The sequence below is a fragment of the Alnus glutinosa genome, chromosome 2, assembly GCF_958979055.1.
Source record: "Alnus glutinosa chromosome 2, dhAlnGlut1.1, whole genome shotgun sequence".
Lineage (NCBI taxonomy): Eukaryota > Viridiplantae > Streptophyta > Magnoliopsida > Fagales > Betulaceae > Alnus > Alnus glutinosa.
In genome coordinates, this window is record NC_084887.1 from 26,222,765 (window position 1) to 26,363,426 (window position 140,662).

Consider the following 140,662-nt stretch of genomic DNA (forward strand, 5'->3'; position numbering starts at 1 on the left):
ACTATGTATTGAATTTTCAAAACCATTTTTATGAAACAAAAGAGAGAAGTTTTTGGTACAAAGAGGGCTCATGTTACACAAAACACATGGTTAATTGTATTTATTTATTAAGTTGTGAACTCACATTTTCACCTGTAAATTGTCAAAATTTACAGCTACCGAGGCTAGAGACGCGAAAGAACCCTACATTTTCTTGGACTTGATCTGTAGAGTTTGAGGAAGACTTTTGGGCAAGGAATCATCATGTTTGGGTTCATGTATAGCTTCTAGAATCCATGAATAGTAAGTTGTACATGTGAAGCAAAGTTGTATGTGATATATAAATGAATACAATTATGGTTTCAATTAAAGCTCTTATGTTATCTTTACAGTTTATAGTCCATTTATTTTCTCCTTCAAGTTTAATGTCAAGTCATAATAGTAGTGCCTCATTTTGTTCATAGTATTATGGAAGAAAAAAAAAATTCAAGTGAAAAGTTGGGGCATTACATAATGGTATCAGAACAATTAACTCTATAAGTAAGAATGTATCACACTGCTATGGTTAATGTAACCAAAACAGAGCGTTTCCTAATTCTTTCACCAATAAACTTAACATGAAGAGATTTTTGTTGTTAATTTCATTGCACTTTATCACTTCTTTAATATTTAAAATGATACTTCAACCCAAATCGCCAATTACTCAATTCAATTATAGGGTGAGCAAAAAATGAGTGCTTGATAAGCTTGATATGGTTAATGATATAGTAAAAAGAAAGGGTTGCGTAAAATGCACATAATATATGATCTAGGTATTAGCATAAAGGTTTATTAGTCTTTGTTTTTAAATCTCTCCTACCAAAAGAGGGAAAATTCGCTCCATCTTTGAAGTTGTACAATTTTTTCAATTTTGTCACTAATGTTTAAAATGTGGTAATCGACCCTCCCGAAATTTCAATCATTGGTAAGTTTGCCCATCTGTTAGCCTTTTTCATCTTCCTTAACAGAAAATGGCCAACGTGTATTGCACGGGACTTTAGGAAATGAAGTTCCCAAAATGCCTGTGTAAAGTGTTAAGTACTAATAATAATAATAAAAAAGTTAAATACAAGAAAAAAAAAAAAAATGGTGGCCGAAGCCACCTGCAAGTAGAGTCGCCCCATTTTTTTTTGGTTTATGTTTTCTTTTGGGTATTTTAATTTATTTATTTTTTGTTATTTTTTTTAACACTTTCTGCGTTTTGGGGACTTCTTCTGCTCTGGGGCATTTCAGAGGCTTTATTCCTTAAAAATTTATATGTGACGCACATTGGTCATTTTCTAGGGCAATGCTTAGGAGAAGCATTTTTTCCGGAATTCATCCGGAAAAAATGCTTCTCCATGGCACACTTGTAATTTTAATAATTACAAGTGTGCCATGGAGAAGCACACTTTCCGGATGAATTCCGGAAAATGTGCTTCTCCTCAGCACTGCTCCATTTTCTATTAGGAAGTACAGAAAATGCTAGCATACCCCTTTTAAGTTTGGGATAATTATACCGTTGGTCCTGTGGTATGCCATAATTATTTTTTACTCTTTATGGTTTAAAAAGTTTATAAGAAGTCTCTATAGTAAGCAATAATTACAAATCGATCCTTAGTGTCAAATTCTATTAAATTTTTTAACAGATCCCGTCAAATGCCACGTCAGCGCTACATGTCGCCAATAAGATGGCGACACGTGGCGCTGAAGTGTAGAACTAACAGATTCCGTTAAAATGGTGGACGAAAAATCGACCCAGAGAGTAAAACGTAGTTATTGCATAGCACATGAACCTCCCATAAACTTTTTAAACTATAGGAAGTGAAAAATAATTATGGCATACTATAGGGACCAACGGTGCAATTATCCCTTTAAGTTTTAAATATCATAAATGAGATAAAAAAAAAAAAAAAAAAAAAAAGGGGTGAAAAGTGTTTTTTTAAATAAAAGGTCTCAGTTTTTAAAAAACATAAACCAAACACGCTTGGCATAGCACCGCAACCGCCATTTCATATGGTTGTACCAGTAACCTGTAGTTTCTACCTGACATTCAACACCGAGCTGTCATTCTTCGTTTTCAACAATAAACGCAAATCTTTTTCCTTTCTCTTGGATTTTGGTTTCTTCTGGGCTCCGGGTTTTTTTTTTTCCCCTAAAATTTCCTTATTTTCTATCTGAGTTCCCCAAATTCCTTCCGATTCCTTCCCTTGAAGTTCTTACTATTTGAGTTTTACTTTCTTTCATTTTCCTTTCCTTTCATTCTTTCATATTCGCTTCCTTGAAACGCTTTGCATGTGCTTTTAGAGTTGGTATCGACATGATGTTTCTTTTGATGGGTTATGTTTGATTCGCGTGATATTCCAATTGGAAAGCTAAATCTTGCAAAGTTCAGTTGGAGAGTGGAGTCGGCCGTTTTGAAGATTACCCATTTGATTATTTGCTGAATAGATTCTTTCATTGGAATCGCTTTGATGGTTGATCCTATATTGCAAACTTTGTCCAGTTCATGCAGGAATCTGGTGGGAGTTCATGTATTTTACTTGATGCTAGAATACCCTTTTGGGTTCTTTTCTTAGTTCATTCGTAGGATTGCTTCCGAGTCAAGTTTCTATGGCGGGTTCCAAGGCAAACCCAGAGTTGGTTTCGGGAGCTACTGGTTCCAGTGGGGCTGAGGAGACGTCCTCTGATTTATTGAAGAATACACCGTCAAACATTGCGAGATTGGAGGATGTGATCGAGCATTGTAAGGGCAGGCAGAAGTATCTTGCGCGGACGAGGAGTCCTTCGGATGGGGGCGATGTTAGGTGGTACTTTTGCGAGGTGCCTTTGGCAGAGAATGGTGAGTTTTTTCTTTTTTTCCATATAAATTTGGTAGAATTTTTATTTTTTTATTTTATTAATTTTTTTTTTTAATAAATTGGCTTGTTTGATTCCAAAATGCTTGGTCTGGTGGCTGAGAGGAGGAAAAGTAAGGAACTTTAAAGTTAAGATCTTACTTTGTAGCTCTACATTTCTCAGTTATGCTTGATGCATTTATTTGTATCAGTTCATGTATAATGTATTTATTCCTTTTGGGGAACGTTCAGCAAATTACCAAACTTCGATTTTGTTTTTACTCACTCGGTTTGTTACATGACTAAGTGGAAGGAAATTATTGGTTTTCTTTCCCCTCTTTTGACATAATTTAGAAGTTAATATTAGCTGTTGTATTATAAGCTATCTGATTCAGTGTTTCTAGGATGGGGCCATTTTTGGTCGATTTAAGTTGAAGGAGAATTTGTGCTTCAAATTTTTGAAGCCTCTGAAATGGCTTTGCGCCAGTCTTTAGATGCACAAGTGTGCAATTAAGTGGCCCTGTTTATCAGAATAGTTCCAAACAATTCAGCTTCCACAACTTTTAAGTTCTAAATTTCTTTCTGTTGTTCATCTTGGTTGAATAGTTTGTTTAATTTAAGAAAAAGAAAAAGGAGAAGTGGAAAGAGATAGCCAACAAATTCAGAGCATCTTGAATATAAGTTAGAATTATGTCATACTGTAGATATTAAAGGTTAAATCCTTGTCATGAAGTAGGAGTTACGGTTGAAGCTCTTGGTTTGAGTTTCATCGCAGATGTTAATGGTTAGATCCTTGTGTTGCTCAATGCAGCACCCCAACCGTTTTGGTGAATTTACTTATTATTAGATGCTGTAAGCTGAAGGTAAGGTCCTCATAGAAGACTTAAATGCATTAGCTGAAAAATTCTTTAGGTTTACATGTGTAAGTGCCTTGTTTTGTTTTTATATGGATGAGGCATATTAATCTAGGTTTGTTTTGTTGCTTAATGAGTTGGGAATAGGATGTTAGGAGTTCCATTAACCTAGCGAGATACCATAAGCTCAGGGAAAGATTTTTTTGCCTGATAGTTTGTGCTAATCTATGATCAAGCAATTTCATTGCTTAATTGCCTACCTTTTTTATTTGTTCATTTTCATTTGGTTTCCTTCTTTAACTTTTACTTCATGAGCATTAGATATCCATATCAAGCACAACAATACATCTTGATGGATTCTGGTGCTTTTCTTTCTTCAGAGCTAGCTGCCTCAGTCCCTCGCACTGAGATAGTGGGGAAGAGCGACTATTTTCGTTTTGGGATGAGGGATTCTCTTGCGATAGAAGCGTATTTCTTGCAGGTAATATTTGTAGAATATTTAGTTCGTTAAATAATAAAGCTTTCCCTTCCATGTTCATTATGGATTTCAAAATGTTTGTAACAACCCAAGGAAAGTGCTAAACACGTCTGCGTTATCACTCCAAAATGACTAATCAATTTGAAGATCCCTATAGTCACTTATAAAGCCCAGTCTCATAGAGTAATGAACTAATGTGAGACTTAGCACTCATGAGTACCTTATAATCTACCCACTCTCATCTTCCCAATGTGGGATTGGGTTGTTACAATCTTCCTCCCTTAAATCCTCAATGTCCTCGTCAGGGCCAGGTCATACAATACTCTAGTATCATATGACATTACTATGTTGTTCTGATACCATTTGTAACAACTCAAAGAAAGTGTTAGCCACATCTACGTTATCATTTCAAAAGAACTAGTAAATTTGGAGCTCTTTAGAATTACTTATAAAGCTCAATCTTATCTAGTATGGAACTAATGTGAGACTTAGCACCTATGAGTACCTTATAATCTACCCACTCTACATAGGCTATTAATCTTTCCAGTGTGGGACTGGAGTGCTACAATGTCTTTCAGAAAGTATAACTTGTGTAACTTTTGAATTTTTTCTGGAGTACCGATAAGATTTCATATATGTATTTATGCTTTGCATTCCAGACATTATCTTTAGAAGCTAAAGGCATGCACTTAGGAAAGAGTGCTGATAATATTTGTTGAGATTGAATGGCTTAATTCAGATGATTGTTATATCTAGAGTTGGCAGCTAATCTGATTGATGTTCTCTATTAATTAAGTTGCTTGGTTTTTGAATATGCATTTATAGAGAGAGGAAGAGTTGCTCTCTAGTTGGTGGAAAGAATATGCAGAATGTAGTGAAGGTCCAATGGAACAACCTAGTTCCAGTAAGGTGATGGATAAGAAACGAAGTGGATCTTCTTCAGATAGTGATCTGTCAGCCCAAATGTATGAAGTTGAAGAAGAGAGAGTTGGTGTCCCTGTAAAAGGAGGACTCTATGAGGTATCCTGATGTTTTTGTTCTTTTTTCTGCTTTCTATAACGTCTTTATGATCTTTTTCATTGTAATGTACTCAAAATATAAATTTGCACATTTTATCTTTAAGAATACTCTAGATATTATTTTTCTAGAAGTATTTTATCTTTTGATGATTTCCTGGCAACTTCTTCTTTATCTGGGCAGTGCCTTGATGAATGGGAACGACCAAAAATTTGATATGTATATTTATTCTTTGATCACAGATAGAAATTAATACGGAATGATTAGAAAAAGAACAAATTGTATGGGTCCTTAAACTCCCAGCACCTATTTCATTGAATAAAATTGAGGATCAAATGGATAATAGGAGGGACCCTATAAAAAATTGATGAAATAATTCAGGACTATAAATGATTCTATGCTTTGATAAAAATTCAACAACCATGTTACTCTTGTGGAAAATTCAAAAAGGGAGGTGAAAAGGGCATGAAAATCTTCTGGAAGATTGTATTACATCATTGTAGTATGCCAGTGTGCTTTTAATGTGTTATATTACATATCAAAAAAATTATGGTATGCGAGTGTCTTATTAGGGACAAAGGCTTGGTTTTGTTGACCTGTATCTTATTTCATGATAGCTGCAACACCAGCTCAATTGAACTTTTATGCTTAATTCAAACCCACAAAAACCTTGCTGAAGTGCAGGTTCTCGTATAAAGCTCACAAGTCAGCACAAAAGTTGGTTTTTGCCTCATAGCTAGTAGAGAGTCAATTGGAGTGCCCAAGAGCATCTTTGTAATACTGCCATGAGTTCAGAGTGACCTTTTTAATCCATCATTAAAATCGAATTTGGGATATGTAACTATGTTGTTAGCTATCAACATATGAAGTTATACACCAGAGATGTATTAGACATCAATGCAAAGAAAGGGCTGATTTAAAGCCCAACCACTGTACTATCCTTCAATCTGGAACAAGGAACTGAATGGATCTCACCGTGAAGGAAAAATCAGAAAAATGACGGAAATCTACTTTTGCAGAGGAACTAAAATGGCTCTGTTTGATGCCAGCTCCATTCACTGCAACTGATTTTTAACTAGCTTCTTACAATTTAGAATTTTCTGGAGCACTTTATTTCCAAATATATGACATTTGAGGTGGTTTTCCATACAAACTGATGTTTCCAGACCAAGCTTGACAGAGAACTCCTTGGAAAAATTCGACTTGCACCTGGTAGAAATACTTGGTGATGATTGATTTCTGAAACTATAATTCATTTCCAAGGAGCAATGTGAAAAGTATACCTATGAAAATTAAATAGGGCTGGTTTTACAAATAGGATAGCAGGTAATCGTAAAATTATTGTTATCTGAAAGAATGAGTATGAATCTATTCAGAGGTTAAAGATCTAATTGAAGGTTATTGTAAGATCTGACAATTCATTTTTCCCTTGGAATAGGGAGATTTGGGTTCTCGCGCTCCTCTCAAGGTCACATGTTTTACCTGGACAGCTGCAGTATGAAAGATTTTGACTAATGATAATCTGATTAAGAGGAAGCATTTTATTGTTAATTAGTAGGGTGTTGTGAATAAACTGGATCAATCATCTCTTAATGCAATCCTCAGTAGCTTGGGAGTTGTGAATAAATTGGGCTTTGCCACAAGTGGTTCTTGAGGTGCTTTCCAGTTCCCTTGGAGATTTGGCAGGTGAGGTAATCGGAAGCTATGGAAAGCAGCCCTTTTGGGTCCTTTTTAATGTACTTGGTCTGGACTTGGCAGGGGAGGAGCACAGTTTGCTGGATCTGAATCTTATTTCGTTCATTATGCATGTGGATGGTGGAGGCAGTTCATTATTGCTCATTTGTCGATTCTTCATTCTTAAACTTAATTGACTCATTGCTCTTTGGATTTATTTTTTTCATTCTTAGAGGTTGGCGTTTTCTCTTGTATACTTCTTGAGTAATTGGGTAATGCCTCCTTAGCATCTTGAACAACTTCGTTGAAAAAGGAAGTAGGTCCAATTGTTTTCTAGGCTTGGAGATAATCTTTTTGATAACGGCAAATTTATAAAGAGAAGCATTTTAACCTTCAGTTGCCTGTTGGATTTTCTCTCATACGTTTTACGTAGATGTGGACCCCATGTCTTCTCTCTTTGCCATAAGGTTGTAGATGCAGGAAAAGAAAGGAGAACTATGCATCTCTTAGTGAGAGTCTAAGTTTCATTTCATTCCTAGTGCCTTTTTGGCTGTTTGACTAAGCATTATGCCATTATGGATTGAAGCATTGAGATAGGTGAAAGAAAGTTTCTTTCGCATTCATTTTGTTGAGACTGTGATGATATTATTGGAGCATCTTGTTTGGAATAGGTTAGGAAGCGACCCTTGGACCTCTGGACTAATTGCCTCGGGCCATCTCTATATATCTTTACTAAATCAAATATCTGCTCCAACTACTTTTTTTTTTTTTTTTGGGTTGGGGGAATGCTTCGGAAGTTTTTTCAATTTTTTATATATAAAATGAGCTACATCTCGACCCATTCTATGAGACGGGGAATTGTGGCGGCTTACTATGGTTGTATTAGTTCAAACTGCACAATTAATGGGGTAGGCTTCCTTCATGCCAATTGTTTATGGTCAAGGTTCACTAAAGGTACTCCCAATGGCTATTTAGTAGCTCTTGTGGTCTGAGACAAGGTGATCCTCTGTCTCCCCCTTTTTTTTTTTTTTGATTGTTATGGAAGTTTTGAGTAGAATGATGGTTGCCGTTGTGTCTGGGGGCTTTATTTCTGGCTTTTTAGTGGGGGATAGGAATGCCAATACACTAGCTGTCTCTCATCTTCTTTTTGCAGACGATACCTTTATTTTTTGTGGGGTTGCTTCCGATAATCTTAGGTATCTAAGATGTGTTCTACTTTGCTTTGAAGCCGTTTCAGGGCTAAAGATTAACTTGGCTAAATTTGAGTTGGTTCCTATAGGTTGTGTGCCGAATGTGAATGCCTTGGCGTTATGGTTTCATCTTTGCCCTTGAAATACTTGGGCCTCCCTCTGGGTGCTCCTTTTAAAGCTAAATTTCTTTGGGGATACAATTATTGAGAAGATGGAGAGAAGATTAGCGGGGTGGAAAAGTCTTTATCTTTCAAAAGGTGGTTGGTTAACGTTGATAAAGAGCATGTTCTCCAACTTAACTACTTATTTTCTTTCCCTCTTCCCTATCCTGGTCGGGGTTGCTAATAGAATAGAAAAATTGCAAAGGGAGTTCTTGTGGGGTGGCTTGAATAACGAGCCTAAGTTCCATCTTGTTAATTTTTTTTTTTTTTTTTTTTTGATAAAAGTTCCATCTTGTTAATTGGAAGAAGGTTTGTACTCCCCTTAGTCTTGGAAGTTTGGCGATTAGGGTGGGCGGCTAACTCTTCTTAAAAGTACAATCTTCCTACATATCTCTTGTCGTTGTTCCCTATTCCAGTGAGGGTGGCTAATCGTCTTGATAAAATTCAGAAGGCTTTTCTTTGGGGTGGTATTGGAGATGAGGCCAAATTTCATTTAGTGAAATGGAACATGATTTGTACTCCTTTGCATTCAGGTGGGTTGGGAGTTCACAACTTCATCCAGTTTAATCTAGCTCTTCTGGGTAAGAGGCTTTATGGCGATTGGTGATTGACGCAAAATTTGAGAGTCTGAAGGGAGGGTGGTGTTTGAAAGAGGTGTCGGGTTCCTTTGGAGTGGGTGTGTGGAAACATATTAGGAGGGGATTGGAGAAGTTTTGTAATTTTGTTTGTTTTGAGGTGGGGGATGGGTCACATATTAGTTTCTGGCATGATTGGTGGTGTGGGGATAGATCTTTGAAGCAGTGCTTTCTAGTTCTATTTAGTATTGTGAGGAACAAAGATGCAATGGTGGTGGATAACTTGTTCATTCATAACGGAGTTATTCAATTGAATGTTCTTTTTACAAGGCAAATCCTATTATGGAGTTCTTATTAGGAAAAATGGCCCATCATTTCCGTGGAATAGTATTTGGCGTGTCAAGGCTCCAACTAGGGTGGCTTTTTTTGTATGGTCAGCAGCTTTGGGCAAAATTTTGACGCATGATAACTTGCGTAAGAGGAATGTCGTAGTGATTGAGTGGTGTTGTATGTGTAAGAAGAATGGGGAGTCTATTGATCATCTGTTGCTTCACTACTAAGTCGCCTGTGAACTTTGGAGTTACATTCTTACCTTATTTGGGGTAGAGTAGGTTATGCCACGAACGGTGTTGGAGTTGTTGACTAGATGGGATGCGTCGGTTGGGTATGGTCGTGCTAAAGAAGCTTGGCGGTTAGCTTCTTTGTGTTTATTGTGGTGTATTTGGTGGGAACGGAATGTGCGGCTCTTTGAAGATGTTGAGACATCAATGGTGGAGGTACAAAAGCGTTTGCTTAATATGTTATATATTTGGATAGCATCCCATCATTGCTTGAATGATTTTACTTATGTAGACTTTTTAAACTTATTCTCTTCTCGTCCCATTTAGGGGCTCTCTTGTATACTTCCCGTGTATAAGGGTTGCACCCCTCTGCGCTTTTATTGAATTGAATTACAATTACTTATAAAAAAAAAAGAAAGTTTGGCGATTAGGAACTTGCTCACTTTCAATCAGGCTTTGTTGGGTAAATGGCTTCGGAGATATGCTTTCTTAGTTGTCGTTCTTGTATACTACTTGTGTACTTGATCATTTTTTGCGCTTTTATTGAAATTTCTCTTACTTATCAAAAAAGAAAAAGAAAAAAAAGATATGCTATGGAGAGAGAGGTTTTCTAGTGTTAGATCGTGGATAAAGAAATATGGAAGTTTGGTTGGCGGATGGTGCTCTAAAACTGTTTTTGGGCCTTATGGGGTGAGTCTTAGGAAACATATTAGGAGGGGCTGGGATACTTTATTTGGGTTTGTTTCTACGAGGCGGGTGATGGCTCTTGGACCTGGTTTTGGCTTGACACTTGGTGTGGGGAACGTCCTTTGAAGGATTCATTTTTGGAGCTTTTTTGCATTGCGCTAGGGATAGGGATGCTTTGGTGGCTGATCATATGCTTTGTCACAATGATGAGGTGCATTGGGACATGAACTTCATCATATTGGTGCATGATTGGGAGGTGGATACCGTATCTTCCTTTCTCAATGCTCTATATTCTTCTAGGAGGAGTCCGGGAGATGAAGACAAATGTTGTTGGGTTCCTTCCCAAAGACGATCTTTTGAGTCAAAACTTTTTATAAAGTTCTCATTCCCTTGGAAGAATATGTGGAGATCCAAGGCTCCTTTATGGGTGGCTTTCTTCACGTGGACAACTTCTTTAGAAAAAATTCTCATTATGGATAATCTCTATAAGCAGCACATCATAGCGATAGATTGGTGATGTATGTGCAAAAAGAGTGGGGAAACTCCCGATCATCTCCTTCTTCTCTATGATATTGTGAGGGACTTATGAAATTTAGTCTTTTGGATGTTTGGAGTAGAGTGGGTTATGCCGAGGCGGGTGTTGGAGCTCCTGGCGTGTTGGAAAAGAAAGGTTTAGTCGGAATGATCTTAATGTTGTTTGGAAGGTAATCCCCTCTTCTTTAATGTGGTGCATTTGGAGAGAAGGGTGGCTTTCTTCATGTAGACAACTTCAGAAAAAAATTCTCATTATGGATAATCTCCGTAAGCAGTATATCATAGTGATAGATTGATGTTGTATGTGCCAAAAGAGTGAGGAAACTCCCGATAATTTCCTTCTTCACTGTGATATTGCAAGAGACTTGTGTAATTTAGTCTTTGTATGTTTGGAGTAGAGTGGGTTATGCCGAGGCAGGTGGTGAAGCTCCTAGAGTGTTGGAAAAGAAGGTTTAGTCGGAATGATCTTAATGTTGTTTGGAATGTAATTCCTTCTTGTTTAATGTGGTGCATTTGGAGAGAAAGGAATACTCGAAGTTTCCAGGATTACAAGAAGACGAGCTCAGATCTACAACTGTGTTTCCTTAAATCGCTCTTCGGATGGATCTTTGTTATCACCCTTTTTGGCGCCTCCAAATTTGCAGTTTTTTGTGCTCTTTTTCCCTGATCTTGATCTTGTTGGGTGTTCTTTCTTGTATGCTTCCTATGTACTTGGATTGCGCTTCTTGCACTTTTTAATAAATTTACTTTATTTATATAGAAAAAAAATCTTAACAATTATCTAAAACTATATATGTTCTTTCATTTTTATTAGGCAAACTTTACTTACCTCCCTAATGTTTCATCGCTTTTGCAATCATACCCTCAAAGTTTAAAACTCTCAATATCAGGTATCCAAGTTTAAAATTGAGCATAGGCTCCACAGCTGAGTTGGCCGTGGGTCAAGTTTTTTTGTCTTTTTGTTTTTAATAATTAGTTTTAAATTATTCAATTATGGTAATTTTGTAATTTTAAAAATTTTACAGTGGTATAAGGGACATTTTACCCTTTAACCGTCTTGGGGGTGTGATTGCAAAAACGATGAAACATCAGAGAGGAAAGTGAAGTTTTCCCATTTTTTTTTGTTAATTTTAAAATTTTAATGTGTTTGTTTTAGTGTTGACAAATTTTTTGGAAGTGATATCCATGATATTATAGGTATTTTGAAGAACTTTGTTGTATTTTTTTAACTTATACTTTCTAAAAGTGAAATTACAATCTTTATGCAGGTAGATTTAGAGAGGAGACATTGTTTCCCTGTTTATTGGTATGGAGAAAATCGGCGTGTTTTAAGAGGTCATTGGTTTGCTCGTAAAGGGGGCCTTGATTGGCTTCCACTTCGTGAAGACGTTGCGGAACAACTAGAGATTGCATATCGTGCCCAGGTTTGCTACAGGATTGGGTTTCACTACTTTAAATTATTATCTTGAGTAGGAGGATTTATAAATATCCTAGTCGTATTACTACTAGTTGTCAGTTATTTTCAAGTATGTATATGTATGAGAGCAAGAAAAATCCAAAGTTAAATGCAGGCTAAAGATTCTGTTTTCTTCTCGAAGCCTATATTTAGGTCTATGAAGCTTTCGCATGTTGCTGTCTGCACAGTCCTTGAAAATTTTAAATTTTTTAAAACCATTTTTTGTATTTATTATTATTACTACATAAATTTGAAATAAGCTCTTTTCATCCTTTGCTATTACATAGATTTGAGCACTTTTCTCTTTCTCATAAGTTATGGAAATAGCCGATAAAGATTGATTTGTTTTATCCAGGTCTGGCACCGGAGAACATTTCAACTGTCTGGACTTTTTGCAGCTCGAGTTGATTTGCAAGGCTCTACCCTGGTATGTATATTTTCTTGTCAATCGGGATTCCTTTTTCTTCAATCTTAATATCGGGTGCATAAATATATCTTGGGGTTGTTCTTGTAGGGGTTGCATGCACTTTTTACTGGAGAAGATGATACTTGGGAGGCTTGGCTCAATGTTGATGCTTCTGGTTTTTCTGGTGTCATTAGTTTAAGTAGTAATGGAATTAAGTTAAGGCGCGGCTATTCGCCATCTCACTCACCAAAACCCACCCAGGTTTCTATATTTTCTCCTCCTTAATATTTTGACGGCAGGAACTTTATTACCTTTAGACTACATATTTGGACATAATATATGCCTATGCACTGGGGACCAAACAGAATATCTTCCTCCTTTGAACAAAGGGTGGAGGGTGAAGCCACCCATTCAATTCCGTATGGGTGTGTGAGTTGTGTTTCTAAGCACACATACCACTATTTCTACTCCTATAATGGCTGTCTTTACCCCTCTCTTTTTAACGATAATTTTCTTTTTTTAGGAGGAACTACGTCAACAAAAGGAGGAGGAAATGGATGATTACTGTTCACAGGTATGCATCATAGCATTTATGCTGCTTGGCATGTTTGTTTTTCTTTGTTTTTAAATTTATGCAGTTGTACATAGTATATGTATGTTCCTCCCTATGAAATATTCTATCTATTATTTTTATTTTTATTTTCAATTCAGCCATGTTATCTTTACAACAACCTAGAGAATCTTGCAGTAGCTTTGGTGTTAAAAACATGAAGTGTGGGAGAATGAATATATAAGTGACATTCTACTAAGAAGGCAATACCTCAGTTCAATGGACTGCAAATTGGGGTGTGTGGTTGTACCATGGTAGCTGAGCAACTGATGCAAAAGGCGAAACAAGATGGGATTATTAGAAATTAATTTTATGTTTTTATTTAATTTTCAAGAATCAAGGGTATACTTCTTGTATGAGCTCAGCTTGAGCTCCATTTTTGGGCTCACCAACGTAAGCTTGACCTAGGCTCAGCCACCGTTCATCATTTCATTAGCTTCGGCACACGTTGCCCAGAAAGGGCATTTTGTTGAACCCACTGCAACTCAAAAATAGAAAGGCTCTAAATGAACATTGTAATTGTTTATTTTATATTGAACAGAATTAAATTTGCTTTCTTCTGGATGTGTCTGATCTCAGGTTAAGAACCTTGTATTCTCCAATAAACTCATTGCACATGCACATGACTACCAGCAGTAAGTTAGAGAAACGCCTTTTCTATTGAGAGCATTGTCCCCCTATTTCTGGCTCTTGGTCAATTTTGGACTCAAGCTCCCACTTTACATGGGACTATCCCTCCTAACATCTTAGCAGGGCTCTATCCCTCATTGGAAAAGTGCAAAACTGAGTTAGCCTTCCCCCAACAGGTTTTAGTGGACCTTGTGGTCACTTGGGCCATTGACTTTCCTTGGGCTTTCAGTGTCACTTTCCTATTTGTGCTTGCTTGTGACTCTTATGTCCTAAACGAGTGGGTCCATAAACTAAATAGAGCTATCTTTGCATTTAACTTGTTTTTAATGAGCTTGCATTTGAGGCTTGGAATCTGCTTGTTTCTTAGATGATCAAGACCAACATGAGGCATAGCTGTTTGAAAATGACTGACTCAGTTTGTCTGAATCCTTTGGCTCTGGCAGACCTCCAAAACTCCTCTGCGATAGACAAAAGAGGAAAAATATAACATTTTTCTTTTTTCTTTCCCATTTCATCTTCTCCTCTCCTCTTTCCTCTTTTGGATCCATGGTATGGCATGTCCAAAAGACATGTACCATACAGGTGTTACTATCCGTTTGACAAGTCCATATATATAACTTGGTTTCATTTTGTTAGAAAATTAAATGATTAAATTCATCCCTTCTCATCAGTTTAAGCTTTTGGGGTAACATGGCATAAGAGGAGTTTGTGTTAGGCCTCACTTATTAAAGAGGAGTTTGTGTAACACCCCTTTCCCGTAAGAAGACGATATTATGCATTGCTCAATCAGAAACATGAGGATATAAGAATTCCATAACTAAAAATATAAAATAACAAGCAACAAGATAAAATTACCCTAGTGTAGGGTGTTACAGTTTGAGCCAACACGTGAGAGGGAGTGTTAGAATATAAATTAAATGATTAAATTTATCACTTCCTATCAGCTTCAACTTTTTGGATAAGTGGTGATTTAGCACATTTGTTTGACTCAGAAACTCAGCTTGCCCTTTGATATCTCACTGCTATAAGCTGCTATATCATTTGAATTTGATCTTTGTTTAATTGAAATTGTTGGTCTAGGTACCTGTGCGACACCTGGTTTTTATGGTTCATGGTATTGGTCAAAGGTTGGAGAAGTCTAATTTGGTTGACGACGTAAGCAATTTTCGCCATATCACAACGAGTCTTGCTGAACGGCACCTTACTTCACACCAACGTGTCACTCAGAGAGTCCTTTTTATCCCGTGCCAGGTAAATTATTATGTTGACACTATTTTTTTATGGAATTAATTCATCTGTTAAATAAATAGAGAACTCCTGTACAATATGATATGGTAAAAAAAATGCATTTAGTTGCATGTGATCTTGATGAGATCAGGCTTTGTTTTTTGATAAGTAGGAAATGGAATATTTGAATTTATCCATGATGTTGGACCTATAGAATTACATGATGTTTGGAATAATCTGCATACTTTAATGTACTGCAGTGTGTTTGTTTATATAGAGAACCGAATCATCTAGATAAACTCTAGATGTGATTTACATGTATTTGACTAAAACACAAACTCTCTAAGTTATCTTATATCTCTAGAGACCTAGTTTATAACAACTCAACTAGTCTAGAGTTTATCAACAGAGAAAGAACCCTATTCTAACTCGAATACTTCGGTGTTATCACTAGCCGATAAGTCTTCTATGTTATCTAATCCAATACGCCCCCTCAAACTCGACGTGGGAAGTTGCACGTTGAGGTTGGATCGAAGCATGTTGAATCTGGCAGCAGCAAGGGACTTTGTAAGGATGTCGGCTAGCTGATCTTTCCCAGAGATGAAGCAAACTTGTAGAGTCTTCTTGGCAACCATATCCCGGACGAAATGATAGTCAATTTCTATATGCTTTGTGCGAGCATGATAGATAGGATTTGAGACTAGGTAGGTGGCACCAATGTTATCACAATACAATACTGGTTGCGTAGGAGATGTAACACCAAGTTCATGAAGTAGAGTTTGAATCCATGTTAATTCAGCAGCTGCATTGGCAATAGCTTTGTACTCAGATTCAGTACTGGAGCGTGAAACTGTTGGTTGCTTCTTGGAGCTCCATGAAAGAATATTTTTCCCAAGGAGAACACAATAGCCGGAGGTGGAACGCCTGTCATCTGGACAGCTGGCCCAATCTGAATCTGAGTAGGCAGTGAGTTGCTTGGAGGAGTTCTTGTGAATGCAAAATGTATGAGAGATTGTGGATTTCAGGTAGCGCAGGATGCGCTTTACTGCAGACCAGTGAGAGTCCCTAGGATCTTGCATAAACTGTGAGACTTTGTTGACGGCGAAAGCAATGTCAGGTCGAGTGAGAGATAGATATTGAAGAGACCCTACTGTGCTCCGATATGAGGTTGGGTCTGTGATAGTTGATCCTTCAAACCGACTGAGAGTGGTTGAGGCCGATAAGGGAGTAGATATTGGTTTGGCAAGGAGCATATTTGTCTTTGTGAGAAGATCATGGATGTATCTTTGTTGTGAAAGATGAAGACCATCCGGGTGCCATGTAGCTTCAACACCAAGAAAGAAATTGAGACGACCGAGATCCTTGAGTGCAAAGGAGTCGTGAAGATCTGTGATGAGCTGAGATATGGTGTCTGGATGGGAGCCGGTAATGATGATGTCGTCAACGTATATGAGCACAAAGATAGTGATCCCTTTAGCATTGTAGATAAACAACGATGAGTCTGACTTGGAGCTTGTAAATTTCAGATCAATCAACCGAGCACTTAGACGCGAAAACCACGCACGTGGTGCTTGTTTTAAGCCATAGATGGCTTTATGTAGCTTGCAAACAGCAGCTGGATATTGAGGATGCTGAAATCCAGGGGGTTGAGCCATATATACAGTCTCTTGAAGAAGGCCATGGAGAAAGGCATTGCTGACATCTACTTGTCGAATCTCCCAACCTGCAGAAACAGCTATAGACAACACAGTACGAATAGTGATAGGTTTAACCACTGGACTATAAGTTTCTGCAAAGTCAATCCCGGGTTGTTGATGAAACCCTTTGGCTACTAGACGAGCCTTGTAGCGTTCAATATCCCCATTAGCTTTCCTTTTAATCCTGAAAACCCATTTTGAACCAACGACATTCATTTGTGGGGAGAATGGAACAAGGGACCATGTTCCATTTTTGAGAAGAGCATCAAATTCGTTGTTCATTGCTGCACGCCACTCAGGATTTTTACTTGCTTGAGAATAGCAAGTGGGTTCATCTTCATGTGCTGCTATAGTGGCTATAAGAGCTCGAGGAGGTGGATACTTCACTCTGCCATCAGTGAATGTGTAGGGTTTGTGAATCAAATTCTGAGACCGAGTGGTCATGCCATGGACTCGAGCTGGAAGGATAGGCAGGGGTTCAGGTGAAGGAGTTGACTCGGAACTAGAGGGAGATTCAGAAGTGACTGTAGGTTGAAGAGGGGGAGAGGTAGTGAGAGGTTCTATGGGAGATGATGCAGAAGTTGATGAAGGAGGAATACTAGGTGAATTCTGAGAGGAACTAGAGGTTGGAGGATTTGATGAGGGGACATAAGGAACCAATAGAGATGAAGATATCTGAGGAGAGGAGGAGGAGGTGTTTAACTTGGAAGTTAAGAATGGAAAACTATTTTCATTGAAGACAACGTGTCTTGCAATGTAAACTTTACCGGAAGGAATATGAAGGCATTTATAGCCAAGATGGTTTTTGCTATATCCAATAAACACGCAAGAGGAGGAACGAAAAGAAAGTTTGGAGGAGTTATATGGTCGAAGAAATGGCCAGCATTCACAACCAAAAATTTTCAAGTATTTGTAATCGGGAATGCTATGAAATAGACACTCATAAGGAGACTTTTTCTTGGTGATTTTAGAGGGAAGTCGATTTATGAGGTAGGTTGCTGTTTCAAAGGCTGTATCCCAAAAGGTGAATGGAACACTAGCCGTAGCAAGAAGAGATAATCCAGTTTCAACTATGTGGCGATGTTTTCTTTCGACGGTTCCCATTTGATGATGGGTGTAAGGACAGCTTAGCCTATAAGAAACTCCCATGGAATTGAGGGATTTTTGAAGTGGGAGGAATTCACCACCATTATCACTTTGAACCGATTTGATTTTAGTGTTAAAGAATGTTTCAACAAGTTGTTTGAAACGAAGAAAGGTTGCACAAACTTCAGATTTAGATGCAAGTGGGAAAAGCCATGTATATTTGCTGAAATCATCAACCACACTTAAATAAAAACGGTTGTTGTTTACAGAAGTTACAGAGGCAGGGCCCCAAACGTCAAGAAACAACAATTGGAGAGGACTATTTGAAATTGAAGGGGAATAACTAAAATGGAAACGGTGACTTTTCCCTTGTTGACATGGAGAGCATATGGAGGAAGACTTTGCTGGAGACACTGGGAGCTTGTGGAATTGAACAACTTGATTGACAATGGGAGATGCAGGATGACCAAGCCTGAGATGCCACTGATCTAGGGGAACCTTTTCACCAATGAAGGCAGCAAGACTCCTGGACAGGGAAGAGGAAGAGGATGGCCATGGATAGAGGCCAAGTTTACTCGGGCCTTGGAGGAGGAGCTGCCGAGTTCGAAGGTCCTTAACACAGAAAAAGGTAGGATGGAATTCAATAAAGACATTGTTATCACGTGTGAATTGATTAACAGAGATAAGATTTTTCTGTATTTGAGGAACATGAAAGAGAGAAAATAAGTGAAAGTTACGTGATGGAGTGGGTAAGAGTCCACGACCAGAATTTGAAATTTGCAAACCTTGCCCATTGCCTACTCGGATCTGGTCATTGCCATTGTATTCCTCAGCATGCATGTTGAGATTGGAGAAATCATTGGTGAGGTGGACATTGGAGCCAGTGTCATGATACCATTGAGAATCTGATGCAGAAGAAACAGCAGCCAAGTTGGCATTCATTTGGGAATTTTCAGCCTGATATCCTTGCTCAAACCGATACCAACAGGTTGCAGCCGTGTGGCCTTGCTTGTGGCATACTTGACAGATCGGACGTTGGAATTGGCCAGGAGCAGAAAAGTGTTGATGAGGTGGTCCACGACCACGGCCACGCCCCCTGCCCCGAGAGAAGTTGAAGTTGCGAGAGCCCCGATTGTTCCGTGAATAGGATGGGTTCTGCCTTTGAGCCATGTTGGCAGTAGAGATGTTGACTTCAAGTGCTGATTTGTGGGCTTCAAGACGCTGCTCATAGGACAACATGTAGCCATAGAGATCAGTGAGAGGGATCGAGTCTTGCCTTGTAGTGACAGAGGTAACAAGTGGGTCATAATCGACACCCAGGCCAGCAAGGATGTGGGAGATGAGTTCAGAATTGTCAATGGGCTTGCCAATAGCGGCCAGAAGATTGGCAAAGCCTTGAGCTTTCTGGAAATAGGCAGAGACAGATTGAGCACCTTTCTTCAGATTTGAGAGTTGCTGCTTAAGTTGGAGAATACGAGATTGAGACTGAGCAGCAAATAATGTTTCCAATGTAGTCCAGACATCACGAGATGTAGTGAGGCCGATTACATGGGGTAGGGTGTCAACGGACAGGGTGGAAATAATTGCACTAAAGATCATTCGATCTTGATGAAACCAGGATAAGTGAGCAGGATTGGGAATGAGAAGACCAGAGGTACTATCAGGAATAAGCTTGGGAGGTTGCGGAATTGTGCCATCAACATAACCGAACAAGTTTTGGCCTTCTAGAAAAGGAACCATAAGAAATTGCCATAGGATATAGTTTTCTTGGGTGAGTTTTTCGGAGATATGATGATGAACATTGTGGATATGTGGTAATGGTGCAGAAGGGGTAACCGTGATGGAGAGAGGAGGTGGGTTTGAGGTTTGGGTGGATTCGGTTTCAGAAGTTGGGATAGCCATAGACGTTTGTCTTTCAATGGCTCTGATACCATATAGAATTACATGATGTTTGGAATAATCTGCATACTTTAATGTACTGCAGTGTGTTTGTTTATATAGAGAACCGAATCATCTAGATAAACTCTAGATGTGATTTACATGTATTTGACTAAAACACAAACTCTCTAAGTTATCTTATATCTCTAGAGACCTAGTTTATAACAACTCAACTAGTCTAGAGTTTATCAACAGAGAAAGAAACCTATTCTAACTCGAATACTTCGGTGTTATCACTAGCCGATAAGTCTTCTATGTTATCTAATCCAATAGGACCGAGCAATTTGTTACAGTGATTACTGTGTTCCACCTTTCATTTTTTTTTTTTGGGTGAGTAAATCTGAGGTTTTCATAATGTTGGCAGACTATATTGAATCATTCATGTAATCTGAGATGAATGGAGCATGGGTGTGCTGATTATTTCCTCAAACTGAGATGCCACTTAAAGTTGGAAGCACTCTCCTTTAATTCAGAGCATTAAAGAATATTTATCATCAAATTGTAGGGGCTTCTTGTTCTGCAAACTTACATGAGTAAAGTAGTATACCTCATTTTTAGGTTTTATACATTTGTTAGTATTCCACAATCTCTCTCAGGAATTGTTTTTTGGGTTACTTAGAAAGGTTTATGCCATACCAGATTCACTAACTATTAGTCCTATATTTTTCATATGAGATAGCTATACTCATTGCCTCCAAAACATGAAATATGGCGGCTAAATTTGCTATTCCTGATTGAAAAACAAACTCATTGTTCCACATGACAATAACAATGGAGTCCTTCATGTTGCAGTGCTCACATATTTTTAGTTCACCTAATAATTTTACTGATGCAACCATCTTTAAATCTTCTCCTGAAAAATAGGAGCAGCATTAGAAGTAATTTGAAGCAGAGAATCCAATTAATGACGAGGGGTGCTGTCTAATTAAATGTTTGTGAATTACCGAATGTTTGACGAGCATTGGAAGTGACTTTCTGGTTTTAAATCAAAGCTTTGGAAGACAAATTTGCTCTATTTTAAAGCTAGAAAAGTTCTTTAACAAAACTGGTTACAGGATTAATACCCTATGGTAGTGTTTTTGCTTTGCTCTATCAAGTTTTAAGGAATTCTGCTTCTTTGCAAAAAGGATAATAGTTGTTCAGTCTACTTTTTGTTAAGATTGAGTATTTGGGTTGGGGTGTATATCTTTTTAATTGGAATATTTGGATAAGCTGTACATACTATAACTAACTTGATGTTATTTGTATTCTAGTGGAGAAAGGGTTTAAAGCTTAGTGGTGAAACAGCGGTTGAAAAGATTACTTTAGATGGAGTACGAGGTCTGCGTGTCACGTTGAGTGCAACCGTTCATGATGTGTTATACTACATGAGCCCAATATATTGTCAGGATATTATCAACTCGGTATTGCTTCTGTGTATTCTTTTCTACTATTTTCTTCTCTTTTTTTAAGGGTCCTTTTGATTACTTTCTGTGTAATTTGGTTGGATCCTTTTCTTTTCAGCGAAAAAATCATCACTTATTGTAAAAATTTTTCCTCCCAACTAGGAATTCTAACAATCCATTTAATTCCATTTTATAATATTCTGTCAGAGATATCAGTTTTTACTGTTTGCAATACTTAAGCATCTTCATCATATATATGGTATCCATATCAATTGATTTTTTCTCCTACCAGCGGGAGAAATAGGAATTAATCTTCTGAATTAAGTTACTGGAGACTTAATTCCGTAGCACCTTAATATTCCAAGATAGTAGAAAGTATAGAGTTCCTTGCCTAAATTAAATTTGTTAGACAATAGGGAAAGTTGGTGTAAATGATCATACATACAGCAAGAACAGAAATACCATGAAAAAAAACTATTGGGGTTTCCTTATAAAAGAAAAAAAAGAAATTACTATAGGGGCAATTATTTTTCTTTAGGGAGTGGCACAAGTGATCTCTGGGCAATATATGTTTGGATTAGGATTCAAAAGAATCAATTTCAACTTATTCATGACATTATACAATCCAAATTCTAAATGGCTGTCAATTACAGCATATGACTCTTGGTAAACAAGATTTATTTTTACCTAAAATTCTTAATTGGCGTGAAGTTGTAGCCTATATTTTTGATAGGAATGCATTCTTTAGCTACTGTTTCTATCCAAATAATAGTGTGTCTCACACTAAATACGATTGGCATCTAGAGCAAGCTTGATGACTGATAATCACAATTGATGCTGTGAAAAAGGTTACACATGGCTGGCAGCAAAAAGGTGCCACCTGTCTAGCTTCTGCGATACCAGCCATAAAGAGGAAGATCTAACAATAAAGCAACAGATTATAACAGAAGATAGTGAAAAGTTTTGTTAAATCAATAATTGTTCCAAAAGTTTAAGCTCATAGGAAATTGTGAATTTAGTAATTTATTAATATTTAACACTTCTATCACATGTGGGCTCAAAGTCTTCCTAATCAAGTGAGGTCCAACACGTGAAATATTTAACTGAATTAGGGGGTAAATTGTGAAGTTAGAGTTCAAACTCGGAACTTCTAGTCTAATACCATGTTAAATAACTAGTTGTCCAAAAAAATTAAGCTGATAAATAAGAGTGAATATAGTAATTTAATTAATATTCTAATAGGTTTAAAGATGAAGCTTAAGAGTTTGAGACGCTAAAAAAAAACCTGTTTGCAAGACTGTGAAAAGTGTTTATGCTAGGCCTATATCAGCCTTACAAGCCTAGTCCAGTACATTTACAAGTTACGTCGTCAACGTTACCTTTTAGAAGACTAAGAATATAACTATTTTCCACAAACTATGACGTAATATAGGAGGCAAAGGGTAACATAAAGGAATGAGCAAAGACTAGCCAAGTAGTGGCTAGTCCTAATGGAGTGGTGGGCTTACTGGGCTTTGGAGTTCTTGGATGCTCTTGCCACAAAAGATGGCAGTAAGAGGTTGTGGACAAACAGTGTAGTAGAGATGGTGTGGATTACCATTGTGGTTGTAGTGGTTTTGGTTTGGTGCAGCAGTGGGCTGGTGATGGTGGTGGTCAAACAGAATGGTGTTAGTGGTGGTATAATAGTATGGTGGTACTGGTGATGGTTTGGGAAGCAATCATGTGGTGGCAATCATGCTAGATTAAGGGGAAAATCAGTGGTAGTTGTGGATCTTGGACGATCAATGGCATCAGTTGACGTTGTCAGATAGTATGAATACAATGTATATCAAGCTTTACAGACTTTACACCTCTTTCATGTGCAGAACCACACGAGAACCCTCAAGGCCTTGACTGAATCCAGGCCTTGGACCTGTTAAATAGAAGGAATTAGAAAGGGGTCTCCTAGAGGTGTTTCAAAAACCTCATAAATGCCAAAATTTTGTACCATGATGGATTACTATCAATCCTAAAAGTTTTAAGGCGTAAGGAGCCAACAGTGTAAGCTTTAGATGAACCAACTGTGGAGAGGTGGTTGTGATAGTAATGGTGGTTAGCTTGTGGAAGTTGCAGCGACAGCAGCCAGTATTGGAAGTTTCACGTTCTATTTTAAGTTGGTGACTTGCCAATGCTGATGTCTATAGAAGTTTTACCATCAGTACCCACATAACGTGTTTCTCTTTTTTTGATTGCTTCTGTATATCTTGTAAGTGCTCAACTAAAATGTAACATGTGGCAATAATGAGATAGTTTAGAATATTTATAAAAAACAATGATCGTTTTAGAATTGAAATAAAGCATTCGGTAAAGGGTTAGAGGTAACACCAATTAAAGGCAAGATAGGAGAGGGTCAGTGATATGGTTCTTCATTATGAACAATAGACTTGTGATTTTGCTGATTAGGTCTAAAACATCTTATTCTAGCCTGTGGTCAGTGATATGGTTCTTCATATGAACAACAGACTTGTGATTTTGCTGATTAGGTCTAAAACATCTTATTCTAGCCTGTGGCTTACGAGATTTGCCCTTAAAAGGGTAGAGTGGCAAAAAAAGATTGAAGAATAAGCCCTTTTTTTTAGGTTTTTAGGTGCTCCCTAAAATTTGATTTATTTTCTTTTCACTTTCTTGAGGATGGAGTTTCCACTGTAATATTCTAAATTTGCATTTGAATTAACAGACTGTAAAATTTTCTTCTTTCATAAGAATAAGCCCTTTTTCTAATTTTTTAGGTGCTCCCTAAAATTTGATTTATTTTCTTTTCACTTTCTTGGATACATATCATTTCCCGTGTCAATGGAGTTTCCACTGTAATATTCTAAATTTGCATTTGAATTAACAGACTGTAAAATTTTCATCTTTCATAAGATGTGACTGACAATTTGTCTGATCAAGTAAAGCAGTTCCCCTCCCAGTCTGCCCCCCAAAAAAATTAAAAAGAAAAAGAAAAAGGAGATTTTTATAGTATTGAGAATTTCACTAATGATTGAATGTTTCATGGCTGTCGAATTGTTCTTTCAGAGCACCTTAGGTGGTTAAAGTGCAAGATAGTTGGAGGAATTCTTTGTAAGAGGTGTACACTAAAGATATGCTCTAGGTTTGCTCTCATAGCATTTTGGTTATGATCAATTAGAGGGTCATTTCAGGAATTCTCATTTTTACATATATAGACAAATGTAACAGTTGTTAGGGAGTTTATGAGCATAGTTATTGATTGAATAAGGATTTGTTAATCGTTATACCTTTTGTTGGAGATATCTTGAGCAGATAAAAATAGATTGATTAGTATTCTCCTTTTTGAAATGATAAATTTTGATTTAATACTGATCAACTCAAGGTATGAAGGATATTGGAGGTAACTTAACATGTGTAAAGCTTGAATTGATTAAAAATTCTTCTTCTCCAGGTATCCAACCAATTAAATCGGTTATATTTGAGGTTTCTGCAGAGGAATCCGGGTTATGATGGAAAGGTTTGCAGCTGTAGAACATCCGCTGTTTTTTTTATCTCTCTCCTTTTTCTTTTTCTTTTTTGTCAAAAAAAAATAAAAATGAGACATGACTACATATCTTCTATTTGTTGAATGTTCTATCATGCAAACGTTTGTACAGGTTTCCATATATGGGCATTCTTTGGGAAGTGTCCTCTCCTATGATATTCTCTGCCATCAGGAAAATTTATCCTCCCCATTTCCAATGGATTGGATGTACAAAGAACATGATAGTAATGGAGAATCATCTCCTGATATGAACAAACAGTCTTCTCCGTGCACCTCTTTAACTAAGCTGGAGGATAAAAACTTCACTGTAGTAAATGAAACAGAGGATAGTGTGGATCACTTTGAAGAGAAGATGAGTGCACAAACAAACCTTTTGGAAAATGAGGAAGGTGATTCTGTAGATTCTTCCACAATTGTGGGTCCTATCACTTCAGATTTTGATGAACTTGCTGCAAAGTCTATGGATTCCAAACAACCAGGTGGTGACAAAGATGTCAATAAATTGTTTTGTGATTCTAGAGATATACTTTCTCCACAAAGTGTCTTAGGCGAAACTATGAACATGAATTCTGGGCTCCCAATTGATGGTTTGGAGAAAATGGCTGAGGAAGTATGCGGCGATCAAAGCAATAAAGACAAAGCAATCAAATCGCTGAGGCAAGAGGTGAGAGTCTATACAAAGGATAATTTTTCTGCATGGCTTTCTATGAGTGCCTTTGTATAACATGTAATCTTTGCTGCTTCAGATTGGTTCACTAAGGGACAAGATAGCAGAATTGGAAAAGCAGAGTGGTGGAGATGCAACATTGCATCACGGTGATCACCAATCTTGATATATTGTTTTTGTTCTTGTATGGTTTTTTTTTTTTAGATACGTCTGAGATTTTTGATATGTAACATATACAGGAGACATGGAGGTTCTTGCAACTACTGCAAAGCAACCCATGTATGAGAAGATGCCACCTGGGCAAGATGATGCATCCAAGACTTACAACCCATATATTAAGTACACAAAGCTTGAATTTAAGGTAAAAGAAAGGAGATTTCTGGTTCTTTGATTGTGTAATTTCTAGTTTTCTTTTTCGGCAGGATAGATTAGGTTGCTCTATTTTTCTACCTTCTGCTTCTCGTAAATTTTCAGAAGTAAATGTTTTTATCTCTGAAGAAGAAAGAAATTGGTTTTTATGAAGTTTTTTTTACGCAAATTAGATCTATTTTTATTTTGGAATGGATATTGTCTCTCATTTGACTTCGATCTTTATACATCAGGTTGACACATTCTTTGCAGTTGGATCGCCTCTCGGTGTATTCCTTGCCCTTCGTAATATTCGTATTGGGATTGGTGAGAGTAAATACATGTGTTACTTATCAAAAAAACAGTAAATACATGTGTGGATTTAAGATGCTTTTATATATGTGTTCATGAATATCATTCATTGTATCTAAATCTTGTTATATCTTTGAAGAAATCTTCCACAGTTCTTTACCGTTTACTTTATCTGATATTATGATTTTTTTGTTAAGGTACTTTGTTTGTACTGACGGTATAGCTTTCTTTTCCAGTATGGAGCGATAGATTAGCATCATGTGTTTGAACTTCCATGTAAATTTTCCACTTTTATAGAGACTTAAAATCTGAAATGCTAGTTCAACTACTTGCTTGTGGACCTGAGATTCTGCATTTCGTAAAATTGAGTTGGACTCAATGACTATTTTCACTTTCTTTACATGTAATCTACCTGATACATATGCACAGAGGTCTATGCCGAAAGTTGTGTAATCTATATTTGAGTTTCTGGTTCCTGTTGTCCTGGTCATAGGTAGATTTCTTCTAGGCTTGGTAGATTTTAGTAGGTGTCCGTCTTCTTTTCTTTCTGTTCTTTTTGGTTGGGTGGGGTTGCTCTGTACCTTTTGACTGTCTTTTTCTCGACTGATGAACTACCACTTCCCAAAACTTGATATAATTGGAATTGGTTAATTTAATCATTTACCAATATTATAATCTTGTATTTCTTGCTCTCTTCTACAAAATTAATAATTTACAAAAAAAGGAGTTTCGGATATATGTGAAAGTTTTGAAATTCATAGAATCCAGATCTAATGAGTTGCTTTTTCTTCTTTGTTCCAGGCAAAGGAAAGGAATATTGGGGAGCAGAAAATATAAATGAAGAGATGCCAGCATGTCGTCAAATGTTTAACATTTTTCACCCGTTCGATCCTGTGGCATATAGGTTTGTAGTAGCTCCTCTATCTCATTGCAGTTGTGCAAATTTGTTCTGTTTTTTCTTGGTTAACAGACTTCGTATTTTGTTGGAATTGGGTGCCTGGAGGGCTGGATGTGGTTCGCCCAGCTAATTTGCTTTTTCCTCTTGATTTTGCTGATATACTAAATTTTAAGTGCTAGTTTTTTACTTATTTATTTATTTATTTTCATTATTGCTGATTCCTATTGTGTACTGGACATCTACGTGGGTTTGCACTCCATTACCTTCTAATAAACTTTTTCTATTAGTGCTTTTGATTATATCTACTTAAAAGAAAATAATAAATAGTTAACACAGGGTATGGCTTTTTGTACTTAAAAAGAAAAAATGACGGAAGGAGGGCGTATATTCAGTTTTGATATTTAATAAATCCTACCTAGACTGCTAGATCCTACAAATGAGTGCACATGTGTGTGCGCACACACCTACTTTCACTTTGCTCAACAAGATTTCTTTGAACTTCAACAGAATTGAACCGCTTGTCTGTAAAGAATACACCAGTAAACGCCCTGTTCTTATACCTTACCACAAGGGTGGAAAGCGCTTGCATATCGGATTCCAGGTAGGGCTCTTTAATAATACATAAATGTGAATTTAACTCTTTGTGTGTTTTTAATATGCTCATACTATGTGGTGTAGGAATTTACTGAAGATTTAGCGGCTCGTTCTCAGGCAATAATGGGTCATATACACTCCATAAGGGTGGGGCTTTATTAGACCTTCCAAGCTATCTGTCTAATTTTTAATATGCATGAGTTAGCTTTTTAGAGATATATCTTAAAGTATGAATTCAGATGTGCCAATCCTGTTTCTCAGTTGCTACCTGATTCTGGTCCTCTTTAAGACTTCTCTTCATCTCAGGATTGCTAGAATTTATGCTTCTTTGTTCCATAACTTTTTTTCTCAGCTCACTGTCACTCACAAGTTTTAATCTCAAACATCTGGTAACATCATATTCTGAAGAGCTGTAACATTATCTAACTATGGCATTAGATTAGTAATGGAAGGTGAAGTAGACTGTAATAGAAGAGTGGCTATGGTTTGGAGTTGCTGCCTTCTACTTCAAATTTTGAACTTACCTTGTTAACGTCTTAAATTCTAGGGAGAATTTCACTTATAACCCTGATCTTTTACCACTTTTGAAAAAATGTACCTAAATTTAAAAAGTCACTTTACGGTATTCATATTTCAATTTTTTTCAATTTTAACAATCCGTTAGAATTTTCTGTTAAATCTTGTTAAAATTTCTAAAATACCCATTTTTTTTTTTTTTTTTTATTTTATATATATATATATTTATAAAAATTTTCAAAGATTCAGACATGTGTGTTTTTGTAAATTTCGTTAAATTCTGACAAATATTTAATTCCTGGCAATTTTTTTCTTTTTCCTAGAAAAAACTATGGTATTTTGAGAATTTTGACAGGATTTAACGGAAAATTCTAACGGAGGGTTGAAATTGAAAAAAATTAAAAGATGGATACCCTAAATTGACACTTTTTAAAGTTTGGGTACATTTTTTCAAAAGTGACGAAAGATTAGGCGTTATAAGTGAAATTTTTCCTAAATTCTATGATCTGAAACTTTGGTTTTACTCCTTGGTAATCAATCAACAACAGCCTTTTCATTGAGTTCCCGAATCAAGTAGATGTCGGTAGGACATATGGCACTCTTTAGAGATCAATGCATTCTTTCTTTCTCGTTTTTTTTTTTTTTTTTTCCTTCCTGTTTTTAATTTAGCCAGAGCTTCTGATGCCCTTTCTGTAGAGCTGATGAATACATACAATTTTACAACAAAAAATCAGGAGAGATTGTGATTTGGATTGTATAATTTCATTGCTTACTTTCATAAGCAAGTTCTATATTGACGTAATGAGTTCCAAAGAAAGAAAAGAAAAGAAAAGAAAACCAACTTTGTTTCCTCATTTGTCTCATTGTTTTTTATTTTTCCCAAGCGTTTTTCCCGTGGATAGATATGATAGACTGGGAGGCCTAGTTTTTTACTATTGTGAATTACTGTAAAAAAGCGTATAATTATTTATGTATAAATGCAAAGTCAATCATTGTTGTTTCACCTATTTTTAATTAGCTCCCTAGGGAATAAAAATAGGTCGGAAGCTCCCTATGGTAAGCAAAAAGCACAAATAGGTCCAGGCAACCTACTTCTGTCTAAATTTTTGAAGAAGCCGTCAAATGCTACGTTAACACCAATCATATTGTGACACTAGTCACATAATAAAAAATTAAACATAGAAAAAAGAAAAAGAAAAAGAAAGTAAAACAAGAGGGGGTGGCTCACTTAGGCCAAATGGGGGTAGCCGAACCACCCCCTAAGTTTTTTTTTAATTTTTAATTTTTTATTGTGGGTGACATGTTATAATATGATTGTTGTTGACGTGGCATTTGACAGTTTCCATAAAAAATTTGGAAAGAAGTTGGGTACAGGGGCCTATTTGTGTTTGGATAGAGTTTTCTTCCAAACTACGTTGGATGAAATTTCCTCTAACCCAATTTATAAAAATGCCATTGTCTATTTTGCATGTTAGAAGTACATGCTTTTTTTAAATAGCAAGGACATAGTTGTAAGAAATTTTATTAAAAAAACATCTCTTCCAACTTCGCTCTTGATATTTAAAAAATATGTGCTTCTCACATGCAAAAAGAACACATGGCATTTTTATAGATTGGGTTCAAGAAACCAGTTTGGAGGAAATCTTTGTCCTTTGTGATTTTTACTTACCACATGGAGCTTCCAACCAATTTTTATATCCCAGGGAGCTTAGTGCAAATAGGTGAAACCACGTTGCCATATTTTGCATTTATCCCAATTATTAAGCCATTGTTACTGGCTTATAATTGCAGTTTAGAATATCTTAAATCCTCTTACGGTACTTAGAATGGAATCTTAGCCCTCCTCATTTTACTGCATAAGGACATAAACTTGAATTTATGGAAATAGTTTAAAAATGATTCTTATATATGAAGTTGGTAGGAAGGAGTAAGAAAAGAGTGCACAAGGAGTTGACAACATTGTGTGTGGGCTTCAAAAAGGATCTAGATATGGAAAGCTTTGGGTGGAGGAAAGGTTCTTGAGCTTTAACACCTTCCCTTGCTTTTTTTTTTTTTTTTTTTTAATATCAATGTCAGGGATTTAAATCCCCAATTTATATTTAGAATACCTTTTGCTCAAACTTCTAAGCTTCCTAGCAGATAAAATGACAAAAAATATATGGATGAGGAACGAAATGTCATTTTGAAGCTCAATAAGGTTTAAAGTTTCCCTGTAAACCTTTCAAATTGAAATTTTGTTTTTACAAAATAATCTTCAGATTGTCATTTACACTAAAGGTTCGACCTGATTTGGTAGGTTGGATATTGGCTTAACTCATAATTGAAAATGGCCTTGATTAGGTTCCCATTTCTCAATTTTTAATGAAGTGTGCATATGCATCCAAATAACTGCATTCTGGTTGTGTTGTTATATAGGTTTTTATTTAGGATTAATTGTCCCTATATTGGCTTATATAACCAACTGAACTCGAGCTTTGGTTGGATCCATCAATCCGTGTCAAATATAATCACGTTTACCCTATTATATGTTTTTGATGTTTTCTATTTTAGTAATGTGCAAGATGTTAAAAGTTCCAAGTTGTTTGCTGTTTAAACAGGACAAAGTTCTCACGGTTTGCCAATCCCGAAGCATGGATAGCCTAGAAGGTAACATGATCTTTCACCCCTCTTGTTTGCATAGCTTGTCTGTTGTTTAATCCGTTGTTCAATCTCTCTCTCTCTCTCCCCCCTCCCCCCCCCCCCCCCCCCCCCCCCCTTCCTCTTTTATTTTTATTTTTTAACTTCATATTCTCTTCCTTCTTTCCACACCGAAAAAGAGGAAAACAGGGAGAAGAAAAATAAACCATACTATTGCCTTAAAAAAGAAAATTAATTTTAATATAACCCAGCTCAACTGATCCCCAGTCCAAACTAATTGGTATTTGTTATGTAAATCCTTATTTTGTAATTTAAGCCTATCTAAGGCTGTAAACTTAATTCTTTCATCTATATTTTTTAAGTCATATTTTAAACAAATTTTTGTTTATATTGCAGAAGGGGGGGAGGATTCCCAAGAAAAAGAAGAGAGATCATATGGCTCTCTGATGATGGAGAGGCTAACTGGAAGTGAAGAAGGACGGATTGATCACATGCTTCAAGTGCGTTGTTTACCAATTTGATGCTAACCCTTAGACCCATACATTTCATTTCCACTGTTGATTAGTTACACAAAGCACTCTCAGATGCACATGCACACTCTGATATCTGCATGTATAAACCCATTGATAACTGGGAATAGAGGAGGGTATGAAATATCATCTTGCACGGGTCACTTGTAACAAGTTGTAAGATGGATAAGATTGCATCAGTTGTACATTCAAGGACCTAATGTGATCAAGGAGTTGCTTTTCATGTATCCCCACCTTGTTGCATGCATTTTCTAAAATGAGGATATGATGACTTGGTGCTGTCAGCACTGAGCATATATAGATATTTGGTGTGGCATGCTCATGATAAAGAGAAATATTTGGTTTCCATCTTTTCCCCATCTCTGTACAAGAGATGGGCAAGAGATTGATGTGTAACAGCTCTCCATGACAAATGCTATGACATGAATGTCAAGAGGGTTGAGGTGGATGACTTGCGACATATTGAAATATAACATGAGCAATGAAGATATCTACACAATGGTGGGGGCTGTATCAATTTAGGATAAGATGGGGGAGAGTCACCTATGATTGTTCATTCATATGAACAGAGATCTACAGATGCCCTAGTGTATTAAATTGAGTTGATACGGGTGGGAGTGTATAGGGTCTGGTGGATCCTATACACTATACGGGGGTAGAAGTAGTAAGGATATGATTTCCAAAGAGTATGCAAAGAATATGACCTTTGAAGTGATGAATGGCGGAAAATGATTCATGTAATCGATCCCAGTAGTTTTTTAGCCGAATCAAGTTGTATGTATATGTTGAAAGATTTTTGCCATTGTTCAAGTAGTGACTTATCTTAACACATGAATAGTTCCCAGCATGATGGGTGTTACCTGGTTGTTTATTTCCTCTTAATTTGAAACATAAAGGATATTAAGTCTTAAGTAGTGAATACCAGCTCATACTGTTGTTTTCTCCAGTAAGAGTTTTGATGTTGGTCATGCAGGATAAAACATTTAAGCATCCATACTTGCAAGCCCTTGGAGCACATACGTAAGTATCGATTCTCTACTTCGAATAAAAAACTTTGTTATACAAAACTTTGGTGTTGTCAATCATTTTTTGTTACGGAGTGAATGTAGCATCTTGCAAATGATTTTGATCCAATTTGTAATCTTGTTTTAATCACATCTGTGGTCACGGGAATATCTTAAATGTGTAGCTATCTTTGGGAAATGCCACATAAATCTGCTTGGTATGTTCTTCCTTGAAGTGTGGCATAATATCATGACTCATAAAAGTGCTAGGCCCATCTATACTATTCATAATAATAGCTGAAGACTCTTGGAATCATCTATAACATGTAGTTCCACTTAGTACACAATTAATCTAGACCTGACATAATTAAAACCCAAGTTTTTGGACGGTTCCAATACAAGACCTTCATCCATTTTTCCATCAAATTAATCATAGAAATATGATAGAAATAACAATTATGCTCTTGAGATGATAAAAAGAAAAATTTCTATTGCAGTCGCCCTACCCAGCCACGGTAGTGGGGTTATGCCTACCCTGGTCACTGCCCAACCAATCATGGGTGGGTAGGTACATAGCTTGACAAATGCTCCTTGGGTTTTAAAAAGTGATTAAACACTCATAAATCTTGGTTTTAATTAATCCATATGAACTTGCCCAGCCCTTATTATGAAATGTAAAATCCATAATAAGAACTCATAAATCTTACCCATTCCAGATTTAACTAAATTCCTAAAGTTCCCCCAATTAAAAACTCAAGTCTGAAAATTAAGAAAGCTAGAGACTCCTATGTACTCTAATCTAAAGCTTAGGTGCTTCCAATACCAAAACTTCAAGCTTTAATAGTCTCCTTTTATTTTCATCCCCATTCTATGCAATGGGAAATAGTAAATTAAGGATTAGTAACTTGAGCCTGTCAACATTGCTTTTGTTTATTGGTTCTTCGTTTAATTTGTAAATCTTGGCATGCAGAAACTATTGGAGGGATTTTGATACTGCCCTTTACATATTGAAACACTTGTATCGACATATTCCTGAAGATATCAGCTCAACGGAGGAATCTAGCGAAGGCAACTCAAAAGATAGTAATTCCGCCGCAGGCTGGCCTGATCAAAGAGAGAATGTTGATGAAGAGCTTCCTTTGACATTCTCCGACAGTTTTACGGTCAGAAATTTTTCGAGGAAAGCCAAGAAGGTTATGAAGAAGCGCTGATGATAGTGGCATTCTACTCATCTCTTCATGCCTTTAAAATGCAAAAGTGCAACTGGGGACAGTCGAAGCAAATTTGCCTTTTACCATATCACTGCTTTCTGGGCCAAATTATTTCATATTTTATACGTTGCAGACAGTCCCAAAATTAATGATATGCCAAGCTGCAATGGGAAAAGGATATGCAATTAATTGTCCACGCCAGCCGCCAGGGCTGTCCCTTCAAAGGGAAAGAAAAGGGGATGGCGAAATGGGGGAAGGAAACCAGAGTAGCTGTCTGTTTAATGGGAGAGCAATTTCTCTTTACACGTAGAAGGAAACGTAGGGCATACTTGCTGAATGAAACAAATCCCTGTTGAGATTTTGGTGAATTGAAATGCAAGTACATAAACAGTGTATATTGTTGTTCAAGAAATATAAGAATAGAATAAAGAATGATCGAAACGACGCTGTACGTTTTTCTTTTTCCTTTTTTCCGTTGAAGAAAATTTCTTGATATTGGCGACAATTATGATCGATCAATTCCAGCAAAAAGCTGTGCATCCTTTGTTAAATCACTGCCCACGTTAGCTTTCCCAGTAATTTTACATGTTATATTAATATTTATCAAGTGTACATCAAATAATGAGGTGATTTTTAAAATTACTATTTGATCAAGTTCACCATTTGGTTAATCACATGCTCAATGGTGATTTTAAAAGCCACTTCATTATTTGATGAACATTTATGCATGTGTCATGTAGAAGAGTAATTCTATTAGTACATTAAGTGTCTATCAAGTGTCTTTCAAAAAATAAGGTGGCCTTTAAAATTACATTAATTGATTTTTTTTTGGACACTTAATATACTAATAAAATTACTCTAGACGTAGAATTACTCTAGCTTTCCATTGAAAGTACAGTTAATAACCGATATGTAGGAAATTTTTATCCTTATTCAACCCTTTTTCATTACCCAGCTGGGGAAGAAAGGAAAAAAGAAAATAAAAGAAGAAAAAGTGATTTATGGATCGGATTGCTTCGGCTTCAAGCTTCCCTGGCCATACACGTACAGATATATATATATATATATCCTAAACCTTTCCTATAAAACCCTGGCAACCGCGCGTTTCTATAAAACCCAAAAATCTTTTAGAAAATTCTCTTTCCTGGGAGAACCCTAGAGAGAGGAAATTATGGGAAAAATAAAGTTTAGTGAATGGGTTGGCAATGAGCATGAATTCAATGATCATGAGAAATACAGAGCTGCTAAGTTTAGGGAATGGGTTGATTACAATGAAATGTACAAATGCGTTGAGGCTCTTTGTTCACTGAAGTACTCGAAACCCAAGCCAAAACCCCTTCAAAGTTTGCCAGGATACCCGCAATTAGGCCTGCCGGCGGTCCCACCGGTCCCAAGCCTCACCGAGCTCATTGGAGCGTGCTCTGAGCCTTTTGAGAAGCAGTTGACAGGGAGTGATGTGAAGGACAGCCAAAGCAGGCTGTCCATCAACAAAGCGTACGTGAAAAACTCTCTCGTGCCATTGCTGAACAAGAACGATGATCTTTTGAAGGGAATTCCCGTCACTGTGTACAATACTGCCGGTAAGGAGTACCCAATGACGTTCAAAATATGGGCGTCCAAGTTTCATGTTCTCATGCGAGGGTGGAAGTTGTTCTGTAGTGATCATAAGCTGCGAAAGCATGAAGATTTCGTTACGCTATGGATGTTCCGCCACGCTCGAACGGCAAAACTTTGCTTTGTCATCTCTTCCAGAAAATTGCCGGCGTTACGTTCCAGCCCTTGAAGATCGAAGAAACTCATCAGCAATGGATCCTAGCTAGCCTGCAACTCTTTGTGGTTTGCGTTTCGTTCGGCTTCCTCTGATCTGCATGTGTTTTGGAAATATAATAGTGTTAGGTTATTGCGTACGTGTTCATAGTAATGACGTACCTACAAAGTATTTCGTGCTAGAATATATATGTCGGCTAATATTAATATTAGGTATTGATATTAATATTAATTAAAAGCATCGTTATGGGTATTACAACTTTTCTTACAAACTGATCACGTGGCAGTTTTTTTACCAATTATAGATTGCCATGCATATGAGTTGTAAGGGAATTATAATAAAACTGTCGTACCCAAACAATTTTTTTTTTTTTTTTTTTTGAATTTTAATGTTAGCTATTTCCATTAGGGTTTGACAATATTTTAATGGTATATTTTGGAATTATATATATTTCAGTCGCGGTTTAATGAGCCTATGTGATAGATGTTTTTTTTTTCTTCCTTAATTATCCATTGTGACCTTTGACAATTTATTGGTGGAAAAAAGTAATTAAGGGGTGGAGCAAAAAATCAACAAGAATTAGAAAAGTAATACTAGAAAGTACATTTTTATTCCATCATTATCACACTCAGATTTAGCATTGTTAATTAGCTCTTAGAACAATCTTTGTTAAAAAAAAAAAATTAAGATATGATCGGCATTGCCATGTTAATTATGAGCAATTAGAGGTGCTCTCGATCAACTCACAAACACAAGGTTTGATAATTTACTTGATTGATTACTTTTATTCAATAACAAAACAGTATTTAAAAGAATGAAATACGTACAATAGCTAGAAAATATAGTCTCACATGAAATAAAAATTCAATTTGACTCATAACTCAACAACCTAATTTGCTGACAACAGACTCCTAAAAAAGATAAAAGAGATGAACCTAATCATATCCAAATAACAACATAAAAAGATAAATATGAGACGTCTACCCACACAACAATAGTAAACTAATAAAACAACTAATTAATGAATTGAACATCTAGTAAAACAATAAAACACTACTGAACTGATCGAATAACCTAATAAATAATAAATACTTATTAACAAACCCAATACCTAACAAGGACTACATACGTAATATTCCACCCCTCTTTGAATAGACCTTGTCCTCAAGGTCTAAGAAATCTTAAAATTTCAAGAAGTAGATTTGAATTTAGAGATATGATGTCTTGAACTTGGAGTCTTGAATATGTTACTTATCTTCAAAACAAATAGCCTTCAATTAGGACCTTGGTCTTCTCAAGATTCTCTTTTTCTTTCTTAAAGAAAAAAAAATAGTACACATAAAAGAGTCCCTCTAGATCAGACTTCAAGGTGGACCACAACTCAACTACGAAATCTATTCCTAACAGATAACGATTACTACCATACAACAACTTATTTAATTGAACTTCTAGAGCATTAGAGTAAACTACGTACGGTTTCCTAAAAGATATATAACAAGTAAAAGATATCTAGCTAGTGTAGATGGCGCTAGCCGCTAGGCAGTAGTCATAATTGCCCATGCAGCATATATAGTTACATAGGTTTCTATATAAGATAGCCAACTCTACTCTTCAATATGCGTCCAACTATTGAATCCTTATCCCATGAAACATCGATCTTCAGCCACATCACGAACGTTAGCTACATGTGTCTTAATTGGTGGAGTACTCCTCTTGCATGCAACTTCTAAAATTCTCAAGGTCTTAAGAATTAATCCTTGCATTTATTTAAAATTCTCAGGCGGAAGAAATCGAGCTTGACTTGTTTCCAACCTACTAACAAATTAAATAAGACTCCTAATTTAAATAGTAATTCCTTGACTCTTAAACAACAACAGACCTGTAAAAACATATATAACCCAACATAAAACAAATACTACCAAACCAACTAGATATATCGGAAAGGAACAATACATCTGAAAGTTGAAAGTTAACAAATTAATACTAAAATGCTAATAGACCCAATAAAATAACAACTACTGCATTGCACCCAAACTCTACCAGTTTTTAATATTGCGCACATAACACTCCCTCCCCCTTAATATTGTCCTTGTCCTCGATCATGGACAAAAGATGCATGATTTGGCTTTTTCATTTGCTTCCTAGGCGGACGTTCATTTAGTGGATTCAATATCTCCTCTATGAGCGACCTTACATAGTGGTATCTAGTTGAATGGATTTGTACGTAGCCCAAGTTGCTTCATGATCGGTGTGGCTCCATAATGATGCAATCATCATTTCTATGCATAAATGACAGCCCAAGGTGGCGACGCATCACAAGACCTGCGCCGTTTTGGTTAAGAACAACAGTTTGGCCATTGGTGGGTGCATGTTGGCAGATTGAATGGCGTGGATGGATTTTTGGTGGTGGAACTTTGACTTGGTGGTGGGGGTGCAAGCTCATCTGTGGTTGTTGCAAGGAATACAATGCTATTTGTTCGTTGTTGTTGCTGCTCACACTGGACTTCATATTTATATTCCGCTAAATTGCTCTTGAATCTAGCAATTAAACGCCTCATTCATTTTCTTTTTTTTGGAATTCTTGCACAAGATCGTCAACACGTTGATATAGACGATGATCATCCTTAATGTATGTAACGCCCAAGAAATAAATAAATTACTTAAAATAAGAATGTATTGAAATATTAGATAAATAAAAGTTTAGTTAATGCATGAATGTAAGAATATGTTTTTGGTATGTGAATATGCACATCTGAGAATATTAGACTTAATTGGCCTATGTAGAAATGTGTATATATGTAGATGTGTTTAATTAATCCATGCATGAGGTTCTAATTATATGATGAGCTATATAATTATATAGGGATATATATATATATATATATATATATATATATATATATATATTTATGTGACCAACCAGATTAAGAAACATATACTAAGATGATGACATTAGAGCACCGGTTTTCTAACTTAGTGAACTAGGTGAGAAATATGAATTGTGTGGGTATTTTAAAGTGTGAACCAGCATCACAGATCCTATAAACTCCAGATCAAATGAAAACAAATCAGGCCATGTAATAGGTTCGGTAGTTTGGAATAAATCAGAATGCATAATTGAGGGATACATGGGTTTTAGAAGCTGAAAGTTACTGAGTGAACAGTAACTGGATGCTTAGCTGGAAATGATATTTTTTTTTAGTAATCATCAACACTAATGGGATATTTTGGAGTGAAAATGAGCTGGAAAGTGAGTGAGTGAGAAGTCCTAGTTCGGATGAAATCAGGAGATGGTTAGTTAGCTTAATTAGTTAGGATTCAGATTATAGTTAAAGGAGATAAGAGATATTTAAGAAATCTAATGATGATTTTATCCTAAACCCAGCCTTCACCGAACACCTGGTTACTCCCTAACCATAGATCATTTTTCTTGAAGGAATCTGGACCCCTCATGTCCTCTATAGATATGAGATTAAGCTTCAGCCATTGTCCAAGAAAATATCACCGAACTTCAGTTCTACACTAGAATTCCTGCAACCTTCCCTACTTTCGGATAGAACAGAAAAACCAGAATTGAAATCATCCCCTCATTGCCGTTTCTGTTATCAAAACGTGGAGAAGAGTTTAGAAAGTCATACACATCTTTTCCTCCTTGTAACATTAACCAACCAGTAGCAAGTCAACCAAAAAAATGCAACTTCAGCTCTCTGTTTTTTTTACACTTCCGGTCACTCTTGTTGTTTGGAGTTCTTGAGAGCAAGTGTAACACCTTGTGCTTGTCCCTCCGTGGTGTATTCCATATCCAACAGAAAAATGAACCAAGGAGCTCAGTTTCAGTTCATTCCTCACACCTTCGGACAGTAACCTTTGAAGAGACAAAGAAGAGTTCAACTTGAGTCTCAACCCAACCTGGGATTTTCGGACAGCAGCTCTTGGTTTTCACCTCCAGCAATAGATCCTCTATTTACCTAGTTGAACAAAGGAAATTTCCTCTTTCTCACCTTATAATCATGTCCTCACTTGTCCTTCTTTTTATATGGGTGCTAGTGACCTTTGGATTCAGTTGACAGCAGCAAAAAAAAAGAAAGATAAGTGCAGCACTTATTTCATCCAAGCAGAACCGGGTAAGCTTCCTTAAGGTAGAAGAATAACATGATATGTATATAGGTAGATAAATGGTTAGATGGTGGAATGATAAGCATGATTTGTTGTATGTATATATATGTATATGTACATAACAGAACCGGTAGTAATATATGTATATTTATACAAAACAGAACCAGAAAAATGATGTGTTTATGCTGTGAGATAAACTGAACCTGTTTGCTAAGAACTGACCGTGTAAAGTGTGAGTGGTTATAGATGTGTGTTGTGGATATATATTGGCGTGCTGTCGCGAGCACCCAAAAATAAAACCTATTGGCGTGCTGTCGCGAGCTCCCAAAAATAAAACCTTACTTCTAAAAATATAAATGTAGTAGTGCAAGTAAGGGTCGATCCCACGGAGAATAATTAGCCGAATTTTATGCTACGTGAACTAGGATGGGGGGTTTTGAGTATGAAAATAATTTTAAGAAAAATAACAAAGAAACAATTTAAAATATCAATCAAGTAAGAAAATATTGGTCTAAGTCAACTTCCACCATCGGAATTTTACAACTGATCATCGATGCAAATATATATCAATTCATGTTTTGAATATTCATCGTTGGAACTGTTTTCCTATCTCTCCTTAGTAGTAGTTAATTAGAGTTAGACGCGCTCTAATTAACCCTAACTACTAAACAACCCAAGACACGCGCTATAGGTTTAATCTAGTAGCAGCCTTAAGAATTAGAGAGATCGATGAAGCGAAACAACACAAGCCACGCGGTTGCATTTAATTTCGTCGGATGTTCTTCCTAAGATTTAATAATTGCTTAGACGCGGCAAATCATTAAATCTTAGTTGCTTCACAGATTGGAGGGATCAAACAATTACGGATTTGATATCCAACCTAGCAATAGATTGTAACGAATAATAAACTAGTAGTACTCCTAGCAATTAAACGAGACAATCATGAAAATAAGTATAGAAGAACATCTGATACTCAAAGCTTAAATCAAACAATAAAAACAAATTAGATCTCACAGTTTTATTGATTCCGAGGCTTCTGTTTCCTTCGACCAATTATGAAAGTTTAGCCAAGTAGGGCCATGACTAAAACTTAGAGAAGAGGGGAGGAGATAGAAGATAGAAGATAGAAGATGTGTGTTGTAAGGTAGAAGGTTCCCCCCTTTTATACACGTTTCATCCCATATGCTAGAAGCCTAGGAAATCTCCTAATGAAAGATATTCCAAATACTATCCTAAAATAACACTACCCAAATCTTGACTAATTAAGGAAAATATTAAACATAAAATAAATGTTAGGATAACTAGGAAGGTGATGATTTCAATGGGGACTTTTGTTGCCATATGCTTTATCGATTCTTTCCTTGTTTAAGTCCCCACAAATCAGCCAAGTATGGAGAGAAAATCAATTTGCCTTGTCATGGAAAGAGATACTCCTTTCATGTTGTCTTCTTCCACGTGGTCCCCACAAATCTCTTCTTTAATTCCATGGTCCTCCATGCATCTTTTCTCTCCTTTCCTTCCTTTTGCTTTAACTTTTCATTTATTTGCTTGGCTTGGCTGGAATTGATTGGATGATTATGAAAAGGCTCAAAGTAAAGAAATTTCCATATCTGAAAACTTCCTAAAATAAATCGCATCAGATCCACATCAGAACGTCAACTTTAAGCCTGATTTCGACCTTGATTCATTCGGTATCTCTCAAAACGCAAAACATAAAAGTTGTAGATCTTTTTCTTGGCGTTTCACAGCATCTTGAATCATCTCAATCGGAGCTTTTATGAGAGAGTTATACCCAGATTACGAACTGATGTCAAATCTATCTAAAATCGCCCAATTAGCTTTGTTTTGCATTTAATGCCTCAATTTGCATCCTAAATCAAAATATAAGAATAATAAGTACTTTTAGGCATTAAATAAGTATAATAGATTAAATATTAAGGGGAAAAATACGACATTTTACATTCTCATCATATATATATATATATATATATATATATATATATATATATATATATAGTGCTGTGATGAAACAGAAGAAACAAAATAAAAAGGTGTGTGTGTGTGTGCTGTCATGCATGTAGTGGGATCCGTGTGTGCTGTGTGTGTGTGTCCAGGTGGGTGTTTCAGTGCAAGGTGCTGTATGTGGGAGTGTGATAGGTGAACAGGTGCTGTGTTTTCATGATAAAAGTGTACAGATATAGTGGAGGTATATATATATATATATATATGCACTTAGACATGAAAAACCGTGTTATATATATATATATATATGCACTTAGACATGAAAAACAGTGTGTGTGCATGTGTAAAAAATGTATGGGATTAAGTGCTCATGCTGGTGCTGTCTAATAAAAGTGTGTAGATTGTGATTTTGCTGTCAAAGAAAAAGTGAACGTGTGTGAAAAGTGAGGGGCAGATCTGTGGTTTAGATTAGTGACAGAAACCAATAGAAAAACAGTGAAAGAAAATAAAAGGAGACTAAGAGAAACACATGGGTAGAAATAAAAATTGCTTATTGGTAAGGTAGTGTTCGGGTTAGTGCAGAAAAGTGGAAAAAAATCTGTACCAAAAGGGAGTCAAATTTGTAAACAATGACTATAAGGTGTAGGATATAAAATAATCAAATGGGAAGACCATGGGATGCTTACTTAAGCACTAAAAATAATAATATAGTCACCTATGTATATGTATACTCTTGATGTGAATATATGAAAAATATATATATATAATTTCTGCTATTATAAGTATATATCTATAGGTATTGTACACAGCATGGAATATATAAGATACCTATATATTGTAGTGTCAAAAACAAGAAATTATAGATTCCAAATATAGGGTTAAAAAGGAATGTATATATATATAATCTCTTTTGTTAGTATAAAAATGATAAGGTTACAAACGAAAATGTGGTTATTAAAATATCCAAACAATTAATGGTTCCATGTACTTAAGGACTAGGAGAGATGATTATAAATGATAATTTTCTTAGCACTATTTACTAATTTCATATTTCATGAATATAACCCTGCAGTTGATATTTTTGTGGACCCTGTGGAAGCGAAGGACTGTAAGTATAAATTACTTACTGAGGGTAGTACTGGATTTCAATAGTGTTGTGTTTATGTTTTATTTTAATTGGATGCGTGTGATTGATCATTGCATACATTTAATAATTAACCTATTAATATTGGTTGCTACCGTCTTCCAAAGGTTCAGGATGGGAATAGTGCCTGGAACCGAAAACCCAATAATTCATATTGATTGCTACCGTCTTTCAAAGTGCTAGTGGAGTGACGTGGGACATACTCTGCTAGTGCAGAAACCATGCTAATAAAATGTAATGTAGAGGGTACGGCCTCGAGATATACGCTAACCGGGGGTACGGCCCTTATATGAGTGGAGTGTCATGACTATATTAAACTGCTAAACTTTGCATAGAAAACTATCACTACATCATTATGTTATCTCTGTTCCTTAAATAATGCATAAACCATGATGTTGTTGAATGACAGTTAGCTCACTTATGGAACTATGAGATTGTAGTTATAACCACCTTCTCATAGATGATTGTGCAGGTACAGACACTGACAAGTATCAGGATTATCAGGAGCCTTGTGATGATCCTGGTTTCATAGATGAGACTGTCTAGAGTCTCCTTTTTGTGATAGACTTGCTGAACAGTCTATCTTCTATGTTGTTATTTTATGTACTTTCTAGACATCTTATACTTTATTTTATGGTTTGTAATATGACTACTATTACATAGGATGCGAGTCGCATGTGGCTCTTATGTTATTGCTTTGGTGTGTATTTATTTGTAAGACCTTTTATTGTCTTAATGTAAGTTGAGGTATTTCAGTCAAAGCTCTATATGTGTTGAAAGGGAATTGTCCCTGTTGGTTTAAAAAAAGAAAAAAAAAGATATTCGTATTTTCCGCTGCGAGATTTATCGCCTCTGAAACATTAATGACACGTGATTATCCAGATATAATTACTTACGCTCTTTTGAAAAAAAGCGGGTCGTTACAATGTAGGATGAGAACTTAACAATAACGATAAATATGGTAGGATTTTCGATGAATCCTAAACTTCCTATGAGAAATTAGAGATGCTCTCAACTCACAAACACAAGGTTTGATAATTTATTTTATTCAATAACAAAGCAGTATTTAAAAGAATGGAATATAATAGAAAATGGAGTCCCGTATGAAATAGTCCATTTGACTCATAACTCAACAACTTAACCTGCTGACAACAGACTCTTAAAAAAGATTAAAGAAATAAACCTAATCATATCCAAATAACAACATAAAAATATAAATATGAGACATTTACCTACACAACAATAGTAAACTAATAAAACAACTAATGAACTGAACAACTAGTAAAGCAATAAAATATTACTGAATTGAATCACCTAATAGATAATACTTCCTAACAAACCTAATACCAAATTAACAAGGACTACACACGTAACATTACACATAAATCCAAAGGTGATTTAAAAATAAGATGTACAAAAGATGTATATGAGATGTAAAAATATCATTTTTCTTAAGGAAATGACATGTAGATTACAAGTAGTAATAACACTAAAAGGAAGGGCTAAAATCCAATATTTAAGATCGTGGCCATATATATATATATATATATATATATATATATATATATATGCTCGACTACTTTGTTTAAAATCGGCTATTTAGAAGATGAGAAATGCTATTTTTTCATCTCTCATCTATCTCCCGTCCATTTCCATTCATATATTTTTTTTTCAAGTCTATTATTGAATATGTATGACCCATATGTAGGTCCAACATATACATCTGATAATGAATTTGAAAAAAAAAATGGATGGAAGATAGGTTGCACACCACTTGGGGCAAACTTCTTGAAATTAGCCTTCACACCCTACATAACCCTTAACTTCCCCACTATCCTTGGGGGAAACCACCCACAACTTAGACCGATAAGCGAGGGAGCGAGCTTGTGTTTTAGGAGACCTTGTGACCTATAAATATAGGGAAAGCATACTACCCCTTATTTTGCCTTTTAGCTAATACTTTGCCTTTTTGCCTTTCTTCCTTCACTAACTTGAGTATCGGATGTGGTCTTTGTTGGTCAGATCTCAACGAGCAGCTCTTTCTTTGTTCTTCTCTGGAGAGATCGCTTGGATCGAACGTATGGCATAGGGTCACTGTGTCAACCAAACTTATTCACCCCATTTAGGTCTGGTAGATGGTGCAATTGATCTTTTCAATCTTCGGTGAAAATACGACAATACTAGAAATAATGCAATGAGATATGATACGTTTACAACTTCTATACAATTCTTGTACAACTCTAACAATTTTTTTTAAAAAAAAATCAATATATATTGGATATATATGACTCACAGTTAAGAAAATAAATCCAATGGTTAGTTTAAAAAAAAGTTGTTGGAGTTATACAATAGTTATGTTAATAGTTGTATAACAATCATTTCTCTAATGGAATAGAACACTCTTTGACTGCTTCTAACATTGGGCCTTTTCCATTTTCATGGGGGGGCGGCGGAGTCATAAATAAAGGGGCAAGATTAAAAAATTAGACTAGAAAAAACTTATTAACAATATTAAGGAATATGATTTTTTTGATAAAATAAAACCAATGTAATAAATTTGTCATTTTTTTTATAAAGAAAATCTCAAGGGGTTGGTTCAAGTGGCCGGTAAGAGCATTGGTCTTGGTAACATCTCTATCAAGTCTAAGTTTTGAATCTCCTTAAATGCAAATAATTTTTTGGGGCTACGTCTACCAATGAAGTTGGAGTACTCTTGCTCAATCCATGTAGGGGGAGCACTTTGTACGGGTCTATGGTTTACTCAACAAGAGTGGGTACACAAAGTTAAAAACCCTAAATAGTTTTTTTTTTTTTTCATAAAACAGCAAACGATAGATAGTAAAACGGTATTAAAATCTTTAAAGCTGTTACTGAAGAAAACTTAAACAAAAAGAAAAAATAAATAAAATAAAATATCCTAAAAGTAAAATAAGAATGTTCAAACAAATCAATAAATTGAAGGGAAAGAAAGCAATCAAAACTTGAGTCCAGCATATATGTTCTCTTATAATAGGAACAACTAAAAAAAAAAAAATCCAAACATCGCATTTTACTATATATTATGGCCCGGACTTGGAATTCAGAATTTATTTTAATGGTTGGAACAAACCCTTTTTTTTCATGTGTTAGAATTACTCTAATCTATCACACTAATTCTTATAAATCTCATATTTACAATAAGTTGACGGACACCAATAGGCCTATTCTAATTGGCTTCTGGGTAGTAAAATTGTCTTTGAAGATATAACCATGGAAGAAGTTGAACAAAAAAACATTATAGAAAGTGCCAAAGCCATGGAAATACGGACATAAATTTTTTACAAATTAGGTTGTAGGAAAATTCCTTTAACCCAATCTCTAAAAGTTTCATGTGCCTCTTATCATGTGAGTACAACACATGTTTTTCACATGCTTTTTTAATAGTATTAATAATAAAAATAAATAAATAAACATGCGATTTTATATACTTAAAGATTGTATTGAAAAAATACCTACAACCCAATTCGTAGAAAATTTAAATCCTAACAATACATAGTTTGAACTTTTGATCAAACGGCCAGATCGAGTCATTTGCCCCCTCTCACTCCCCTCAGCTCCACCTATGGGCCAAAGACATTTATGTAAATCAATTTGTTTAGGTTATTGTGTTATGAAAGTAGAATTCTACATCAAAGACCACTCATATTTAAGCACGCAATCATTGGCTTTTTTTAACGAGATGATTTTACTTTTGTACCACTTATTTGATTTGATTCTAAACTGGCTTAAGGATAAATCAACTCGATTGTGAGTCAAACTACAAGGACTAATTTAATAATTCTTTTCTTAAAGTTTTCACTCAATGTATTTGACTTTGAGATTATATGTTGGTTTAATGGTTTAGATCAGACCTTAATTAATGGTGCAATACTCTTATTAGAACAAATTAAAAGTAAAATATGAGGCCTTGCTAATAGAAACAACAGCTTGTGGTTGAGAGAGATGAGTACATATAGACTGAGTGGTATGGTTAATTAGGACTGTCTAATGATATTTTCTCTCTTGAATCTGATTCAATTTATAATGACTGAAGCTAAATTTGTTGTTTATGGATTCGGAGAAAAATGTGATTTGACTTCTTTTTTTTCCTCCAAGAAATCATTGAAAAAAGAGAGTTAAATATTCCTTATTTTCTATGGAATGATCAAATCAACTACTTCATGAAAAGCCCTACTTGCATGTTACAAATATTGCAAACTTGTTCATCATCACACCATAAACAAAACAAAAGCCAAGGGTTGGACATATAAGCTTGACGTAATCATCTATGTTACCCTTCAAGATTTATTTTTCCTCCAATATTCATTTAACTAATGAATCAGAAAAATTCCAGCTCAAAACAGGACAACAATCAAATCAGAAATAAATAGAAAAATAAGTCATAGTTCAAGGCTTATTATTAATGGTTTCAGAGACACTGATATCCAACGATGACAACCTTACAGTATCAGGGCTCTTGAGCTGGTCAAGCTGTTTCTTACCAAGGCGAAGTAAGTATTCGATGTAGATGAAATTTTTGCGGTCTACTTGCTTGGAATTACGGTGGAACTCAGCTGACACAAATGATTCAATCTTAAGTCGATCTTCAGCAGATTTGGAACGAGCTGCTCGCAAAAACTCTCTGTACAGACCAAGTACTTGCTTCTGCATTCCAGAAAGCCTTGGACCACTGGAGGCTCCCATGGTGTCTTATAATTAAGTGTGCAACTGGATGTGCTTTTCAAACAGCAACAAAAGCAATCTATTACATTTTACACTCACACTGCAGATCAACAGAAAACAAAAAATAGTATTTATTTGTGAACTTTAAACAATAACAACCATAACTGAACTTCAAGGAAAACAAAGAGTGAAAGAGGAAATCATGTTTGTAAGCAAAGAGGAGAAATCTTACTTCTTACTTTTAGACTGATCACAAGAGGAAAGTGGATGAAAATGACAGTGAAAGAAAAATCATAGAAAGTGGCTATGTATATGTATATGCATATGCAACAGTGCAAGATTAATTTATTAGTAGCAACATGAGTTCCCAATTACATAAAAGAAGAGAGACACAATTATTTGACATGTGGTACTTGGAATTACGACTTTGAGCATTAATTTCGCTTCATGAGCTTAGGACAACCTAACAAAAACAAATGCAGTACAAATATACTTTAGAGCAAGAGATATTGCAACCCCAAAGAAAAATTGGAAAAGAAAAAGGAAAAAGATGTTGGAAACTAGAAATCCCATTAAGAATTTATATGGAAGCGAAAGATTTTTAGCCAAGACGCAAATTACATTACCATATGAACATAACTGAAGCTTGAAAGCATGCTGCCTGGAATCAGATTTCAACGACTAAAAGACCATAGGTTAATAGCCAAATATGCATTAATAAAGAGGAAAACAATAGAGCCTCAGTTACATTTCACTAATATATGTATTGCAAACTAAAGAGCTAGAACAGGCTATAGAAAAGCAACTGGGAAATTTTTGTGAACTTCAAGCAACAACTTTTCATGCATGGTCACAATGATACAGGGGTGATTAAAAGGGAAAAAAGAGGAGGCTAGTGTTACCGCTACACACAAAACAATACAGGCATTTAAATTTGAAACTTGCTTTACCATTCTTTCCTACAAACACAAAATATCTGTGATTAAACCACTACTGACTTCTGTCAAAGGGCGGCATTTCGGTTCAACCACTTGATTGAAATCAGGTTTTTTTTTTTTTTTTTTTTCCCATTATTCAAATGGTTTTGGACAAAAATTTCCACCTTTGATCCAGAACAAAAGTTTAGGCGTGGCTAAACCAAAAGTTCTGTGTGCATCTACTGGGTACTAAGATTCAGAGACCATTCAAAAAGAAAGATCTATGAGCTTCTTCCAAGAAACAAAGCCCTAGTGCTCTACATGTTCTCCTTAAAACAATTGTCTCAGCTGGAAAGCGACAGGAATATCTGTGAGGATAAAATGAGGGCCAGCAATTATACAATCACTGAAAGTACTTCGAAAGTTATGAATTGAACCTCAGCTGGATAGCAACATGTACAAAGACATCAATTTTTTTTTTTTTTTTTAAATAAAACATGGGCAGCATGTATCAAGCACCAAACCAATGACAGAATTTCCTCAAGAGTGAGAGATCGACAAACAATGAGAGCATTGAGCATTGAGCATTCAAGCATCCGATTACCATTCTAAAATAAAACGCCGATTGTTAATCCAAGTCTCTCATCATGACTAGTTCTCAAATTATACAAGAAGCAACGTAAGCACTTAGCAAACACAAAATTCATAAAATCAAACAAATCATTGGATAAAATATGGCTAATTAGAGTAACCAAAAATACGCTTTCCAACCACAAATAACCAATAACAACCTAACCAAATCTGATAACCCTATGTGCATACAATTAATTGAAAACCACATGCAAGCTTAGGAATTAGGATCATGAAAAAAGTAAAGAGACATGACGAAAAAATCCAGCTGAAGTATTGGACTGTGTCAGTCAGTCTCTTTCAATCACACAACGTGCACAGAGGACTTTCCTCGAATATATGGTGGACTTGACACATGCACTTCCAGTCAAAAAATACTGAAATACGCACATTCATACGTGCATTAGAGTCTTAGACACCTAAATGTACAGATAAATAACATTTCATTCGGACCCATATCTTAATTTGTCTGATTTCGAGGAAGATCATGTCAAAATGATAAGCTAATATAAACTCGAAGCAATCAAACAATAGCAATTACTGGTGACTGGTGACAGTTTCTTCAAAGAGTGACACTTCGTTTTGTTGGTATAATATAACGAGTACGCAGAAATCAATTCTATATATATATATATATATATATATATATAATGATAGAAATCATACGCGAAATTGGATTATATATAAATCGTAGTATGTAGAAAATACCTGTAAAATTAGACAGCGAGAGATCTGGAGAGAGAGAGAGAGAGAGAGAGAGAGAGAGAGAGAGGCAACTGGGTGACGAATCAAGGCTATTAAACTCATTGAAACGTGTCTGACTATTATAGGAGCAAAAGAAAGGGTGTGACTATTTCCACGTCCAAAAAGGCTGTGGACACATGCGAGTAAATTTAAAAGTCTTTAATGTGGTACTTTCTCTCTCTTTAAAAATAATGTGCTTTAAAAATTACAATTTAATTAAAATTTAATTGTATCGATCCTCAATTACAAACTTAATATTAATTTTAAATGCTACGTCATTTTTTAAGTGACACAAGAGAAACTTAACATTACTCGTCCGCACACATTCTGTTAAATATGAAGTTGCAATTGACAAAAGTTGCCCTTTTGTGAAAAATAAAAGGAAAAGTACACATAACCCCCTCAAACTACTATTCAATTGTCAATGTACCCCCTAAATTACCAATTGTGTCAATTTCCCCCCTTAAACTACCAGAAAATGTCAATGTCCCTCCTAAGACTAACAAAAAGACAAAAATGACCCTAATTTTTTTTTGAATAAGGCAAAAATGTCCTCATAAATTCAAAAAAATTAAAACTAAAACTAAAAAAATTAAATAAAATTAAATAAAAAACGAAAAAAAAATATTTAAAAAAAAGAACTAATTTTTTAATTTTTTTTTTTAAAAAGTAAACAAAAAATAACTGAATTTTTTTTAAAAAAAAAAAACAAATGAAAAAAATAAAAAAGAAAAACCAGTTTTTATTAAATTAAAAAACGAAAAATAACAAATTTTTTTAAAGAAAAAAAACGAAGAAACAAAAAATAACTGAAATTTATTTATTTATTTTAAAAAAAACAAATGAAAAAAAACCAGTTTTTATTAAATTAAAAAACGAAAAAGAACATTTTTTTTAAAGAAAACAAAAACGAAAAAACAAAAAATAACTGAAATTTATTTATTTATTTTTTAAAAAATAAAACAAATGAAAAGAAAACCAGTTTTTATTTAATTAAAAAAAACGAAAAAGAACAATTTTTTTTAAAAAAAAAAAAAAGGAAAAAAAACTGAAAATTTTTATTTAAAAAAAATAATAAAAAACAGTTTTAATTTTTAATTTTTTTTTTGGAATAATTTTTTGTTATTTTATATTTTTTTAATAATTTTTTTTAGTTTTTATTTTATTTTAATAATTTTATGAAGGGCATTTTTGTCATTAGGGGGACATTGACATTTTCTGGTAGTTTAAGGGGGGAGATTGACACAATTGGTAGTTTGGGGGGTACATTGACAATGTTGTGGTAGTTTGAGGGAGTTATGTGTACTTTTCCCAAAATAAAAAAACAAACCCACTTACAAAAAAAGGAAAACAAGTGAGTAATAATAATAATAAAATCCCAATCTTAATTCTTATGAATTTGAGTCCAGTGTTACATTAACCACTGATTTGACAATAATACATATTAGATTTAACCCCAAGGAGTTGGCATGACGATTAGGCTTGTGGTTCCGAGGGAATATCACCTCCGAAGGTCTTAAGTTTGAATCCATTCAAGTGCAAACAATTTCTTGGGGCTAGTCACTCCAATTGTGTGGGGAGGGGTCTTCGAACCTCTGATCATCTGCTAGTAATTTAAGGCTCAATACTTGGTGTGGCGTCGGATATTAAGCCGGAGATTAGTCATTGGCTCTTGGCAAGCAATTGTTGCGCTCGGAAGGTTCGACTACCACCTCGATGGGCCAATCGTTCAATGAACAAGGTACATTGCAGCAGTGAAAGAGGTACATTGCAGCTATAGGAATTGCAGGATACCTCCAACCATCTCTATATACTAGTTTACAAGGAAAAACAAGAATAATTTTGTAAGTTGCATGTGTTAACTTATGTTAATGCGCATATATAACTTACTTTTAGTCATAGGCAAGTTTAATAATTGTTTTAATATAAAGCCCTGGGAGCATCTTCGAGGAAACCATCCAATCAGAGCAGAAGGTTGGTGGGCAATCTTTGAGGATATTATTTATGCCATATAGGATTTGCTTCCTTGTATTCTTGGGCTAGTGGTTCTCTTTGGGAGTCTCTCAAGTTAATAGTTGTTTAAATATTAAGGCTCCAGTCGTTTTTGGTGTAAAATATTTTTTCTATTTTCAAGTGTTTGGCGGAGCATAAAATATTGGTCAACTTGACAAATATTTTCAGCGGACCAAGAAAAACAATATTCGCGAGGAGTAAATTTGTTTACCCTTCTCATCTACGAAAACCATTTTCCTCCGCTTTCCGAACACCACCCCCCCTTCCGGACAGGCTGTAAGCGGGCCCTTGTGAGGTCCACTTGCCCGAGGTAGACCTCACAAGGGACTGACCTCTCACAATTATTTATCTAAATTACAAGCAATATGAATAGAGTGCATTGAGCATGTAGACCTCAACAAGACCTTCTCACAATTGTTTGTTCAAATTGAAAACAATATCAAAAGACAATTGCACAAAATCTCGAATGCCTTCAATACTCGCACTCTTTTCCTTTGTAGCTTCTCTTCGCTATCTCTCAATTTTCCTCCCAACTTCTCATATTATATGAAAATATAAGATATATTTTCAAGTCAAATGCTGAAAAATGTTTTTCGAACCGTTTTCAAGAATAGAAACAAACAGCGGAAAATAGCAACTTTTTCAATCCAACAAACCGAAATAAACAAACAACGTGAATCATGTCTTGTAGCTAAGTTTCCTAGTTTAATATACCAAAAATAATAAAAACCTTTTTAAAGAAGTGGATCTTATTTTCAATAATTCTATATTTACATATATCTCGAGTCGTGAACAATTTGTAGCATAGCATGAAATTTTAACTCTCAAATGTTACATGAAATCTATTGAATCTCCTGCTCTCGTGCTTACCAGCTGATCCAATTCTTGTCAACTCCATTCCTTCTCCTATAGGAAGAGTGACAGATTTAACTCCATTAATCCTTCTCTTGACAACTTGAGGAAATGATATTCTGTCTCTTCTATGGTAAAGATTGTTCACCACAACTATAGACCCATTTGGATTAAGGTTTATAGTCTTGAATAATTTCTGGTGATTTGCATTAACCTTGCAGTCGATCACTGCAAAATCAATATGCATATATTGCTTGATCACTTCACAAGGATTTCCATACACAAATTCGATCATGTCTTCAAGATGATCATTTCCCATAAGCCCAGCTCTCAGCTTTTCTGCATGATCTTCATGAAGAATACAAACAAATCGTCCACCTGTCTGCTTTGCAGCAACAGCTAGTCCTATTGTTAATGGAGATATCCCATCTGAGGTGATTTCCACCATTAATCTAGCACGATTTCCAGCTGCCAAAGCTGATATAAACTCGAAGTATTTGGGTTCAATCAAGTTTGAGCTTCCAACAGAACAATCTTGGTAGTTGTGGATCTTACACTGCAGAATCAATCACACTATGGAATTAGGCATGGTTGAAAACCAAATTAGGAAACAATATATAACATATATTGGGATAGAGACATTGATGCAAACCAACTATTACAAAATACAGAAAAATGATAAATGGGCTCGTTGGCTCGTTAGAGGGAGTCGTGATCTCTAATGGCTACTCCGAGAGAGTTTTAATAATCCATTTTTAAATAGAGAAACAATAGTGATCGTTATAAAGATAATTACTAATTAAAATATGACTCTTAAACTATCTAATTAAGAAGAATCAGGATTTAACTTCTTAATAGAGATTTATTCTTTATTGGACTCTAACACGAGAATGAGACGATCATAATACGATCACAAAAAGGAAATCAGAGGTAGAAATTTATACCAGCTTAAGAGTGTGTAGGTAAGCTTTCATGGCATCTTGAGCAGACCATTCCATTGTCAAAGGGAATGCAAATATTTTGAGTATCAGAGATTCAAATTACTTCAACCAAATGTTTGGACTTGGGGACAAGCAAAAGGAGATGGCAATATTTATAGAACTTGGGGAAGATTCTTTGATGTCGGTATTTTTTATTCTTCCTTGCAACCAGTTAAGGGTGTTTTGGAAGCCTGGCATTAATTGGATTCTATGACATCAGGACAAGTGTCCTATTGTAAAGATCATTTGAGGGGGGTAGGATTTGCATGTAGGTGAAGTCGTGGCAGCTTTTGAGCACTTTCATAAATTCAAATGGACCATCTGGCTGCAAAATTTTAAACGAAGGAGATTGCTTTTAACGTACGTTATTCAGATATGGGAGAAGACACATGGCAGTTGACACCTGCCCATGACATGAAGGTAAAGTGAAACGTGGAAAGGAGTGAGGTTTTGAATGAGAGTGAATGAGTGATGCAGCTGAGAAGCTCTCATTTTCTAAAGAGGGAGTCTTTTTCTGGGTTGATTTTTGCAAGGGAGGTGCACCTCCCTTCCTCCCTCAGTGGTGGTGTCTCTTAGCTCTTTTAGGATTATGGTGTGTTTTTTTGTTCTTTTATGGTATGTACAAGGGGAGGTAGATTTATCATAACCATTAAAGCTGTGGAGCTTTTATTCCCCCAGTAAATTTAGTGGTGGCTGTCCTTCTCCGAGTCTTTACAAGGATTTAGAGCTTTTGTGTTAGTTTTTCTTCTTCTCGTTCTTTGATAGGAGGTTCATCTTGAGACGTCTGGTGGGGAGTCGTTATCGTTCGTGTCGCTGATGGAGCGTTTTGGCCGAACTTTATCTTTTCCTCTATTTTTTGACACCAGATATGTGTTTTTTCCATCGGCTTCTGAGAGACACGCGCCACTCAGATGGATCCACTGTTGTCTTCTGGTCCTGCCGTCGTTTGCATCGGCCGTGTGGGTTATCAGCGACTGGCGCGTGGCCGTCACGCGCCAAGGAGGTCTTCTTCTTGAGCAACGCGTGACGGTTACGCTCCGCTTTTTTTTTTTCGCCGTGCAAAGGTGGCACCCGGAAACAGCGAGGTCGATATGCTGTTTGGTAGCTCCGAGGGCAGCGCGTGCCTTACACACGCCGAACTTCAACGATGACAGTGCCCCTACTGCCGACTTGGGTTGCTTTTTATGTTAGATGTGTTTGTGTATTCCTTTGTTACTATATACAGTTTGCCTATGTATGACTCAGATTTTATTGAAATTTTTATTGTAATGGGAGCTTAAATGTAATTCTAGTGAGATTTGTGATTCTGCCTAACCAGCTGTTTTTAAGTCGGATCATTCTGGCTTAGAGTGTGGGGGGTCTGTCCCTCATTTCTCAACTTGTATGCCTTCGGGCTTTTCAAAATCAATAATAGCACATGTTATTCGTTTAAAAAAAATAAAATAAAATAGCTTGACAATTATGCCACTGCCGAAAATGTCTTCGCCGGAGTGCCCATAAAAGAAGGCACAAGGGTTTTTTTTTTTTAATGACTTGTTCGTTCGATTGTTCAATCAATCCGATTCTTGCGAGCGGGATTGTGTATCTAGAATTTAGATGTGAAAAAATGTTTAATATAAAACATACACAGCACCACTCCACTGTAAATCATTGGAGTCAACCCCAAGAGGAGACCAAGAAAAAATGGACAAAAGAAAGTATTTTATAGTTGTAACGTGTTGGTGATTTTTTGTTATTTTTTAAAGGTTTCTTAAGCAAAAAGCAAATTTGCCTCGTTCACCGAGTACTTGAACAGTTAAATGGCTCCAAATCAAATTGTTTACAGAGTGGAAAATTCTTGTAAGAATAGCTTGAACAAGTACAAAAACAAAGAGCTAAAAACTTGGTAAAAAGGCAAGCAATAGTAAGCTAATTGCTCACATGAGGCTGCAATATTGTTTAATTAAAACTCAGAGCTTTCTTTTACTTCTTAGAATGGCACGATCAGGTGTTCAATTTTTTGAAAAAGATGTTTAGATAATTTGACTTTACGAGATAAAATTATAAAAAATGAGATAAAATCTTATTTGTTTTTAAAAAAAAACCCGAACACCGTAATAAATAGAATCAAGATTCTTCCTTCTTCTATTATTATTAGTTTTTTTTTATTTTTTATTTTTTAAGTCATGGTAAGACTAGGACTTCAATGACTATTCCAGGTCGACTATTTGTTTTTAGACATTGCAAATTGGCTGATTATCAAAGAATTCATTGAATCTATGAATAGGAATATAGGATCACCCTCTTATAGGTTTAATCGAAGTTTTGCTCTCCCCCCATCCCTCTCCCTTAAGAGAATTAGCATGACCCATACTTTCGGAACATGATCCTCTCCATTTTTATTTTGTGGTCTAAATTTTATTTTGTTGCATCTAATAGTGTACACGGTACCACTTCACGTCATTTAAGCTATAACCATGAAAGAGAATGGAAATAAAGAAAATGGGCGAGGTAAATGATAAGGATTAAGCTATAACCACGCTTATTTACTCTATGTAGTATATCATACCCGATACACTTGAAAAGAATCAAAGGTTTCTATTTGAATTGATTAACATACTTGAATTTACAAGACTGGTGCACCTGTCAATCCTACTATTCAGATTGTGATCCATTAATAGGGTAGAGCCATTATTTGTGTCTACTCAATATCTTTTACAGCATCCTGCATCATAAGCATCAGAAATGGAAACGAGTCAGCCTGGTAGCAATTGAATAGCTTCAGAATTTAAATATCATTAGTAAGTGAGATCATCAGATTTCTCCCACCTCACATGTACCTTCTACATTTTAAGTACAGACAAAATTATAACACCACGCTAACTCAACAAAATTTTGGCTTGTTTCCACTTTTCAGGGTCAATAACATGACTACACCACCTATAATTAGGGGTAACAATTCGTGTTTGCATATCGGGTTCGAGTCATGTCCTAATCATACTCATTTAATTATCGAGTCAGACTTCTAAATTATAATTCACTAATTTTGTGATGGATTCGTATCGAATTCATGGATCATGTCAAAAATTGTTAGCCCTATCTATAATGCCCCATTGTAATCTCAACGATAGTTAGGTAATGGGATTGGTCAATTAACCGACCGTGAAATAGTCCACAAGAAATTGAAGTGTTAGATAAGAGGATGATTAGCATGGATAGTTGGGTAATTAAAATTCACTAGTCAGACAGGCATCTAATTTGCCAATATGTTTGGTTATAAAGCAGTTAGTCTCCTTCACTGATATTAACCGCGTACGGAAATAAGCAATCAGGACAGGAACCACAAACATAACTCGTTGTGAAAAAGAAAATGGTATACACAAGGGGCATCACCTTTGCAAGCCGTGTCACATAAGCTGCAGCAAGTGCTGTGGCCAACAGTCCAAGCCCAAGTGTAATTAGCTGGCCGTTTCCTCCAGGTAAACCAACCTCAGATTCCTCTTGCTGAAACGTCACCCCAAAAAAAAAATCAAAAGGCAGACGATCAGGTTGAATCTGACTACAAATCAGCCTCTTTAATTGAAGATCTTGATATAAAAGGAGTGAAGAGACTTTAATTCAATTTATAATTGGCTGAGATGGAATAAACTCAAGCTCAAACAGCGCCAACGAATGAATGACTGCTAAATTTGCACAACATCAAAATCTTAATGCCAATGCTCTCAGTAAAATGTTTTAAATCAAGTGTAATTTGCTTGTTTACACTTCAGGATCGCATTTAAAAACTTCTACAGTGTGAAATTCTACTAAGGAGCATGGAGAGGCGTCTAGCAGGTTGGAAGAAATTGTATTTATCTGAGGAAAAGCTCACACTTATGCAAGTACGCTTTCAACTCTCTCGTTTACCAGCCTATTTCTTATCTCCTTTGATATACCCACCCATGTTGCTAATGGTTAAAGAAGTTACAGCCGGATTTTTCTAGGGTGGGAATAGTCTTAATTTGGTGGATAAGTATTAATATTATTGTTGTCTTGCATTTTCCTTCCTATGTAGCATGGTTAAACTAATAAATAGGCAGTCATATCATAATATCCATATCATTTATATATCTAAACCGTTCAAACATATCTATAGAGTATGAAGACAAACGATTTTCAAATTTCGCTTCAACTAATGAACTACATCTTCACTTATATTTTCGGTGATACTATTGCATATATGAGTCATTAGATAACTTTTATTTTCTACTGAAAACGAGTATTGAAATCATAATTTTCAATCCATTTTCTATCATATAAGAGAGATACTTAACCTATTGGATGGTCTAAGTTGTGACAATGAATCACCATTATACTTAAAAAATGATGTGGCCTCATCAACCTTGATGGGGAGCCACCCTATCAACTATATCTCTGTGTTTGTGCAAGCACGCGTGTATTTTTGTGTATATGTTTATTGGGGAAATTACATTTATCTCCCCTCAATCTACCACCCTTATTTTTTTTTTTTATAAGTAATTGCAATCTACCACCCTTATTCCCACAATCTTTCAATTTAGTTAATCTATCCTACTGATTTTCATCTACCATTGGGATTGCAATGTCTCTCTTCTATTAGGATTTATTGTTAAATTCTAAAATAATAAAAAAGATGAAGAAAAAAAAAACTAAAAGAAATGAAAAAAAAATCAGAAAAAATGGGGAAAAAAACCCAGAAAAAAGACCCACGGCTGGCTGTGGGTCTGTGCATATCCAAGCTATTTTTTTTTTTTTAAGTTATAGTTTTAATTTTAAAAAAATTATATGGGTATAATGGTCATTTTGACATCATGTGCGGGTCAGGTGATGCATTTGCCATTTGAATTAACGGAAATTGCTATTGGAGGACATTGCAACCTTAATGGTAGATTGGTAGGGTACATTAACGTTATTGAACGATTGGGGGAGGGGGGGTGTAAATTGAAGAGGAAAGTGTAGTTTCCCCATGTCTATTTAAAAAATATAGACTACTACTTATCAAAAAATAAATATAGAGACTAGATGTGAATAATGTGATATTTCAATTATTAGCATCAATACATATAGGATTTTCAGCAAGAGGAAAAACCAATTTAAAACTCACAATAATGGCTCGCCCAAATGCACCAGCACTCACATAAGCCCATGTTCCTGGAAGCATCCCCAACCAACTGCACAACAATTATTTGAATTGATTTTGGCTTAGAAAGCTGAAGATCACAAGGATTTTACAAACACATGAAACTTACAACATCCTAAGTGATTATGTTTTCTGTAAGTTCCTGAACACTATCCTGTTAGCTTATAAATAAGTTTTAGTTAGGTATTGTTTTATCATTTTTTTGCACCACAAATCTGCCAAATAAAAAGATTTTTCTGCATTATTGAGAAATTTATGGCATTTCTTCAAAAGAAAGAAGCTAGTGATTCAATAGATTACCTTTTTTTTTTTTTTTTTTTTTTTTTTATAAGTAAGAATTCATTAAAAAGCACAGAAGGGCGCAACCCTAGTACACAGGAAGTATACAAAAGTGCCCATAAACAGAGGAAATAAAAGAACAAGAAAGTAAAAAGTCAGCGAACAACAAACTACCCGGGCTATGCGCCGACACCCAAAGATATAACATATTAAGCACCTTTCTACAAAGAGCCCCAATAATAGATTGCCTTTATTGCACAAAACCCTCCAGTTTTGGCTAGGTTACACACCTAATTTCCATATTTTGAAATAATCACAATCTCATCATTGTGAAACTCATTCTACTTTTTGAACAGGACAAGTTTAAGGAATGGACAAACTCAAACTTTGCCCCATATACATTAATAAATATCACTTGAAATAAAAAGAAATGAAAATTAAATTGACAAGTGGAACCATGATTCTGGAAGTATAATCTCATTCTAGCTTCTTTATTTTCACTTAAAAAAATAAAAAATAAAAATTCTAGCTTCTTTATTTGCTACTAAAGATTAGTCCAAAAATATCTCTTCAAATTTCAACCTAAAGGATATAGTATTTCTACGTTCTAGAGTGAAATGATCTTGAGGAGTTCAGATGCACATAAACAAGGCATTCAATTTCAATTAGTAATTATCAAAAAAGGTCACGAGAAAATAGAGAACCTAAAAAACATTAGTCATGAGCATCATAGGATCAACAAGAAGCAGACCTTCCCAAAACGTATGGTACAAACTTCACGGATGTCAATCCATATAAATAATTCCCCAAAGAAAATGGAAGTAAAGGGCTCAAACGAAGGAGGGTAACAACTCTGAAGCCATTTTCCCCAATTGCTTTGTCAATTGCTAGAAATTTCTTGTTTCCTTCAACCAGTTTACGAATTCGCTCACGAGCAAAATATCTAGCAATTAAAAAGGCCACACTGGCTGCCATCTGAAAGAGGTTTAAGATAATAGAAATAAATAAATAAATAAGTAGACATGCTTGAAATTTTGTTCTAACTTGCAAAAGAAATTGACTCACAGTTCCACTGATAGAGACAATAATAGTGCCAATAACAGGGCCGAAAAGAAGACCAGCTGACAAGGTCAAAGGAACGGCTGGAATCGCAAGTACCTAGGAACATAAAAATTCAAAGTCAGTGTTAGCAGATAACAGCCGTATATATCAGTGTGTGTATAACATTGGCAATTGATTGACATTGATATGATATTAATGCGAACGAGGATGCAAAAGTTCAGGAGACTAGCTGATGACCTTGGTTCTTAGTCAATACAGTCCTTAACTTTAGAGACTACGTAGACACTACACAACTCTCATTTTATGATGTGACAAATAGAAATGCCTACCTAATTACTTTTTGGATCGATACGTTAAAGACCTAAACATTTACTAGCATGCACATCTAGATGGGATTTTTTTATCCATATTAAGGCTGAAAGAATTGATGAAAATAGATTTAGTACTATTCCAGGATGCCTGGAAGCTTAAAAAGCGCTGAAGTATCCATTTCTGACACATTGAACATGGCTACAGCGCAAACACGGCCAAGTATGTGTATGGTACTTGTCCATGAATTAGAAAATTACATTTCAAATTTCGATACCTTTGAGACATGGCAACATACTGTGGGGATACAGTTGGGACACAGCTGACACAAGTTTAGGGTTAAAATAACTTTTCTTAATAAAAGGGTTTTCTAAAATGCTTTGAGATCAAGTATTAGAAAATAAGATCTAAATGCTTTATTTTGAACATTTGAAGGATCATGTAACAAACTTACTGGTGTTATTTCAATAAAATTTATGAATGGTGTATTTTCAGGATAGATGTGAAAGCTAAACATGATGCTAGTTATTTTATACTTTAAACATATTTTCTTTCCTATCTATTATTACTTGAAAATATATGTTTTTTAACCTTCGCTGCTTATTATTATCCATCTTCTAAATAATATATATAATATATAAACACAAACATATATTTATTGATTGATTAATTAATGTGTCATAGCTCTATCCTATCCTAGTTTTTTTCTTAAAATTCTAGTATCATCGTATCTAATGCCTTGTGTTGGGTAGCAGTGCTTCTTAGATACTATACTCAAGAAAGCATTTCTGGTGCATACTTCCAATCCTGCATAAACTGCTACAAATAAAGCATATCCAGCCGGGCCATAACCTGTTCAATGAAAAAAAAGTAATATAAAATTAAAAAAAGAAGTGCATTCTTTTGTAAAGATGAGCTAAAAGTTATATTGCTATCTAGAGGCACCATCAGAAAATGCTGCCAGCAAGGGCAAAGAAGAAACACAGTTTAGCAGCTTAATGGCACCAAAAATGAGGAAAAGAGTTACTCCAATTTGTAGAGGAGGTCAGGTCTCTTATCATCAAGATAAATCAAGCATTTTCATTCTGGAATAGGTTGGAAAATATCTCCAACCAAAGTCAGACACACAAACTATATTCAATTTTAGAACTGCATGAACTTCGAAATTAGATTGTATGAGTGAGCACAAACTCTAGGTTGCAGTATTATCAGGGCACACATATGGCATAAGGTGCCTCAGGTTTCCAATACTGGCAATAGGTAGCATTAGCAGTTTTAGGATGAAATCAGGTGTTTCACATGTTAAAGCTCTCCTTTTTACCAAGTTGTCACCTTGTTTCTGTTAGAAAATTCAATCAGCTTCTCCATCCACTTCAAAATACAAGTGCAATGGAGGAAAAAATGCAAATCAGATTAGAGCTCACATCCATAGTTAACAGGTAAGTTACATTACATGTAAGCAAAAGCGTGTCTACAGGGCCTTTTGGGGGGTGTTTGAGAATTACAAATGAGACTTATCCCAAACAGATTAGCCCCTCACAGATGCTCTTAGACATTTCTTTCCCTTTCTGGTAAACAAAACAAAAGCCTCCAAAATTAATGGATCTTCCCAACAAAAAATATCCTCAGACACATACTTTGGAAGGCCACAATTAAAGGGATTTATATTCTCTCACTATTGTATGACAATAGGCTGCATTTAGTAAAAAGTGTTTTCAACCTAAACTGCTTCTCTACGTAATTGCTAAAAATGCATGCCAGAAAGTAGCGGGGAATGAGTCAGGGTGTTTGTCAAGAGGATAACTTTTCGAGGAAATGTAAACTTCCTTTTTTCTTTCTTTTCTTCTTCCTCTTCCTATTCTTCTCCTCTTTTTTTGTTTTTCTTTTGATAGCTAATTTACACATACACCCAGTGGTCTTGTACCCACGATCTCACTCTTATGCGGGAGGAGGTGTCATTTGAGCTAGAGCATATTGATTATTGACAAGGGAATGCAATTACAAGCGCAAACTTACAGAAACTCGAATTGTCAAATGGATCTCGGATTCTTGCAAAACCGCATTCCATGAAACTCAAATCCAGATTTTCAACACAGATCACCACCCCAAGTTCACATAAAAATGTCAACAGGGTATTCTCGCAAAACAACAATCAATGAAACCCGAAGTAACAGGATCAACAAAATCCATGCCAGATTTTCATAAAGCCTGAAAAAGGTATGGAATTCCAATATCCAATCAACAGAATCCACACAAAAGGGTGGGAACATTCAGAGAAACCCACATTGACGATTACAACACAAACTAACAAAATCCAACCCAAATTGGAAAAACACTTCAAAAGGGTACATTTTTTTTTTTTTTTTTAAAATTACCATTACCTTCGATGAAAGTCGAAAATTGGTTCAGGAACGCACTGATCTGGTCCTTGTAGACATACCCAACAGCGGCAAACCCACCAACCAAACCGACCAGCAACACACCAGCCAAAATGGTACCCTTAACCGCAGTGTCACCCTCCAACTCCAACTCACCCTCCTCGTCATCTTTTCCTCTCTTATCACCACCACCACCTCCTCCACCGCCGCCTTCTTCTTCGCTCTTGGGATTGCTAAAGAACCAACCCAGGCTCTGTGGAGCAGTACTAGGAGCAGTAGTATTCTTCTGCTTCTTGGTCTGTTTCAAAGAAGAGCAGGGAGTGAAGAAGTGGAATCTCTTGTTGGGTCTGAAGCTGAAGAGGAATGAGGAACAAGGAGAGGAAGGAGAAAAGCTGAAGAGGCATGGAGGTGGTGGTGGCCTGAGGGTGAGGAGGGAACGCATTTTAATTGGTCGGTGTGGTGTAGGATAAGGGGAAAGGCTGTTGCCACTGGGTGTTGAGGAAGCAGTGCCATGTAACGATGTACGGTGGGAAATGTTTTACCTCTTTTTGGTTGGTTTGGATTTGGAGTCACTTGTTGTGCACCGTGAGTAATTCCATCATTTTCCGTTTTTTTTACGTCGTTTAACACCACGTGGAACAATCGTAATACGAAAACGAGCAAATGAAGACAGAACTCTTATCCTAATTAGTGCTTGAGGGAGTGCCACGTAGTTTGTGTCTACCCACGGGTTGGAGTCAAGGGTGGGGGCCATGTTTAGTTATTGGTACGGTCAAAAACAGGTTTTTTTTTTTTTTTTTTTTTTAAATAGGAGTAACAATTTATGTTCGCGTATAGATTTTAGGTGATGTCAAGGTAAAGTATAACACTATATATGTCAATTCTAACCAGACTCATTTAATTAAATGGATCAGACCTCTCAACTCTAATTTTATAATTTTATATTAAGTTCGTATCGGGTTCACGAGCCATGTCAAAAATTGCATGTTATTATGTCGTGTATTGAGTTCGGATCGTGTCGAAACGTGTATATAAAACTATACAAGTCAATCTTAACTTGACTAATTTAATTATTTATGGACATATGACCCATTTAATTATAACAAAGATATTGCCTGCCCATATGTTCTCTGCCATTTGAGAAGATGACGTTTTCAGAGCGGTTGATTTCCTATCTTTTTTTTCTTTTCAAATAGTACAACACAAAACTCAAACCACAGCAAGAAAAAAGAAAGAAGGAAAAAACGAACACGCTAGGTATGGGGGTTGACATCACTTATAGGGACCAAAACAACGGGGCAGAAAATCAGTGGGAATGCGTCTACTTTGGTCAGTGAAGACGGCTTATCTAGCGAGGTTATATATGCACAGAATCAGTGGTTGATTTCCTATCAAACCTTCTCTATGGTTACCTGGTTATGCATTTGAAGGAAGTTTCAAAATCCGAGACCAACTTGTTCTAGGGTCATGCAATTGGCGACCCTTTTTCAATCAATGAATTGTCTTTTGAATTCAGAAACACATCAAAAGCAAGCCACAACTTAACATGAATGTTTTTACTGAACATCACAAAGATTGGTAGGCTAACTAGAAAGACTCCAGCAGAAATTTGACATTTAAATTTAGAAATGCAACTCTCCAACGCAATTATAATCCAGGAGACAGTAAAAACATTCATAAGTCAATCCAAACACTAACTAATTCATTATAATCATAGATCCTTAGACGAAAGAGTGGTCTTTCAGGATTGGTCGTTGTGTGTCACCACCTCCCACCTATCCTACACATTCGATCAAGGTTCATCTAGTTTGCTGTAAAATTTGGTTGCTACAGCCTCAAAAATCCATATACATAAACCTGAAGTAATGAAGGATAAATATTCATGTGAAAGAAATTGGTCAAATCTAATTTCTTTCAAGCCATTTGTGATTCACTGCTTTTCTTTCCATATGTAGATGAGAAGAGCGACTGGTAGCAGGTGATTGCAAATTTCCCTTGAGGGAGGAAACAGCTGAATTCAGGATTCTGTAACGAGGACATGAACTTGTGAAGCCCATTATTCAGACCATCTTGCACTACCTGAGGCAATACCAGTTCAGTCCTTTCCATAGCTTTCACTGCAGAGCTCGCTGCAAGACTAATCTGTGAGGAAACAGGAGGAAACATGAACGTAATGAAAAATTCATCCTTCTTCCACATCAAAAAACCTTTACATCTTATGTCCGCATTGTACCTTGTAACAAAATATTTATAGATTCTATATGATTCTATCCTTAAAGAACCATGCAATGCTCTCTCAATATATATCCACATATGTGTGTGTATTTTGGATTAGCATGTTACATTGCTCCCATTATGCAGCACACTATTCATTTGGAGATAAAACTAGACACAATTCAAAACAGAAGGTTGCAATGGATGGTGCAAAATACATGTCAAGGTGTTAAAAACTATAAAAGGGAGTAACAAAAAAGCAGGGGCACCAAACCAAATATGAAACAGTAGATCGATGTTGAGTGGACAGATTATTAGTCATGTAAAAACATAATATATATATATATATATATATATATATATATATATATATATATATATATATATATATTCATGCTATAAAAAAAGGGCTAACTCTGGGGAAAAGATACTGGGCAATCAGTCTTTCAACATCGTGACTATTACTACATAGTTAGGTATTTACGTATAATCAGGCATATTTCCAAGGTTGTCTTTCAGCAAGTAGCTAGAGAAAATGCGAAGGAAGTCCAATTTGTACAAGGACTTGAATTATTTAGAATACATCTTGATTAGGGTCATCTCCTCAAATATCATTTTATGATCTCAATCAAATTAGCATTAGTGTGAAATTCTTTATGAGAATATAATAAGGCTATTCAATTTAGACAAGTCAGAAGGTATACAAAATCCTGTATCTTTTCTGTACTCCTACATTCTTATAATCAATACCATCTTTCTCAGTCGAGCATACCTTCTATCCGGACCATATGTAAAACACTACTTTTACAGCATTCAATAAGAATTTGACACATCATTTAAAAGACACTACATATACTAGAGCCTAATACACCGGATTATCACTTTTCTTATTTCTATTTTCCTTCTAACCCTAGGCCCTAGCGAACCAACCGCATACTACCCCACCTCTCCCAGCCGAACGCCGCCACCGGAATCCACGAATTCACCGCCTGAGAAGGATTTTGTTGGAGATAGTAGTAATCCACGGAGTCACCGCATGTCAGGTCAGCTTGCAAGTGCTCGTGCATCTTCAGTTGCTGCTGCTTATCGCCGTTTAGCAAATGATTATGTGAACAGATTGGTAGAATCCGTGGTAAATGAAGAACCGGACCCTGATGATTCTGGGTTCAATACACATGAAGAACCTGCTTCTATGGATTTGATAGAAAAAGAAAACTTGGATATTCAGTATCCAAATGAAGCAGAGAGAAAACCTGTTTATGAGCCTGATCCTGATGGATTTCCCCTTTGATTGTTCCCATTGGGTTTTCTATGAGTTTTGTTGATTGGGTTTTCCTTGGGTTGTTGATTGTTGTTGTTGAGATGGGGATCATGGTTGATTGTAGGGTGGCTGATTTGGGGGAGTTTGATGCTTCACCTGTTACTTAGAGATGACCGAATGGGATGAGAAATCTTAGATTGGTTTTCTTGTTTGGTTGGGTTGTTCTTATATGAGGCTCACAACAATGATAATGGGTTTCACCATTGTTGTCTGCAAGTTCTAGATTTGGCCAAATCAGTGATGGGTCAGGGGTCAAGGAAAGGAAGAAAGAGCCAGCCGTGGTTGAGGGTGGTGCTGGCCGTGGCAAGGGTGGAGCCAGCCGCTGCAGTCGCCAGAGGTTGAGAACGGCCGTGGATGTTCATATCCGGCCATGAAGGGAAAAGACAAAAATGTCCCAATTCGTTGAAGGATTGGCTGCTTTCATTCCTATTCTATTTGGTGTTTTTAGCTAATGTGTCAAAGTTTGATTAGAGGCTGTAAAATGGGGTTTTACAGATGGTCCGGATGGAAGGGGCTCTCTTCTCAGTTAACCTTGTCGTACTCTCAATGAAATGAGGAAACATGAGTGAAATGAGAATTTTATCCCTTGTTACTGCATTGAAGAACCTTTGAATGTTATATATGCAGTTTTCCTAACAACAAAGAATTCAGAGATTCTACACAACTCTATCCTGAAAATTTTGCAGCATCTACAAGAGATTAATCATAAATGCAACATAAGATAGATGCATTTATACTTGATTGGTACACAGGGAATGCCCAGGTGCATTGCAAGTAAAGGAAATTATGAAAAATAAAAACATGCAAAACCAATTTGCACAATCAAATGCCAAGGGGGCACATTATAAGCTAGAGGTAATCATATATAATATAAAAACAAGAAAAAAGCAACACTAAATAAAAGCAGGGGTATAACACTGAAGAAAAAAAAAGTTAGTTCCTTAACATCATTAAGTGATAAGATATCATTAAACTTTTAAAGTTAGCTTTCTGTGAGCAGCTAGACGAAAGGTGAAGAGAGTCCTACAAGGATTTGAAACATTATGCATACATTCATCCTGATTAGGTTTGTTTTAGACAATGTTATGACCAAAATTTAATAAAAACTACAAGTCTGAAACTCAGATGAAATGTAATTTTATAAATTTGATTGAGGCAAATCAGATGTCCATGCAAAACACTATATCTTTTTGTATATTATTATATTTTTATGTTAAAATGGCAACTTTCCTAGTTAGCCTCTTCTCCTTCCTTCTACGAGATCTCCAACTCCTTATTCTAGATGCAAGTTGCCAAAAACTTAATAGCACACAAATATACCACCAAATACACTTTAGTACTAAATCTAACAAAACCAAAATCTTTGGCCTCTCAGCAACAAATTCACACAAGGATTTAGCTAATGTATTTAGATGGGGACACACATTTCAGAATATTCATGTTTTCTTCTCAAAGTTTACAACTTTTGCTTCTCCTTTTTTTTAATTTTTTTTTTTTCCTTCCTTCTAGCAGCTGATTTGCATGTGTTACTTGAGTATAAACACAGGAATCTAAATTACAATGCTTGAAGCAGATTTGGACTAAAATCATTGGCAGAATATAGAAGCACACCTTTGTTAGAGTAACTAAAGCATTAAGTTTTTGACATATAGACCGCTTAAAATTCCATTCATCATAAGAAAAAGAATGTCTCATCAAGTTCACAAATTAAACACAACAAAGTATAGAATTAAGAGAAGTAGAGAACTAAGTAACCCTAAGAACAATCTAGGTGATGGAGAGTGTACATAAATAATAAAAAAGCCATCATACCGACTGAGAAACCGTCTTCGTCAAAGCTTTTGTTAGAGGCAGTATGCAAAACCTTCGTGGGATGGAAAAACAGAAAAAATAAAAAAAAAACAAAAGCATTTTAGATAAGCGTAAATTGTAGAATTCATACACATATTCTCCGTTTGCTTTCTGAGAAATTGTATTAAAGTTAGTGGAAATAGATGTCCTCAGTTCACTAAGCCCAGTAGAACTATTAGGCTCAGTTGAATTGGGTCTTTTAATTAAACCCACAGAAAGCATAAAATCCCAAAACTATTCTCTTCTTTTTTTTCTTTACTTTCGTTTTCTCAGTAACCAAATGGATTTTTGTGAAGGAAATAAATGGGTAAAGAATAAAAACTTACATTCCTCGGCCTCCGGCTAGAGCTTCTTCTGATGGGTCTTTCCATTCATCAATTCTGCAAAGTGAAAACTTATCAATTATGCTTTCTTGTATATTGCCATATATTTACATAAGTATACAGAGAGAGAGAGAGAGAGAGAGAGAGAGAGAGAGAGAGAGAGCAATATTTACACCCAACCGTAACGACGATCGAAAAGAAGGCGTTTGGAGGGTGGTTTGGAGGAGTCTGCCATGGACATTTTGGAAGACAAAACGAGAGGAAGTGCTTCTCTTATTTTCTTCCTGTGTTTTTTTAAGAGCAATCCTTGCTTGTAAAAAAAAAAGAGAAACTCTTATCCCACCCTCGTGTACTTGGACCAATAATATGAGAGATAATAGAGAGAGTATAGTGGAACTCTATTTTTTTAACAACATTATTGGTCCACGTAGATAAGGGTGGAATAAGAATGAGATAAGAGTGTACAACTAAGCATTTCTCAAAAAAGGTGCATATGCACTCGAATTTTTAATTTTGGTAATTATAGTTTCTAATTTATTACAAAACTCTCCGCATGTTAGTAAAACTCCTAAACAAAACGTAAAATGACAAAAATAATCCAAGTTTAAAAACTAAAATTATATAAATACCCTTAAAATTAAAATAGTTGAGTCCCTAATGGGTAGTTCAATCGACTGAGGACCACGCCTCATGAAGCGAAGATCACTAGTTCAAATCACTCATCTCCCTATTATGTGGACATGTCAAAATAAAAAATAAAAAAACGGTAAAACATAAAGTGACTAAAATACTTTAAGTAGGGAAAAGTACACATATCCCTTTCAAACTACTATTTAATTGTCAATATCCTCTTAAACTACCAATCCAAAAAATGTCAACGTCCACTATAAAACCAACAAAAAGATAAAAATAACCATAAATCTTTTTGAATAAGACAAAAATATCTTTATAAATTCGAGAAAAGAAATAAACTAAAAAATAAAAAACTTTAAAAAATATTTTTTAAAAAAACAAATTAAAGAAAAAGCGAAAAAAAAAAACTATTTTTTTTAAAAAAAAATTAACTGAAAATTTAAAAAAACAAAACAAACCAAAAAAAACCAGTTTTTTATTAAATTAAAAAGAAAAAAAAATTTATAAAAAGAAAAAAAAAACAGTTTTTAATTTTGTTTTTTATAAATTTTTGTTATTTAATTTTTTTAGATTTAATTTTTTTTAATAATTTTATGAAGGGTATTTTTGTCATTATGGGGATATTGACATTTTTTTTTGTAATTTAGGAGGAACGTTGACACAATTAGTAAATTTGAAAGACGTTGACAATGAGATGGTAGTTTGAGAGAATTACATGTACTTTTTCCTTAAGTTTAAAAGCTAAATTTATATAAATACCCTTAAAATTAATATTTTCAGGAAAAAAAAAACAGCCTGAGGGTGGTGGTCGATCCACCATCCCGAATCACCGCAAACAAAGTTTGTTAATGCAATAAAATTTTCAATTCATCAAATTTTAAAAATAATAAATATTATTTTAATAAAATTTCCATCCTTTAATTTTACATATTTAATAAAAAAGAATGGTTGGGACTAACGAGAAGCAACACGTATAAATTTTAAACCAAGGTTGCGCGGGTTTGTGATTAATGCAATAAAAAACTGGGGATTGTAGCTAGTGTAAGTTAGAGTAACGGCAGGCGAGTGACAGTGTAAGAGAAAGTATCCGAACAGTTTCCTTGAGAATTCTCTCCTCACAATCCCAATACAAGGCTCTCGTTTTTCTTTCTGCTTCTCTAAAATCTCTCTCTCTCTCTCTCTCTCTCTCTACAACTTTCTTTTCAGCTTCACAAATGGCGAATTTTCAAAGAAGCTACAGAGATCCGACGGCTCAAAATCCATCAAAGCTCACCAACGCAGGTTCCTTTCCCTCGCAATTCAATGCTTTGTTGTTCTGTTTTCATTTAGCTCCATTTGATTCCAGTTGCGATCTGTTTGGCTCCTCAGAAACCGTAGAACTAGAAATCAAATATGACTTGGAATCTCACGGCTACTTTATAAATGAAAAGGAAAACGCAATAGGTTGTCGAATTTTAAAAATCCAGTTATTTATTTATTTTCTTTCAAGAGTCAAATTCATGGTCTCATCCAAAGAGAGCATTACTTTCTGTTTGGTTCCTGAGAAGATCCGCAGGAATTGTGCCTGATAAATTCAGCAAGTTATTTAGGCTGTTCAATTTCTTAGTAACCAAACGGAGATTGCTGCTCAGTAACTAATTTTTCACAAAATATTTGAAAATTTTAAAAATACAGTGAGAGATGTTAAACGTCATAAAATTTCCACGACCTTCCAGAATATGATCAAAGTTTTCCGCATGATTGCTTAGAAATAAAGAGGCTTATAATTTTTCTAGCTAGCAATAATGGTAATTAAGATTTTTGAATTTTAAATATTTAGCTCATGATCTTTAGTAATTTTTAAACATGAATTTCATCTATGGTTGTATCTATGTATAGAGATTATGCGTAATTGAAGCCGATCACTGTGAGTCGCATTAAACATTTGTTGTAAACTTGTAGCATTCAATTAATTGTATGTCTTTTTGAAATGGCGTAGTTTGAGCCAGTGTTTGTTTGACTACTGCAGGTTGTAGTGGGGTTTGTATGATGAGCACCACATGGAGAGATGAACAACACCCATCTTTCATAAATTTTGTCGCCTCCTTCCTCAGTGCAAATTCATTCCGTCTTAACTTTGTCCCAATCGCCCCGGTATATGTATCTATTGTTAAATCGTCACTTATCAAAAGCTTAAGTTTATAGGAAAACGTGAATTTAATCATTTAGTATATTTGCTCTTACACAACGAAAAATTATCACTCTCCCAAAAGCTTAAACTTATAAAAAAGTATGAATTTAATCTTTAATTAATACTTTAACATCTAATTGCTTATATTCTGAGTAATATTGGCACATTGCTCAATTGGACGGTTTTATCTGTAGGATTTCATTTTCAATTGTGGGGGATTGTCGGTGGCATTCGTGTTTGTGACAAAATTGGATTCCAAATACATCTCACCAATTTTCAGCAGGTATCCAGGCTGTTGTAGATTTTGCCCCTCTTAATTGTCTGGTGTAAATGCTTAATCTGATCAGTTCTATGCAGAGTTCAGAAACTGAAGGGGCAATTTGCAAATCTCTATGTTGTTGTCATCCTCCCAACCAAGGAACAAAATGATTTGTTTGTTCGCTCTTACTTCAAGTGAGTCATATGAAACTTATGTCACAATTGATTTTTTTGGGGGCATGTGACCGATTTTAAGGAACTGGGATTTGTTTGACTCTATGAAAGATATGGAATGGAGCTTGGTAAGCCAACCTTTGTGCCTGTACAAGACTTAGAGATGGGCTTTGAGAAGATTGTCAACATAGCTCACTCTCGTGGGGGTAAGAGCTTATTATTTGAAGTTCACTTGAATGGATTCCTCCAAGTGATTTCCCTAAATAAACATGCAAATTGCAGTATGCAAGCAAAAGGCTGCCATAGCAAAATTGAAAACTGAGGTCAGTTGAATAGAACTATTCTTTTGCTTTTATTTTGTACTCAAAATTAAATATTCTAAATTAACAGTGTCATTTGCTCATTGTTTTTCAAGATGCACCTAACACGCGCTTTTATCTTGTCTTGTTTGTGAAGAGGAAACGCTCAGTGCAGGGGATGGACGCTTTCCTTAGAGTGGTCACATCCATACCAGGCATTGACAATCATGATGCGAATGCGGTAATTTTAACCCACTATAATGAAACCAACCTGTTCAATCTTGTAGTTTTTTTTTTCCTCTGGCATTCGTGCATCTTTCTGATGAAACATTGTCGTCTAAATTATATTGGACGATATAAGGAGTTTTTTTACAAATCATAAAAACAAAACTCTACACTAGGGTTTGTTTGTTCATATTTTTCAGTTTTGACAAAAGTGAACAATATAATATTGACCATGAAATAGCTCTTCCCCATTTCACTTGAAATGGAGAGGATCCTATTCCTCTCCAAAGTCCTTAGTCGCAGCCAGCATTTCCACTCTGAGACTTTAATTTATTTGCATCAAGTGGTCAGTCAAAGAGAAGTACGATTAATAATCCACAAAAATCCATGCAACTTATTAGAAGGATCCTGATAAGGCTCATTCCTGCATATCCAGGCATATGATGAGCCTGGCATCATCTTCAAATCTTTTGCAACTATTACCTGATGGTAGGACAGTTTTTTTGGTTTTTTTTTTTTTTTTTTAATTGTAGGACAGTTTCTGTTTTTTATTCATTCATATGATGTGATCATTGAGGTTTTCGGGACATTCTTATCCTGACATTTCTCTGCAGCTTCATCAAGCGATTGGTTCGGTTGAGGCAATTGCAAAGGCATCGAAGGAGTACATTCTAGGAAACACAGACCTTTCAGCTGACAAGGCAGCAATAATTTTTAGGTTTTTCAGAGATCCAAAGTTTTACCTTAGCCCCAAGATCAATGGATTAGAGAAACAGTTTATTTGAATGGAATTCTGAAATATTTTGTCAAGCAGCCTTGAGGTGATATTTTTTTAATCTAGCATCACTCACTGAAATTTGTATTATAAATCAGCTTCCAAACTAAAACTTTTACAAGAGGAGCCATAGAAAATTGCAATATGAATATGAAGATTAAGTTGTTTGCATTACCATGTATTAGAATTACCTTACGATTTGAATATCATACATACGCAGACATACAAAGAGACTTCCTATTAAAGCCAAAATGTGGTTCTAGAATTACAAAGGATGAGTTAGCCATTTTACGGTTAAGATTTAAAGTTGACACATTTAATAGCATTATATTTGATTTTTTTTTTTTTCTAAAAAAAAACATGCTAATATTAACATCATATACGCCCTCACTGTCAGGTGCACCACTTTAAATTCTCGTCATAAAATGAATACTATCAATTTCTTTTGAAATTGAGAGGATCTTATTCCCTCCTGCGAGAACTGGTGCCACGAAATCACCGGACCGACTCAAAAGTTACAGCCAAAGCATCAAATGATAGTGAAGTCCAAAACACTCCTATTTGCCCCAATATTATCGCAGAAAACAAAGTTTTACTAAATTACCAAAATATCTCTGTTAGACCAAAAAGATGGTCACATTGGCATTATATACTCAAGAAGAGAAAAGAGCAGTAACTGAACCTATTTTCCTAAAAACTACTCTTTTCCAATAGGCCATAATGCTTCCTACAGTTACACCTCCTGGTCTAAAAGCCGCTTCGTAGATCAACCTACTAGAGCACCATAAAATAAGAGTGGCATACAATAACACAAAGGATCTATTGACTACCACAACATGTCCAACAGGGAAAAAAACACAACTTAAGGCCTGAAGGACATGGACTACGGCCTTGTGAAAGAATATTACTACGACGGAGCACCAAGATAAGAGGCAAGCCGCAATATGTCACTGAATATTCCTCCAGCCGTGACTTCGGCCCCGGCACCTGGTCCCCGGACTATCAAAGGCTGGCTTTTGTATCTTGTTGTTGTAAAAGCAATAATGTTATCTGATCCAGAGAGTTGTGCAAATGGATGATCTTTCTTGTATCTTTGCAGCTCCACTCGACCGTTCTGATTAACCACATCCACAACCCCGACGTATCTCAAGACCTTGAAATATATCACAAGCTCATCAGGAACAAAGGGAAAAATACTTAAAAAGCAGAATTAGAGAAAAATAAAGAGTCCTATGAAGCAATTATCTCATATATATAATTAATCTTCCTATAGCAAACTGGCTGCAAACTTACAGAAATACCCACAAATACAGGTTCACAAACCCATCAGCACGTAATAGGCCCCATCAACATCAATGGTACCAAAAATCCAAAACAGTGTAAATAAAAATTATAAAAACTAACAATTCTGATGGATACTTTTTTATGCTTTTTTTTTAAAAAAAAAAAAAAATATATATATATATATATATATCTTTGAAAGAATGATAGGACACTCAAATGTTATATGATTCCAGGGGATGCCAAAGTGAGACTTTAACCAGCCAACTTCATTCGACATTTAGAAAGTCTAATTATAGCTATAAACCGTGCTATCAATTTATCATTTAAAATGGCTGGTTAGTTTAGCAATAACATCTGGCTACCCTTTTAAGTAGGTTCAAACAAGCAGTAGTATCTTAGAGATACTCACTTCCCCCGCATCCTCAGCAACCTCTCGATTGTTGGTCATGTTCTGATCGTATTGTGGCAGTTGTTGCAAAAATTCCTCAGCTGAAGCACTAGCCTGCAGCAAATCATAGGTATGCCCATATCAAAGGTGTATTAATGCTATCAGTAAATCACTCTTATGATTCACAAAGTTAGTTCTTACTCTTAACGGTTCGGGCACAAGGTTTTGAACAGGAATATCGGATAGTTCTAGCTTTAAACCAGACTCCCTAGCAAGGATGATCACCTGCGACAGATAAAAGAAATGAGACAGTTAACAGTTAAATTTGGGTTATAAATAAGTATTATTAAGCAGCAAAAAACAGCATATGCCAGCAACAGGCCTTTTCAATCAGCAGCCATACTTTTGTATTCACTACAATGGGGACATGCCAGCCACCAGGCTACCTCAAGCTCACCCATGGAACAAAGTTGAAACAGCAGCAGCAGACAAAGGTCAACAAGTTAACTATTTTTCTCAGAAAAGAAACTTCAAAATTTGATTGTTAGGTAAGCTAACTGGCTCTGCCTGGAACAAAATCATTTTTTTTAGACACCCCAACGTGTAATCAAGCTGCTCCCAAAGGGATATCCAAGGGATGGTATATCGATACAATGCACCTTTTTTTGACATTTAGCAATAAGTGGTGGAAGACATAGGGGTGAAAATGTGGGCGTATAATAACCGCTCGTATCCACTATTTACACATATTCGTTATCCGCATATGCGAATGCGGTTAGCAAAAAAAAAACACTATTTGCATATGCGGATAGCGGTTTTAGGAAATGCAAATCCGCATTCCCTTTATATAAAATATTATTTTTATATATATATATATTTAATTAAATTCACTAAACGACGTCATTTTGGATTTGGTAAATTTAGGACCTTTAGGTTATGTTAGATTTTTTTCACTATCATCTCAAAGTCATATCTTACTACATTTACTTTTTTTTTGTTTTTGTTTTTGGGTAATCTAAATCCCAATTACTCTATGAGACAATGATCATTTATTGGTGATAATCGTGAATTGTATAACAAGTGAAATATTAATTTATTTAAACTTGCATATAGTAATAACTGCATTATTTAATCTTGCATATAGATCTGAATAGTAATCCAAAATGGTCATTAATTTTATATGCGAATAGCGGATAATAACCGCATTCAATAAACGCAGTAACCGCACGAATGCGGATAGTAATTGTATTATATGGATATCTAAAAGTGATAACCACATTATACAGGTGCGGATATTACTAATAACCACATCCTCATTTTCACTCCTAGGCAGACATACAAAATATTACAACATTCTGTTCCACTTATAATGCAGCTGACAACAAACTTTTTTTTTATAAGTAATCACAAGCGCAAACACGCAACCTAAGTACATAGCTGGCAACAAATTAAACACAATACCTTTCTGGCAACATCTGTTCCAGACAAATCATCCCTTGGATCTGGCTCAGTATAACCGGCTTGTTTTGCTTCAGCCACCACCTCGCTGAAAGCTCGTTTACCAATAAAGTTGTTGAAGATGTAACTCAAAGTCCCACTGCAATAGCAAATAAAAGATAAGCATCCGGTACACATCTAAACATCATTACTTTTTGTCTTAAAAAGAGTATAAGGTTTCTCTTTTTCTTTTCTTTTTCCTTGGTCCAAGGGAAGGGTGGGTGATGCTTGATACTGTTCATATTGAATCCCCACATTCAAAAATCTAAAAGACGAAGAAAAAGAAGAAAAGCAAATAGGGTTACTACATAACAAAACCTGAAGATGCCTTCAATGCGCAATATTTTGTCCCCAGTTTCGAGAAGACCTCGTAAAGTGCTAATGATTGGAAGACCAGCTCCAACAGTAGCCTCATAGAAGTAATGTGTATAGGATTGCCGTTGAAGAGCTCGCAACTCCAAGTACTGAAATTGGACAGCAAAGATGTCGCAATAGACACAACATTAATAATTATAAGAAAAAATACGGAATATATTATTGTAGTAATTATCACTTTCTTTTTTATAGTATAAAAGTCTCACTTAGACGAATTGGTTTACCCTTGTGATTTCATTTCTATTGGAATTTCGCTCCTTACCATGTATGAGGACCTCTGAGCACTTATGGCAGATTCCTTAAAGCACACAACTCATAATTTGCAAATTCTAGGCTTTATATTGTTGATACAATATAGGAACCAACTAATCCTGAAAGTCTATGACATCAAATTACTGATATTACCTGATCAAGTGGTCCTGAATTCGCCTTTTTATTAGGGGTAATTACGTGAATTCCTTTCCTCAACCAATCATAATAATGGCTGGCAACGACAGAGTCAGCTGTGCAGTCTACCAAAACAGTATTTGGAATAAAATGATTCCCACGCACATGTTGAGTGAATTTCTCCAAATCAGCCACTTCACCTTTCTCCTTTTGAAGTTCTCTCCATCTAGATAGTTCAATACCCCTACAAACAGAAATGACAAAGATTCAAGATTAATAGTCATAGAGTGAGAAATGGCTGAATCACAATGAATCAAACAGGCAAAAGGAATCTAGTTAATCCACAAACAAGTCCAAGCATACGTTAAAGCGCAACATTTACTTTTTAAAGGACAAAAGTCAATAGTAGGCATTCATTAGACTCGGAGGAGAGTTTATTCTAAGTATCAAATTTTGAAGAGAAAATACTATTTTTTTCTTTGTTTACAAGAAGACAGTGACAAGTGATAAGCTAAATGCACTTAAAGACTGCTTTGTAAGAACATTAATGCTATTTGGGCAAGAAGATGCATAAATCTTCTCACCCTGGCTGAGATCATGCCATAATGGTGGTCAGGGGTTCCAATAATTTGCTGCAACATAATGCCATAATGGTAGTCAGGAGGTGAAGGCCCCTCCTCGCATTGCTTTCTTCTTATGGGCAACGGCTTTGGGTAAAATCCTTACGGTGAATAATCTCAGAAGGCAGGAGTTCCAACTAGTTAACCGATGTTGCCTCTGTAAAAATGATGAGGAAACTATTCTCATCCATTGTGAGTATACCGTTGATATCTGGCACTTAGTTCTTAACAGGTTCAGGGTCTCTTGGGTCATGCTGGAAATATCTAGAGTGGGGACATCCCAAAGAGGCTATCTAGAAAGTTATTCCCGCACTTTTAATGTGGAGCATTTGGAGAGAAATAAATCAACTCTTTGAGGATAGTGAGACCAATGTGCTTTTCCTTAAATCCTCATTTCTGAGATTTCTTTTAGATTGAGTTATTGTATATGGAGAGAAATGAATCATTGACTCTTTGAGGATAGTGAGACCAATATGCTTTTCCTTAAATCCTCATTTCTGAAAATCTCTAGTATAATCTTCATGTATGAGGGATTTGCCTTTCTTTTTTTTTAATAAAATTATTATTCGTCAAAAAAAAATTTCCTGCAACATGTGCTCTAATTGGAAATGTGGATGTATCTTTTCTTTTTCTTTTTTTTTTTTAAAAAAAATTTTGGATGTAATATATCTATTCTCAGAAGTTCTATAATGTCAAGCAAAGGCCTTAAAACATAACTACTTTCAATGCAAAAAACAGCTAAATATATTACAGGTGCATGTCTATGTTTTATAAGAGCACCTTTATGATCATATTTAAAAGGGAAATTATGTGACTTGAGCTTTAGCGTTTTTTGATAGTAAAATCTCAGTTTTCAACTTAATGAAATCAAGACTCATGCTTTATGCATTTGTAAATCAAGACCTCTCTTAATGTTTTCCATAAAATAGATAACAAAAATGGCATGAAAAATACAATTATACCCCTCAAATAAAAAAGCAAAAAAATGTGTTAGTGGGGACCACTTTTTTTTGGTGCGAGAAATGTTTTGGATCAAGAAAAAAAGAGTTTTCTAAAGTTTATTGAGAAGTGTTTGAAGTATTAGTTCCCACTAAAACACTTCTCAAAATATATTTGCGATGCCTGTTTGAGAAGTGTTTTTAATTTTTTCTTTTAAAAAAAAAAAAAAGAAGAAGATTTTTGTGGTTTATTTTGAATAGTGTGTCAGTGATTAGGGCCATATCTGAATACTAGTTTGGATAACTAATGTTTGAAAAGTGCTTTTAGCGTTTGAAAAGTGAAAAGAGTTTTCTAAAAGTTTACCAAACATGGCCCTTATTTCTTATTATCTTGCCAACCTTGAATAATAAAACAGATTATCTTAGAATCAGTCTACATGAAAAAACAATAAAAAAAAAAAAAAAAAAAAAAGAGAGAGCCTTTCCAATACATCAAGCGATTCGGCACTTTATACGAGGATGTAGTGACTGGAATGAGGATTTCAAGAGACAGCAAGGCCAAGGAAAACTAATGGAATAAGGCAGAATGTTGGACTTGAATCTAGAAACTTTTGATAAGTAATAATGGGTGTTAAGTCAACCAAGTAATTCAGGTGCTTTTAAGTAGGCACTTAGTTCCCTATATTGACCAAAAACAAAAATGCTCAAAAGGAAGGTTCCTTCTATATGATGCATTCTTTAACACATGCAGCCTGTGCAAGCCGAATTGTCTGGGGTGTTCAGAGATTTCTTATAAGGCTTCATTTGTCATATTGTATGCTGTTTTGGATGAACTTCTGGGTTACATTTTGACAAAACAGGAAAAGCAAAGGGCACCATGCTCTGGTCAAACAACCATTCCCATTTTTTAATTTACGTGATACAAGGATTTTGAAAGTAAGAAATTTAAATTCAAAGCTTTTCACTTACACGTCACTCAAAAGCATTGTCCTAGAGCCAGTGATTCCCATAACACGCAGATCAATATTAAATTCTTCCTTAAGGACTGCTGCCTGCACCAAAAAAAGAAGTCATAAATAAATGAATGACATAAATATGAAAACATATTCGTTCAGCAATTCAACAGCCTTAAGATCGTCACTTTAAAACCCAAACCACTAACTACCCAAGAGACCAAAAAAAAAAAAAAAGCAGCATTATTATGCCATGAACTCACCCCCTAACTAATGGAAAAAGAATAAGGTTAAAACTGCTCTAATTTTAATATAATAAGCTCAAAAGTATAACATAACCTAAAAGTATACCATAAATGTGAATTTATTTCATGTTGCCAGATGTTCTATTCTAATATATATGAAAAATCAAGGTAATTTAATGTCCAAAAATAATATGACATTGTATGAAGATAAGTGAAAGATGGTAGGGAAAAACTGATAAAGAATATGATAAAAATTATCCAAAAAAAAAAGCACCTGATCACTTAGCTGCTCAAGTAATGTGCTACCAATCAATCCAGGTCCAATAATGCCCATTGCTATGGTGGTTCTTGAAAGATAAAATCTAGAGTGGACAGCTCTTAGGGCCTTTATACAATCTTCTCGCTTGACTACTACAGTAATGTTGTACTCAGAACAACCTTGAGCTATAGCACGAACATTAATATTTGCCTGCATTGTTTGAATTAAGAAAAGTGTTGGACTTTGTCATGGAAATTTGAGAATATTGAATATTGAGCATAGCTTCACTTATGGAAACAGGTACACACACACACAAAAAAAATGTGAAAAAGTGAAAAAGAGAAAAGCCCAATGCCGAAGTGTCAACATGATCAATGATTTCTCGGAAATCACTTGGTTGAGCACACAGATCAAATAAGCCTCAAATTTCAAAGATGACAAAAACACATACAGAATTACATCAAAAAATAACAACTATAAATCAAGACAACTGTCATTGATTCATACAAACATGGATGATACCCTAACCTTTGCCAGTGCGTTGAAGAGGGTAGCGCTAACACCAGGAGTACTTGCCATTTTCTGGCCAACAGCTGCCAAAATGCTACAGTTTGGGATGACTGCAACCTGAGCAAGGTAATTAAAATAGACAAATAGAAATTCAGAAAACTAGAAACAAATACAATCAAGAATAAGCATTCATATCATATCAAAAAAATTAAAAAACATAAAAAGCATTGCTCTGAGACTAAATTTCTAAAAGGGGCTCAGCTAAGAAAGAATTATCATATGATAGTATGTCAAACAAATGTGAACATAATATAATTACATTGATGTCAAGCACTTAATGAAGGAACAAGCACGAATGAGCCCTTCACCATATCATACTTACAACTGAGTGATAAACACTGAAATATAGTATCCAAACCAGGGGGGAAGCATCTGTCAGTTTAAACCACTTAATGTGACCGTAATGACTATTATTGTTTTAAATGAATAATAAATCAATCATGATAACAAAGAAGGCACACCGAAATTGTACCAATACTTACAGTATATCCAAGTTTGTAAGTATTTGCGAGCCAAGAACAGGTATAGAAAGAAAAAAAAGTACGTTCAAGTTTAGAGTCTTAGGGCTTGTTTGGGTGTGCAATTTTTTTTGTATTATATTCTACTATTCTTTATTATATTTAAAATTGTGAATACCAAGAAATTTGTTTTTTGAAATTATGTTTGTATGGTTTAGAGGACCTGAGATAAAATTAGAAAAAGTTGAATAAAACTTGAGTAGAATTTTAATTCAAAAAAACAACCCAAGCATGTTTTTGAAAAATAATAAAATATAATCAAAAAACAAGTGTTATCCAAACAAGCCCTTAGACACTAAACCAAGGGGGAAACTCGAGAAACAATTTTCCATAAAGACACTAAGGCTCCATTAATTTACATATTAATAAGCCAAATAGTTCACAAGCCATTCAGGTAGCACTCGAGCTCACCGAAAAAAAAAAGACAGACTGACACAAACAGTCAAAGGAGCAAGTGATCAACTAAGAGACCTCATGGTTTTCCTTACATGGTCGAAGAAATGGGGCAAGCTCTATTCTATTCAGAGCACTCAATATAAGTGAATAGATTTATGTAGAACAATGCATCTTGGTCATGGAATTGGAATGATACCCATCCATCTGCTGCTAAGAGGAAAGCACAAAGAGGGATATAACAGATTCACCTAATGCTGAGAAAAAGTTAAAGGGAAAAAACATGCAAGCTGACATGGTTATAAAAAATTAAAAAAGATGAGACACCAATTATCAATGCTACAAAGAAACAAAGAATCACAAATTCATCAAAAAGAGTGATGGTCTGATTATGAGAAATCATCAGAATCCCTGGTTATACCACAACATTATTAATCATGATAAAGACTAGTTGACTTCAGTTGAGTACTATGTAATAACTTGTGAAATATTCACAAATTTTTTTTTAAAAAAATAAATAAAAATAAAAATAAAAAACACAGAGTATATGCCAGATATATTCCAAGATACCTGTAAACCTCAATTATATTCAGTATTCCCAAATACTTGAAAATAGTTCTAAAATGAGGATACATGTTTTTTCTTTTCTTTATTTTATTTTTTTGGGGGGGGGGGGGAGGGGGGGTTATGATAAAAGGTAAGCATTCAAGCCCCTCGTGGGACCAAAACCCAGCCCTATAAATGCCAAATTTACTTCCAAATCCAATGACATCTTCTAATCTGCTCCTTATGCTAACATGATTTCATTTCACTGTTCTTTTTTTTTTTTTTAGGGGTGTAATACATTTTAGTCTCATGAACTACAACCACTTTTACACTTACGTCGCCAAACTTTAAAAAGTAACACTTGAACCCGATAAATTAGCACCCCGTGTCAAATAAGTCACTCCATCAACAATTGGCGTCAAAAGAGATGGAAAAGCAGTCATGTGTGCTGCACATGACTATTTTTGCATTTAACTTCCCAAAATACCCTTACAATAAAAAAATAAAAAAATTGTTACAAATTTTTTTAAAAATAAAAATAAAAAAATCAAAGGTAGTTTGGCCACCCCCCTTTTGAATTTTGGGGGTGGTGCCCCCATTTTGCATTTTGGGGGGTGGCCGAATCACCCCCACACACTAGGGGGTGGTTAGGCCACCCCATAGTGTTTTTTTATTTTTAGGGTTAAATGTTATTTTGGTTTGTGTTCTTTGAACCATTATCAAATAGTCACCTCAAGTTCAAAAACTATCACACATGGTACCTGAAGTTGTCTAACTATTGGAGTTAGTTCCTCGGTCCAAAAACTTAACGGCCCACCATATCAAACTTATTAGCAACGGCCACGTGTCCCATATGCACATTAGTATTATTTTAAAAAATGTTTTAAAAAGAAAATGAGAATTGGGTTGGGTTGGGGGGAGTCTCCCCACCCACCCACCGATGGGGGTCAGATGCCACCCAATTGGTGGGTCGCGGGTGATCCCACCCGGGCCACCCCTAGGTTGGGGGAGAAACCCACGGGTGGGCCGCGACTACCCACCCCAGGGGTGGGATTCCCTCACGACCAATTCGTGGGTAGATCCCACCCACAGGGTTGGATCCACCATGCACCCAACGGTGGGGTGACATTCAACCCCCATGGATGGGTGGGGAGACTCTCATACCCATGGGGGAGATCCCCCACCGGTGGGTGGCTCCCCCTCCCACCAACACCATTCTCTTTCTTCTTCTTTTTGAACTTATTTTTCTTTTTCTTTTTTTTTTGTTTTAAATAATGCTAATGTGGTATATGAGACACGTGGCAGTCATTGTTAGATTTGACGTGGCAAGCCATTAAGTTTTAAGAAGAAAATAGATGGAGGGACTAACTCTGGTAATTAGACAATTCCAAGTACCACATTTGATAGTTTTTTAAACCGATGTGGTTATTTGATAATGGTCCAAAGCAGAGGTACCAAAATAGCATTTAAGCCCTTTTTTTAATTCAGTTTAAGAGCTTGTTTTTTCGTTTTTTTTTAAATGATTTTGAAGGATATTTTGGTAATAAATGTTCAAAAGTAGTCACGTGCAGCACAAGTGACTACTTTTCCATCTGTTTTGACACCAATTACTAACGGGCTAGCTTATTTGACACGGATTGGTAGTTCGAGGGGTCCAAATGTCACTTTTTAAAGTTTGGTGGTATAAGAGTTCTCCAAGGCGCTGGTTTGGGCCTGTGGCTTGCCGAAAAAGCTGGGCTATAAGTCTTCTCTTGGGCTTAAACGTAGGGTGGGTTTTGTGGCGGGTCGGGTGCTTAAGAGGGTAAAGTCTGTTGTTAAAGGGTTTCGGGCTGGGGCAAAGTTTAAGCCCAATGCCAATTCGGACGATGTTTCGGGCCGTAAGCTGTCGTCGGCTGATGGTGCAATATCGGGGCGGGGCTCGAGTCAGGGGTGTCTTCAGCGTCCGATGGAGTTCCATGGGAGCGCCCTTCGACCGGACGTGATCGGGTGCTCTTTCCGGGGCTAGATCCAGTGATCGGGTGCTCGTTCCTGTGGTCGAGTCAGTCAATGAGGGTGCCGTCCCTTCCTCTCTTCCGGCGCTGATGTTGCGTCCGCCGGTGTTTCTGAGTGTTATTCCTTCTGGGGTGCGGCCTTCTTTAGTTTCAAGTTCTTCCGAATCAGGGCTCATCCTTCAGCAGGCAGGGGTTCTTCCGTCAGCTGGGGTGAGGTCGAGTGTTGAGGTTTTTCAGTTTGGGGAGATTGGTGACTCGTCTGTCGGTGCTGGGAGTGATCACGTCGGCGTTGCTCTTAGTGCGCCTTCTGGTAATTCTTTGTATCGAACATCATCTCTCCGTCGGCAGGCAGGGATGCTTGCGGATGTCCCTGCCTTGGGAAGGAGTTTTGGTGGGGTTAATCTCTTGGGTCTTCCTGGGGTTTCGGTTTCCTTTCCCTGTGGTCAGTGGGTTTTGTTTCCTCATTGGCCAAGACCGGTCCCCTTTGTGGTTGGGCACCCCCAGTTAACTGGTTTATCGTCTAGGGTCGTTGTGGTGGGGGAATCTTCTAAGGGGGTTGATCCTAAAGGAAGTGTTGTTGGGTGCCCCCTGGTTCCTGGTTTGCCGTCTGGAATCGTTGAGGTGGGGGATTCTTCTAAAGGGGTTGCTCCAAAGGATAGTGTTGTTGTTTACTCCAGGGTTGTGGAAGAGAGCAAGTCGTGTTTTCGCACGATGGGGGTTTCGTTCGTGGGTTCTGATCAGAAGGGATTTCTAGATTTTTTGGCTTTGATCGAGGATAAGCGCTTTGACTTTGAATCCCCTCCTAAGAAGGATAAGGAGATAAAAAGGAAAAAGGGAAAAAGAGAGGTCAAGAATCTAGAATGTTCTATCAATTTCGATGCTAGGGGAATGGGTTCTAGTCGGGACAGGGGCAAGAAGATGGGGGTTTGATGTAATTTTCTTTTTTTGGGTTTTTCGGGTGTTTCCCTTTTTTTTTTTTTTTTTTTTTGTGTCCTTTTTGTATACTCCCTGTATGCTTAGGGGCGCCTTTTACGCTTTTTAATAATATTCTGTTTATTACCTATCACAAAAAAAGAGTAAAAGTGTTGGTAGTTTAGGGACAAGTATATTTTCCCCATTTTTTTATAGGTAATCGAAATTCATTAAAATCAAAGAGCACACCTAAGTACACAGGAAGTATACAAGAGAAACAACTAATCAAAACAAAAAAGAAAAAGAGCAAAAACGTCATGAAAACTATAATTATGAGAACAATCATAGGCAGCCATCCAAAGGAAAAGGGTATTAAAAAAGAGGGCCTTTAACTTTGCCACTGTCCAACAAGCGAAGAGATCTCTCACTAGACAAGGCATGGCCAAGCTAAACCGAACAAGCCGAAAATAGAGTTCAATAAGGCACAAGCTGTTTCAAAATGGAGTAAAAGGTGATCAATGATTTCCCCACTCTTCTTACACAAGCAACATCAATCTACCACAATGATACGTCATTTCCTCAAGTAATCCAAAGTGAAGATCTTACCTAAAGCAGCCGACCAAACAAATAAAGCCACTCTCAAATGGGCCTTACTATACCAAATACACCTCAAAGGAAAAGGAATGTTGTCATGGGGGATTAAGACATTATAGAATGATCTTATATCAAACAACCCTTTCTTGGAGGAGTTCCAACAAAACTTGTCCACACCATCTTGTTTTTAACTAATAGAATACAATTGATTGAAGAACGAAGTAAAGAATTCTAACTCCCAATCATGCCCCGCTCTTACTAAATTAATGTCCACTAAGGAGAACCATTAAGGAACTAAAGATAATTCGCCATAAAAGCATCCCTTAAGCAAGCAATGGTAAACAATTCCGGAACCACTTTCTTAAGGGGTTGCTCCCCACACCACCCATAATACCAAAAACTAATCTTGGAGCCGTCACCCACCTTAAATCTAGAAAACTCCTCCCAACCTCTGCTAATGAATTTCCAAACCACCCCATTATAGAATCTTTGAATCAATTAAACTAAAATTTTCATTGCTACTAATACAATAGTAGTACAAAATCATGCCACACAAAATCACTACAATACTATCAATTCTTTTTTTGATAAATAATTCATTTCATTGATGAGCACAGAGGGGCACAACACTATCAATTCTAAGTTGCTTATCACCATCTTGGACCTACCTCACTGAAATGTTTGCCTCCAACTTATCTCCTCAAGTAAAATACCAACTCCTAACCATTTCCCTAGCAATCCCCCAAGTATGATGACATGCACAGATCTTTACTCAGAGGGACAAGTATTAGATCGGTGACATATTACACCATCCCAAGAAACCTTCCAAGTTTTGATGAATCCTTGACAACATACTAATTATGAATTTCTATGCAAAAAAAAAAAAAAACCAATGACCCACAATGTACCCTACCATGCAAAATAAAAAATCAAAGTTAAATCAAAGTTAATCACCTGAGATAGACGCCCAGCCTCCAAAGCTTGACGAAATCTAGACTTTAATGCCTCGGCAACAGCTTTTACTTCCTTCTCAGGCACAGCAAAGCACACAGAATGCTCGCTACTAGCCTAAACACTCAATTAATGAGCATCGTCAATGTTGTACCATTTGAAACTACCATAAAATTGAAAAGAGAAGATCAAGGAACCTGAGATATCATAATAACATTGGCTCCCACGTCTTTTACAGCACCAAAAATAGCATGAGCTGTACCTGGAACACCAGCCATTCCAGTTCTGGGAAAAGTGAAAAATGAAGAAGAGTTAGAAGGAATGTTATAAATGGGTATAAAAAGTAAATACAGTAAGAAATTTATAAAGATAAAGAAATAGGCAGCAACAATCACTGTGATCCATGGCTCACCCCTCAACATTTACAAGGGCCAAGTTGTCTATCGTTGCAAATCCTTTGACAAGAGACTCCAAATTTTGGGCACCTTCTTTGTCACTAACTAAAGAGTGGCAAATCTTCGTTCCAGGAGCAGAGAGGTTGAAAATATTCCTTATTATAATTGGAATGCTATATTGCATCACTGGAATTATGGTGCGGGGGTGTAATACATTTGCCCCAAAATATGACTGCACTTTTTTGAAGTTCATGTTAAAAATGTGCATTTAGAAATCCTCAACAACTTTGAGAGAAATGTATGGTCAAGCTCACCATTTCCCAGGCCTCTTGATAAGATAGTGTCCTCAGAATCACTGCCTCACTAACTGCAGAAGAGATGATCCTCAGCATTGAATCAAACCCACATTAATGTTGCTTTAGAACATTCCAGAAAAGCATTGTTCCATTATTAGAATGATTTTGCAAGAAACATAGGTAGAGGTAGATCTCTTGTAAATATTTACTACCATTGATAAATTTCTCAAGTACACATTCTAAAATACAAGTAATTGGTAACATGGAGGACAAGCATCAAATGAGGGCCAGCACAAACCTTTTCTGGGATCCGCACTGTAAACACCATCAACGTCTGTCCAAATTGTGACTTGACCGGCCCTAAATAGAGCACCCATGATAGCTGCAGAGAAGTCACTTCCATCTCTCTTCAAGGTAGTAGGAATGTTTTGCATTGTGCTAGCAATAAAACCCGTTGCAATGATTGTCTTAGACGGATTTTGGGAATACCATTTCTCAAGTCTTTTGTCAGATTCTACGTAATCAGGATCAACTTGATTAGAACTAGTAGGATTTACAATAAGGACTTCCCTTGTATCCATCCAGTTGCAGTCCATTCCAGTCTGCAGGAGCCAAAAGAAGAAAAAAGAAAATGAACGCAAAGGACAACAGGTATGTACAAGATAATTGGAAAATTTACATTTAGCAGACACTTTAAATAATGAGCAAACAATCACCAGACCTTTCTAACGACAGATGACAACAGATCAGCAGACCATAGTTCTCCATGTCCTACAACAAAATCCATAAAAGATTCTGTTGTATGACCAGCTGCAAGTCACAAAGCATGGAAGTCAATATTATATGTAGAATCCCTAACTTGGAAGCATACCCAAAATGAAACCGAAAAATCAATAATCATATAGTATGAGTGTTCATGTAGGTCAGTAAATGAAATCAGAAAATGACACATAAGAAGGAATCATTTACAAACAGCTAAAAATTGCAGCAAAATAGCAATATCTTTTTGATAAGTGCAATAGCGAACAGTAATTTAAGCCAAAATCATAAATCAAGAATTAAGAGTGCATCTCTTAAAGTTAGTTCAAAGCATATATTATTATCGCACTAGCAGGAACATTGCATATCTAATGCTGAAAGTTTGACTAAGGTGTAATACAGAGAAGTGCCAGTGTGTCGTAGAGATATAACCCAAAGTGCACAGTCAAGTTGCAATTTGAGCTCCTTAGAATCACTTATAAAAGCTCAATCTCATCTAATAAGGACCAACCAATGTGAAACTTTCTAGAGTACCAAAATATACATCCTCAGTGCAAGTCAAAATTCAACTCATCAAAAAAATAAAAAAATAAAATCCACTTTTTCCCTGTTCAGCTCTATCAGAAGCCATATCCTCCATGGCTCCATCACAATTTTGACTAACATGTTTTTTTTTTTTTAATACACTTATGGAGGATTGAGTAACTGTATTGTCCATACCAAAAGTCCAAGATGGTATCCTAACATTAAAGGTGTGTTCAATACATATCCCATACTATTGAAGAAGTACTAGATTCATCATAAATGTAGTTAAAGAAGCCATAAAAGTTTTTTTATTTTTTTATTTTTTTGCTTGGTAATTAACTTACGCATCCAATGGGATTTGAACCCACAGAAGCCACAAAATATATTCTAGGTTTACCATATGTGCTCTTTAAGATTCCATAAGTGTAATAGAGATAGAATATCATGCTTGCTTGAAAAGAGAACCAATGAAAATTGGGAAAAAAAACTACTCCCTGGCTAACACACGTCATGTCATGTAGCTAGTAGTACAAACCTATTAGATAATTATAAATATTAAATCTCTGACTATCTTGAGTTCACTGTTAGATTCACACCCACCACTTCTAATAAACTCTATTCCAAATTGTGAATGGATTGGACAGCCACCAATTTCAAGATGTTCACCACCAACAAGAAATGAAGTAAATAAATAAATAAGAAGCAATATCAAGATAACATGACAGATCCAGTTGGATATGAGCGATCATGAAACAGGCTAGGGTTCCAATCTTTAAGCTGAATATGACAATATCAGGCATGGGTTTGAAATATAGTAAATTATTAAGAGGATAGAGGTTAGGCCCTACAATTATATTCTTGCGTGCACACACATGTAAATACCAAAAGAGATAGAGAGAGAAAAAGTCTCATACCTATATATATCGCACGAAGCATTGCTTTAAGGTTGCTGATGTCATGATGCAACCGTGATAAGAATCTAGCAAGATCATCCCCTTCTAGTAGGTCAAGCGCAGTTGATTTGTGCTTCTCTAAAACAGCATCCAATGCAGATATATAGGATTCATCCCGTGATTGAGCTTTGTCAATGAGGTCATACATCATATCTGTGACTTTTGACATTGCAGAGACAACCACTAACTTCCTTTCTGAATCATCGTTAACAATAATATCTGCTACATTTTTAATTCTTTCTGAGCTTCCCACGCAGGTACCACCAAATTTATGAACAGACCATGTGTCACCTTTGGGAAGCTGTACCTTTTCCGCAGATTCATCCAGTAAAACATCTAACAGTGCATGGAGAGGAAGGTATTACAGACAAAACTTTACAGTTATGTTCAACAAGATCATAAGCAAAGTTCAAACATGCTATGACACAGACGGCAGATAACGAACCTCTAACTGAAGTAAAAATGCGGGTATTTGATGTCCCTCTGCTTCCCCACCGAGAAACAAAACCCATTCTGAAAAAAAAAAAGAAAAAAAAGCGCTTCATAAATATATAAACAGCATGATAATGGGAGACAATATTTGCAGAAAACCTAGAGGGTGAACTTTGATTGACACTGGATAGCTCAGAAGTAGAAACATTATAAAAAATATATATATAAAGGACATGTGAGGAGGTAACCATGCAATCCATATAAGATACTTGATTTCCTATTTGAACAGCAAGATATTGTTCAAATAAGAAATTGCAGCAACCCAATATTATGAATGATTGAACAATACAAATAAAATCATGAAGCATACGCATAACATGTTACAACCTGTTTCTTAAGTATTGGTACTATCACTAATCATACACCATGGAATTAAAACTTTGAAATTCATTCATAATTGAATATTGTTAAAGTAAAGAAACCTTTTCTGCAACTACATGGAGAAACTACTAGTGGTTTTCCACAATAAATAAGGTATTCTGGAAATTTCTAATCCCGCAGGGTGCATGAGTTAAATTAATAAGCAATATGTGTGTCTGTGTCTTTGTACGTATATTATGGAAGATAGACCAACCCTTTCTCTTTTCCAGCATAACCAACTTTTAATCAATTTCTTTCTTTTTTTCTTTTTTTTTTGATAGGTAAGAGATCAATTTTATAGAAAAAGCGTAAGGCGCCCCTTAGTCCCCAAAATCAAATTCAACGACTAGTCTCCCTCTCAGTCCCCAAAATCAAATTCAACTACTTGGACACACAACTTCAACTCAAATATTCTCTCACCTAACTAGGTCATTATTCAGTGCTAATCCTGGGAATGAAGATCTATATACGGTCCTTATTTTAAAACTCAACTCAACTAAGCTTTAAATCCAATCAAATTGGTGTTTAAGGAGCTTTTTGCAATTGATAGGGGTGGGCCACCATTCTATCCTATTCAAAATTATACTCTTTGTTACCTTCCTTTTTATCATTACATTTCTCATAACGTCCACTGATGTTGTTTGAGGCCTCCCTCGACCTCTTTTCATTCTGTGAACTGAACTAAATTATTCTTTCTCATTTTGCATAAAGAAGCCGCCGCTCTCAAGAACCAATCCTGTACACTTGCTCTTCATAGCCAGACTTATACCATTGCATCAGACAATGGCGCCCAAGTACTATCCCATCTCCTACGTGAATTCAGCTCTAGCTATGGTCAGATTCCATACTGTGATAAAGTGATTGCATGAGCCACATGCAAGTAACCATAAAGAAACACAGCAAATCCATCCAACTCTAATGCTTATATTTAAAATTGAACCAACAACAACTTCAATCCCGTTTGGTTGGTGAGAAATTGCAGGAAAATAAACCAAACCCAAACTTGAGATTTTTTTTTTTTTTCTTTTAATTTTTCTGAACAATCTCTTCATTCATTTGCTTCACTTTCTCGGGAACCAAACAGAAAATAAAGCTGGAAAGTAACGAATGAACGTGAAAGAAAAGTGAGTACACCTGCAAATAGGGGAGTGGCGAGGAAGGGAGAGTGTACGGCATTGCGATTGGCAGATCTTCTTGGGCTTCGCGTGGCGAGGCAATGACTTCGGAGAGTGAGAGATCGCAGCTGAGAGAGAGGCCATGGCTGCGCTACGAGAGAGAAAAACAGAGAGTCTGGGTTTTGGTGGCTCTATGGGCTGGTTGGCGGCTTTTGTTTATGAAAACGATTCGGCTCCACGAATGGGATAGCAATTTAACTGTTTATGAAAATGATTTAGCTGTTTAAGAAATTTAGCTAAATTTATGCGTTTAATTAAATTTTTTTGAATTGTTAATTATTTATTAAGACTGTTTAAATAAATTTTGAGTTACCGACCATCTACTAGGCAGATAAATCTCATGAACTATCTCTAATTTGATCAGCCAAGTGTTGTGACGAATCGACTCCTCAGTCCAGGCTAATTCATTTGCTAAAAGTTTTGTTATTATTTTTAAATATATACTTCAGATATTATTATCTTAAATTTTATTATCATAATTTCCGTATTATTGGTAGAATTAGAAATTATTGTAAACCCTGTAGACCAGTACAATCTTGCCACGTAAGGTCACTTCTCATTTATCAGTGGAATTAGTCAGTACCGCAGTGTCAGTTGCTCAGTTCGTGACTTCGTGGAGATGCTCTGTGCAAATGTGCAATGGCCCTTTTGATGGTGACCCCACTGAAAAATAAATAAAATTCTGAATATGAAACGTGCTTTTGTGGACAATATCATGCAATTATGGCAATTCATGTCCTGGCCAACACTAACACGAATTACTTATGGTCCGTTTGGAATGTTAAATGCCAATATCATACAATTTATTGTGAGGTTTAACTTTGTTAAATAAAATTTTTTAAAAAAATTTTAAAATTTAAATAAAATATAATTTATTTAAAAAAAATAGAATATTATTCAGAATAATATTTAAAACAAACTCACTTAACTCATTTGATATGTTTAGACTCAAAAATAATTTATTTAACATGTTTTACCAAACTCAACATGACTAGTTTCATTCTGTATTAATATATATATATATTCAAGCTGATCCTTAACTCTCTAATTTCATGTCAAGTTTGCGAATTTTATCAAAAATTATCAACCTTAATTTAAATATAGATATATATTGAGAAAAGTACACATATCCCCCTTAATTGTCAATGTGCTCTCTCAATTATCAACTGTGTCAACATCTCCCTAAAGCCCTAAACTACCAAATAATGTCAATGTACCAAATAACAAAAATACCCTTCACAAAATTATAAAAATTATTAAAATGATATAAAAATTTTAAAAAAATAAATAAAAACCAAGGCTTTTCATTTTTTTTTAAAATATTTTGTGTTCTATAATTTTTAGTTTGTGCTATCTTTTTTTAAAAAAATAGATTTAGTTTTTTTATTGAATTTATAAGTATTTGTGTTAAGGTTATTTTTGTCTTTTTGTTGGCTTTAGGGTGCATTAACAATTTTTAATATTTTAAGAAATACATTGATACAATTCATAGTTTTGGAAATAAATCAACAATAAAGTGGTAAATTGAGCGGAGTATGTGTACCTTTTCTACATACGTTCCTACTAAAATAATATTTATAAACCGGGTGAAGCTGAAGCCAGGCCTTGGTTCCAAGCTTAGCCCAAACATTGGTTCCAATCTTAGCCCACGTGAGGTGGATCCCAATCTAGACCAGACGACTTTAGCCTAGTCAGTTTCTGTATTGACCCGATATTCATGTTTACTAAGCCCAAATACTTATCCTTTCCCTTTTCCCTCTCCTCTCTGATTAAGACAAGGTTTGGTGACTTGTCTGCCTTTGACCAAGTCACCAAACCTTTCGTCTTGGTTAAACTCTCTAATTGGATAGTTTATACTTTTAAGGAAGACAACGTATATTCTCATTCTCTTTTTTTTTTTTTTTTTTTTTTTTTTTTTTACAGTAAAAATTATAATTTAAATTTAAAATTTAATAATAATTTCTATTGCCATATAAGAGAATATACATTTGAAATTATGAAAGTAGGAATGTACATGACATTTTTCTTTACTTAAATAAACAAAATTAACGAATGTCTTCTTCAAACGATTATGCATAAGAAAAATATTTTTGAGTTACTAAATTTCCTTATAAATTTAATTGTGATTATCTTAATAGTGAAAAAACTAAGTAATAAAATTTGATAAGTAAAATTAATTATTTTATAACTGACGTGATAAATGTTATATAAATTGCCAGCAATATTTTTTTAATGCATTATATATCCCCTCTGCCGGATAAAATAGAACCCTAACAAACAAATGTTTAAAAAACCTGGCAACCAAGTTGTCTGCCAAAGCAGAACCATGGTGACATGAGTTGTACTGTTCAATGTTGTAGTTGGTGCAACTACAAAATATTCAACACCATATCTTCACTTGTCAAACATTATGGCAGGCCTCATAAAAACCATGGAACAAGATTAATTAATTAATTAATTTGCTTCGTCATCCTTCACTGTCTCTTTATTTATTTATTTTTTATTTTTTTGAAGGATTCACTGTCTCTTTATTGAGTAATGAAAAAGTGCACTGATAAGGAATGTACTATTAATTTTATTAGATTGAAATGGTGTGTACGTTCTAGAAGAAAAATTATTTGTTTATGGGTTTAATATCTTTCTCTACTGTATAATGAAAAATAATAATACTATTGTTTATATTCATTTATCACATTAGTTTTATAATATATTTCAAGTGATTTTACATATCATTTACCTAGAATAAAAGTAATAATAAATACTTAAACCTATTGTGAGAGTATATATCATTAATTACTCAATGAAAAAAGCGACAAAATATTAAACAAATGATTAATTTTTATACGCTTGTATGTTTGTAACTTTCTTTTCTAGAATTAAGTTATTGCACGTTATCTACGCATTTACTTAAAAAATAGGGCAAATTATGTTTACCCCCATAATTATAAACTAATTTGTAATGTTTTTCACAAACTTTCAACATCATTTTGTGTGCAAAATGTTGCAACAATTGAAAAGTTGGAAAGACATTATAAATTGCTTGGTAGCTAAGGAAGAATAAATGTAATTTAAAAATAAATAAATAACATTAAGCATTTCTCATGCATGATTGATATAACCAAGTCTCTCGCTCACTCTCTGTTTCTCCCTCTCCGTGTGTCTTAAGGGTAAGAGGAGAGAAAGAAGAAAATAAAAAGAAAAGAGGAGAGAAGAAAGACTTAAAGAAGAAGACAACTTACACAGCAAGTTGTTAGAAATTTTTTTTTTCTACAGCTTCTTAAATAAGTTACTTAACTTACTTAATAAGTTATATATATATATATCATATTTCTTTTTCTTTTTCTTTTCTTTTTTTTTTAAAAAAAAAATTGTAAAAAAACTGTCTAATAAAAATCTAGGGTATTACAATGATGACATGAGTTGTACTGTTCAATGTTGTAGTTGGTGCAACTACACATTAATATTCAACACCATATCTTCACTTGTCAAACATTATGGCAGGCCTCATAAAAACCATGGAACAGGATTAATTAATTAATTTGCTTCGTCATCCTTCACTGTCTCTTTATTTTTTTATTTTTTTGAAGGATTCACTGTCTCTTTATTGAGTAATGAAAAAGTGCACTGATAAGGAATGTACTATTCATTTTATTAGATTGAAATGGTGTGTACGTTCTAGAAGAAAAATTATTTGTTTATGGGTTAATATCTTTCTCTACTGTATAATGAAAAATAATAATACTATTGTTTATATTCATTTATCACATTAATTTTATAATATATTTCAAGTGATTTTACATATCATTCACCTAGAATAAAAGTAATAATAAATACTTAAACCTGTTGTTAGAGTATATATCATTAATTACTCAATGAAAAAAGCAACAAAATATTGAACAAATGATTAATTTTTATACGCTATGGTTGTAACTTTCTTTTCTGGAATTAAGTTATGGCACGTTATCTACGCATTTACCTAAAAAAAAAAAGGCAAATTATGTTTACCCTCATAATTATAAACTAATTTGTAATGTTTTTCGCAAACTTTCAACTATTGAAATATTTCCCTAAATTATCGTTGTGGTTCCAATGTTTCATTTTGTGTAAAACACGACAAATTAATAATCCTAATAAAAAATTTAGAGAAAATGAAAAAAAAATAATAATAATTCAAAAATAAGAGAGACAAAAAAAAAAAATCAAGAAAAACGATTTTTTTTTCCTCATTTATTTATCTATTTTTTTTATGGGTATTTTTATCATTTTGTGTGCAAAATGTTGCAACAATTGAAAAGTTGGAAAGACATTATAAATTGCTTGGTAGCTAAGGAAGAATAAATGTAATTGAAAAATAAATAAATAACATTAAGCATTAATATATTTCTAACCAAGTCAACAATGAGTTTCCTCTTAAGGTAACAAGTCAAATCGCTGGCAAAAGCAAAATGGAATTATAAAATTTGGACGTTTCATAACAACAGGTTTTGTGTGACTTCTTCCATAGCATTGAAAGATTCAAATTAAAACCTCCTCCATTGGTTTTCTTTGTAAACAATATATGCACTGTTCGCATTGCCGTTCGTTGCCCGATGGATATATATATGTGGTCTTTCCTTTTGAGTTTTGACCCGTCAATTAATGACAATCATCCTCCGATTCCCCCACACTTTTGTTGCTCTCTTTTAGGAACCTTTTTCATACCCAAATCACTGCGTCTGTGTGAAAACCAATCCCTCTTTTCAACAAATCCATCACCTGCGCGCGATTCTTTCACGATCGACATAAGAAAGAGTTATCACGCTATAAGCTTTCCACATGTGATAGATTTGCAAGAATTTCTTTGCGGTTTCATCTCCCTCGACCTTTCTATGGCTTTGATCATTAACTCCCCTACATCTTGTGCTTTGACGAGTCCTATTTCGTGGGTCGGGGAAATTTTTGTCGGACGCAAAGGAGGATCTTCTTTAGTCTTCGAAAGTTTGAATTTCGAGAGTTCAGAAATCTCGGCCGACGAGAGTCCTCGAGAGAAAGCTCCTCGTGTAACATGCCAAGATGATAACACGCAAGAATATATACCCGGTGGTGGTGGTGAAGTAGACGCAACGGATTCTTACGGTGAAATGGCAGTTAATGAGAAATCTGGTATTTTGATGATTGATATAGTAAGCCATGAAGAGAAAATCACGCAAGAATTAAATATACGTAATAAAGTTCATCCAAAAAAAGAGAACTCTGGTGTTTTGTTGATTGATCAAGGAATATCGGATTCTTTGGAAATATTGGTGGATTTTGGAGGGGCCAAGGAGGCTCTCAAGCCGAGAAAGAGGCCGTCCATGCTGGTTGTGCCGGCATATAGCGGTGACATGGAATTTGGTGAAATGGGTAGGAAGTTGGCGAACAAGGAATTTGAGGTTGAAGGGAGAAATTTCTCTTTGGCAAGCAAGAAAGGAAGAAGAACGTCGGTCATGGAAGATGGGTATGGGGTTATGCTTGATATTCTCGGAGATCCCAAGCAGGTAGGTGATCATGCGTTCTCTCTCATCTCTGATCTCTGATCTCTTCGTCGTTGATAGTTTCTGACCAGAATTTTTGAATGCTGAGCCTTTCTATATCAGTCTTATTTTAGGTATATATGTAAGCGCGTACGTACGTACGTAGTCTGTTTATATATGATACGTGCATGTGTACCTCCATCTATATATAATATATATACACACACATGTAAAAAGAAAATTTTAGTATTTTGTACTGCCGAAAATCAAGGTTAAATCAAAAACATTTTTGTTAACTAGAAAAATCTTCTTTAATTTCTGTAAAATAGTTAATTTTATTTTTTTAAAATTGTAAATTATTTTTTAAATTTAATTTTCTCCTTCTCGCACGCTCTCTGTCTCACAGTTCATTCTCCACCACCGTCAAAGATCGCTAGATCCACGACCGGTATTTTTTTTTTTGGATGAATGTCCACGACCGGGATTCGTCGTAGGTTACTAGAAGTTGTTGACCTTTTTTTGCTGCTATCGTTGATTTTTAGTATAAGTCAAACATCGAAAAATATTTTTAATTTAAACAATTTTCTTGAAGAATTGGTTTCGCCAAAAATTATGCGGAAACAATTGGAGATGATTAATTATGAAACTTGTTTGTTTTTTACTTCATTATTTTTAGGTGGCCAATTCGTTTTGGCACTTCGGCCTATATATATACATATATATATCTTGTTAATTATGTTATATATGAACAAAGGTTGATGACACTTGTGGATAAATTTGATCGCCAGGCACTTTTTGCTGTGATTGATGGGCATGGAGGTCATGCAGCGGCAGATTACGTTGCAGAAAATTTAGGAAGGAACATTGTAAAAGCCATCGAATGCGTTGGAGAAGAAGATCGGTTAGAACAGGCTATCCGTAGAGGTTACTTGGTCACAGACAAGGAATTTCTTAGTCAGGTAAGCACTGCATGCATTAATAAACTTCGCATCGATCTACATGAACATTTCAAACCCTATGCCTTCATAAAATATCAAATATATAATTTGACTTCCCACTCAAAAAAAAATTAAAATCAATTAATTTGACTTAATCCTTAGAAGACTATTTCGCTGGTTAATCTGGCCGTAATTGAATATTTTATTTCGCTGGTTAATAAGGAAAACGTTAACGTTAATTAATTAAATAAAATATTTACTCACAGGGAGTAAGCAGTGGAGCTTGTACAGCTAGCGTGGTATTAAAGGACGGAGAGTTACATGTAGCAAATGTCGGTGACTGCAGAGTAGTTTTGAGTAGAAAAGGATTAGCTACTGCATTGACAAATGAGCACCGTCTCAGTAGGGAAGACGAGCGTCGTCGTATTGAAAAATCCGTACGTTAATGGTTTCCTTTTATTTATAATCATTTTTTTAAAAAAATTTTCCACTAATTTATAAAACTAATTACAATGATAATATATATATATATATATATGCTGCAGGGTGGTTTTGTGCATTGCTGCAGTAATGGAGTTTGGAGAGTTCAAGGATCGCTTGCAGTATCTAGAGCCATCGGTGACTTGCATTTGAAACAATGGATCATATCTGAACCGGAGATTATAAAGCTTCCTCTAACTTCCGACTGCCAGTTCTTGATAATGGCTTCTGATGGGCTCTGGGATAAGGTACAATTCTTTTAATATCTATTTCAGAGTAAATGATGTTTAGTACGTAGTTGGTATACAACAAAAACAACGTAACACTAAAAATATTAAATAAAAATCAAAGATTGATTTTCATTGCGAGATCATTCAAGCCGTATGACATATTAAGGGCAATCCAACATACATATAGCTATCTATTAAATAATATTTATATGTAGTTAATAGTTATAACATGAAATGGAGCGAGGATAAAGAAAATAAAAGAAAAGGAAAAACCCGAAGCAAGAACCAACAACAATAAAGTAATGCTAGAAGTCACTTACGTATCACTCTTATGTTCTTCAAAAAATGAGGTGGCTTTTAAAATTATCGCTGAACTTGTGATTGATTACTACTGAATTTTGATCAAATGATGATTTTAAAAATCATATCATTTTTAGAAGAATACAAGAGTGACGCATGATGGCCTTTGAGAATTACTCAGCACAACCGTCAACCAGGGCATTAATGGTTATTGGACAAAGTTTTTTTCTAAACAGGGTTGAATTTTATTTTATTTTTCCAATCAAGTATATTAAATTGATTTTAAAACATATAATTCTCACATTTATTTATAAAAATGCATTTAATAATTATGTGGTATTAATTTAATAGGCTAAATATGAAAAAATTTATTCAGCCCATTTAGAGTAAAACTTCGTCCAATGTTAAACTATTCAAAAGTGTCAGAGCAAGCTAAAAGGGTTTAGTAGTAAATAAATATGTTGATAATATACTGATTCATGGACTCTTTGCTTGATTATGATCAGCAAATTACTTGTTTTGTTGGCCTTTATTAATTAATTAAGAGTTTATTATGATATGCTTTGGCACTGTGTGAATCTGCAGGTCAGTGATCAGGAGGCAGTTGACGTTGTTTTGAGAGAGAAGAATATGTTAATGTCTTGCAAAAAGCTTGTAGATATGTCTTGTAGCCGAGGAAACAGGGATGACATAACTGTCATGGTGATCAGTCTTCAAACTTTTGTAGTTTCCAGTGGTTAGTCATGGCAAATATATTATATATATAATGAAAATATGAATAATATTTCATGTTTATTTCGATTTGGGCCTTCTTAATCTTTTTCTTTTATAGAATTTCTCTCCCTGAAAAAAAGAAGGCTTTTCCCCATATGTTGTGAGGCTGCTTAACATTTTTGAAGGTGACATGCAGTTGCTAAGGGTTTGTTTGGGTTTGAGATTTTAAAAAGTGTGATTTTTAAAATATGAGATTTGAAAAAGTAATTTTTAAAAATGGAGTTAAACGTTTGGCAAAATCACAGATTAACCTTTTAAAATTGTATGTTTTTAAAAAAAACACTACATTGTCTGTGATTTGAAAAAGTTATTTTTTGCGTTTTCAAAACGTAATTTTTAAAAATATAATTCTCAAATGGTTCATTTTATATAATTTGATTTAAAATCGTATTTTTTGTTTATGAAATGACAATCACAAACGCACCCTAAGGCTAAGAGGATTGATGTAAGAAATTTTTTTTTTTTTTTTTTTTGATAAGAAGAAAATCTTCATTGCAAGATAACCAAATACATCATGATCCCATCAGGGATCTAGGGAAAGACTTCTCCCTAAACAGATGACCCAGAATACAAGTGGGAAAATCTGAAAACCAACAAGCATTAAGAGAATTAAACAAAGCTTCCCTAGCCAAGATATGAGCCACCTCATTGAATGCCCTATTGACATGTACAAAAGAAGAGGAACCAAACCCCTTGATCTCCTGTAAAATACTCTCAGTAATGTGGCCAGCAGTAGACAAATGAGGGAGTGGGGAATTAATTTCTGTCACCACTTGAGAAGAGTCTCCTTCAAAAATAACATCCCTTAACTTCAAGAATTTACCAAGAAAAACAGCATGAAGGGCTGCTAGGGACTCAGCGATTCTGGAATCCCCCTTAACAAACAGACAGATACATTTTGCACAAATACAATCACCCTTGCTGTCCCTCACCACTAAACCAAGGCCAATCTGATTTCCATTAGGAGCAACTGAAGCATCCCAGTTGATCTTAAAAAAATTATCAGGAGGAGGATGCCAAATCTTAACAGGAGAGTGAACAATATGGGAAGATGCACTAGCAACATCCTTCTCCCCTTGAGAGAACATTCTGAAATCTTGCATAAAAGAAAATGATTCCTCCCATACTCTATTAGGGGAAAGAAAACTTCCTTGAAAAATAAGGGAATTCCTTCTCAACCAAATATTCCTAGCAACAACCAGCATAAGCTCCACCTTTTCCTTCTCAAAAGTTTGGAAACAATATTCCAACAGGTGCATAAAACTGAAATGGAAGGAACTACATTTTTGGAAGCAAGACCGAAAATCACCCCAAACATCTGAAGCTGCAGGGCATGACCACAGGCAATGAATAACACTCTCCACTGCTAGACCACAACAAGGACACGAAGGGTCTTGGATCACCCTCCTTTTGCACAGATTTTCTCTAGTAGGCAGAAGATTTTGACAAGCCCTCCAAGCAAACATTTTGACCTTCCCTGGTACTTTTAGATTCCACAGATCCTTCCAAAAATCCGATAGGTTTCCAGCATGAGAACATTGACCTCTGGCTTCTTCTTTGAGAGACCTACCTATAAAGTAAGCACTTTTAACAGAAAACAAACCAGATTTAGACCCAATCCAAATGACTCTATCTTGGGGTAAATTAGGACTTAGAGGAATATTCAATATAGCCTCAGCTTCCTCCTTCTGAAAGTTTTCAGTGACAATATTCGGAATCCAACAACCATTCTCCTTATCAATCAAATCTGAGACAGTAGCATCATGACCCAAAGCACCAACAGGAGAACAAACAAGATGAGAAGAGGTTGATGGGATCCATCTATCCTTCCAAATTCTAATGGAGGACCCATTACCGACCCTCCAAAGAATACCCCCCATCAGCAGACCTTTGGCATGGAAGAGGCTCCTCCAAACAAAGGAAACTCTAGAACCCATGGGAGCCTCCAAGAAAGAAGAGGAAGGATAATATTTAGACTGGAAAATTTTCGCTACAAGGGAGGAAGGGTTTTGAATTAATCTTCATCCTTGTTTTGCTAAAAGGGCTTGATTAAAAATCACCAAATCTCTAAAACCTAGCCCTCCTTGAGATTTTGCAGAACTCATTCTTTCCCAACTCATCCAGTTGATTCTAGAGGACTTTGATAAATGTCTCCACCAAAACTCTTGCATTAAACTATTAATTTCTTTGCATAGAGAGATTGGAAGCTGGAAAATCGACATGCAATAGGTAGGAATGGCTTGTATGACTGCCTTTAAGAGAACTTCCCTGCCTGCTTGAGAAAGAAAGACATTCTTCCAATTATTAAGTTTCTTCCAAACCTTCTCCTTGATAAACTGAAATGCCTTAGATCTGGATCTGCCCACAAAACAGGGGAGCCCAAGATAAGACTCTATTCCATGAGTCTCAGACAAACCCAAAAGAGAAAGAATCTTCTGTCTTCTACTAGGCTTTGTATTTCTACTGAAAAACACCGAAGTCTTATTGAGATTAACCTTTTGACCCGAACCCTCCTCATAGACACTAAGAATATTCAACAATCTCCTCCATTGCACCCTATCTGCCTTACAAAATAAGATACAATCATCAGCAAATAAAAGATGACTGATAGTAGGGCCTTTTGGAGAAGAAGGGACCCCTGAAATGTGACCCCTCTTCTCAGCATTACTCAGCAAACCAGAAAAACATTCAGCACATAACAAAAATAAATAAGGAGAAATAGGGTCCCCTTATCTCAAACCCCTAGAAGGGTAAAAAACCCCAACAGGGTTACCATTTATCAAAACAGAATATTTAACAGAGGTCACACATTTCATCACCACATCAACCCATCTAGAGTCAAAGCCCAGCTTATGCATAACAGCCTTAAGAAAAACCCATTCCACTCTATCATATGCTTTACTCATATCTAATTTAATCCCCATAAAGCCCTCTTTTCTCCACATTCTACTCTGCATAGTGTGCATAATTTCATAAGCGACATTGTGGCAGCAACATCTGTCCCATCAATAAGCCTTCTACCAGTCTTGTTGAAGCCAACTCTCGGACAGTCTTTTGAATTGACAAAGTGTTTCATAACGAATTCACAAGAAACGGTGTTATTAATTGCGGCGACTTTGGCAATTTTAACGATCAGAACTTCGCCCTAATAAATCTCCAAAAAAAAATTCAAGACCTTTTCCCCTTTAGGGCATGTCTCATTTGTATCATTCTAATTGACTTAGTCACTTAAATTGATTTAATCAAATTTATTTTAACTAATTTTTTGTCGATATAAATAAATCTATTTAAAAACCAGTTTAATAAATCAAGACAAGAAGAAAAAAGTTCTTTCAAATAACCATAATAATTTTTGCCAATTTATTCGTATTTAACCAATTATTTGATAATCAATTTGAAAACAACAATCAACATTGAAAATATTCCAAAGTAACCATAAACTTTTACCTTTCATGAGTTTAAGGGTAAATAATCTCCCACAAATTAACGTTTGTATATAGCTTATCCTATAAACTTTTTTTTTTTTTTTATAAATTATCCTATAAACTTTAATTCAATGCAATTTGATCTCTATTCTGAGTTTTCTTCTCTTTGTCAAAATCAACGGTTAAATTAAAAAAAAAAAAAAAAAAAAAAAAACGACTAAATCGCCATTTTATGTGAAAAGAGGATCCATTCTCACGTTAATTTAATTATAAATTCAAAAAAAAAAAAAGAAGATAATTTAATTATTTTATATATTTCTTCTTCTAATTTAACAGTTGATTTGAAAAAAAAAAAAAAAAAAAAGAAAAAAAAAAAAAAAAACTGAAACCTCAAAATAGGTTGGAAATTTTACGGCCCGGAACCCTACTCCAAGGTACTGCCGTCTGCGAAAACACACACTATCTCTCTCTGAGCTCCGAAGCAAAAGCAATGGCGGAGAGAGGCGAAGAAATCTCTGTGATAACCTTAGGAGGCAAGGGCTTATCTCTCTCCTCATCCTCTGTTTACGCCGTCGCCACCGGCGTCGCTCAGGTGCGCCTCGATTCATCCGCGCTCGAAAGGCTCGCCTCCTCCTCCTCCTCCTCCTCCAATTCCCGCCCGCCATTTGTCAATTACCAAATCAACCTACCCAAAACCCTAACCTTGTCCCGCGCCTTCCTCACCGTCATCCTCAGCAAGCTCCTCTCCGGTTCCCCAAATATCCGTACGGTCCTTCCGGTTCGGATCTCCGAGGCCCTGAATTCCAAGCCTCAAACCCTAGAGTTCGTACCCCTTGACGTGACCCAAGAGGAGCTCTTCGTGCTCGAGAAATCATCCGCCTTATTGCTCGGCCTTTCCGCCATAGTAGACCACGAAGCCACGGCGTTATCGGCGATCGCCGACGCCGTCGCCGCGATTTCTTGCGAGGCGTCCAGAGCCGACGTGGCGGCGTTCAGTTCGGTGGATTCCGGGGACGGGTTTTCGGCAAAGGAGGAGGTTGGGGTAGCCAGTGATATGAAGGTGTTGCTCAATGGGTCGAAGTTGGTGGGCAAGGTTGAGTGCGAGTCGGTCTCGAAAATCTCCAAAGTTCATGGCAGTTTCAGGGAGATGGTAAAGTTCTTGCACTCCAAGACGCGAGCCGAGCTGAATTCGCGTTCTAAGTTGGCGAATGCCGAGGGTTTGACGGTACGAACGGTGTTGTCTCCACTCTATGACTTGGGTGTGTGTAGCTTGAGACGCGCTAAATTGAATTTGGATTCGATCAGTACCGATGATTTGCGGTCGAGTGTGGCGGGTTTGTTTGAAGGGAAATGCCCGACTCGTGAGAGTTTGAGAAATGGGGTTAAGTTGGTTTCGGAATTGGGGTTGGAAGAGGAGTATGAGAAGTTTGTGTACGAACTGAATGTGTTGTTGGGAATGGTGTGGAAGATTGTGGCGTGGGAGGCGACGACTGGTTTCATTGCGCTTGAGGGTGTGGAATGGAGTGAGAAGAGTGAGAAGGGTGTTGAGGCGAATGGAGGTGGAAATGTGAAGGTGGAGAGGAAGAGTGAGAAGAAGAAGAAGGTGGTGTTGGGGAAGGGGACTAGTGTGATTGTGCAATTGATCAAGGATAGGTTGCAGGGTAAGGGAGGAGGTGGTAGTGAGGGTACAGGGTTATTGGAGAGGTGGGTAGAGGATATTTCGTTGTTTTTGGATCCTAAGGACCGGGAGTTCGACGGTTTGTTGCAGAAAGTGAAGGATATTGTTGAAAGCAATGAAAGCAGAAGACTGCCCAAGCTTCCAAAGGTGACGGCATTCCGGAAATCTTTTTATTATTCAATTTTCTTTGAATGGTTTTCCCTGCTTTATATTTTACTTCCCTTGTACAAATGGGAGGAATAAGATATTGAAAACAGTATTCTTATAAGAACTGAGCGGGTGGAGCTTGGAGTTTTTCTTCTAATCTTGTGGTGCAAACAATAGAGCATTTATATTTTTTCAATTGATGGAGAACATTGCTTGGACAATTTTACTAGAAGTTTATGCTAGAAGTTGAATTTATTAACAGCCTAGTTCGATTTTTCTGTAATTCTGTTGTGTGCTTTTGAGCTAACCTTTTGAGGTTATTTATTGATGTAGGTGCTCTTTGCGGCTATTTGTACTTTTATACAATTTTTGGTTAATAAACTTCTAATTTATGGACCAAAAAAGAAAGAAAGTACATAGCAAGAGCTATTTGTACTTTTCTACTCTTTTAATCAATCAAATTTTCAGTACTCACACTCTGTTCATTTCAATTTCATTAACGTTCTGTTATGTTCATTTTTTTGTTAAGAAATTTTCTTTTTCTGATTGTCTTCTTGTCACTATTTATTTTTTTTGCCTTGAATGCATAACTAGCATGCTTACCGTGAGCATATTATGATACAAATTAGGGTACTCGTGATTTTGCGAAAGAACAAATGACAATAAGAAAGAGAGCCTTTTCAATTATCGAGGAAGTTTTTGAGAGGCATGGTGCTACGGCCTTGGATACCCCAGCTTTTGAATTGAGAGAAACTCTCATGGGAAAATATGGGGAAGATTCAAAGTTGATTTATGATCTTGCGGACCAGGTAAATATTTGATATTTAGTTGATTCAGTTTAAGTCATATATCTCTAATTCTTTTTCTTTTTGGGAACTTTCATTTGTTCAATTGGGTTGTTGCTCATGTGATTATTTATTTGAGTACCTTGGGTACCTATACATCATCTCTATCGGAAAAAAATTTAAAAAGCTGTCTTATAAAGACTGTTATTTGGCTCTTTTACAGCTAACTTGGAGTTGGTTTTAGTTTTTCTATGATGAAAAAAGTCTGTTTAGTCACTCCATTTCATCTTTTGGCAAAGTAATGTAATTTTCTGTCCAAACTTGTTGGCAGGGTGGAGAGCTCTGTTCTTTGCGGTATGACTTAACTGTACCATTTGCTAGGTTTGTGGCCATGAATGGTCTCACATCATTTAAAAGGTACCAGATAGCCAAGGTTTACCGGAGGGACAACCCATCTAAGGGAAGATACCGTGAATTTTATCAATGCGATTTTGACATTGCTGGCCAATATGAAAAAATGGGGCCAGATTTTGAGATTGTAAAAATTTTGACGGAACTTCTCAATGAACTGAACATTGGAGATTATGAGGTTGTTTCTTTTTTCTTCTCCTATCTGTGTCAGTAAAAAGTTTCACACATTGAATTTTATTACGTATTATATCCTGTTTGATATTGATATTCACTTGTGTGCATCACAGTTCCTGCATCCAAACATTTAGTAGAACAGTTAAATTTTAAAACACAAATGACTTTAAAGTAATGAAATATCAAAGAAAAAGATGAATATCCGTGTAGTAATGAAACATCAAAGAAAAAGATGAATGACTTTCATTTGCTTTGGACTGTCTTGGGTTATGCCTAGCCGTGTAGTTGACTTATTTGCTTGTTGGTGGACTCTTGGTAGCACTAGGAGTGCTTATGTGTAGAAGATGGTGCCTTATTGCCTCTTGTGGTGTCTTTGGAGGGAAAAGAATGATAGAAGTTTTGAGGACCGTGAGAAGACGTTAGAGTAGCTTGAGTCTTTTTTATTCTATACTCTATATCTTTAGACAGTTGCTTTTGTTTATCCTTTGGTACTTAGTTATCAATTATCATGAGCATGGATTGCTGGAGCTGAAAAAGATGATGTTAAAATCCCTTCATACATGGAGAGTAGCATGGAATAGTTTACCAGTTTCAATTTTTTTTTTTTGAGTTTTTGGAATTTTGTTCTTTTTCTATACTTTAGGGGTTCTCTTGTATACTTCATGTGTATTAGGGTTGCGCCCCTCTGCGCTTTTAATGCATTTACATTACTTATTAAAAACGTTATCATGATTTTCTTGTTCTTTTTTCCTCCTATCTAGTTAGGTGTTTTCTCTTGTATACTTTTTATGTATCTAGCTATGCCTTGCGCTTTTAATGATATTTCGCTTACAAAAAAAGAAAGAAAAAAAAGATGAATAGCTTCAAAGTAATGGCTTTTGAGTAATGCCTAGTCTGGGTACAATGACCTTGTCAAAGGTGCTAATTAGACATGTTTCCTTGCATATAGTGGTTTTAAAACCTTTCTGAAAGTGCTTTATGGAACATATGAACATGTATACATAAATTTTGATATATATAAATGTTAATTGCTTTCTGTTTTATTCTTCCACAGATAAAACTGAACCATCGGAAGTTACTTGATGGAATGTTGGACATATGTGGAGTGCCACCGGAAAAATTCAGAACCATATGTTCAAGTATTGACAAGTTAGATAAGCAGTCTTTTGAGCAGATAAAAAAAGAGATGGTAAGAACATTTTTTATGAAGTACATGGTAAGAACATTTGTATGCATATGGTGTTATCTTCTGTATAGTGACTGGAGGCCTTCCCCACTGGTACTTGGGGGGAGGGCTTTGAAACCATGTAAAAATGATCTAATGATAAAAATTCATTTTCCATAGTAATGTTACACAATCTTCTGATTTCTTACCAGCTTTTAACATAATTATTGAGAGTGATTGTGGACCTAGTTATTGCATTTTCACTAATTTAAGGATATTTCTATGATCATCTTTTTATAAATATGCTGGTTTGATAACTTTTGTTATGTATTCCATGTTTTGGCATTGGATGAAGTTTTGTATGGTTGGTCATGTATATTTCTTGTAATTATTGCTAGGTTGAGGAGAAGGGCTTAACAATTGAGACGGCAGATAAAATTGGCACTTTTGTGAAGGAAAGGGGATCCCCTTTGGAATTATTGTCTAAACTTAAGCAAGAGGGAAGCAAGTTCTTGGGACACGATGGATCTATTGATGCACTGAATGACCTGGACATTTTATTTAAGGCTCTGGAAAAATCAAAGTGTATTGGCAAAGTGGTTTTTGACTTGAGTCTTGCCAGAGGTCTTGATTATTATACTGGAGTCATATTTGAGGCTGCTTTTAAAGGCGGTACACAGGTAATTTGTAAGAAACAGCTCAATTTTCCATTACTTTCATTTTATTTGTTCTGGAACCCGAATAATTGGTGACCCTTTAATAGTTAATCCTCCTTCCATAAGGATGCCCATGGATCTTTTCACTTATTACTCATTATCTGAGCGTAGGGATTGACTAGCCAAACACTAGAAGTAGGAGCAAGTAGACATTGAATTAAATTTTGATATTCAACATTGCAGTGAAATGTGCCTATTCCTTGCTACATCAGTGTATTTAGAGCAGGCATCACCGGCGCATTCCCTCCTACAAGATTGCTGCTGTCATATGTGTGGCTGATTTTGTATTGGTTGCATTATATGGTTTATTATTATGCATTAAACTTTTTATGATAGAATTCCTCTCAATTCTTTTACTTTTTCTTGGTAATTGGGATTTGCAAAACAAAGTTAAGATGGCAATATATATATATATATATATATATATATATATATATATATATTTATGTCCATTTTTTTTTATGAGAAATAAATTTTATAAAAAGCGTAAGGCACCCATACATACATAGGAACAAACAAAACAGCCTGGAAAAAACTGCCCACAAGAAGAAACCCAGAAAGACCCAAAGAAACCCTCAACCCTAAGACCCTCAAACCCGAATTAAACACAGGAACAAACAACACAGTACACAAAAAACTTCCCACAAGAAGAAGCCCTAATAGACCCAAAAAAAAAAACCCTCAACCCTAGGAGCCTCAAACCCAGAAAACCCAAGGAGCAAACACGCTACTGAACGTGAGCCTTGCCTTTCCTTCACCAAGAAGACACACTTGCATTGCCATAGTTAATAGAGCTATTTAGATTCCACAACTCCCTCATAGCTTTGTTCTTTAGACGCCCAAGCTTCACAATCCGAAGAAGGTCCTCTCCAATGGCATTCGGAAACTCCAAGGAGGGATCCTCCTCACCATGCGACACCCCACCATTGTCATCAGCGGGAATGTCTGAGGAGCTACATCCCAAATAGGAGGGAGAAGCAACCTTCACTGTAGACAAGTGAGGATTATCCACAAAACCTTCCTGAACATTGACTTGTTCTGAAGGAACCTCCGATAGCTGCTGAGGATGAGGGACTGGTGGAGATGAACATCCCCGAGACCTAGAGGGCCTCGGCTTCAAAAAACCCTGTCGGAGAAAACCCACATCAACACTTGCCAAAGAAGGCCTCTCTGACTTGGCTGAATCTTGAACAGCAAGGCAACCTTTCTCAGCATGAACTATAGAGTTAAGGCTGTTCAACTTCTCAGCAAGTGTAGCAGTTTCAGTCAAATCAACACTCACTTCCATGATAGATGGCTCATCAACAACATTTTTATCAAGGTCTCCTTCTTGAACGAAAACAGACTCACTAGGTCTGTAATTAGAAGTACAAATTCCGTTGTTCTCAATTCCACATCCAGAACCAATATAAGCAGGAAGGCTAATGAATTCTGCAATTTCCATATCTAAATCACCCGCTTGCATAAGATTCTCGCTATATAGATTGACTTCTTTATGCTCAGAATTAATAGGTTGTTGATCGACTGGCCCATCATTAGAAATATTAAGTTTATTGGTCTCACTTCCGTTGGCATGATCACCAGATGCAGGAAGGCCACTCAAAACCTCAGTTTCCATACTAAATGAGGAAATTGCTGTTGTTGTGGGTCCAATAAGCAAATTGAAGGAGGTATTCTCAGGCCTGGGAGGAGCTACCAGAAGTGCCGAAGACAGCACCTCTTGAGGTTTTGAGCACCTATCGCCAGAGACGGAAGTAACCATCAACGCCTTAGGCTAAGCATGAGTGGAAACGGGTTCCAGATAATCAGGGTCAGAAGCAACTGAAACTGACCCAAGGCCTGCAGAAAATTTCTTCACCAAAGCCTTAGACCCAGCCCGTTTGCCACGCTTGGGCTTCAGACCCAGACCAGCCCACTTGAACCTAGAAGCTGAAACCCGGTCCAAAACAGCCCAAAGCCACTCTAGAAGCTTCTTCCATGAACGAAAATGCTCTACGTTCTTCTTCTTCCTAGCCATGCCGTCACCAAGGAAGCAGATTGCACTTGTCTTCTTCTCCGTCGACCCGAGCAGTTGCTCCCCCTGGACCACTTTCGCAAAAGGAGAACCCCCACACAAACGGCAGGACAAGACACCCCCCTCTTAATCCCCTCCGATGTAGACGCCTTAGAAACCAGTGGCCAAGCCTTTGAGTCGAGAAAAGAATTTATCTTCCGCAACTCACCCACAATTTGAGACCAGCCCCATCCTTGTTTTCTACTAGAATGTTAAGATTTGTTGTCTTTTATTTGTTTCGTCTTTACTCGTTAGGAGGGAATGGGGGGATTTTTTCAGATTTGTGAGATATGGGGTGGGAGATGGGCTTAAGATTTGGTTCAAGAATGATGTCTGGTGTGGAGATCAGACCTTGAAGGAAGCTTTCCGGTTATAAATTGTATTGTCCATTTTAAGGAGGCCTCGGTGGCAAACCATATGTTGGTGGCGAGCAACATCTGTCAGTAGAATATCACCTTTATCAGACCCATACATGATTGAGAGTTAGGGATGGTCACCTCTTTCTTCAACCTCTTGTACCCTATTAGGTTGAACAGAGAGGGCGAAGCTAGAATATGTTGGCTCTCCTCTGAAAGGCTGACATTCGAGATTAAATCTTTTTATTAGGTTCTTAACCCCCCCCCCCCCCCCCCCCCCCGCGGCCGATTTGTGCTGGTTTTTCTGTCCTTTATAAAAGCATATGGAAAAATAAGGCGCCTACTAGAGTTGCTTTCTTTGTATGGACAATAGCGTTAGGAAGGATACTGACCCTGAATAATCTAAGAGGCACTTAATAGTGATGGATTGGTGTTGCATGTGTAGAAACAATGGGGAATCCATCGATCATCTTTTGCTCCATTGTGGAGTTGCTAGAAAATTGTATGGGCATCAGTTTTTTGTCTTTCTAGGGTAGAGTGGGTGATGGCCAATCGGGTGGTGGAGTTACTGACTAGTTAGAGTGACCAGTTTGGTAGTCATCGTAACTTAGAAGCTTGGAGAATGGCTCCCCCTTTGTGTGATGTGGTGCATTTAGGGAGAACGCAATTTTCGAAATTTTGAAGACTGTGAGAGAACGGTGGTAGCACTAAAATATTTATTGTTCAACACTCTCTATAGGTGGATAGTTGCTATTAATAGTTTTCTATCAGTTTAAACATTTGGGATAACTAATAATTTAACAATAGACAACCACCTTTTAAGAGATCATTATTAGTATGATAAAGTATTGATTGTTTCATCCACTTATTTGTGTTAACTACAACTATTATGATGGAGGCTCGAGTGAAGGTTTGAAAAAGATGGTGGAAGGTAGTTTTGGGTTTTTTTCTTTTTGGAAGAGGGGGGGGAGGGTCTTGGCATTATAGAAGTGATGGAATGATTTAGGAGCACACTTTTTTTTTTGATAGGTAAGAGATCAATTTTATAGAAAAAGCGTAAGGTGCCCCATTAGTACACTGGAAGTATATAGGGAAAACACTTATCTAGAAATAGAAAAGCGAGGGAGAAAGTCAGAAAAAGAAATATACAAAGGATGGACATAAGCCGAAGTCCAACAATACAAAGAGTGATAGAACAAAGAAAGGATCTCTTCCAAGGATCTTTCCAAGTCTTCAAAACTCCTGTTGTTTCTTTCCCACCATAAGCACCAAAAGACACAAATATGCGCCATTTTCCAAACAACAACACTCCTTGATCTACCAGATGACCACCAACATGCAAGCAAGTCAATAACTCGTCTAGGCATAACCCAAGACATCCTGAAACAGCTGAAGAGAGAATTCCACAAAACAGAAGCCACGTCGCAGTGGAGAAGAAGATGATCAACAGTTTTCTCGGTCTTCTTACACATGCATCATCGGTTGATCACGATAACATGTCGTTTCCTAAGGTTGTCCTGAGTGAGTATCTTACTGAGCGCTGTAGTCCACACAAAGAAAGCAGCCCTAGGAGGAGCTTGAGCACGCCAAACACTTTTCCAGAGAAAGCAACTGCTACCAGCACGAGTGAAGGAGTAAAAGAAGGACTTGACTTTGAAAACTCATTTTATGGAGGGGACCCACCACAAACTGTCTTCATTGTCTCGGTTCACTTTGACTGAGTGAAACAATTGAAAGAAAGAAACAATTGAAAGAAAGAAACAAAGACATCCACCTCCCAATCATGAGCCTCCATGTTGAAGCTCACATTCCACTGGAATGACTCACCCAACAGCTCTAGATTATCCACAACAACGGCGTCCTTAAGACGAGCAATGCCAAATAAAGCTAGAAATGCTACTTTTAGGGTTGTGTCCACACCACAAATCATGCCAAAAACTGATCTTGGAGCCATCCCCCACGACAAATCTAGTGAAACAAGAGAACGAAATCCAGCATGTCCTGATGTTTTTCCATACCCCCACCCCAAAGGCACTTGTCGGCTCGAGAGAGCACCAATCGCCCCTTAGGCTACCATATTTAGAGTCCACCATGACTCTCCACCAAGCATCTCACTCAGACCCATAACGCTATAGCCATTTGCCTAGAATGGCTCGATTGAAAGTCCTCAAGTTTTTGATACCCAATCCTCCCTCAGAGATCGGAGAGCAAACCTTGTCCCATCTGACCAGGTGATATTTAAATTCTTCGCCTATCCCTCCCCAAAAAAAGTCTTTTTGAAGCTTCTCAATACAGTTGGCCACACGAATAGGAATGGAGAAGAGAGACAAGAAATACGTAGGGAGGTTGGAGGGTGTGCTCTTGATGAGGCTAACCCTAGCACCCTTGGACAAATACAACCTTTGCCAACTGGCCAAACGACGCTCCATATTAACCACGATATCATCCCAGGTAGATGTAGCCTTGTGGCACGCTTCAAGTGGCATGCCAAGATACTTCAAGGGTAGAGAGGAAGTCCCGCAACCCAAGATAGAAGCCAACTCGACAACATTGTCCACATTGCCAATAGGAGCACACTTTGGGTGTCTTAGAGGTCCAAATTTTATCTTACTCCTCCCTTCACTTTGAACACCAAAAGCCTAATCCTACATTTAAAAAAATATCAGGTAGGCAAACAACAGATTGAATCATAAATGAAGTTGAAATCTTTATGAATGTGAAAAATATAGTTAGAGAACTTGGAAGCACACTTGGTAAGTCTCAAAAATGCCAATAATAAAATTTTCCTTATTCATTTGGGAATTTTAGGTATTCGTTCTATAAAAGAGAGGGAGTAGAGGTATGGTGGCAACAGTAGCATTTCAATCTAGTGAATGAAATGCTCTTTAGGTTACAGGCAGCACAGCAGCTGGGTTGAGATTTTCCAGCCTAAAGTCGGCTGAAGTTCCTAAGTGCTGCTTTGTTAGTGGAAATGAGGGGAAAGAAAAATCCACGGATAAACTTAGAAATGATGTAAAATTTCAATTTTGACAACTCATTTCTCATTTAATTTTCAATCAAGGGCATGTACTTTGACATTGCCAAAAAAGAAGAAGAAGATGCTTCCTGAGAATGGTCTATTTCTTGACATTATTCAATGGTAATTCTTTAGAAGAGTGCAACTTCTGTCCGGTCATGGCAGAAAACAAGGGTTTTATGCCTGCCAATAAGCAGTCGACACGTCAGCTAGAAACAATAAAAAGAAATGTTGCAAGTACCGGATCCACTCACAACTCCCCATTTTTACCTTCTAAAAAAAAGAAAAGAAAAACTCTCCCCACCGCCCCAAATCACGATCGGACTTCTCTAGGCTAAAGAAAAACTCCCCCACCGCCAACTACCGATTTGCTACCGACCAACCGTGAAAGGGATCTGACGTCCTCGTGGAGGCCCTGGATGTTTGCCCTTCTCTGTTCAAGACATGTTCTCTCACTCAAAAGTAGGTCTCCACTAGGTTTTTTTTCCAGCAAAATGCTTTCTTTATTCTTAAATCATTGACATCGATAGGATTATATGAATCTAACGAAAAACAACGAGAAGAAGAACATTCTTTTATAGTGTCTTACCTCATGAACTCATGTGGGTTGTACCCAACATCTGCTATTTTAGCATCCCAAGAGGATGAACTGTGAGAACCCAGAGAGATCGGACTCGGTACTTAATCTTCTCAAAAAGAATGGATTCGCAAATACCCAGATCTCCAAACTTGTCAGGATACATCCGTTGTTGCTTTTATCTGATCCCGAGAAGATCCTTTTGCCCAAGATTGAGTTTTTCTGTTCTATGGGGGTTTCGAGCTTTGACCTCCCTGGGATCCTCTCTTCAAACCCATTTTTGTTCACAAGAAGCTTAAAGAAACAACTAATCCCCTTCTATGATTTCCTGAAGAGTGACTTGTTGTCGAGGAGAAACCCCGCCGCATGATCGGCACCAACACATTCTAAGAGATCCTGATTGAGGAAGAAATCAGATCCATCGGGTGTTTTGATTCTATTTGATTTTTTTTTTGTTTCTAGCTGACGTGTCAATTGCTTATTGGTGGGCATAAGCCCTTGTTTTCTGCCATGACCTAATAGAAGTTATACTCTCTTTAGAATGCTTTCCAATATCCTTTTTCTGCACCTACTTCCTTTTGTTTTCTGAGGATTTGTTATCACTATCAAAGAGGGGGAAAAAGACCAAGGTTCTATTTAGTTTGGTTGATTGATCCAATTGATTTGCAATTCTTTATTACAAGAAAAACATACTCACAGGATGGGATCCAGACTCCCTCTTTGAATTTTTCCTGTTGGATTAAGATGTAAAGCTGAATTGGTATTGAAACGAATAAACATGAAAGACCCCCCCCCCCCCCCCCCCCCCTTCTCTCTCATCCAAAATATGTTGCTTGAATTGCAAGTCATACCTCTTGTGTCATCTTATAATTGCTGCCTTGTATTACCTTCATATGTGTTTCCAGGGTAATGTGATTAGTTTGTGCATTCCTCAGGTTGGTTCAATCGCTGCTGGTGGACGTTATGACAACCTTATAGGTATGTTTGGTACAAAGCAGGTTCCAGCAGTTGGTGTCAGTCTTGGAATCGAGCGAGTATTTGCTATAATGGAGCAGCTTCAGAAAGACCAGAACCAGGTGATAATAATACTCTGTGTTTCTCTAAACTCGCCTATGTGATTGGTAAATTGGTCACTTGTTTGAACTTTTTGCACTATCAAATGTATAATGGTGAGGGGAAAAAAAAAAAAAAAAAAACCTCCATTCAAAAGATCTAACACCTCGATCCCATATTGGAAAGAGATGAATAACTCACATAGAGTAAATAGTTTGTAAAGATACGCATGAGTGCTAAATCTCACATTGTCTAGTTATTAAGTAAAATTAGGCTTTATAAGGAATTATAGGGAAGCTTCAAATTGACTAGTTTTTTTGGGGTGATAGCGCAAATCTGGCTAGTGCTTTTTCCTGGGTCATTAGAATAGATTTATAATTTATAGAAGTTTTAATGGCTAATGGTCCTTGGATTAAAAGACATTTTCTCCTCCCTAGAATAAGGCGTGGAGGTTGAGGACATGAATTACAGGTACTGGTTGGCCGCTGATAGGTGCATAGTATAATATATGGATATACACACATATATATATATATATATACCTCGACACATACATGTGTATGTGTGTGTATAAAGAAGTCTTTACCATTTTATTATATAATTTCATGTAATAGATTTTAGCAGCAACTAAAGGCTGTCGTAGAAGTTTTTGGTGATCAGTAATACATATAGTCAGTAAATTTATGTGCTATTTCCTTCAATTTTGCGTGTTTTGGCAGACAACACGAGCAACAAAGACTGAAGTGCTAGTAAGTATACTGGGGGATGACCTGACTCAAGCTGCAGAACTGGTAAGTGAGCTGTGGGATGCCGGACTGAAAGCTGAATATCTTGTCAATAAAAGAGTGATGAAGCACATTGACCGTGCTAAAGACTCGAGGATCCCATGGATGGTTATTGTGGGGGAACAAGAAAAGAATGAAGGGATTGTGAAATTAAAAGACATCGAGGCCAACAAAGAAGAAAAAATTCCAAGAAGTAGGGTTGTCGAGGAACTTAAAAGCCGGTTGAACCGATGAAGTCAATATTCGGCTGAGGCATAACTCCAAACCCAACACCAAGGTGTGTTTTATTGCATGCTTTTGAGGGTGTGGCAGATAACAGAGGTCATACATAGTGCTGGAATCGTCTCTGGATTATGAAATTGGGTATCAAAATTGAAATGCCAAGCTTGATTTGGCAGCACCTTCAAAATCGTGAAAGTGAGTATCAATGGAAGGACATGAGACACCTTAAAATCAAGATGCCAAAGGGATCTCTTCTAAATTAATTCCCTTGCTGAATTGACTAATTTGGAGGCAGAAATTAAAAGTATTTTTTATATCATTTTATTTTATTTTTTTGGATTTGGGGTTGGTTTGGAAGGATGAATATTTAATGGGAAGATGGGTATCACATTCCCTACCCACCATACTTGAAGAGTTAAAGAGTTCTCACATGCAAACTCCATGCCTTTAATATGTGAGAGGCCCACACTATCTCTTTAATATCTTTGGTAGATGATTTTTACAAGCAAACAAGTATAGTTAGGGATAGAAATTTCTTGCAAACTGAACAAAAGAAAGAAAGAAAGAAAAAAAAAGTCTCTAACAGTGTTAGGTGCCCTTTGGCTTTATTATGTAAGAAGCACATACTTAAAAAGTTTTTACATATTTTTTTTTAATAGCGTTAATAAATTAAAAAAAAAAAATTTGTTACATGTTCAAGAGACACAGCACTTCTAGTGATTGGATTTGAAGAATTTCAACAATTCAATTTGCAGAAATTTTTTATCCCATTGTTAATATATACAAGACAGAATTTATAAGGTGCATATTCCATTTGGTTCAATATTTACTAAAATGGATTAAAATATGAAAGCAAAAAGGCCTAAATATAAATATGTACGAGTAGTCTACAGATTGGAACAAAAACGTTGAGAAAGAAAAATGATTACATATTTTCTACTATTGCTTTTACTATATTCTAGTTTAATAAAATGCTTATATTATTTTATTATAATCTTACAAGATATTGTCGAAAGTCAAATAATTTAGGAATTTTTTTTTTTTTCCGAGTAAAGTTCAAAGATTTGAGTATTTGTATAATAAATTTATCAAGAAAAACATTTACTGTGTAATATACTTTCAGCAGTCAAACATATATTTTTCAAAACATTGCAGTCTAGTTTGGTATTTTTTTTTTTTTTTTAATAAAATACGTATTTATATGTATTATATGATAGAATGCATATATACTATTGACCATGCAGATGAGAACCCTAAATTGCAATACAAAAATTTGTTAGATTTGCTTCCATCTAATTCCCAACAATGTTAACACAAGTCCATGACAAAACTGTTTGTTGGTGGAATTCTGTGTAAGAGTAATACTATAAAGAGGACCAGAGTCTTTCGAATGTTTTCTCTAATGTTAGGTGGCTTTTAAAGTCATCAATGGATTAAAATTTAAAAATCATCTCAAATTCAATAATAATTTTACAAGCCAAACAATATTTGAAAAGATACGATGAGAACTCTAGTCCTTCTTATAGCATTACTCGTAGCTTTAAAATTGCGATCGAATCAAAATTCAATAATAATTATCTCAAATTCAATGGTAACTTTAATAGTCATATAAGACATTTGGGAGGACTCAAGAAGGACTTTAGTCCGCGTTATAACGTTACTCATCGATGCATGAGTCCTCACATCCAGTTCAACAAATATCTAGCTAAAAAACATATTTTTCTATTTTGGTCTTCCATTCTTTCTTTCTTTTGGATCAATAATGAGATGAGTTCTCATCTTGTAACATTTTCCTTATTCGCTTAGAAAGAGAAGAAAATTAAAAAAAAAAAAAAAAAAAAAAAAAAAAAAAAAAAAAAAAAAAAAAAAACTACATATTTTTTCAATATACTTATATCCAGATCAACATTTTAACTGTTCACTCTCACTTTTACATTTAAAATGTATTTTCTTTATCTATTTTCCATATTATTAGAAAAGAGAGAACAATATGGTTTTTTATATTATTAATATAATTAAGGATTTGTTGTAACAAAAATTACTGAGCACGATAAGTCTTTAACCATTTTGTTAAGCCAGATGTCAAAGCATTTTTTGTTACCAGACGAGTCAAAATAGCCTTTTTTTTTTTTTTTTTAAAAAAAAAAAAAAAAAAAAAAAACTATTTTGTTGAACCAAACTGAGTGCTCGGCTGCCTGCCACACGGACACGGTCCACACCCAACACCAACAACCACGGCATTAATAGCAAACAACTGACCGAACTCAAACTGCCATCTAACAAAACAATTTAATAATAGTATACATGCAGGTGATTTTATGCAGGAAGTGTACGTTAATTTCCAACCTCAATAATAATAATAAAAACCTGCACAACATCTTTTACAATTTTTTCAAGATTTAGATTTAATTTTAAATTTTTTATAAAAAATAAAAAAAGAAAGAACTACAAAAAAAAATTTCAATATAATTTTTTTTAAAAAAAAACTAAAGATACTAAATTTTTTACTAAAAATTATGTACTAAGATAATATAGAGCTTATTATTCATTAAAAATAATAAAAATAATTAATAAAAAAATATATTATAAATACCAATAAATAAACTTTACATCACATCGTTTTATACATTTTACGTTTATTTATGTCACCTAAATCAAATCCAAAAGTCGTTTACAAAATGCGGCCGTACACTGATAATCAAACACTGATTGCCTAAGTGGCTGCCCACTGAGTTGCCGTTGATGGGCCAAGAACAAAAAACATTGGCTCGATCGTCACCCTTCGATTTATGCAGTCTCAGCAAGTTCGGAAGAGGCAGTGTCATCTTATCAAAACCTTTGGTGCTTTATCCACATGATTAAACTTCGTGGGTTGTCCTGTTTTCCCCACCCCTTGTGTAGTTGTATATTCTGTGTCTCAAGAAAAGGATATCTCAGTCCTTCCCACAGTAAAACTCCACCACTTCCAATCTCACTGTTCCACAACGCGTGTCTCCAGATTATAGGTTCGTATCCAGTCAGAGTCAATCAAATTCCTTCTGACCTTACCTGGATGTTGTTCTAAAGTGAAACGTGTTCAATTCTGAAAAACTGTAGCCCACTTCTGATCATTACTCTGCTCTGTGGATGTACGTGGAGGAAATTAATAGAGTATAGAGGGCAGAATCTAGAGAAAAAGGGTGGGGTTGGGCTTGAAAATCATCAATAACTTTACCTTTCCCTACCCGTAAGAAAATTCGTTTTGGTATTGTTTGTGGGTGAAGGCTTATATAGGGTTTGCCTTTCTTTGTTCTTTCAGTTTGATCCCCCAAACCCCACAAACAAACAAACGAGATGGAGGGAGAGGCTGGGGAGTTTCTAGACTGGGAGCTGCTCCACAACTCGGACAATACTGGCCTGGTTAACTCGGTGGGTGCCGCCCTGGTTGAGCCGTCCGAGAAGGATGGAACTCCGAGGAATTTTGAGGGAATCGAGGGTGACTCGGAGGGCATGATCAGGTCCGATCACTTCTCTCTCGAGAATCGGGAGAGGCATGCCAAGACTGCTGTGGAGGGTGATGTGAGCGAGGAGGGTGACTCGGTTCAGTCGGACAATCCGAGTTGGGTCGATCCGGGGTCTGAGACTCGGTACGCTAGGAGGAACTCGGGTGAATTCTGGTCCGATTCGAGTAGCGATCGTTCCGATGAGCGTAAAGTTGGTGAATTTGATTCTAAACACGAACTGGGTCTTTCAGAAACTGTGAAAAGCCAGGTGGGTTTTGAAGGAATTGAAGAAATGAAACCTGGGAATGAAAATTGGGGTAAATTGGGCCCAGATGAGAGTAAATTTAGGGAGTTGGATGTGAAACATAAGGATTCAAGCAAGTTCTGGTCTGATTCTGGCGGGGACGCTTTGGTTTCGATGGAATTCGGGGATAATTATGAGAACCAACGAGAACGGTTGGAGATTTCGAGTGATTTGGACGGTGGAAATGGCTCGATTGAGAACAAAGCAGGTGCAGATGCAGTAGTGAAATCAGATACGAAATCGGGCGGTGAGGGAGACAGGAGGAGGGTAGTTTGGTGGAAGGTTCCTCTTGAAGTCTTGAAGTATTGTGTTTTTAGAGCTAGCCCGGTTTGGTCGTTCTCCATGGCCGCCGCAGTGATGGGACTCGTTATCTTGGGAAGGAGATTGTATAAGATGAAGAGGAAGAGCCAGAACTTGCAGCTGAAGGTTACTATTGATGATAAGGTCAGTTTTTACATTTATTTGACTATTTTTTATTGTTTTTGTGGTGAATTTTTATCAGGTCTGGAAATCGAAATGCAAATGCATTTGTTTGACTGTTCGCTTTGTTCTATCAGTAGTTTGCCTTCTAAAGTTCCCATATTTAATTAAGACTTATTTTTGGTGTGATAAAAAACTCATTGCTTGGTTAATTTTTCTTATTGCTCATAGTTTTTGACTAATTGGAAAACGTAAAACCTCTGATTCAAAACGTCAAACCCTAGGACACTATTATAAGTTATGTCTGACTTGTAACTTGGGGTGAGAAATGGACGAAAGTTCAATTTAAAGTTGTGGATCAAACGAGTAGTTGATGTTCTTTCGAGGATATGTTCAAGTTTAGCTTTCGTACAAACATATTGGGGATCCCTTGCACTCTGGCTGTGGTTTTACTTGATAAATAGCGTATTAACATTAAAATATTTCAGATGTAGAAATTTTAGCATCCTACTGACTGACAAGATTGAGGACTATCTTTTTCTGCCCTTAAACATCGAGAATTAAAGAAATGGGGGAGTCTTTCTATGTTCTGCTCTTGAGGAAATCATGGAACAATGCTAGCGTGTCGCTAAGCTCCATGGTTTATTTTGTCACAAGCATTTGCTTGTACTAGTAGTGAGATGTATTTAAATGACAAGCCTGCTCAGTTTATATCGGTATAGAAGTACACTTAGTGTTTGCACTAAGGGATGGGGATCGCATTTAGTGGCACTGCAAGAAGTTTATTGGTTGATTGTCAAACTGACTCACAAAACTGACATTTCTCTTTTCTTTTCATGATTTTAAGAAGTAACACGTCCTAGAAATTGTTGCCATAGAGGGGGGAGCTTAATCGATGGACGTGCCTTCCAGAGTGTTGTGTGACTTGGTGTAGTTTTTAGCAATTTGAGGCAAAAGTTTTAGAAGATGGTTATTAATCAATAATGCTGAATGATACAAGTTTTACCCCAAAAGATAAAGGTCCATAAATTAGTGTTTTGGTATCTGGATGTGTTAATATGGGAAGGAAGATGATGAAAGATACGAGTTTAGTTCAATAGAAAATGATAGTTGTGTTGGAATGAGTTTTCCAAGTCTGCCAGCATACTTCAGACTTGATTCATTTTGGCTATTTGATGTCTGAGGCCTATAACATGCTTCAAGTGTAAAAATTAAAATAGTATGTTGCTGAAGGCTCAGTTTTTCATCTGTGTCCATTTATGAACTGAAAATCCTGATGGAGAAAATCTTTGACCGGCGGAAATCTGACAAACACGGGTTCTGTTCTAGAAATCTTGTGAGAAGTGAACTAGAGCTGAAGGGAGAAATCCAGTGGTCCTTGAAGCAAAGCCAGTTGGCAAGAGAAGGGCATCTCGAGTATCTTTGATGGTTTATTGTGTATGTAGCATGATTAATGACTATATTTTACTGAACAATTTTTTGCAGAAGGTGTCGCAGTTCATGAGCCATGCTGCACGTCTTAATGAAGCGTTTTCGGTGGTTAGGCGGGTCCCCATTATACGGCCTTCGCTGCCGGCCCCTGGCGTGACTCCATGGCCTGCAATGAGTTTGAGATGAGTTCTTGTAAAATAGATACGAAAAGAAGGCAGTGTGTCTACCAGATGATATCCAAGATTTATATGTTGCTTTTGTATTAAACCGTGTGAACTGGCTTTTCCTTTTATGTATGATCTCTGAAGCTGTTAAAGACACTTTTGCATCAATTCGTGTTCAAGTGCAGATTATTATTATCTCTCGGTGTATAAAGTTCTCTTTTTATATTTCATGGCGGTTATCGAATTTGCATATATCAACTGCTTTACAACATGTCGGTAGTGACTTGGTTTGAGTTTCAAGCCGATACGTGAAAACCAAGAATGTTTTGTCATGTTGTCTCGAATGTGATGCATCCTTAGTGAGATAGCTCTCCATTTCAAAATTTTCATCAAAATTTGATGAAAAATTTAAAGAAGGTCACTACAATAAATTCTCTATAATTTTTTTATTTTGGATCTTGTCAGAATTTCATTTTAAATTTGGCTCACAAATTTCATAAGTTATTGAATATTTTATCATTTTTCTTTCATTTCACTTTACTTGTTACTTTTCCTCTCTCCTCACTCATTTTTTTTTTTTTTTAAGTCCTCTCTCATCATTTGTTAGAAGTGGTTGTTTAAAACCAATAAAAAATTAATATTTAGTTAAAATAAAGAAATATTTATAGAGTTTGGTGTATGAAGCTTGTTAAATATTATAAATAAAATAACAAAAGTAGATTATTTAGGTAAAATTTGAAGAGTTCACTAGGACCGGATGCTCTAAATAAGGCATATATGTTACTTGATATTCTTTTGACATTTTTATATTATTTTTTTTATTGACTTGTCATTGTCAATTAATCTTTAAATTAACCTTAAGTAAAAAATATATATATATAATAGTGAATTAATAACGCCACATAGAAGGATAAAAAAAAAAATACAAAGTAATATTTAAAAAAAAAAAAAAAAAAAAAAAACTGTGTTCCATTCTGCCATCTTCGGCACAAACAGGCTTTTCAAATTTATTACGACTTTTAGACATGAATATTTTTGGAGTAATGTTTCACTACCACCTAAATATACAACTTTTTACCACCTTGTCTATGTGACAAGGTGGTCCTCCACTTTAATTTATTTTTAAAAAATAAAAAAAAACTCAAAAAGTAGTGGGGGACCACCTTGCCACATAGGCAAGGTGGTGAAAAGTTGTATATTTAGGTGGCATTGAATCATTATTCATATTTTTGAGTCTAATTGTGAGACACGTGTTTCTGGAATTGGACCTAGTCAAATTCTTTAGCCGAGGATTCTGGTTGGATCTTTCATTTGAAAGTGGACCGATTGGGATTGGGATATTTCTTTTTCTTTTTTCTTTTTTAAGTCAAATATTTGCTTTTTTATGAAGATTTTTACGCTCGAGTTTCCAGTGTTATTTCCCGATCCAAACGGGGGCAGTAAGCTCGTTTGGGGGAGGAAAAGAAAAAATAAATAAAAATAAAGAGAAACTAAATGAACATGATAGAGAGACATAGAGTACGAGTTAGGTAGGATGTGAAGAAAATAAAAAATGTGTCGCCATATGCGTTTAGGTCTTTGGGTGGGTTACTTAGGTCTTAAAAAGCGGTTGTGCGCGACTAAGTGGTTTTTGTCAAATAAAGGAGTCTAAAATTCACTTTCCACAATTGGTTACATTCTAACTGTCGTCTAATCTCGTGAAAAATGAAATTTACATCAAATTAGAGCTGAACGACACAAAGGATTGCGACTAGTGTCGATGGAGGCAGAAGATGACGGGGAGCATGGTGGAGAGGTGTGTATCGTGCTGAAACTAGTTGAAGAGCGTAGATTTAGTTTCGAAAAACTCGACCCGAGATCCTATCCAAACTCGGCGGAAGACATAGTGGATGAAGGAGGTAGCCAGTGTGAGCTGTGATGTTGGTAGAGAAAACAGATAAAATGTCTCTATAAATGAAGGTAGGGTTAGAAAAAACTCTAACAAGATAGGGGCCTCAAAAGAGGCTGTAGCATAGGGGAAATGAGGAGGCGGGGAGGAGAAAAGGGAGAAGAGGGAGAGGAGGGGGAGGGAAGCACAGAGCTTCTCACCTCTCTTGGAGTTTGGGCTATGAGGCTTTTCAGAGAGGAGAGGCTTGGGAGAGACGATCGCCTAAGCCTTTTTTTAATGTTTTTTGAAAGTACGCAGAGAGTGTTTCGTTCAGCTCCAAGAGAACTGTTTGTCTAATCTTAATCGTATGTATAAAGTTTTTGAACGCCCTTTCCTTATAAGTTAATTTTCAAAAGTGAGTTTGTTATGTGAATAGTTTATTGAACAAGCAACGAGATAATTTGATAGATTTTGAGGAAACCTAAACTCTTTAGATTTTGAGGAAACTTAAGACCTTTTTAAACACAAAGTTTGAGATTATATCTGCTTCCTTATTCATTCAATAATATAGTTTAAATAGAAGGGATACAAGACTTAGACTTGGAGTAGAACTCCTTAATGAGACCTACTTAGAGATAACTCACACTCAGCTAGGAGATAACTTCTACACAACTTGAAGTTTCATCCCTACACACAAATAAATGCACCGTAGTGCTACAACCCAACTGACTCTAACATTTAATCTTTCATGATATGATACATTGCCACCCTATAACACAATTTTTTATCACCTTTGCCCACGTTGTAACTTTTACTTCTTTTTTTTTTTTTTAAAAAAAAAAAAAAAAAAAAAAAAAAAAAAAAAAACCTTAAGCTAGGGGACCACCTTGCCAATGTGGCAAGGTGGTCGAGAGTTGTGTCTTTTCTCTAATCCTAATACCACACTGACATTAATAATACAGATAAAGCAAACTACAAGATTACAATATGTAATGAACTACATGACTACCATATGTAATCCAACTACAACACTGACAAATAATAAAATATAGTAACAGATACTAAGTACTCCTAATGCAATACTAACTTCACAACAAAAGTAGATACTACGTATGCTAATTCCTTGCACTTTATTATCATAACAGCGTTCTACTTGAAGTTTGCATCATTTGATATCAAAGTTAATCCACACGTCGATTATAGGATATCAGCATATATATATATATATATATATATATATATATATATATATATATATATATATATATATAAGCTCTTTAACATTCTCCAATTTTAAAACATGAATACTATCCGAGGTTTGTATCGTTATCATATACTCATTTTCAACCGGTGGATTGGTCCTCGGCCCCAAATTAAGTCATTTATTGAAGGTGAAAAAATGCAAGCAAATGCTGACTTGACTCTAGTGTAGAGCGGAAGTTTTGCGGCCCTTCTTGCACGTAATGCTGTGAATTGAATACTTGGTAGGCTTGGAGAAATATAATAAGCCAAGCGTGTTGTTACCGCCCTAGTCGAGGAAACAAGACGAAGGTGTCATTTTCTACGGAACTTTCAAATGATGGGGCAGGGCTTCACAAATATCTCCTTGCGCTTGAGAGAGAGAGAGGCACACGGAAAGGTAGCATCCTTTCAAATTATGTGTCTGAATTTAAGAGAATTCAAATAGGTAATTGTGGAGAATTACTTGTGAGACCTATTTGACCGAATAAATAGTTAGACAGTCCAATTTTTATTTAATCATGTGGGTCTCATAAATGGTCTTTCACACAGTTACTTATCCAATTTCTCTTAAATTCGAGCAGATAATTTGAGAAGATCCTCGTCTCATAAAGATAGCCTAATGCATAAAATAATAATATCCCATTTCAAGTTAGACAACACTTGGCTTGTTTATTCTTCAACAGGCATAGCACTAGTTATTACTAAAATCTAACATTTTTTTCTTAATTTTTTAGTACCCTCCAAGATCTCTGAGGTTATCCATCATGATATTGGCTACTGATTTGGCCCCACAATTAGAATAACAATTATTGTCTAATTCGCTTAATATTTTATCATTGAATTTAATATAAGTGGCTGATTCTGTTTAGAATAGGATCCTCTCCATCTGAAGAGGAATTATTTCATTATCCTCAATGGCGTGTCCCTTTTTAACCTTTTAATATCAACGGCTCCCTGTTCAAGTTGTTTCAACACTACCAAAACGATACGTAATTTTATTATTATTATTATTTCTATTCAACGAGGGAAAAGGGGAAGAGGAATGTGATTATGTTGTTTAACATCAATGAAGTGGCATTTTCTTTTTAACATCAGATCCTCCTCATTTCAAGGGGGATGAACTATTATGGTCCATATTAAATTATATTAAATTTTATAAACCTAACAGTGTATATATTGTCATGTTATGGCACTATGGACACTATTAAATGCAACTAGTCAAAACCTGGATCATTCTATTTAAATGTGGCATGTCGTTTAACGTAATCAACCGATCATTTAACACTTATCCCAGATGAAGCGTTTTGCTATTCTAAAAAAAAACTCACTCTCCAGTCGGACCAGTACCATTCCACAAAGCTAGAGATAATTAGCCTCCAAAAATGCATTGCTAATTACAAGAGTGAGCTAACTGGTGAGAGAGTAATGTTATACATTACACTAGTATCTCATTATATTGACATGATATTGCAAATTCATCTTTAAATCAGTCATTGTTAAAAAATAAATAAAATTGTAATGGTGGATTAGCAATACCTGTCAGCACAGTGAAATACTGATTTGGTATATAACAATACTCTTAATGAAACTTATGAGCGATATATTATATGATATTGAATAGGTGTATTCAATTGGGAGTTGCAACTTGGTGTCTTGGTTGCTGCTGATTGTTGTATATTAGAAAGAGAAATAATTGTTGTACAACTCTTGATATAATTCTTGTACAACTCTAACAATTTTTTTTCAAACTAACCATTAGATATGTTTTATTATATGTGGGTCTTAAATATCCAATGGTTAAGCTTAAAAAAAGTTGTTAGAGTTGTACAAAAATTGTACGAAAGTTATAAACGTATCATATTTCTATTGGAGATTTGGAAGAATGGGTTGGCTCAACAGCCTGAACTTGAAGGGTGCTTTTTCCATATCTCGGACAGTACAGAAAAATGGCAGGTTGAGAGTTCAAGTGAATTCCTGAGTCTCGAGGGGGAATCAAAGAGACTTGCTTTTTTTTAGAAAAACACACACATACACACAAAGAAAAAAGGAATCAGAGGGACTGACAGAAAATGAAGGATGTTTAAGAGGCTTTCACCACAAATCAATTGAACGAGAGATGACTCCTAAACGAGTTCTTCTGTGAATTTTGTCTTGCTCATACCTTCAACAGAGTTATTTCTTGAGATGAGGGATACTAGAGCTTGTTGATGACATTTAATACTCCTTTTCTTACACATCCCCCAACTTCAACTATCTTGCATAGTAAACAGTAAGAACTCAAATCACAATCATAGCCATGATTCAGAGCTATGGTACCACAGTGAATCAAAGGAGGGGCAGAAAGGGGTTAACATGGGGCAGTTTGTTTCTAATGATTGAAGATTGTATTCACTGCACATGTCCATTATTTGCAATAAATACACATTTGCCACAATTACATTAACGATAACACTACAACAAAGTCGTCTTCCACAAATACATTAGTGCTAAATCCTAGTTGCTAATATTGCTCCACAAAAATGATTTAGGCACAGAAAATATGGGGAAAATGAGTCCCCAATTCATAATTAGGTATGGAGTACTAAAGATTAGTGGAACTCACTTTACAATAGGTGGCTGGGCCAACTGTTGCAGCTGATGGACAACATGAGACATTCTGGGGCGCATAGATGGGACATGCTGTGTGCAAGCGTAAACAAGGTCTACCACCTTTTGAATGACACCAGCCTCCGGAATATCAGAAGAAGAAGAAGATATGTGAGGATCCAAGAGATCTGGGTAGCGATGAGCCTGAACCAGAGGCGTAGCCCATTCAAAAATACTCTGCCAACCTACCGAATCAACTGCCTGTGCAGGCCTACGCCCACTCACAATTTCAAGCAGCAGCACACCAAAACTATATACATCACTCTTTGTTGTAAGCTCATTTCTGTACACAAATTCTGGAGCAAGGTATCCATACGTGCCACCAGCCATCACAGTCCGCTCATGCATCACTTCATATGGCACAAACTTTGATAGGCCAACCCCCATTAAATGTGCTCCAAACTCTTCATCAAGTAGTACATTACTGGCACGTATATCTCGATGCACAACATGTGGCTTAACCTTGTCATGCAGGAATCTGTTTCAAAATATATAAAAAGTAAGACTCAAATTAAAGCACATGAGTAAGCATCAACTCTACCACCACACCAAGAGAAAATTTATTGGTCATATGCCAACAAGTTCATAAGAAAGAATTTTAACACAAGTTTATTGTTGTTGTTGTTGTTGTTGTTACTCTGATTATATATAATTCTTCATTTTCTTGTTATCCTCTTATTATTGCTATATATTGTTTATTATGGCTGAAGATAATGTTGGAAAAAGTAACACGTCCATTGCATCCATCACTATCTCAAACTTTGGAAAGAAGATGTATGATATGATTTTTCTTAGATACTACAACAAACAATTAAAGAGCATGTATCAACTACATATTGCATCATTTGCCTATTAGAAAATACAGTCAAGATGTGACATATTGGCGATACATTTCATGTTATCTACAATATAATTAAAAATAAATTACTTTTAAAATATTTGTTATATGACATGTTTAATCTTATGTGACAACGCACCAACATAAGTTCCTCGGAAGAATCTCATGCTAGAGACTTGAGCAACTATAAAGCATCATCCATGCATAATCAATATGGTCTAGTGATCCTCTTTTTTTTTTTTTCCCCTTTTTTCTCTATATTATTTTTTCTTTTTTAAATTCTTTCCTAAGGACAAGATGGTACCAGGGGAAGAAGAAGGCATGCACAAGCAAATATAACTTTGACAAATATATGCAGAAACATGAAGACAGAATAAGAATTACAAGGCACAGAAAGAAGGAAAAATATATACATACGCAATTCCTTGAGCAAGAGTTGTGGCAATTTTCATTCTCATAGCCCAATCTAAGCTCCGGCCCCCCCTTGGGATGTGGTGTAGCCATCTATCCAAGGGCCCATTAACTATGAACTCGTAAACAATGTAGCGGTCACCATGATCATAGCAACATCCCTTTACGGCCACCAAATTTGGATGGTGAAGCCTTGCAACCCTTCCAATTTCAGAATAGAACTCCTTTTTCCTCTGAAAGCTAGATCTCTTCAACCTCTTAACTGCCACCCTTGAGCCATCAGGTAGAAGGCCACTATACGTGCCACCCGTCTTGGCATCTCCAACTAGACGGTTTCCTTCACTAAAGTTCTTTGTAATTGACTTTAGTTCCTCTTTGGCGAAGACTTTCCATGATGGGGGGACTAATGCAGAAGCTGCCGGATTAGATAGTTTGCGAGACCGTCTGCGCTTCTTGCTCCGCTTGTAGGCAAGAAGCCAAACTACTACAGCTAATGTGGTGCAGAGGATCAAGCCACTTACAACTGCAAGGATGATAAGATATTCCTTGTGGCAGTGCAAGTGGTGGCATATGCTTCCTGAAAGAAATGGAAAATAAGGTCTTCTCCATATGGTTACCATATATGGATAGAAACCAACAAATCATAACTAAGACAAAAAAAAACATAAACAAGAGCAATTAACTTGAAAGAGAGACAAAGTACATACCTATATCAATCATGCATATAAAAGCATGAGACATGTTGCATTTCTCACTAACAAGAGATGCTGATCCATTAGTCACCAGTGTACATAAATCAAACGAATTGTTGATGTGGCAGGACAAACTAGAGCAATTGGATTGAACAGTTGCATCAGGAAAGATGGACGCATTCCAATAATATGTATTATCTGACCACTTCCAACCAGAGCCGATAGTAGAGTTGATACCTCTTCCTCCAATCCAACAGCCTTTGGCAACTTCACCACATAGGCTACGAGCAAAGCTCAGTTCTTGAAATGATGTTAATGCTAGCAAATGCCCACCATAACCTTTACAGAGGGTCTCTGACTCATTCCATGACTGGGAGCTTCGCATATAACCAAAGCATTTACTTTTATTAAGGCCAATGACCCAACCATTAGGACACGATGCTGTGCACAGAAAAATGAAGCACTTTAACATAATAGCTAGTGCAAAATTGAGAGAAGCCATGAACAGAAACCAACACATTACAACAAGACAAATTTCTATATGTGACACTACTTGGGATATTATTTGATATAGAATATGATAAACACTGTTAACAGCACAAACAAAAAGTTGCATGTTATCAGCATTGAGGATGTACGTCAAAGAACACAAATAAGCAGAGCATATGAGAAAATCACGATGCATCTACAACACCTTTTCCTCTCTTGATCCAGCTCATCTCTGTTAATAGATCTTGATAATGTATCTTCCAAAGACATGCAAAAAAATATGGCATTATTTTTTTAATATATTTTTTTTAATAAGGACGTAATCATAATGCATCTTTTAATGTCACAAGTAACTCTGCTGATTTTACACAGGTATACCATTCTCTCACAACAAAATGGGTTCATGCCACCTAAAACTGGTGCGGGTGTCAAGTACCCAGTGGCCTATATTCAAGGGGAGATAAAACTGAATGCCTCTTACTATAGGACAATTAATTTTCAGCCATCACTTGTAAGGAAACAATTCTATCAATTAAAAGACGTGTTCCTCGTCAGTAAAGAAGTTTCACTCTTTGTGATCCGGCGAATTATTCTACTTTTTAGTCCTCTCTTGAGGCATTTCCTTTAAAAGTTTAACTGATTTACAAATCAAATAACTTACCCAAAGAAGGAAAATATATATATATATATATATATATATATATATATATATATATATATATATATATATATATATATAACATCTATCACAGAGAGCAAAGTTAAATACCCAGAATGCTTATTTTACCATTCCTTGTACGTTTTGTACAAAAAATTCCTAAATTATATGAAAGACACAAAAAATCTTGCTTTAACAAAAAAAAAAACTACCCATTTCATTTTTGATGCGGTAACTAAGTATGCTAATGGAAAAAAAAAAATATATATATATATATATTCTAAAATATTTTCAAGTACAAACAACAAGAACTAACTCATGGAAGTAATTTTAATGTTAAAAAAATAAAAATATATATAGAAACAGTAAGTTACACACTTACACACACCTTTACCAGCTTCACTCGAGCCGTTAAATCCCTAAAAAATAAAGAATAGAAGCTTCAGTTCAGCTTTTAACACAATGTGAATTGCCTCAATCGTAACATGCAAGAATGTATACTGTATTTACCGAAGCTTGTACGCGGAGCAGAGCACAAGTAATGAGGAGCAGTACAAGTTGCAGATCAGCTAGTGTCAGCTTCATTTCCAAAACCCTAGAAAGGAAAAATTGAAACTGTTAATTACCAAACCAGTTGCAGAGAGAAGGTTAAAACAAAAATTCATAAAGTAAATTACTTACGAAAGGAAAATATCAGCACATTACGAGTAAATCAAAATTTCCACCTGTTTGGAAACCAAACAAAGAATCAGATTGACACACTTTCATATTCCTTTCTTTTTCTTCCTTTTTGTCGGTAAACGCAGTGGGTGGTCAACCAGGGATGGAGCCATGGGGGTAGCCGGTAGGTGTGTCCATGAGCTGGGCCGGGCCGGGCCGGGCCGAGTTCGGACACATTGCGGCCTTTTTTTTCTTTTTTCCCGGTCCTAACAACAAAATGCTTATTACAAAAAGTATACCGTCAATACATTTGATGATTTTGAAAAGTATATTTTAATTTTGAGAAATGATAAAAATCATTCATCCAACCTATTTCCGTACAGTAAATGAATAATATTAAATTTTGATCGAATAATAATTTTTAAAAGGATGTCAAATTTAAGGGATAAAAGAAAGATATACGAATCTTATTATAATATTACTCTAAATATAATATGACCACCATGACCTTAATTGATATAAATATGATTTCAGATTTATTACCACAACTTTTTTTTGTACTCATAACATCTAGTCGTGGGGACCTAATTGTCCTATACATAGCCAATGATTTATATATCTTTTCATTAGGCTTGACAATTTTGACACGACCTGCGAATTTAACACGAACACGATACGAATATATAGGGTTTGGATTTAGGCTATAACCCGTTTATGACCCATCAACCCGTTTATGACACGTTTATGACCCACCAACCTGTTTATGACCCGTTTATGACTCATCAACTCGTTTATATCATATTTATGATGCGATAATTACACATTTTTTTACCAAATTAGTTAAATGGGTTGACACGCTAACCTAATGGATTGATACGCCAACTAAATAGGTTGACACGACAACCCAAATTGCCAAGCCTACTTTTCATTGAGGTTGTAATGTTTTTTTTTCATTGAGGTTATAATTGAAACAGAAGAATTGGATGTACATAAGAAAAGGATACATAGTTTTGCTTGTTAATGCATTTTAAGGGATGTTTTTGTTTTTTTCTATGAAAAAATGTTCTAATATAATATAAAAGTAGAAATTGTGGGATCATTTGATAATGCTCCTTGGGAAGAGTATTTTATTTTTTAGCAAAAAAGTAAAAGTATTAACAAACAACTTCAACCACTTTATATACTCACAAAAATACTCTAAACTATTTTAATATTTATATCACACTAGAAAACTTTTTCAACCCAACAAAAAAAAAAAAAAAAAACCTGTTTTTTAAGTGTTTTGTTTTTAAGTTATTTGTTAATGTTTTTGCTTGGACCGAAGAAAGAAAGAAAAAAAAAAGTTTTAACAAAGAAAGAGCTATAAAACCTTAATCAGGGGATTTCTAACCATGTTACAGACAAAATCAAAGCCATTATTTTTTCATGAAATCAGAGGTACAACATGGAATGAACACATTTTACAGTGATAGTTACATAAAAAAAAAAAAAGAAAAAAAAAAAGAAAGAAAGAAAGAAGAAGAAGCTAGTCACCACTTATGGGAGGTATAATGGCTAACTCATCATTGTCTTTAACAGTTGCTGACTCGGTGGCATATTCCTCATTTAGAGCAAGAACCATGCACCCACGGATCTCTTCCAAGCTAGGAAACCTAGCAACTAGATCATTTAAACAATCATGGGCAGAACTACCTGATGACACCTCTAATTGCATCTCACTCAAGCCAGTCAGATCTCGAGCTCTTGCAAAGAACAAACCTTGATCTTAACAGATGAACCTTCGTTCCCCTCAGGTATAGTATCCATAGTTTGAGTCTTAATCTTTCTTTCCATTATATATGTCATAGAACACCAAGCCTAATGGATTATTGGAGATTAAACATGTTTCCCACAATGATAACACTACAATTTCAAATCTATAAAAACCATGACAAAGATTAAAAAAAAAAAAAATACTAAATTCATATTACAATAGATCAAAGCAAGAACCAACTTGGTTTTCATGTACAATAGCAGTCACAGAGATGCTGAAGAGATATATTTTTTGGAGTAATGATCAGACAATGCCCACATTCGCCCTATGGCTTGAAGAATAGATTACAAATTCAAACATGTAAATGAACTCTAAACAGACAGGTTATCACAAAATAAAATCATTCCAGACAGTAAAATCCATGCCCAAGGTGGGTGGGAGAATCAGTTTCTGTTCACTAATATGGCCGACGATCTCTGAAGGCAAAATCTGCGCAAAATTCATAAATTATCATGTATTTTGACAAGCATATTGTCACACCTGTAGAGTTTGTGACTTGCTTTCATCGAGCCATACCGTGGGCCCCTCTTTTTTCCTTGACTTGTCTTTCTTCACACACGTGTCTATGTGGTTTTTTTTTTTGGGTAGCTTCCGCAGAAGCGTGGTAAGAAGGGTAGCTTCCGTAGAAGCGTGGTGGAAAGAAGCTTCTCGTGGAAGCTTTGTGCAGAAAAATGCATAAGCCTTTTGTTGAAAAAAAAAGGGGGGCCTCATTCGGACCTTTAGTGGCAGTGTGCGAAGAAGACATTTTTGAACCGAAGAAAAAGAGTTACAAGCAGCAGGTTTCGGTAGTGTACCCTTTGGGAGAGAGATAAGTCTATTTTGTCTCTTTTGTACTCTCACTTTTATTTCTCACTATTTTTCTGGTGTAGTGAGAGGTAAGGGAACTATAGAGATTTTTCTCTTTTGTATTTAGTTCTCCTTTGTTGTGTGAGAGTGAGATAAGGGTGTATTGTGATTTTGGGTTTGAGTGGTTTCTCTTTGTATTGCACTTTGTACTCCATCCTTGAAAAGTGAATTTCTCCTGGATCGTTTCTGTCAGTGGATGTAGGCTTATTAAGCCGAACTACTTAAATCTTAGTGTCTCTTAAGTAGTGTTGTTATTTGCTATTCTATAATTTTTCTGCTTCTTTGGTGATCCTAGAATATTAGTTTGTCACAACAAATTGGTATCAGAGCTTGGATCTTTATTTTGTGGGATAGCTACTGCAAAATTTGAAGTAGAAAAATTTGATGGTCAAAATAGTTTCAATTTATAGCGACTCAAGATGCGGGCTTTGTTACAACAACAAGGTTTGGCGAAGATTTTTTATGGCAAGGTGCCATCAACATCAGCAAAGGAAATGAAGGAACTTGATGAAAAAACCCATAGTGCAATTTTGTTGTCTCTTTCAAATGAAGTTGCTAATGAAGAAACTGCTGCTAAACTTTGGAAGAAGCTGGAGAACCTGTACATGAAGAAGTCTTTCATTAACCGGTTGTATTTGAAGCAACGGTTATATACCCCCAAGATGAAGGAATGTATACCTCTTTGTGATTATCTTGATGAAATTAATAAAATTCTTATGGACTTAAAAAATATTGATGTTCAAGTAGATGATGAGGAGCAAGCCTTGATTTTGTTGTGTTCACTACCAGATTTGTTTGATCATTTTGTCAATTCAATGTTGTACGGTAGAGATACCATCTCCTTAACTGATGTTAAATCTGCTTTGAATTCTATGGAGTTGAGGACAAGATTGAATGGGAAATGTAGTAATAATCAGGCTAAGGGTTTATTTGTTAAGGGTTGTTTGAAAAATTCCTCTAATTTTAGAGATCAATCATGTGAGAGAGACATAGGAAGCCAATCCAAGTCTAAGAAGAATGTTCAGTGTTACTATTGCAAAAAGTATGGACATTACAAATCGGAGTGCCCGAAGCTAAAAAATAAAGAGGAAGGTGATAAGCTAAGTTCCTCTTCCGTGGCTGGTGTTGTCGAAGGAAATTTTGAGGCTATAAAATTTGTCCTTGCTGTTACTGGTTCTGATGGTTGTTTTAGCGATCAGTGTGTCCTTGATAATGCTTGTACATTTCATAAGTCCTCTAAAAGGGATTAGTTTACTACCTATGAGTCAGTCAATGGTGGTTCAATCTTGATGGGAAACGATGTTGTCTGCAAGATTGTTGGTATGGGTACAATCAGGATAAGGATGCATGATGGGATCATGAGGACTTTGAAGAATGTTCAACATATACCAGATTTGAAAGAAAAAAAGTCATATTTCTTTAGGCACTTTGGCCTCTCTTGGATACAAGTATTCCGGTGAAGGTGGAGTCGTTTGGTTTTGCAAAGGTTCATTGGTTATAATGCAAGGTAACAAGGTTGATGGCCTCTATTTTCTTCAGGGAAGTACGGTGACAGGTTCAGTTGATGTGTCTTCAAACACTACTCTGTTATAGCATATATGGTTGGGTCTTAGCAAGGAGGTGAAGCTTCAGGTAGAGATTCACAGAGGGTGCAAGATGGCACTCAAGATCAACCCATCATAGACAGCCATGGTTTCGATTTTGATGATGAAGATCCACAAGAAGAGCAAGAGACTAGTATTGGGGCTGGTAGACAGAGGAGGCAGATTAGGCTACCTCAGAGATATGGTTTTGCAGATATGGTAGCGCGTGCACTTACTGTGGTAGAGGAAACTGCGGTCCAGGAGTCTTTCACTCTTTTAGAACCCGTCACAAGTAGTGATTATGCATTTTGGGTTGTTGCCATGAATGAGGAGATTGAGTCTCTTCATAAGAACCAAACATGGGATTTGATGAAATTGCCAGAGGGTACGAAGGCTGTCTGGTTGAGGAGATCCTTGTATGACTTGGAACAATCTTTGGGACAGTGGTACAAGTGTTTTGTGTATTGTAGGTAATTTTCTATGTTTATTTGTTGCTCTATATTGGATGACATGCTTATTGTTGCTAAAAGCACGTTTGAGGTTAAGAGGTTGAAATATTTTTTGGGTAATGAGTTTGAAATGAAAGATTTGGGTGGTGCAAAGAACATCCTTGGGTTAGTGAGTACTCAGTATGATGCATATTTCAGACTCTCAGCAGTGTTAGCACTACAGAGTGAGGATAAGGAGCATTCCATATCGCATGTACCTTACTCTAGTGTAGTTTGGAGCTGCACTTGTCCAGATGTTTCACATGCAGTCAGTGTTGTTTGTCTTGGAAAGGTTCATTGGCGAGCAGTGAAATGGATACTTCGTTATTTACAGAGCGCTACAGATGTTGGTTCAGCCTTTGACAGAGAAAGTGGTATCGGTTCTAGGGTCATTGGGTATGTTGATTCAGATGATGTTGGTGATCTGGTTGTGACATGAGGAGATATCGCATTGAAGAAAATTGTCTATAACGAAAACCCAGTGAATATGTTGACTAAGCCAGTTTTGATTCTCAAGTTCAAGAGGTACCTAAACTTAATTGTTGTTTGTAGCTTGTGATTACCCTTAGGGATGTTGGAGGAGACGCAATTAGGAGATTTGTGTTGAGGACTTGATGAAATTCAAGTCAAGGTGGAGATTTGTAGAGTTTGTGACTTGCTTTCATCAAGCCATACCATGGGCCCCTCTTTTTTCCTTGACTTGTCTTTCTTCACACATGTGTCTGTGTTTTTTTTTTTTTTTTTTTTTTTTTTTTGTAACTTTCTTTGGAAGCTAGCTTATTGTAGAAGGTTGGTAGAAAGAAGCTTCTCGTGGAAGCTTTATGCAAAAAAAAGGCATAAGCCTTTTGTTGAAAAAAAGAAAGAAAAAAGGCCTCATTCAGACCTTTGAGTGGCAGTGTGCGAAGAATATATTTTTGCGTTGACGAAGAAGAGTTCCAAGCAGCAGGTTTCGACAGTGCACCCTTTGGGAGAGAGATAAGTCAATTTTGTCTCTTTTGTATTCTCACTTGTATTTCTTGTTGGCGTGAGCTGTAAATATGCTAGAATGGAAAGTCTACTAATATGGAAAGAAATTAGTGTGCTATGATTATGGCTTGATACTAGGCATGATATTTGTATAGACCAAAAATAGGATGAATTAGCCTCTATTTAATTGTATTGATTCAATGGAAATAATATGAAGTGAGATTATTCCCTAATTGTTAACATGGTATCAAAGCAAGAAATTCGATCCTTGCCCCCTTCCCAGAAAAAACCCTAACCATGCCCTTACCTTTCAACAATGACCGAACCTGTCACCAACGCCGGCAATCCTCCACCACAGACCAACTCCATGCTCACCACTCTCACCCATCAAATGACGGAAGCCCTCTCCAAAGTTCAAACCCCGACCATGTCCACCGAAAATTCGACTGCTCCAATCGGTATTAAGTTGGACGGTTCCAACTATGTCCTTTGGTCCCAAGTTGTCGAGATGTACATCTCTGGCGAACTGACAACGCCATTGTCAAAGGGTGTTGATCAATTCGATGGACCCAACCCTCATTGGTAATTTCATCAGATTTCCCACTGCCAAATTGATCTGGGATGCCATTGCAACGACCCTTATTTTGATGGTAGTGATACTTCCCAGGTCTACGAACTCTGGCGACGCGTAGCTCGGTTGAGATACCGAGCTTTAAGGCCTCTGGCGCGAAATTGACTTCCACCGCCCAAATCCGATGGAATGCACCGCCGACATCCACCACTACAATGCCCTAGTCCAGGAAGACCGGGCCTATCTCTTCCTCGACGGGCTTGATGATCGACTCGACCACATCCGGGGTGACGTGCTCCAGATGTGCCCCTTTCCTTCCATCGAGCAGGCCTACACCCACGTCCGTAGGGAAGCTCTTTGGTAGGCCGTCATGAGCTCCGATGATCCAGAAGTGAACCCCAGCGCTGTCTTGGCTACCAAGGGGTTGAAACTAAATCCAGCCCTTTCATATGTTGGTGCGGCCTCCTGCCCGCACTCAGGAAAACAACATGTGACCCCTAGGTCACGAAATACCGAAAATGCCCCTACTAGCATAAAATGTTCCCACTGTGGGAAACAAAATCACATGAGTGATAATTGCTTTAAAAAAAATGGTTACCCTGACTGGTGGTATGAATTGCAGGCAAAGAAAAAAAAGACTATGGGGGTGCAGATACAAACATTGGCACTGTGGCTATAATGTCACCTGAACCTCACCTTTCTCTAGTTCCTCACACCAAGTCCCCGGATGTGGACCCGGTCTCAGATTTAGGTAAGATTGGTTCAGGTTTAGCAACCTCCTCCAATGATGGCAACTGTAATGCTTGGCTCCTTGATTCCACAACCACAGATTACATGACCTTTGATGATACCGATTTTACTACAAGATCTACCCCGCGATGCACTTGTGATGAGAATGCTAATAGGGTAGTCTCTCCGGTTATAGGAGCTGGCACCGTGTCCCTGTCCCCTTCTCTACAACTATCACATACATTACTTTTCTCATCACTCTCACATAAGTTACTATCTGTTGGCCAAGTTACTAAAGAATTAAATTGTGTTGTCCTAATTTACTCTCATTTTTGTCTTCTTCAAGATATTCTCACCAAGGAGATAATTGGGCATGGTACTAAAAGGGGGGGGGGGGGGGGGGGGGGGGGCTCTATTACGTGGATGATGTCAGCACAGGTCATGTTTTTCACGTAAGTAGTGATGGGCGGGAACGGCAAATACAGTTATGGCATTAACGATTAGGGCATCCAAATTTTGGTTATCTGAAGCATGTACTCCCTGAACTTTTTTCTAATATGGTGCTTTCTAAATTGAAATGCCCTACCTATATTGTAGCCAAAAGTCACCGTACTTCTTATTTGCCAAGTTTAAATGAAAGCATTGTTTCGTTTACACTTGTTCACTCTGATGTGTGGGGTCCCTCCCCGATTTCTATTGTCTCGAGAGTTCGTTGGTTTGTCATCTTTGTTGATGACTGTACCCGCATGACATGGCTCTACTTGATGAAAAATAAAGACGAAGTGTTCTCGATCTTTCAATCGTTCCATGTGATGATCCAAACTCAGTTTTCTGCCAAACTCTGAGTTATCCGGTCTGACAATGGTGGCGAATATGTTAATCAGCGTTTCCGCACCTACTTCGACCACCATGGACTCATTCATGAGACATCATGTCCTCAAACACCTCAGCAAAATGGTGTGGTTGAGCAGAAGAACCGTCATATTCTTGAAACTGCCCGAGCTCTACTACATGGAAACCATGTGTCGACTCGATACAGACCCGATGCAATATCCACCGCTGTCCACCTCCTTAACAGACTTCCCTAAAAAGTCTTGCAGTTTCAGACCCCACTCCAGGTCCTGGCGTCCCATGTCTCCCTACCCACGACCTTCATGCTCCCTCCCCGAGTATTTGGGTGTGTGGCTTATGTGCACCTTCACAAGCACCAACGCAGCAAACTAGACCCATGTGCTCTCCAATGTCTTTTCTTGGGTTACGCTGTGCATTAGAAGGGCTATCGATGCTATGATCCCTCTATCAGTCGACTCTATATGACTATGGATTTCACCTTCTTGGAATCTGAACTTTTGTTGGACCAAAAATGGTGCAAACCCAAGTGTAGGTTTTCGCAAGTATTAAATCACTATAAATCTGAGGTCGATCCACAGGGAATGATTAGACACAAGAGAATAATTGAAAAGAAAAAAAAAAATTGCTTTTGATTTCCACTCGAAAGTGGAACAAAGAAATATAATTTAAATTAAAAAGTAAACTATGAAACTAAAATAAATAGATTTGCTTTGGAATAAAATATTAGAAAAGACTAGGGTTTCAAGGATCCACCTAGTATTTTGTTACATATTCATGGAACAAAAAAAATATAAAATAGATCAAACGAGATTTTTCGCTTTTGTATTTAGTTCTCCTTTGTTGTGTGAGAGTGAGATAAGAGTGTATTGGGATTTTGTGTTTGAGTGATTTCTCTTTGTATTGCACTTTGTACTCCATCCTCCTGATAGTATAGTTCTCCTGGATCGTCTCCACCAGTGAATGTAAGCTTGTTAAGCCGAACCACTTATATCTCAGTGTCTCTTGAGTTTGTGTTGTTATTTGCTATTCTATAATTTTTATGCTTCTTTGGTGATCCTGTAAAATTAGTTTGTCACAACAACACCTTTGACCCGGGTTAAACCAAGCAAACATGCACTGCCTACATTATAAGCAATCAGTCAACATTATCAAGGCTACAAAAGGCTAAATTTTTTATCTCTTCAATTAGGACAAAACTGCCATGAATGAAATGGGTGGAAAGCGAACAACAATCGAGGGTTCTAATCAGAATCTAACCCATCATTAATTATCTAGATAAAACTTCTTATTATACTTACAGAATCTGCCAAGAACAATAGAAGTTTGTCTCCACATGGCTATTGCTTTCCAATCTAATTCTCACAAACCCACCTCAACCGAACCAACACAGACACAGAAAAGGGTAAAGAAACAGAGAGATGTATAACAAATTAGGGTCTATGTATGTCTGAAAGGTATCCATCATGTCTAGTTGCTTGCTCACAGAACATGGGCATTCATTATGCTTTGTTACAACTAAGCCATTCACTTAAAGCCCATTGTAAACTTGATTGCTATCAAACACGACCTAAAACGATACATTATATATCATGCAGTGGCAGAGTCACGTTAAGGCTCGTGGCCCATACAATTTGTTTTAATATATATATATTTTATAAGAAAATTTGTTAAGTAATTGGTTTACGCCCCTACTGAGATTTCAACAAGAGGTCGTTAAAATTAAGATCTCAACAAAACGAGAAATTATATAAATATTTATCTTACACATCTCATTTTCATTTCAAAAAACCACAAACCCTTCTCTGCCTTCACTGGTCCCAAATGTACACCCTTTCACTTCCTCCACCATTCTGAACACAAATCATCATTTT

At 36.1% G+C, this 140,662-nt stretch overlaps 11 protein-coding genes and 1 pseudogene across 25 annotated transcripts; 5 read left to right on the forward strand and 7 right to left on the reverse strand.

The window, feature by feature from the left end:
• Positions 1–2,121: 2,121 nt before the first annotated feature.
• On the forward strand, positions 2,122–33,692 carry LOC133862024 (phospholipase SGR2). 4 transcript variants are annotated; one of them, XM_062297862.1, is made up of 21 exons: positions 2,124–2,839; positions 4,069–4,169; positions 4,992–5,186; positions 11,833–11,988; positions 12,376–12,447; positions 12,535–12,687; positions 12,950–13,000; positions 14,747–14,917; positions 20,868–21,017; positions 24,442–24,507; positions 24,647–25,198; positions 25,281–25,350; positions 25,441–25,562; positions 25,804–25,876; positions 26,663–26,765; positions 27,267–27,360; positions 27,438–27,500; positions 30,467–30,515; positions 30,903–31,006; positions 32,010–32,056; positions 33,011–33,692. In XM_062297862.1, the coding sequence occupies exons 1-21, from the start codon at positions 2,611–2,613 to the stop codon at positions 33,249–33,251; spliced, it is 2,862 nt and encodes a 953-aa protein (XP_062153846.1). In that variant the 5' UTR covers positions 2,124–2,610; the 3' UTR covers positions 33,252–33,692. The 4 variants fall into 4 exon arrangements, with proteins under 4 accessions (XP_062153849.1, XP_062153847.1, XP_062153846.1 ...); XM_062297863.1 differs by lacking the exon at positions 27,438–27,500 and having other exon boundaries at positions 2,123–2,839; XM_062297864.1 differs by lacking the exon at positions 4,069–4,169 and having other exon boundaries at positions 2,717–2,839.
• Positions 18,940–19,038, reverse strand: LOC133862134 (small nucleolar RNA Z247; annotated as a pseudogene).
• Positions 33,693–46,518: 12,826 nt separating the features above from the next.
• LOC133861356 (succinate dehydrogenase assembly factor 1, mitochondrial) lies at positions 46,519–49,338 on the reverse strand. Of its 3 annotated transcripts, none has more exons than XM_062297124.1 (2): positions 49,198–49,338; positions 46,519–47,042 (listed from the first exon to the last, which is right to left on the reverse strand). In XM_062297124.1, the coding sequence occupies exon 2, from the start codon at positions 46,961–46,963 to the stop codon at positions 46,667–46,669; it is 297 nt and encodes a 98-aa protein (XP_062153108.1). In that variant the 5' UTR covers positions 46,964–47,042; positions 49,198–49,338; the 3' UTR covers positions 46,519–46,666. The 3 variants fall into 3 exon arrangements, with proteins under 3 accessions (XP_062153108.1, XP_062153110.1, XP_062153109.1); XM_062297126.1 differs by having other exon boundaries at positions 46,519–46,996; positions 49,198–49,323; XM_062297125.1 differs by lacking the exon at positions 49,198–49,338 and adding an exon at positions 47,893–48,262.
• Positions 49,339–51,983: 2,645 nt separating this feature from the next.
• On the reverse strand, positions 51,984–53,172 carry LOC133859250 (uncharacterized). Its single transcript, XM_062294585.1, has 2 exons — positions 53,043–53,172; positions 51,984–52,654 (listed from the first exon to the last, which is right to left on the reverse strand). Exons 1-2 carry the CDS (start codon positions 53,094–53,096, stop codon positions 52,064–52,066), a joined length of 645 nt encoding a protein of 214 aa, XP_062150569.1. The 5' UTR covers positions 53,097–53,172; the 3' UTR covers positions 51,984–52,063.
• A 2,379-nt stretch (positions 53,173–55,551) lies between these two features.
• On the reverse strand, positions 55,552–62,759 carry LOC133862028 (uncharacterized). The gene is made up of 7 exons (XM_062297868.1): positions 62,247–62,759; positions 60,665–60,717; positions 59,560–59,652; positions 59,246–59,469; positions 58,180–58,246; positions 56,451–56,561; positions 55,552–55,782 (listed from the first exon to the last, which is right to left on the reverse strand). Exons 1-7 carry the CDS (start codon positions 62,683–62,685, stop codon positions 55,759–55,761), a joined length of 1,011 nt encoding a protein of 336 aa, XP_062153852.1. The 5' UTR covers positions 62,686–62,759; the 3' UTR covers positions 55,552–55,758.
• Positions 62,760–63,840: 1,081 nt separating this feature from the next.
• On the reverse strand, positions 63,841–68,270 carry LOC133859376 (uncharacterized). The gene is made up of 4 exons (XM_062294769.1): positions 68,126–68,270; positions 67,956–68,009; positions 67,591–67,642; positions 63,841–64,385 (listed from the first exon to the last, which is right to left on the reverse strand). Exons 1-4 carry the CDS (start codon positions 68,191–68,193, stop codon positions 64,158–64,160), a joined length of 402 nt encoding a protein of 133 aa, XP_062150753.1. The 5' UTR covers positions 68,194–68,270; the 3' UTR covers positions 63,841–64,157.
• A 1,335-nt stretch (positions 68,271–69,605) lies between these two features.
• On the forward strand, positions 69,606–72,521 carry LOC133861861 (protein PARTING DANCERS). 2 transcript variants are annotated; one of them, XM_062297679.1, is made up of 9 exons: positions 69,606–69,658; positions 69,792–69,866; positions 70,594–70,718; positions 70,950–71,038; positions 71,113–71,208; positions 71,299–71,393; positions 71,470–71,510; positions 71,644–71,727; positions 72,326–72,521. In XM_062297679.1, exons 2-9 carry the CDS (start codon positions 69,800–69,802, stop codon positions 72,494–72,496), a joined length of 768 nt encoding a protein of 255 aa, XP_062153663.1. In that variant the 5' UTR covers positions 69,606–69,658; positions 69,792–69,799; the 3' UTR covers positions 72,497–72,521. The 2 variants fall into 2 exon arrangements, with proteins under 2 accessions (XP_062153663.1, XP_062153661.1); XM_062297677.1 differs by lacking the exon at positions 69,606–69,658 and having other exon boundaries at positions 69,679–69,866.
• Positions 72,522–73,058: 537 nt separating this feature from the next.
• LOC133862032 (bifunctional aspartokinase/homoserine dehydrogenase, chloroplastic-like) lies at positions 73,059–91,055 on the reverse strand. The gene is made up of 18 exons (XM_062297871.1): positions 90,822–91,055; positions 89,281–89,348; positions 88,797–89,171; positions 87,320–87,408; positions 86,897–87,200; positions 86,617–86,669; positions 86,320–86,534; positions 86,105–86,192; positions 85,911–86,024; positions 79,961–80,059; positions 79,448–79,642; positions 78,945–79,027; positions 76,436–76,661; positions 75,974–76,119; positions 75,620–75,755; positions 74,360–74,443; positions 74,180–74,272; positions 73,059–73,639 (listed from the first exon to the last, which is right to left on the reverse strand). The coding sequence occupies exons 1-18, from the start codon at positions 90,944–90,946 to the stop codon at positions 73,394–73,396; spliced, it is 2,739 nt and encodes a 912-aa protein (XP_062153855.1). The 5' UTR covers positions 90,947–91,055; the 3' UTR covers positions 73,059–73,393.
• Positions 91,056–95,476: 4,421 nt separating this feature from the next.
• Positions 95,477–99,097, forward strand: LOC133861225 (probable protein phosphatase 2C 74). The gene is made up of 5 exons (XM_062296960.1): positions 95,477–96,378; positions 97,143–97,313; positions 97,559–97,729; positions 97,838–98,020; positions 98,888–99,097. Exons 1-5 carry the CDS (start codon positions 95,731–95,733, stop codon positions 99,041–99,043), a joined length of 1,329 nt encoding a protein of 442 aa, XP_062152944.1. The 5' UTR covers positions 95,477–95,730; the 3' UTR covers positions 99,044–99,097.
• A 3,805-nt stretch (positions 99,098–102,902) lies between these two features.
• Positions 102,903–115,996, forward strand: LOC133862035 (histidine--tRNA ligase, cytoplasmic). Its single transcript, XM_062297873.1, has 7 exons — positions 102,903–104,326; positions 104,956–105,135; positions 105,443–105,700; positions 106,751–106,885; positions 107,260–107,541; positions 114,515–114,655; positions 115,352–115,996. Exons 1-7 carry the CDS (start codon positions 102,992–102,994, stop codon positions 115,649–115,651), a joined length of 2,631 nt encoding a protein of 876 aa, XP_062153857.1. The 5' UTR covers positions 102,903–102,991; the 3' UTR covers positions 115,652–115,996.
• A 2,637-nt stretch (positions 115,997–118,633) lies between these two features.
• On the forward strand, positions 118,634–121,635 carry LOC133862036 (uncharacterized). Of its 2 annotated transcripts, none has more exons than XM_062297875.1 (2): positions 118,634–119,869; positions 121,334–121,635. In XM_062297875.1, exons 1-2 carry the CDS (start codon positions 118,973–118,975, stop codon positions 121,460–121,462), a joined length of 1,026 nt encoding a protein of 341 aa, XP_062153859.1. In that variant the 5' UTR covers positions 118,634–118,972; the 3' UTR covers positions 121,463–121,635. The 2 variants fall into 2 exon arrangements, with proteins under 2 accessions (XP_062153859.1, XP_062153858.1); XM_062297874.1 differs by having other exon boundaries at positions 118,659–119,869; positions 121,331–121,635.
• A 5,257-nt stretch (positions 121,636–126,892) lies between these two features.
• On the reverse strand, positions 126,893–131,096 carry LOC133862037 (C-type lectin receptor-like tyrosine-protein kinase At1g52310). 8 transcript variants are annotated; one of them, XM_062297882.1, is made up of 6 exons: positions 130,965–131,096; positions 130,794–130,878; positions 130,672–130,702; positions 129,152–129,577; positions 128,451–129,021; positions 126,893–127,673 (listed from the first exon to the last, which is right to left on the reverse strand). In XM_062297882.1, exons 2-6 carry the CDS (start codon positions 130,866–130,868, stop codon positions 127,148–127,150), a joined length of 1,629 nt encoding a protein of 542 aa, XP_062153866.1. In that variant the 5' UTR covers positions 130,869–130,878; positions 130,965–131,096; the 3' UTR covers positions 126,893–127,147. The 8 variants fall into 8 exon arrangements, with proteins under 8 accessions (XP_062153866.1, XP_062153864.1, XP_062153863.1 ...); XM_062297880.1 differs by having other exon boundaries at positions 130,666–130,702; XM_062297879.1 differs by having other exon boundaries at positions 130,785–130,878.
• Between the last annotated feature and the right edge of the window lie 9,566 nt (positions 131,097–140,662).

Coding starts and splice junctions, on each gene's coding strand:
- LOC133862035 (XM_062297873.1), top strand. CDS start 102,992: ATGGCGGAGAGAGGCGAAGAAATCTCTGTGATAACCTTAGGAGGCAAG. Junction 106,886..107,259: donor AGCAGATAAAAAAAGAGATG/GTAAGAACATTT, acceptor AATTATTGCTAG/GTTGAGGAGAAGGGCTTAAC. Junction 114,656..115,351: donor TTCAGAAAGACCAGAACCAG/GTGATAATAATA, acceptor GTGTTTTGGCAG/ACAACACGAGCAACAAAGAC.
- LOC133861356 (XM_062297124.1), bottom strand. CDS start 46,963: ATGGGAGCCTCCAGTGGTCCAAGGCTTTCTGGAATGCAGAAGCAAGTA.
- LOC133861861 (XM_062297679.1), top strand. CDS start 69,800: ATGGCGAATTTTCAAAGAAGCTACAGAGATCCGACGGCTCAAAATCCA. Junction 71,511..71,643: donor TAGCAAAATTGAAAACTGAG/GTCAGTTGAATA, acceptor TTGTTTGTGAAG/AGGAAACGCTCAGTGCAGGG. Junction 71,728..72,325: donor ACAATCATGATGCGAATGCG/GTAATTTTAACC, acceptor ATTTCTCTGCAG/CTTCATCAAGCGATTGGTTC.
- LOC133862037 (XM_062297877.1), bottom strand. CDS start 130,868: ATGAAGCTGACACTAGCTGATCTGCAACTTGTACTGCTCCTCATTACT. Junction 130,703..130,784: donor TACAAGCTTCGGTAAATACA/GTATACATTCTT, acceptor TTTATTTTTTAG/GGATTTAACGGCTCGAGTGA. Junction 127,674..128,450: donor ACTCTTGCTCAAGGAATTGC/GTATGTATATAT, acceptor ATTTTGAAACAG/ATTCCTGCATGACAAGGTTA.
- LOC133862024 (XM_062297862.1), top strand. CDS start 2,611: ATGGCGGGTTCCAAGGCAAACCCAGAGTTGGTTTCGGGAGCTACTGGT. Junction 4,170..4,991: donor TAGAAGCGTATTTCTTGCAG/GTAATATTTGTA, acceptor ATGCATTTATAG/AGAGAGGAAGAGTTGCTCTC. Junction 32,057..33,010: donor CAAGCCCTTGGAGCACATAC/GTAAGTATCGAT, acceptor CTTGGCATGCAG/AAACTATTGGAGGGATTTTG.
- LOC133859376 (XM_062294769.1), bottom strand. CDS start 68,193: ATGTCCATGGCAGACTCCTCCAAACCACCCTCCAAACGCCTTCTTTTC. Junction 68,010..68,125: donor GATCGTCGTTACGGTTGGGT/GTAAATATTGCT, acceptor TTCACTTTGCAG/AATTGATGAATGGAAAGACC. Junction 64,386..67,590: donor CGAAGACGGTTTCTCAGTCG/GTATGATGGCTT, acceptor GTTTCCTCACAG/ATTAGTCTTGCAGCGAGCTC.
- LOC133861225 (XM_062296960.1), top strand. CDS start 95,731: ATGGCTTTGATCATTAACTCCCCTACATCTTGTGCTTTGACGAGTCCT. Junction 97,730..97,837: donor GTCGTCGTATTGAAAAATCC/GTACGTTAATGG, acceptor TATATGCTGCAG/GGTGGTTTTGTGCATTGCTG. Junction 98,021..98,887: donor CTGATGGGCTCTGGGATAAG/GTACAATTCTTT, acceptor GTGAATCTGCAG/GTCAGTGATCAGGAGGCAGT.
- LOC133859250 (XM_062294585.1), bottom strand. CDS start 53,096: ATGGAATGGTCTGCTCAAGATGCCATGAAAGCTTACCTACACACTCTT. Junction 52,655..53,042: donor ACCTACACACTCTTAAGCTG/GTATAAATTTCT, acceptor TTGATTCTGCAG/TGTAAGATCCACAACTACCA.
- LOC133862032 (XM_062297871.1), bottom strand. CDS start 90,946: ATGGCCTCTCTCTCAGCTGCGATCTCTCACTCTCCGAAGTCATTGCCT. Junction 89,349..90,821: donor CGCCACTCCCCTATTTGCAG/GTGTACTCACTT, acceptor TTTTTTTTTCAG/AATGGGTTTTGTTTCTCGGT. Junction 73,640..74,179: donor TTGCTGAGGATGCGGGGGAA/GTGAGTATCTCT, acceptor ATATATTTCAAG/GTCTTGAGATACGTCGGGGT.
- LOC133862036 (XM_062297874.1), top strand. CDS start 118,973: ATGGAGGGAGAGGCTGGGGAGTTTCTAGACTGGGAGCTGCTCCACAAC. Junction 119,870..121,330: donor AGGTTACTATTGATGATAAG/GTCAGTTTTTAC, acceptor AATTTTTTGCAG/AAGGTGTCGCAGTTCATGAG.
- LOC133862028 (XM_062297868.1), bottom strand. CDS start 62,685: ATGCGTTCCCTCCTCACCCTCAGGCCACCACCACCTCCATGCCTCTTC. Junction 59,470..59,559: donor TTGTCTCTATCAGTGGAACT/GTGAGTCAATTT, acceptor AACCTCTTTCAG/ATGGCAGCCAGTGTGGCCTT. Junction 58,247..59,245: donor GTACCATACGTTTTGGGAAG/GTCTGCTTCTTG, acceptor ATTGTTGTGCAG/TTGGTTGGGGATGCTTCCAG.